Genomic DNA, 144,179 nt, shown 5'->3' with positions numbered 1-144,179 from the left:
CACACCCACATAGGAAGACGCGTGCGGTGTTTCCGGCGATCGGAAAATTTTTTGGCCGAGCATTATTGGGTCGCCTGAGTCCATGTGTCTTGGTTTTGAACTTGGTTTAGACCATTGCGGCTTCTGTGATTATTGCTCTCCGGTCAAGTTGTATCGTACACCTTCAGGTTCCTATTTTTGTGTACTGTGTGATCTATTTTTTGTCTAGGTATGGTTGAATATAAATCTGATACATCTGCTAAGTCGATCCTAATCTCTGCTAATGAGTTTGCTAAGTTGGAGTCCATTGTTGTCACCCCTTTTTCATGCTTATTGTTGTTTGGGGCATGCTTCCCATCTATTGGTAAAGAAATTGTGTCCTCCTTTTCCGGAGTTTGTCTTCTTTACCTTGTGTGTCCAAGCTTGTTCGGTCCACTTTGTGTTCACCCGGAGTTTGCCAACGGTATTGGTAGCGTCCAAACTTCCGGTTCACCGGCCGGGGGGGGTCCAATCCCAAGCTTGTCGGTCCACTTTGAGTTCAACTTGTGTTTGCCCATGGTATTGGTGGTGTCCAAGCTTCTGTTGCATCACTTTGAGTTCACCTGGCTGTCTGTGATATTGGTGGCGTCCAAAGCTTTCGTTTAAAGAGAGTGTCCTAAATTGGATTTGAATTAGTTATTTAGTTATTTGTGTAACAAGTTGGGCATGATTAAATTTATGCTCCAACTTGTGGGAATGTTATGGAATATATATGTATATGTATATGTATATGTATATGTATGTATGTGTGTGTTTATTTATTTATTCCTTTATCCCATTTGTAAGGGATAATTGTGGTTGAGATTATTTTTAAAGAAAACAAATAAGAAATGATATTCTTTCCAAAGCTGTCCTTATAAAAAGATGTAAAAATTTGAGATTCACCTAGCAATCTTTATAAAGAGAAAATTTAAAATTGAGAAAAATAAAAAATTTATAGTGTTTAAATTTAAAAAATAACTATTATTTTAGAGCAAATTTAAAAAGAAACTAAAATAAATAAAAGGGAAAATGGCACTTTTTCCCCCTAAGTTATATACTTATAGCACTTTTTCCCCCTCAATTATTTATGTAAGCACATTAGCCCCCTCAATTATTTTAAAAGTGGTGATTTTCCCCCCTCATATATTAAATTGACATTTTACCCTTAAAGTAAACATTTTATTTATTTTACTTCTCCAACAAATTATTGCGTATATGTAACGATGACCACAGTTTGGTTCGAACTGAACCGGACACTATAGTAATCGAATTAAAAGTTTCCCGTTATTATTCATATGTAGAACCAATATTTGGATTTCAATTTATTAAAATTATAAATAAAAAAAAATGGATTCTGAACCGTGAACCGGCGATTCCAAATCCGGTTCGCGATTTTGAACCGTCTTTATTTTAAAATTTTATTTTTTATTTTAAAATAGTCTAAATTCAACAATAAATGAATTTTATTTTTTCAGTTCGGAACATTAACCGGCCGTTTCGCTTCGCGATTTTAATAAACTCTAAATATCGCGTTTTGATTCTAAATTGTAATTGAAATATTTTGGTTTGGTTTCTATAGTGTCTGTTTGGTTTGAACCAAATTATAGTAATAATTTGTTGGAGAAGAAAAATAAATGAAATATTTATTTTAAATATTTATTTTAAGGGTAAATATGTCCATTTAACATTTCAGGGGGAAAAACAGCCACTTGAATAATTCAGGGGGAAAAAATGCTATAAGTACATAACTCAGGGGGGAAAAGTGCAATTTTCCCTAAATAAAATGAAAGGAATAAAATATATACTCCGTAATTGATTTCAAAAACTTATTTGTGGGGTGGGGTCAATTGTTCGTGTGTTCATTTTCATCACATTTCTTGCACAAATTAAACTTAAATATTGTCAGACATGGCGGCTTGAGAAAATTTTAATTCAACATTTGACGTTTAACAACTGGCAAAAGGCAAATTAAACTGGCAACCATGATTTGTTTTAAACAATTTCCAATTTAATCTGTCTTTTTTTCATTATTTAAGTTTATTTTAAACACTCACAATTCTTTACAAGATAATGATCCTGTTTGATAAAATAATTTGCTTATCAATCAATTTTGACTTATTTGATCACTATTAGTTGTTTGACTTGGTAAATTACAGTTAGGTAATAGTTGTTAACTGATTGGATCAGTGAGTTTGACTAGTTGATATCATTAGCTGATTGTAGAAAAATGTTTGGTAAATTAACTGTTAGATGTTAGCTGATTATATACAAAATAACTTTCTCAAAAAGCTGATCAAAAAAACTACTTTGAACAGCTTTTTAAATTTTAGCATTTTGGAGCAATAAGCTGCTACAAACTCTATATTATTGAAAGCTGCATTTTCACTTCGTACTGATGGTTATATTAAATGGAAATTGTTTTAAGGTACTAAAAAAACTTTATTCTCGACACTACAAAAAATCTCAAATTTAACAACAAAATTCGTATGTAAATTACTTAAATAAGTAAGTATTTAATTTACCAATAAATTTATAGGTATTTAGCAATAAATTTTCATTGGTAAAAAATTGATTAAATGCTGCAATGTTGGCACGGGAGAATTTATTGCTAAATACCTATAAATTTATTGGTAAATTAAATACTTACTTATTTAAGTAATTTACACACGAATTATTTTGTTGTTAAATTTGAGCTTTTTTGTAGTGTCGAGAATAAAGTTTTGTTAGTACGTCAAAACAATTTCCATTTAATATAACCATCAGTACGAAGTGAAAATGCAGCTTTCAATAACATAGAGTTTGTAGTAGCTTATTGCTCCAAAATGTTAAAATTCAAAAAGCTAGTCAAAGCAGTTTTTCGATCACCTTTTTGAGAAATTAATTTTGCATATAATCAACTATCAGTTAATTTGCCAAGCACTTTTTTACAATCGACTAATACCATCAACTAGTCAAATCCACTAACCCAATCAGCAAACAGCTATTTACCAAACACTCCCTTAATGTATCACTACAAGGAAATGACAGCTTTAGCCTTCCTTGAATTAGACAACGGCAAAAATATTTAGTAACACATGACAAATTGTAACAAATTCTCAATAATGAAGGACTAATTGTGACATGGACTTTTACTTTTCTCTATTATTAAGTTCGCCATGGATATGAGTGCATCTATAGAGAACGTGAGCTCCGCGTTCCTCGCATGACCCGATCGTGATCGCCGGTCGTGTTTCCGATCGTGCACGCCGATTAGCGGACACCCCTCTGGATCGTGTCCAGGAGGGTATCTTCCTGGCCTTCTAGGGTTGTTTTTATTTGTTGATTCCGGTGAATCCAGTAATTCTCTATTGCATCATCTCTCACCGCTTCAATCCCACCATGGATACGCGAAAAATTGAGGATCGCTGTGCTGAGCTATCGCTAGCTGAGGAAGAAATTAGCGGTCTGGAGGTACCCCACTTGCTGAATTTTTATGATGCAGTGATTCCGAATAATCTAGTAGGGCGATTTCTGACCTATCGTCCGATCAAATTCGACCATATGCAACAGGTTATGGCGTCAATCTGGAGACCCATAAAAGGCATGTATGCGGTGCTTCTATCGGAGAATTTATTTTTGTTTCAATTTCCCCATCTGAAGGATCTACAACGGGTGCTCGACGACGGCCCTTGGTCGTTTGAGAATAACACCTTCATCTGCGAGCAGGTTCCACCAGCGATGAGACCAGAGGAGGTTCAGTTGGAGTCGATTGCCTTTTGGGTCCAAATTCACGGACTACCGACGATGTATGCATCTCCGGATTTCATCACTCGAATTGGGAATTATTGGGAACGTTCATTGCGATCGATCCAGCCAATTTCGGGGGATCGTGGAGGAGCTTCCATCGGATTAGAGTCAAATTGGCGGTCTCAGCACCGCTAAAGAGACACATGAAACTCACCTGCAAGGATGGCACATCAAAGTGGATCACCTTCCGTTATGAGAGGCTAAGTATGTTCTGCTTCTGTTGTGGGGTCTTGGGTCACTCCGATAAATTCTGTACAAGGATCTATGATGAAGGGATTCTGCCGGAAGCATTTCCTTTCGGGAGCTGGATGAGGGCAGGGCCAAGGAGACAAGTGAAGCCCGTAGGTGCGAAGTGGGTATTGTCATCTGCAACCGCACGGTCGGAGCAACTGGTTGCAGGTCCCTCGCCTTTGGAACTGGTGACGGTGGAGGAGGGTGGTGGCCTTCAAGGTGACCTGGAGTGGCGTCGGGAGGAGGAGGAAGTTCAGGGGGGAGGACATGGGGAGGATGTGATGATGACCGAGAACTCGAAGAATCTGGTAGTGGCGGGTCTGGAGAGCCAGACTCGCCAGACCAAATGAGTATATTAAGCTGGAACTGCTGGGGTTTGGGTAGCACCCGGACAGTTCGTGAACTCTTGGGCATTGTGTCCAAGGAGCGACCCTCTTTTGTCTTTTTAATAGAGACAAAAGCGATTGCGACGAAGGTGGAGGAAGTGCGTGTGAAATTGGGGTTTGAGGGGGCAGTGTGTGTGGATCGAGTGGGGTTGGGAGGCGGCCTGGCGTTGTTGTGGAGAGATGCGGATACAGTAACGCTTCTAAGTTACTCAAATAACCACATAGATGTCGAAGTTTCAATTCCAGGAATGCCGGGATGGAGGTTAACGGGCTTCTACGGCAATTCAGAGAGGACGAACAGACAGATTACTTGGGATCTTCTGTGTCAACTCAAGGATAATTCTTCCCTTCATTGGGTTGTCGTGGGAGACTTTAATGACATTACTTGTCTGTCCGAGAAGAGGGGGGATCATCCTCACCCGGCGTTCCTTATTGAAGGTTTCAATGACGCGTTATGTGATTGTCAACTTCATGACCTGGGGATGTCGGGAGGACGTTTTACGTGGGAGAAAGGCCGTGGTACAGAGTCGTGGGTAGAGGAAAGATTGGACCGGGCAGTAGCGACGATTGGTTGGTCTAAGATCTATGATGAAGCTGTGGTACGTAAAATTTTTGCATCATGTTCAGATCATAGTGCCATTTTCATAGACCTCGAGGCGAGGCCGATGCGCGCAGCCAATAAATCGTTTAAATTTGAGTCTGCTTGGCTTCTGGAAGAGGGTTGTGCGAAAGTGGTTGGGGAGGCATGGCGGCGTTCGGTGGGCTTAGATTTTCAGACATGTATTGCAAATTGTGGCTAACAGTTATGGAAATGGGGAGGAGAACACTATCAACAATTTGGGGATCAAATCAAAGTATTGAGATGCCGGTTGGCAGAGCTGAGCGAAAACAGGTCACCCCAGGCAATAGCTGAGTTCGTGACAGTGGAGAGCGAGCTTGAGATTTTATTGAGGCAAGAGGAGTTATTCTGGAAGCAGCGGTCAAAGCAATTATGGTTGAAACAAGGGGACTCAAACACGAAATTCTTTCACAAAGCTGCTTCGGCTCGCCGTAAACGAAACTTGTTGCAACGAGTGAAGAATGAGGAAGGGGAGTGGCAGGATGGCGAGGAAATGCATGCTGAAATATTAAGGTATTATAAGCTTATCTTCTGTTCAGGGAATAGCAATTCAAATATCTGTAATCGTGTGCGGCGATATGTAACGGATGAGATGAACATCTCTCTATTGGAACCGTTCACAATTAAAGATGTTAAAACTGCCTTATTCTCAATGGCCCCAGAGAAAGCGCCGGGACCAGATGGCATGTCCCCGGCTTTCTACCAACACTTCTGGCCAGTGATCGGCCATGATTTGTCTATTTTTATCCTTCATTGTGTTGCAATGCGGAGCTTTCCGCGGGGCCTAAACGAGTCAAATATTGTTCTTATACCTAAGAAGAAGATTCCGGAGAAAGTATCCGACCTACGCCCTACAGCCCTTTGTAATGTAATTTACAAAGTGTTGGCCAAGATGGTGGCCAATAGATTAAAAGGTATTTTGGGTCAAGTCGTGTCGCAGTCTCAAAGTGCGTTTGTCCCTGAGAGATTGCTAACGGATAACATTATAGTTGCAGGGGAGGTGGGTCATTTTTTTAGAAGGAAAACGTGTGGGGTAATGGGGTGGGTAGCGTTGAAGCTAGATATGGCCAAAGCGTATGACAGGATGGAGTGGGACTTTCTAGAAGGGATGTTGATAGCTCTTGGTTTTGATTGTGGTTGGGTGGGCTTACTGATGTTGTGCATTTCCACCGTTAGCTATTCTATTCAAGTTAACGGGGTGAGTGTGGGTACAGTTTGCCCCACTCGGGGAATAAGACAAGGGGACCATTGTCCCCTTACTTATTCATTTTATGTGCTGAAGCTCTATCAGTTTTGTTGCAATGAAAGGAAGCCAGTGGGGATATCCATGAGGTGAAGGTGGCGCGGGGGGCCCCGTCCGTCACTCACCTCTTTTTTGCTGATGACAGCTTGCTTTTTTTTTCAGGGTAAATCAATATGAAGCGTCGACAATCAAAGAATGTTTGGATCAGTATTGTGACGCATCGGGACAGCTAATAAACTTTGACAAATCTAGTGCTGTGTTTAGCGCTAATACCACTGCCGAGACGAGGAACTTGGTGACTGACTGCTTCGGCGTACAGGAAACGGCGTACCTTGGACGTTATCTTGGCCTTCCTTCGGTGATCGGGAGGAAAAGACTGCTATGTTCCGATATATAGAGGAAAAGATCCGGGAAAGGATAGGGATGTGGCAAAACAAACTGTTATCTAAGGCTGGGAAAGAGGTTTTGCTAAAGAATATAGCACAATCTCTGCCTATTTTTTCTATGTCAATTTTTTTTATTGCCAATCCGTGTGTGTGATATGATTGAGAAACTGTTTAACCGGTTTTGGTAGGGAAGAGGGGGAGGTGGAAATAGGGGGATACATTGGTTGAGTTGGAAACAGCTTTGTGAGCCTAAGTGCAAGGGCGGGCTAGGATTCAAGCGGATTCATGACTTCAACAAGGCATTACTAGCGAAACAGGGTTGGCGATTGTTAATCCACCCAGAGTCATTAGTGACCAAGATGTTGAAAGCTAAGTACTTCCCGAATTGTGACTTTTTGGAGGCCAAAATAGGGGCCAATCTCAGTTATTTATGGCGAAGTATTCTGGCGGGACAAGAGGTCTTGAAGATGGGGATAGCTCGACGGATTGGGAATGGGGAGGAAACCAGGATATGGGGCTGGGGTTGGTTATCAAACTCTGCAGGTATAACTCTAACAACTCCTTGTATTGAAGAGCTTAAGGACGCTACGGTAAGCGGGTTACTGAATGAGCATGGCGAATGGGATTCAGAGGTGGTTTGGGACATTTTTTGTCAAAATGATGTTGATCACATTCTCGCAACTCCTGTGAATAATCAATTAAAGGACTCGTGGAGGTGGATTGGGGATATACGGGGGTGTTACACGGTGAAACACGGGTACAGGCTGCTCACAGGTAGTAATACAACGGACGTTGATGCTGCTGGTTTTCAATCATGGAAAAATTTGTGGGCGCTATAGGTGCCACCAAAAGTCAGAAATTTGCTTTGGCGATGCGTTCGGGGTATCTTACCGGTACGCGAAAACCTGAAAGCTAAGCGTGTTTGGATTGGTGGAGGTTGTCCATTCTGTGAAGGGATGCCGGAGACTGCTGAACACATTTTCTGTGAGTGTGTTTGGACTAGAAGATTATGGGGCAGCGATGACGTCCTTCAAGGCGGTTGTGTGCAGAACTTATTGGAATCCACGCTGGGAGGATCAAGCAGGGAGGGGGCAGTCAAGCTTGCTGCTATTTTCTCGACAGTGTGGAATGTTAGAAACGAGATTGTCTGGAAACAAGCATCGTGGTCTATAGAGGGCCTTCGGGGCCAGATCGAGAGATTGCAAGTCAGTTGGAAGGCTGCGTTCACTGTTGTGAGGAACCAGGTAGAGGGGCAGATTCGTGCGTCTTGTTGGGCTCCACCATCATGCAATACGTTGAAGTGTAATGTGGATGTAGCTGTGTTCGATGATGGTGCAGGCTTTGGCGCGGTTGTGCGTGATCATGAAGGCCGCTTCGTCGCCGCAAGAAGTGGTAGATTAGCGTGTAATCAGCATCCGTTTATGGCTGAAGTTTTGGCAGCTAAAGAAGCTTTAATATGGCTCGCGGGGCTACAAGGAAGCCGTTTCATCCTAGAATCGGACTGTTTAGAATTTTGTAATGCTTTTAATTCTAGTATGGTAGATTATTCGTATGTAGGCACAATTATTAAGCAATGCTTGGCTATTGCTAGAGACATAGGAGACGTTCAAGTCCAACATGTCAAGAGAACAGCGAATCGAGTGGCTCATGCACTTGCTCGGGCAACTGGTTCTAGTTCTGTCTCAAAGTCGTGGACTGTTATCCCACCTACGTGTATTTTTGAGTTGTTAGGTTCTGAATGAAATTTTGCAGTTTGTTTTTTTTTTATAAAAAAAAAAAAAAAAAAAAAAAAGGACTAATTGTGACTAGCTTTAAAGTTAAGGGTTAAATGTGAAAAATGTATAAATGTTGAGAGATATTTAGTGGAATTAATTAACACCACAAAAAATAAAATAAAATAAAATATTTTGAAATTGCTCAAGAGGGAAAAGCGACAAAAATCATTGAAACAATAATTGCATAAGAACTGTTCATGAATTGAAAACTCGATATTTTTTACAGTATTTCATACTGCTTTTCCACCCCAGAATTTTACTTTTTCTACAGCTATATGTTCTCTCAACAGGGCATTGAAACTTGAGAACTGATATCAATAAAAAATCATCATATCGTAGCAAATTTTAAGAATATAAACAAATTAAATTAAACAGAAAGAGATTGAGAGTGGAGAAATTAAGACAATTTAATTTGCTCTACAATAATAATATACGTATATATATAGCTGGATTGATTAAGCAGCTATTTATCACTCGTAGCAGCTTAGCTAGGATAAATCTCATCTCTGATCTGATCTGCAGATCGAAATTAAGAAATAACACAGGCGTTTGGATCTTCTTCCACAGTCCTGTTATTGTAGCCGCCATTATAATACGCTGGATGGGAATAGGGCGGCGGGTACTGTTGATTATAATAAGGATGTTGTTGTTGTTGATGATAATAAGGATGTTGTTGTTGTTGATGGTAATAATATTGGTGGATGGGAATAGGAGCTGCCTTGGCCGCCGCTTCATCTTTTTTCTTGTCATCGCCGCCGCCCTTCTTCTCATCTTTCTTGTCATCGCCGCCGCCCTTCTTCTCATCTTTCTTCCCGTCGTCCTTCTTGGCGCCGCCGTCTTCCTTCTTCTTCTCCGCCTCCTTTGGGCCGACAGACACGATATCTGTGTTGCAGATCTTCCTCAGCTTGCCCACAATTGACACTGCGTCTATGCTCCCTGTCACCGTTAGTTTCTTGTCTTTGTCTATCGAGATGGATTCCACTCCATCAAGGCTTGACACCTTTTTCATCGCCTTCTGCTTCGTTTTCTCATCCTTGTAATCCAACTTCAACACCACTTTCTGTACCAATTCACAAAAAACATAGATCTCATCAAAATTATGAAAGAGAGTATATAAAACATATATATATGAAAGAGAGTATATTATATATAATAATTGTTAAGAGTTGAGTTAGATGGAGCAAAGTGAAAGAGAGCTAACCATCATATTTGATTGAGGGAGCTAAGAATTGAAGCAGATCTACTCTTTCTTTCTCTCTAAAGAGATGGGGTGATGAGTGGGAGAGAGAGAGAGAAGAGAAAATTGAGTGGAGTTTTAGCTTTAGGGACGCATTATTTATGTGTGAAATGTTATAAGGACAGGAGGGAGTGTGAGGACTGAGGAGGATAGAACTTAGAACTCAGGAGGAAGCTACTGGGTCAACCCAAGTCAATACGACTATTCTACGGTCAACAATCGTTCAATTAAGACAATTGGATTAAATAATGGATTAATAGGGTTATAATTCTCGGCAAATTTTTCTATGGAACATGATCCAAAATAATGTTATTTCTTTTAATGAGAATAAACGACACTCGTTTCGCCCAATTAATTTTGTATTTATGACGTATTCAATATAATGAAGTATCATTTTGTTTCAATTACAGTTTCATTTGACATTATACACTCAATATGTGAAACTTGTTATTGAATTTTATTTTATATACACTGTACACTGTTTGAAATCAAGGAATTTCTGACCACCGAAAAGTGGTCGAAAATGGCCTAAATTCGGTCGGAAACCCTTGTTCCGACCACTTTTGGTGGCTGAAAAAACCTTTGTTGCTATTTCCAAGTACCGAATAAGGTGGTCGGAAATAGCGTCCAATTTTATAAATTAGTCAGAAAAATCGACCACCAGAAAGATTGACGTCCAATTTTGTAAACTGTCGTGGTCGATTGAAGAAATGCAAGTTAAAATCAAAACAAAAAAAAATATGAGTGAAATAATTATTGATATAAAAGATAAAGCATGTGGTCTTCATACCATTGAACAACAACAATAGGATAAAAAATTAAATAAATAAGATGAGGATTTCCTAACACCTTGACTTGGTGGTCGGTATTTCCTACCACTCTTGAAGGTGGTCGGAGAAAATAAGATCAATTTAAAAAAATTAAACGGTTGAAAAACATTTTCGTCCACCCTAATCCTTCGACGAAAAATTAAAAAAAAAAAAATCACTTTTTTGGCCATTTTTTGAGTGGTCGAAAAATTTTGATTTTCAGTAGTAGTAGTTTTATTACAACACCACTAAAGTATAATCCAAGAAAGAGTGCTCTAGGTTATCGGGAAGGGTCTTGAGGTCGATTTTAGGAGACGTTTGAATTGAATGTTGAACTCGAGTGTCTACCCCCAACTCTCCCTTTTTGTTACCACTCACCCTTCTTTCACCACCTATATTCTTCTCCTCAATTTCTACTTCTAAATCATCCCTTCTCAAACCATCCTTAACCTCCACAACTTCACCAATTAAGTCAAACACATCAATAGTATCACATTTATCAATACAAAGATACACCAAGAGAATCAATACATTTAATTTACCATTATTCACACAAGATATGCAATCATTTCCACACACACGCTCATTACCACAAAATATAAAATCTTTGACACAATTATGCTCATTCATGCTCAATTTCATTCATTCTGCCATTGTCAATCTCATTATGCACAATACAATCATATTCCCTATCACATCAACTACCCCACAAGCCCCACCAAGATTACTAGGCATTATTAACTCAATATGCTCATGCAATACATCCACAAAATAACACCTATCATCGACTGACATAGGGTATTTTTATCAATGCCCTTCTTAACTCACCCATGATAGGTAGTGGTGGTTGGTACACGGGTGCATCAACTTTTTACTTCCCCTTGCCATTGTTACCCTTTACACTATCATCTCTTGATGGTTTCTCGGTCTCTTCTTCCTCCACCGTTTGCTTATGAGTGCCCCCTTGTGCAATCTCCTTTGAGCCCCTAGGATTGGAGCTTTGACTCACTCTTGGCTCTTGAAGCTCTTTGCCACTCCTAAGGGTGATTGCTTGGATTCTCTTCTGGGAGTTGTTTTCAGTGGTGCTTGGCAAGGATCCACGCGGCTTCTCTGATCATCATAGTACACGGGGTAAAAATTGTCGTTCTCTAGGAATGATGTCTATGGCATGAAATTGATCAAGCTACCCAACTAAACACAAAGATATAGAATTAAGTGAAAGCTAAGTAAGCCAATGATCAATAAAGTAGATTAACCTTGGAAATAAGAACAACTAAAAGTTTCCAAAAACAAAAGAAAACAACTAAAAGCGATAAACAATAGTATAAAATTTCAATAGGAAAAAGAAGGTCTCAGGTGAGGAGGATTCGATTCAAATGGCAAAAGAACCCTATGGGATTGAGGAAGGAAAATACCAAATTGGGGATCCAAATTAAAGATTGCACAACCAAAATCTGAGGTTACAACTTACAAGTCATTTTTGTGGTCAAGCAAACTCGAGTCACTGCTGGAAATCAAGGAATTTCCGACCACCTGAAAGTGATATTAAATCAAGTCAGAAACCCTTGTTCCGACCACTTTTGGTATCCGGAAAAACCTTTGTTGCTATTTTCGACCACCGAAAAGGTGGTTGGAAATAACATCTTATTTTGTAAATTGGTCAGAAAAATCAGCTACTAGAAAGATTGGCGGAAATTCCCAATTCAGTTTAAATTTTTTAAACTGTAGAAATTTTTTTTCGACCACCTTTACTTTGTGGTCGGTATTCCGACCATAAAGTAAAGGTGGAATTGAAGCATGTTCTCCATCTCAACTAAAAGTCTAAGCTGATAGTTAGATTGTACATTTATGTTTATATGTATTATATACTCTGATACCAAATTGAAGCATGTGCTCCATCTCAACTAAAAGTCTAAGCTGATAGTTGGATTGCACATTTATGTTTATATGTATTATATGCTCAACTATTGAAAATTCCAACCTATTTCCCCATCATAATCTTTTGACAAAAAAAAAAAAAAATGTCACTTTTCGACCATTTTTTTAAGTGGTCGGAAAAGTGATTGAAAAATCAAAGATTTCCAGGAGTGAGTCGAGGTTGGGAACTGCTTCACTTTCATGATACATCAATTCCAAATTCCACAATACCCAAGCAATTAAATCTCACTAACTCCCCAATTCTATACGTGAATCTATATGTGGTTACATACTTACATTTAATCCATAACCGGCTTATTGTTGGACCCACGGCAGAAGATTAAACAAAATGGAATTAACTGGTAACCAATTGAGCTCCATTATTTGTGTTGGAGGTACGCATGGCCTACACGCTTTGTTGTACCTTTTGGAAATATCGACGGGCCTTCATGTTTCGTACCCAAAAATCATGTGCGGGCGGCAGATGTAAGCTGAATATCAAACCTAAAAGCAAAACTATTGATACATGGGGATGGTTATGCTGTGCATCCGTATGCACCACGCATGGTGCATCCGGGTACAAAAACGATATCATTTTGATGTCTAACTTAAAAAAAAAAAAAAAAAATCAGAATTGCATAACTATATATACATAATTTCATAACTATAAATCCAGAAATGCATAACTACACATCCATAACTTCATAACTATACATCCAGAATTGCATAACTACACATCCATAAATTCATAACTATACATCCAGAATTGCATAACTATACATCCATAATTTCATAACTAAAAATCCAGAATGAATGAACTAAAAAATGAATAACATAATGTTGTTGCTGGGAATCGAAACTGATTTTTTTAAGTAGGACGCGCGTTTTGATGCAAAACGACGTCGTTTTTGCATCTGTATGCACCCATGCATGGTGCATACGAATGCACAACATAATTTGCCGATACATGGACTACTTGGCCTGGTTAAACTTTGACCCTTAATCCCCCCACCACAAAGGATCAAATAAAAAGAGACCCGGATAATAATAAGGTAAAATATCTGCTATTGATCTAATCTAAATTAACGCGGAATAATAATTAAAAAATGTCGTGACATTTTGACAAATTTTATTAACTTTGAAGTGCACAATTTTTACACTACAAGTGCACAAGTTCTTTACTATATATGCTTAAATTTCATACTACAAGTGCACAAAGTTATACTACGAGTGCGCTCCAAGAATAATAAGACTAATAACTATGAAGTGCACAAATTTTGTTTACAGGTGTATCACTGCTGAAAATCTTTGATTTTCCGACTACTTAAAAAAATGGTCGAAATGGTGACATTTTTTTAATTTTTCATCGAAAGATTATGATGGAAAAATAAGTCGGAATTTCCGACCACCTTTATTTAGTGATCGGAAATACCGACCACAAAGTAAAGATGGTCGAAAAAAATTTCACCCGTTTAAATTTTTTTAACTAAGTTAGGAATTGGTACATGGCGAAGTGTTGAAGATAAAGTGTCCATGAGAATCAGATAGCTATCCAATGAATGAATCGAGAAAATTTAATATTTTTGCGTCTTTCGCTACAATTCCTTCTTCTCCATCGTCAGAGATTTTTGTTTCTGTTTCATCCGCCATGGCCGGCATTCTGATTGTTGAGTTCTTCCCCGAGCCTCTTACTATCGGACGAAAATATAGCCATATAGTCATATAGACCTCCTTGCCGACGCTAATTTGGGCTTCATATTTTCACGGATCAACATTGGGCCTTGGTTTAATCCAGTCCACTCAAAATATCTAAACAAGGGTGACAGTTTTCACAGTCGTTATATCATAGACCGTGGTGCATGTACACCGCGGTAAAAAACGGCGCCGTTTCTTTAAGTAAAGAAACGGTCCGCCGTTATAGTTAACGGAGTCCGCTTGTTTGGTGTATTAAACACCAACTGACACTACAGTATATCTAAACCGACACTGTAGTTATATCAAAATGAAACTGCAGTGTATATAAAATGAAACTGAATAACATTTCACATATTTGAGTGTATATTGTACAATGAAGTTGTAATTATATCAAAATGATCATGTAGTTGTGTTTTAATGAAACTATAGTGTATATAAAATAAAATTAAATAACATTTTCACATATTTGAGTCTAAAAATATCGAATGAAACTAGCTATAGTTATATCGAAATGAAACTGTAGTTGTGTTGAACTGAAACTGCAGTGTATACAAAATGACATTAAATAACAGGGTCACTTTTTGCGAAAGGGTGCGAAACGGCAGAAAACAAACATCGTTTCTTTTCATTTAACAAAAGGACGCGCGGTGCATGATTGATCATGCACTGTGGTTCATGATATAATTTGCCCAATTTTCAGGCAAATTATTTTGTGAACCCGAGTCCACCTTGTAAGGTAACCCAAAAATATACAATTTATCTAAATGTTCACAATTTGCATACTGAATGTTCACAATTTACATATTAAATATTTACAATTTACATACACAATTAGCAATTTTGCGTACTAAATGTTCATAATTCAAATTGTACTGTGAACATTTAGTATGTAAATTGTGAACATTCAATATGTAAATTGTATATTTTGGATCCGATTCCACATTGCAAGGAGACCCGGGTCCATGGTATAACTGTTGAAATTTTTAATTGTTATATCATGGACCAAGTTCATATTGCATTGTGAATCCTTGTCTAAAAATTATGTGTCTGCAGTTAATACATTTTGTATATATAGTTAACAATTTTTGTACCTGTAAATAAATTGAAGGCACAACACATGGTAATTACAAACACATAACATAATAGCTATAGACACATAAATGGTTAACTACAGGCATGGTTGCAGTAGGCGCTAGGCGCTACTCGGGTGCCCGGACCTCACCTAGGTGGCGCTAGGCGGGCGCCAAAAAATTAGTGGGAGACTTGCTAGTTTGACAATTTTAATGAGGTTGTTTTAAACATTCAATCAAATAACACATCCAAATAAATGAAATAATGATAATTCATAAGTCATAACATCAAATATGAAATACTCAAATACTTAAATCATCCAAAGATTCAAAGTATTAAACTAGTCTATGGACGGTTGGACCAGTCGACATTGGACGAAAATGACCGACTCGGTCGAGTTGACCGCCTAGACCGAGTTGGTCGACTAGGTCAATTTTGACCGATTTTGGTCGATTTCGCCGCCTAGGCGCCCGACCGATTTTTGGGTGCCTAATAGTGAAAGCGGAAAAACCTAAAGGTGCCTAGGCCGATTTTTACAACAGTGATTGTAGGTAAAGTATCATAATCAAGTATTATTGACTATGTCATGCACTTGCCCCTACTTACTACGGGATGGACAATAGGTTTGATGGGTAAAATTCATTTTGATGGCTCTATCTGTGATCTTAATGACTTTATCTAGCGAAGGATCACATAAACCAATTTAAGTTACCATAAGATTAATTATAAACTAAGAAAATCATTAGACAAAAAAGTAGAACTTGATTGTCAAACACCTAATACTTCAATATTAAGATTGTCATCCGTTAAAGCAAACACGAATAATCCGGACAGAAAGGCCGGAGAAAAGCAAATTCAGAGCACTGCTGATCTATACCTGCAATGGAAGTCATGCTATCACGCCATTTTTGCTTCTTCCCCTTACTATAAAAACCCCACTACTCCATCCCTCCATCAATTATAATTCAACAGGCTAAGTTATATATATATACTAGCTAAAAGAAACCATGAATCGAGCAATGGCTTCGGCGGCTATCCTCATTGCGGCGGTGCTCGCCGCGCTGCGACCTGGCCAAGCCGTCGACTGCGGCCTGGTGGACTTCACAGTGTCCCCTTGCCTCGCCTATCTCCAAAACGGCGGCGATGCTCCTCCACAACAGTGCTGTGACGCCGTTAACTCCCTGATCAGGATAACTCCGTCGCAGCAAGACAGGCAGGACGCCTGTGAATGTCTCAAGGCCGTCGCCCCTACCTTCGGCATCAAGGCCGAGGTCGCCGCCGGTCTTCCCGGCAAATGTGGCGTTTCCACCGACGTCCCCATCAGCACCGACATCAACTGTCAAAGGTTAATTAGTAATTCGATCGTTATTATTACTACGTGTTAGATTTCTGTCTGATTATTTCATTTCACGTACGCTAATTTGTATTCTTGAATTGCAGCATCGGTTGAGCGTTGAATTGAATGCATGCATGGCCGCGGACAACCGGACTGATTGACTGAATAATCCGATGAGAAGCTTTGGATGGATACTTGAAATAATCCGTTTTGTTCATCTTTTTTGTTTGCAATAAAGATTGAAGTGTGACATTTGTGATATTATATTGTACAAAGGTTTATAATAAGTATCTATGAATCAAATTATGCGGTCCATGTTGTGGCTCTGTCTTTCTTACTATGATATACAATATTTACAAGCTAAGACATCAATTATATATATGCCTTATTATATCTTGGTATAGTTTATTTACATGTATGGTATATTTATTTATTAATCGTGCGATATTAATGAATAGATAAAATATCATTTTTGATCCTCGGCTATAGTATATGTATCAAATTTGGTCATTGTCTATTAAACTTTTTAAATTAGGTGTATGATTATGTAATTTGTATCACATTTGGTCATTGACTATTAATATATTCAAATTAGTTGCATAACTTTGTAATTTGTATCACATTTGATCATGTCGTTAAAATTTTCAGTCAAATTTATGGCCAAGTAACCCGTGACCGGAAAATATTAAGAGTCAATGATCAAATGTGATACTCATTACATAATCTTGCATGCACATAATAATTTACAAATTTTAATAGTCAATGACCAAATTTGATACATGTAATATAGTTGATTGACCAAAAATAATATTTTTTTAATTTCTAATGAATAATAGTATATCATTCTCCATTTGAAAAAAAAAAGGAATTCTTTTATTTTTTTTTCCAAAAGATATATTTAGATCTACTTTTTTTTGAAGGTCAACCTGGCGGCGGTTGTATTTATAGATAAGCTGAAATAGAGTTTGGTGGGACATTGTCCCAGTACATAGCCGTAGTGAAATCAAAAGCTGTAGTAGCTAGGGAATGAGCTAATAAATTCTGTAATCTAGGAATAAAATTAACTGAGCAGAAAGTAAAAGCAGATATGTAGGTTCTGCAGCTAATAAATTCTGTAATCTAGGAATAAAATTAACTGAGCAGAAAGTAAAAGCAGATATGTAGGTTCTGCAACTATCAATAACATAACCTAGATATGAACGTGATGTGGTAGGTGGTCTAGACAGATAACTCTGTAGCAACTGGCAGTCCGTGTGAATCTGTATAATCTGTTCATCCCGCCTTCTAAGCCAGGATAAGGCTTCTTTGAATGCAAATGCCTCGGCCATGAGTGGGGAGAAGCAACCTATTAGGGGGGCACTGAAAGCTGACACATAATGATCGTCGGCATCGAGAAGAACTGCACCGACTGTAGTCGAATTTGTTCCGTGGTGGTAACTGGCATCTATGTAACATTTTATTGGCCTTGTCATTGTGCCACGTGGGAGAGCAGAGTGGCTGCGTGGTGGAGACGGCGGACGCCCGGCGACCTGCATAACAGCAGCTTCAGTTGGCAGAAAGTTTCCGGTAGTAGGAGCAGCTGCGGCAGCTACGGAGATCGGAGCAGTTTGGCATGTAGACTGTCGTGTTAGGGTGCGGTGATGGACGGCTTTCCATGCCCTCACAGTAGTAGCAGCAATCACAAGTAACTTCGTTGGTCTTGGTAGACAGGCATCCCAGATCGCTCCGTTTCGGGCTCTCCATAGATGGTATAATATTGCAGCTGCATAAACAATTCCATTAAAGTCTAGAACATTCAAGATTGCACTAAATCATTCATGGAAAACATTTGTGATAATATTGGGGAGTGGAAGGTTGGATTGTGTCCATATGGAGTTTGCAAAGTCACACAAAACTAATGCATGCATGGTGTCTTCATTCATCATTCCACACATGGCACACATCGGATTAACATTCACTCTCTTTATAAGCAAATTGTTGGTAGTAGGAAGGATATCACAAATAGCTCTACATAGGAATGTCTTCCATTTGGGTGGGATTTTTAACTTCCATAGGGTGAGCCATTCATCAAATGCTCCATTAGAATTATTCTCATAATTACCAACTATACGCCTGTACCCATTCTTGACCGAATAACATCCATTAGGATCTTCATACCAATACCATATATCATCATACTCAGGGGAAACTGGTATCTTTTGGATTCTAGGTATATCACTTGGTTGAAAAATATCAGCTAGTATATGCGGATCCCAAGTACCCGTATCCTGGTCAATTAATCCCACCACTTTGGCTCTAGACAGATGTTGTGGCATTTGCATGTGAACCATAGGATCCAGTTCATCTTGCAGCCGGGGATGTTCCCATATTAAGGTAGGTTTCCCATCCCCAATTCGTCTCCTTATACCACTGCATATTAGATCTTTAGCCGCCATAATACTGTGCCAACAAAAGCTTGGATTATTTCCTATATTTGCCTCCAAGAAGGTATCCTTAGGATAATATCTGGCCTTATAAACCCGAGCCACCAATGAGTCAGTGTTAGTGAGCAATCTCCATGCCTGCTTTCCTAACATTGCCAAATTGAATGCTCTCAAATCTTTGAATCCCAGGCCACCATGTTTTTTTGGGATACATAACTTATCCTAAGCTTTCCAGTGAATGCCTCGGTCAGTACCTATTTCCCACCAGTACCGGTTCATAACTCGCTCAATAGCTGTACAAACAGATATGGGTAGCAAAAAAACACTCATTGAAAATGTCGGCATTGCTTGAGCCACACTTTTCAACAAAATTTCTTTACCAGCCTGTGATAATAATTTCTTGTTCCACGAACCAATCCTTTGTCTGATCTTATCCTCAATATATGCAAATGCAGCCTTTTTATTTCTTCCCACAAAGGAGGGCAGACCTAGATATTTCCCAAAATTGGGAGCCTGGGTTACTCCTAGGATTTGTGCCACCATATCCTTATCATTCTGCCCTGTATTCCTACTGTAGCATACACTAGATTTATGATAATTAACTTTCTGTCCAGATAAACTCTCATAGAGTGACAAACAATTCTTTATCTCAGATGCTTCCTGCATATTTGCTTTGAAAAACAGTAGGCTATCATCCGCAAAAAATAACATGAGAAATAGGAGGTGCACCTCTAGCAACCCTGCAACCATGTATTAATCCCCTATCCTGAGCCCGTTGTAATAAGACTGAAAGTCCTTCTGCACAGATTATGAACAGATAAGGGGATAACGGATCTCCCTGTCGTAGGCCACGAGTGGGTGTGATCGAGGTACTTCGGGAGCCATTTATCATAAATGTATATGACACTGTAGTCACACACAACATAATCAATTCAATCCACCTGTCATCAAAACCCAGGGCCAGTAGCATCCCACGGAGGAAAGGTCATTCCATACGGTCATAGGCTTTGGCCATATCTAGTTTGAGAGCTCCCCAACCTACAGTCCCACACTGCTTTCTATTCAAGTAATGCCCCACTTCTGCTGCTATAAGAATATTTCAGTAATCAGTCTGTCCGGTATATATGCACTTTGTGAGCCAGATATTATACTTTCCATTAAAGGCTTCATTCTCTGTGTAATCATCTTGGCCATTATTCTGTAGATCACATTACTCAAAGCTATTGGCCGAAAATCCGCAACCACCTCAGGGGTTTTCTTCTTTGGGATGAGCACAACATCCGTATTATTCAGGATTATTAAGACAATTCAGTATAAATGTCGAAATAGCATCACCAACTATATCCCAGAAATGCTGGTAGAAACCTGGGTTACGTTCATACCATCCGGGCCAGGTGCTTTGTCCGGGGCCATTGCAAAAAGGGCATCCTTAACCTCAGTCACTTCAAAGGGCCGTAATAATAACTCATTTTGAGCCTGGTTAACACGTGGGGATACCTCAGCAAATAAATTGCTACCATCCATAGGGTTACTAGAGGAGAAGATATGGCTAAAATATTCCAAGATAATCGTATTCATAGCACTCCCTTCCATCCAATCCCCATTATCATTCAAAAGCTTATAAATAGTATTTTTCTTTTTACGGTGAGAGGCATACCTGTGGTAGAATTTTGTATTGACATCCGCATTCTTGAGCCAGTATTGTTTGGCTCTCTGTCTCCAATAAGTATCTTCTTGGATGTAATTGTTCCTTACGCAGATGCATAATCTTTTCACCGAATTTATGATACGGGTCACCACCCCATCGGGACAATTGACTCCCACAGTGCGCTATGCAGTCTTGGATTCCTTCGTTCCTTCCTTCCTCCCATGATTTTTCCACCACACCTCTGCACCCTTCATCATACACCCAAGCCATTTCGAAACGAAAATGTAACACCCCGAAAATTTTAAACTTTTGAAGCTTATATAATAAAGGTAAATGCTCATAAATCCCAAAACAAACATGAGAGTACGGTGTGTTATGCCACACCTGAGCTAGAGAACCCAGGTGCACAGGCTTACTTCTAGAATCCTCAAATAGTATCAATACATAAACATGGCACGCAGGCCGAAAGGGAAACTATCTACTCTATGCTCCGAATCTCTAGCGCGCTCCAGTGTCTAATCATCTATGCCTGAAAGCCAAATATATCTGTTCAGTGAGAGATGCTGGTAACCCACTCCAACGCGTTGAAATACAGTACATATAGAAATATACATAGATATAAGAAAAACCATTTCGAAGCATGAAGATATATCCTACGAGACTCTAGCTTTTAAAACAGGGAATAGACTCGACAAATAGGGATAAGCACAGTCAACAGTCATACAATTCACAAGCATAGGGAACAGACTCGACAGATAGAGATAAGCACAGCCAATAGTCATAACCAAGCATATACGGTTTACTAGCATGTATCCTATGGTCACGCTTTCATGACATTCGTAACATCAAACCATCCATATCTCATCACATAGCACACTTTGATGGCGCCACAGGACCAATCGCATGCCCATACATGAGGGTCAGCGCATATAGCTCTGACACGGTCCCGCAGTACCCTGCCCCGTATCGCAACACGGAGGGGTCGATCGCAACTGACCGATGAACCGCAGCTCATCATAATGTTTGATCGCAACCAAACAGTGGACCGCAGCCCAAGAGTAGTCATCTGACCGCAGCTAGGAATATGAACCGCAGCTCATGTAAAACGTTTGATCGCAACCAAACGGTGGACCGCAACCCGAGAGTGTAAATCTGACCGCAGCCAGCTTCTGAACCGCAGCTCAAGAATAACCAATTTGATCGCAACCAAATTTGGGTATCATGCACACATAACACATAGCAAACACATGCAACCCACATTGACACATTGGGAAGGGGGAGAAATCGTATAACGAAACCTATGCGTGATCATCCACATACTAAGAATAATCCTAAGGGGTTCATACTTCTTTCACCTAGGCCAACGGGATACCAATTCAACTAGCATGCGATATATATATATAAGACTCATTTGTCCTACGAATGGTACCCGAAACATCAAACTAGACTTTAGGCACGATAACGGAGTCCGTTGGGACACCACGAGGGTCGGGGAAACATCAAACGAGGAAGCCGGAGTCCCGAGTTGGGATAATTTCCAGCGGGTAGCCGGTGGGTGGTGGACCACCCGCCGGCTGCCCGCCGGCGACGAGTTTCCGGGCAGCGGGTGCCCGGCGGGCAGTCGCCTGCCCGCTGGCTGCCCGCTGCCGACGACGTCAAATCTGGCCGCGGGTAGGTGGCGGGTCCCCTACCCCCACCTACCCCCCACTGACTCTTTTTCACAAATAACGCCCCGGGAACCTTTGTGGAATCCGAAACCATGCTTAGACACCTTTAAACGTAATTGATGACAACACGTAGACAATTAACGGATCAAAAGCAAGAAACATACGGCACATATCCTATCATGCTTTCTAAACATAATTAACACCCAAACATGCGAATTCCCACCCAATATATCAAGAATAACACCACACGAGTTTCACGATACATCCTAGGGCTCTAATTATATTTAAATCATCAAGAACGTAATTCATCCTTTAACATCAAGAACCAATCCAATTTATCAAGAATATCACACAATCATTAGGAATCTAGGTTTATCAAGAATATCACACAATCATCAAGAATCTCTTTCCATCATCAAGATTATCAAGATTACCCAAGAAATTATAACATCAATTATCAAGATCACACCATCAATATCATAGACGAATCATCAATACACAAGAATGTAGAGGGATGCCTAGAGGGAGATCATAGCTAAGAAAATAGGTTTTGTTGAGACATGGGTTACCTTTTAGCCTTAATTAATTTCCTTGGCTACGAAGGATCTTTCTCTAAGTCTTTCTTCTTTCTTGATTTCTCCTAGGGGAATTCTTGGAGCTCCTTGTGTGGTGAGAGATTATTGTGGTGTGGGTTCTAGGTGCCTCCTATGTCCCATATTTATATGTCTAAGAGTCCTAATTAGGGCCCAATACTATAGGCTTGCTAACTCTATTTATATGTCTAAGAGTCCTAATTTCCTAATTAATTATTGTAATTTAATTCTTTCTTTGGATAATTGGTTAAATGATTAATTGGTTTTAGGGGTCGTAACACGGGGTGTTACAGAAAACCTCTCCTTCCTCCTCCCCCATTCTGAAACATCTCATGGATACTCAAAAAAGGGAAGAATGATCTGATTTCCTCATCAGTGTATTAGTAACTCTGGCCCCTGGCACAATTTCGTGCCAAACATTAGAAGCGAGAACTTTGTCCAACTTCTCCTCAATGCATGCAGGCGTACCTTTCCCTTTCTCCCAAGTAAACTGATAACCCTCCATAGGCAACTGAGCTAAGCCACACTGTTCAATAGTCTCCCCAAAGCCGCGTAGGAGATTATCTGGATATGGGTTACCTCATCTCTTCTCGTACTGAAACAGAAGATCGTTAAAGTCCCCAATCAAACCCCATGGAAGAGTGGAACGAGGTGCAAAAGATTTTAATAAATCCCATGCTTCTGACCGTCTATGGCGCTGAGGATAGCCATAATAACACGTCATTCGCCATTTAGGAAAGCTGGACATATTTACTTCAATATCAATATGATTTTTTGAGTAGCTCAAAAGACTTGCCGTATTGTTCTTTCGCCAAAGCAGCGCTAAACCACCACCCAAACGAGTCGAATCAACATAAAAAGGACCATCCAAGCCTAGACTGACGCGAATACGTTCAGCATGTATTCGCCCCACCTTGGTTTCCATGAGAAAAATAAAATCAGGCTTCTTACGCGACACAAGGTCCGTTAACTCTCGAACTGTTCGTGGATTGCCCAAGCCACGACAGTTCCAACTGATAGTACTCATAATGATGGGCGGGTTTGGGAAGAAGCCGCCACAGACAAGTTTTTTTGGATCTCTGTCATAACAATATCACTGCCATCATTTGCAATGCCCTCAGTGCCCATATTTAGATCGACTTATTTTCCAAATAATGATAGTTTTACATTATATATATATATATATATATATATATATATATATATATATATATATATATAATTTATTTATTTATTTATATTTATTATTTATTTATAGTTTTGTATATATTACAGGTATTATATTGTTTGCCTTGTCAACATCTCATTCTAACACATCGACGTGCATGGAATTTGGAATAACATATTTCAAAAGAACTTGAAATTTGAAAAATGTTTTAAAAGAATTAAAAATTAAAAATGGTGGTTCAAACTTGAATTGTTAATTCGTGAAATTGAAATCAAATCTTCCTTATGACTACAAGATTTCAATTCCAACAGTACAAATCTCGAACTATGAATTATTTATTTAGAACTAAAATTGAACCATGATAACCATTAACCAATAGCCATCCCTACCCACAAGCTACAACGTGTGAATGAATAAATCCTTAATCAATCGTTATGCTATGGACCCGTGTCCATCATACAATATGAACACGGAATAGTGTCTTAAGTGGTATCGTTATCTTTCACCATTTTTTTTTTAATTTTAGACCGCTTCGTTATAGGAGCATATGTTCATAATTTAATCACTATATGTTATAATTGTAAATTCATAATGTTAGAGCTCTATGTTCATAATTTCATAATTGTACATTCATAATTCTATAACTGTACATTCATAATTCCGTAACTGTACATTAATAATTCAATAACTGTAAATTCATAATTTTCGAAGCTCTATGTTCACAATTTTAGAGCTCTATATTCATAATTTTATCACTATATGTTCATTATTGTAAGTTCATAATGTCAGAGCTTTGTGTTCATAATTTCATAACTGTACATTCATAATTTCATACTTGTACATTCATAATTCAATAATTGTACATTCATAGTTTTCGAAACAATTTTAGAGCTCTATGTTCATAATTTTATCACTATATGTTCATAATTGTAAGTTCATAATGTCAGAGCTCTGTGTTCATAATTACATAACTGTACATTCATAATTCCATAACTGGACATTCATAATTTCATAACTGTACATTTATAATTCCACAAACGAATAACGTCGTTAACGCCTTAAAGGCGAGACAAAATCATTTTTTTTTAATTGAAATACCGTTGTTTTCCCTGAAAACGACGTCGTTTTGGACTCGTGTCCACAATGCATGATGGACACGAGTCCACAGCATAATTTGCCCTTAAAAATCAAGGTTGTGAACGAAGAGTCAAAAAACCACTTAACCAGGATGATATCGATGCTGAATAAAATATAACTACATTTAGATACCAACAAATCAACAATTGTGTCGATTGAAATTATAATTTCCTAAATTTAAAATCATACTTCAAAATGTACGAGCTGTTAGATATACAATAGTCTAACTATATGAACCATAGTATACGAGAAACCTAACCTCGTATGATAGCGGAAGCGTAGCCGTGTTAATCTCCAGCCATAGTTGATGTTCCTGTTGTGTTGCCTCTTAACGGTAGACCGTTAGCCATGTTTTGCCTCAGACCTGACTCAGAACCCTAGATGGCGTATTGGTGTCTACTGAGCAGTCTGAGTACCGTAACTGAATGTGCTATCTAATCTGTAAACCTGTATCCCATCAATCCAGGTTTATATTAGGCACAGAGTTTGGTTGACTAACAACTACTAGTTATTAAGTCCAACCAGACCACTTAATAAGCCTAGTCAACTTGCACCACTTAATTAAGGCCCTAATATATAATATATAATATATAATATATATTATTAGGGAAAAACTTACATTCTCCCACTTGGTGCAAGTACTAGCACAACCATCATCAAAGAACAAAACACACGAATCATAGTGATACGTCCTTTATTTAATCAGAGTAGTATCCATTATGGTCACATGCATTTTAATTCTCCAACTTAGGTCCTTTATGAACAAACCTTATGTTTATTCTCGGTACCTTAAGGGATGTTTCTCAAAATACATTATGTGCACAACTGAAGGAGAAAACACATCCAAATTGTACAAAAGAGTACACTGTATGATCTCTAAAACTTTATAAGCATGCCTTAAGTAGAGATCTCTTCATGTTAGCATAATGCTAACTATATTCCATGACTTCTTTATAAGTTAACTTTAAGTACTATCTCTAACAGCTAAGAGCTTGGAGTTGACACGTCTGTCACTCCCACTCATCAAAAATAGCCAAAAGATAGTCAAGTCACAGAAGCATTCCAATAACTTAGACAATAAACCAAACGTCTAAGTCCATAAATTTGGAATCTTAATCATACACCATAACTTCTCAAATAACTTCAATGTCCATTTTAAATGAACTGAACATAATGAGTCTTACTTATATGCCCCACAAAATTGTTTTGAACCTTACAAACCAAAATGACCCAGGATCAATTTTGAAGAAACTGAAGACTCTATTAATCACTGAAGAATTTATTAAATGACAGTGCACCACAAGTTAAATGCTTTTGTTCTAATAAATTCCTCAATATTGTTACAACATTTTCATAAATATGTTGCACAACCAAATGTTCAATCATTTGAACTTATGAATTTATATGAACAAATACAAGATTAATACTTGTGGAATCTTTTGGACTTATTGTTTGACATACAATCAAATTTAGGATGTATGAAGCCATTTAAATCCATAAACTTTAGTGGAGTATCTTAATGATCCTTTTCTAAATGATCACTCCCACTGATTAAAATATTCTTCAGCGAAATTAATAAAGTAAACTTAATAATATACATACTCATAATTGATTTATTGACCAACTAAAAAATGAAGACATAATTTCCCACCATTAGTTGGACATACTAAATAATCAATTTTTGGTTCCAATTAAAGTCCAACTAAATAATAAAGATATATTTCCCCACCATAGTTGGACATACTAAAAAAATACAAAATACATCTTTCAAAACCAAGTTATAATTTGGCTCAAAAGATACATTTTATTATTAATGGAATCCAAAAGATGTATGTCAAATCACGTAACTTACTACAGTTAGTCCGAAGAACCGAGCAAGATTCGTGGATCAATTAATAAAAGTTGCTAAATTTTGGGAAGTGACTGAATACATGTTTTGCCAATGCAAACCATGAAACTTAGAATTATAATTGAACTGAATTTATAACTCTAAGAAATTGTGATAAAATTATCATCTAATGGGTGGTGGGATTTATTGACATAAAATTTGCCTTTGGGCTAAAATTTTAATTCTATTAAATCCAATTAAGAAACCCTTATAATAATATTTTTTCACAATTACTAAAGAGACAGAAGAATCTAGTGACATAAAACTTGCCTGTGGGCTAAAGTTTTACTCAATTAGATCCAACTGAAAAATTTATTTATGATGAAACCATTATCAAATGAGTTGAAGAATCAAATGACATAAAACTTGCCTGTAGGCTAAAGTTTTAGTCAATAAGATTCATTGCTATCATTATGATAAAAAACTTAAGAGATCATGTTCCTTTTCTTAATCCCTGTGGGCAAATTAAGAAATATGATCTAAAGTTTACATCATAAATTAAACTTCACGATAGAATTGAAAATTATTTACAAATAACCATAAAGTAAATAAATTTATTTATTTCTATCTTCACTGATAAAACTACTAAACTACATTCCGATACATAATTGCCTGTGGGCTAAATTATGACCGTAGTCCAGTATTTCATCCTGATTAATTATACAAATATAACGAAATTGCCTGTGGGCTAAATTTCATCATATTACATACAATTAATCACAAATGATATATCCAAAACTTTATGTGATAAAAATAAACCGCTTAATATATAATTTTAACAGATTAAGGATGTTGTGGCTACTCCAAAATCAAATTAAAATTATAAGATCACTAGACAATTATCAATTCTTTGCCTAAACTTTATGTGATTGAAACTTAACAATCTTAGGCAGCTGAATATGCTGTAGCATTTCCTTAATTAACCAAGATTGAAAACTCAATATATTTCAGTAAATTAAAGATGCTTTGGCTATTCTTTAATAAACCGAAATAAAATCACATTGGCAAGAAATACTTAAAATTTTGACAAACAGATTATACCAAATTGTGATGGGAAAATCTAAATATACTCCAAGGAAAGGCGGTTAGAGACTAAGTCTCACTGAAAAACAATTCCTTAAATAGAGTATCAATTTAAGGAGACTAGTGGCACACGATGTTTAAGTCATGGCCATTAAAACTAGTATGTCTCCCCGATTCATATATACTTAATGTATAACTGTTTGGGAGTATGAACCTAAAATTGGAGGATATACACCAAAAAACTGTATGGTTCACCTATGATTAAAGCTTAAATGGTGAACTAAATTAGCGGACTAAACGTGCTTAAATTCAGGCACTACCGCAACTAAAGTTTATGCATAAGTCCAACTTAAATAGGAACTAATATAATTCCATCTCAAAGTATGCATTGCTAAAGGCATAATAAAATTGCATAATTTAAAACATAATATTATGCTTAGGACAAATATGCATAAGTTAAACGTTAAACTCATATATTCCAAATAAATTGCATAACTTAAAGCAATTTACAATATGAGATCTTAAAGTATAAATTTACTATTCAAACACCAATGAGTCCAAACCAAAAGAGACCCAACATTTTGAATAATAATGTATTGAATATATACTTTAAAATTTTTTTAAACTGTAAGCTCATGGCAAAAAGTTTTAATGCATAATGATCAAATTTATGAGAAATAACTGAATTTACAAATTCAAACAATATCAAAACAAAAGGATATGCTATCATTCGTAAATCAAATTCTCATGAACCCTAATTGCATAATTAAACTTAATATTATGCATTTAATATGATCGAATACATAAAACAATCTAAAGAGTATGAACCAACTAAAAAATATGAATTTAAACCAAATATTCATCTATTCATACTTAACCAAATATGGACAATCATAATTCAAAGAACTACATGAATTATGGAATTAATGGCAAAAGTCATTTGCCTAGAAAATATGTTTTTTCCAACATTACTAAATTGATTCAAAATCACTCTCCATAATCCAGTTAATAATATTATTATTATTAATGGCAAAATTGCAAATAATCAAAATAGCAACAAATAACCATAATAATATTATGACATTAAGTAGGAGACTAAATATGGAAAAACAATGGTTAAAATCGCTAACATTTATAAACGTTTTCGGATAAAATTTTGAAAACTTAATAAAATTTGAAGTCCGAAAAACATTAATGTCAAGAAAAATATTTTCTTAACTAAAATATTGTCACATAAATTTATTTAGAAACAGTTTAAGATACATATCTGAATACCACAGCAAGATTAATGTCATCATTAATTAATTATTAATAGCAATAAGTAACATTATAATCACTATTAACATTAATAATAATGACAAATTAAAGTATGGTAATGCACCTTAAAATGTTTCCATTTTTCTAAATATAAAACATGTGACTAGTCCAAATTAGCGGTTAACTGTAACTGTAGCACTAATTATCAATAATAACCGTAAAAGATAATTAATGGCTAACCTTAATAATGCAAACCGCATCTCCCCATTGCGCTAACAACGATGATGATCCACAAGAGAAGAAAAAACTCCAGAGTTCTCCCATCTTCATTATCGGTGTCACTAGCCTCGACGCAGCGTCCAATGGTACGTTAAAAAATTTGTTGGTAGGACTTAATTACCAACATTAATAGTCATGTAAAACGAAGCAGGTAATCATACCAATGTACCAAATATAGTAGATTACCATGAAATAATAATTATTATGAAAGGTAATAAACGGGATTAGTCCCTAAACTTAATAACAGTAATTAATAATGCCGAATTTAACTTAATAAATGGCAAAACTGTAATTAAGGGATGTCAAATACTAATTTCAATTTTACTACATAATAATTAATCATGACTATTATGATACTTGGGGAGACTGAAGTTAAGGTAATAACAAAATTACCATTGTGCAAACAATATACCAACTATATTGCTTTTGCCATAAAATTAAAAATTTAATATTATTATTAAGGCCCTGAAAAACTATTGATAGATTAAAAATTTAATCGACTTAAACAATAGTTGTAATTCTTAATGGCCAAAATAACAATCAAATGCTTAAACTTTAATGTCTCAAAACAGGTCAAGACAATAATTATAGCCTTTAGTCACTCAAATTAGGCACATAAACCTCAATGGCGGCCCAAGTGAATTATAACATGAATAAAAAATGGTCTAAGTACTGAAATAGACCCAAAACTTAATATTATTACTAACGATGAATACCAAAATATGGTAGTTAGTAATAATTAAATCTTAATAAACATGTTACAAGGAGTTATAATTATTATTAAAATATCAATCAAAATGGTGGGATCCATACTTTAATGACCCAAGATAGGTCCCAAATAGCTTGTTCAAAATAGGTTCTAAAGTCCCAGAGACACATAAAACAAAATGTGCTCAAAATTAAGGGGAAACCAAACAAGCTACTTTAGTAGATCATAATGTCCAAAATTGACCTAAAGATCCACAATTGAATGATATTTAATAATGAATTTATGAGTTAATAATATGCTAAATACAACCTTAATGCATGCTATTATGAATATATAATTATAACAATAATTTATAAATATACGTAGTATGCTTGGATGTGCAAATTAATACATTATTAACCCACATATACTAAATAAATTGCAACACTCGAGACAATTTAATTTGTACCTTAATATTAAATTAAAATTCAAATAGAAAATTAAAACTTAATATTTGCTCCAAATTGAATAATAATTTAAAAATGAAGAGAAAACTAAAGGGAAACAATATTCCAAATTAAGCAATTACTAATATTTACCATTTGCCAAAACAATTTACAATATTAATTAAGATAACATTAATATGGCAATATTAAACTAAATAATTACCATTTACCAAAATTAATATAAATACAAAATTGTTAAATAAGGCAAATATTAATGGTAAATAAAAGAGGATTGCATTTTAATAGGAATAGCTTGCGTACCAGTATTCTTCTTCAATCAAATGAATCGCCGGAAAACTAGCGAAGAAGCCGGGGAGAAGGCAACCATCTCCTCTCTGTTATCGTCGTCCTAAGAGGTAGAAGACGCGATGCCCACCACCGCAGTCCGCTACCATACTCGCTCCCAGTTGCGTCGTCAACAGGAGAAGCATGAAGAAGCCGCAGCAGTAGCAGGCTCCTTACACTGTAATCTTGGCGACGAACTGAAGGGAGAAGCAGTGTCGCCGGCGTTGCCTGATGAAGAAGAACAAGCACCGACGTTGGCAGCAACTGCCGTCGTCCCTCCCGGTGCAACGCCAGCAACCACTACGCCAGGCCTCCTAAAGATCGCGTCATTGCTCGTCAAACGGAGATGGTAACCGGTGTCTCCCTCTATCGCCAACCAGAAACATAATGCTCCAAGGCGCTGTACTTAGTTCCGCAGCCACCCCACGGTGCTGCTATCCCCACGCTAAGGCTCGCTGGTAAAACCAAAATGAAAAACAGCCGAGCAGTACGTATGTCCCAAAAAATATACATAGTACGTAATATCTTTGTTCCAAAATAAATATGCATTGTAATATGCTTGTCGTAATATGCTTGTCGTAATATGCTTAGACAAGCATGAGATAAACATATCTCGTTGTTTTCCAGGAAACAATTAATTTAAAAAAAACAAATATATTTTCGAAATATATATTTGTTGTTAATTAATCAACCAGGCAGAGATTAATAAGGCTCTTGATACAAAATGTTAGATATACAATAGTCTAACTATATGAACCATAGTATACGAGAAACCTAACCTCGTATGATAGCGGAAGCGTAGCCGTGTTGATCTCCAGCCATAGTTGATGTTCCTGTTGTGTTGCCTCTTGCCTCTTAACGGTAGACCATTAGCCATGTTTTGCCTCAGACTTGACTCAGAACCCTAGATGGCGTATTGTTGTCTACTGAGCAGTCTGAGTACCGTAACTGAATGTGCTATCTAATCTGTAAACCTGTATCCCATCAATCCAGGTTTATATTAGGCACAGAGTTTGGTTGACTAACAACTACTAGTTATTAAGTCCAACCAGACCACTTAATAAGCCTAGTCAACTTGCACCACTTAATTAAGGCCCTAATATATAATATATAATATATATTATTAGGGAAAAACTTACACGAGCTCCATCCTACTTCAATATTAAGAATGTCATTTGTTAAAATATACATGATACAAATAATCCAAATTAATAAGAGGAAAAAGCAAATTCCGTTCAACTTTGAGAACATCTCTTATATATCTCTAGGTGATTTAAAATCTTACTTAGGGGTGGCGTAAACTTCATGTAAACCCGAATAGTTTTCGGATTAAAATATATATATATATATATATATATATATATATATATATATATATGGTTCAGATATCGGGTGTTAATATTTTATCCATACCAATCCCAGCTCGAACTAATTTAAACACTTATGATTCTTTATAATGTAGTATTTATAATGTCTCCACCACCAGGTTCGGTCATATGACCACCCATTTAGAATGGTAACAGATTTGTCATCACACTATATAATAGTTGTCATATAAAAACTTGGGGATGTGGTTGAATGGAAGGGGTTCATCCATCCTTAACCAAATGTGAGTAGATCATTGACTTTGAGTAGTGAGCAATCTTAAATCTCCATAGATGTGCCATATAAATTATATATTTAGTTTTAAATGTATTTCACAATTGATAATATATTAATTTCCAATAGTCTCTTAGTTAATTAATTATTAGTAATTTGTATTTTTTTTTAGTTTGATAGTATATAAAAATATATATATAAATACACCAATAATAAAATATTAAAAAACTTAAAATTGATAAAAAATAAAGTTTTGGATGTATCTGAACTAACCCGGAATAACCTAAAAAAAATTCACCCGAACCAAATATATCTAAATTAAATTTGATTCTGATATCACGTGTAAAAATATCACCCAAAATAAATTTTGAATATCATCATCCGAATTGAACCAACACAGCACCCCTATTCTTAATTTCTTCAAAATGTACCAGCCCCATCCTACTTCTATAATAAGGATGCAATTCGTTAAAGCAACGCGAATAATCCAAACCGATAAGGGAAAAATACAAGTTCAGTTCAACCTTGAGAATACCTGGCTCTTATATATCTCTAGTTGATTTAAAATTTAACTTCAAAATATAAAAACCTCATCATATTTCAATATTAAGGATGCCATCCGTTAAAGTATAGGCGAATAGTGCTAAGTAAGGGAGAAAAGTAAGTTCAATTCAACTTCGAGAACACCTCTTATATATTAAGGGTGACATCCGTTAAAGCATAGGCGAATAGTGCGAAATAAGGGAGAAAAGTAAGTTCAATTCAACTTTGAGAACACCTCTTATATATAATATATTAAATATATTAAGGATGTCATCCGTTAAAGCATAAGCGAATAGTGCGAAATAATAGCAAAAAGCAAGTTCAATTCAATTCAACTTTGAGAACACTTCTTATATATATCTAATTGATTTAAAATCTTATTTCAAAATGCACAAGTCTCGTCATACTTCAATATTAAGGATGGCATCGGTTAAAGCATGCACGAATAGTAAAAAAATATTAAAAAATTCAAAATCTACTATATATTATATATATACTAATAAGAGCCCAAGAGAGTTAGGGCTATAATGGGTAGAAAAAATGGCGGTCAAATTTTTTAATCAAATGAATGGCTCAGATTGATTAGATTTTAATTTTTCATTGAGATTTCCTAATTTATCCTTAATGAATATGATTATTCGTTAACTTTTCCGTTAAATATTATCTTTTCCGTTAATTTCTGTTAATTCACCGTTAACTTACTCATTGATTTCATTAAGAAAGGTCTTAGGTTCGAACCACATCCCAATCAAAGTTGGCATAATTAGTATTTTGTTTTACTCTTATTGAATTAAATAATAATTTAGTAGCTACAACAAAAAATAATGCATATACATTTCTTTAATTTAGAATTATGTGTCTACAATGCCTTTATTAAAAAATAAATAAAATTATTCATTATCAATAAATTAAATAAGAGAAATAATTTCATTAGTTATATTGTATTTATTTTTCTCCAATATAAAAATTCTTTACAATCAAAATTTAAATTTATCAATTGATTATATTCGCTATATTGTCTTTATTAAAAAAATTATTCATTATCAATAAATTAATTAAGAGAAATAATTTCATTAGTTATATTGTCTTTATTTCTCTCCAATGTAAAAATCTTTACATTCAAATTCATCAATTGATTATATTCACTACATTGTCTATTATATTTTTTGAACACTATTCTATAATTAAATATCAAAGTTATAATACAAAATAATGCTATATATTTATTTACCAAGTATTTTATTAATACCATAAAAAATTTAAAAAATTTAAATTAATAAAGCCAATTATATGAACTACTTGAGGGATTTGTTGACAAAGAGAGTATTCAAATCACACAACAAATTGAAGTGAGAAACTACCTCGCAATGTCCTTGTTTGACAATCAGCATTTAGCGGTTAGCGTTAGCAAATTATATTAGCGGATTTGACCAGCGAATTATATCAACGGTTCGTAAAAAGATATTTGAAAAAATTAACCTTTTAAATTAACATTTCAAATGAACTAAGGGTATACATATAATAATAATAATAATAATAATAATAATAATAATAATAATAATAATAATAATAATAATAATTGTTTTAATAATAATTTTTTTAAAAAAATATAGATGTGTTTTGGGGAAATCATTCTAAAAAACGTTAAGTGAAAAATATTGTAAATTGCAACGTTTGTATTTTCAGTGGTTTGCAACAAATTGTTGCTTCAAACTGTTGAATAAACAAAACACTTTCTTTAGCATTTTGATCTTTGGGTTATATCATATTTACCAATCGTCAAATATCTTTGGGTTACATTATAATTAAAAATTTTAAATTTTTACTATATCTAAATTACTTAAATTAGGAATTTCTTTATCCATAATAATTTATTCGACAATAATGGTTGAACTAAATGAACACTGAGCAAAACACCTAATTGAGTGGTACCGTTGATTAATTCATTGATCTTGTATATATGTGCATTCATTAAATATATTAGAACACTTTGCAACAAAAATACTTGGTTACTATTTAAAAAAGTACCTTTAGAATGATTATCCAATTATATTAATTAATTCTATACTTGGTTTCAAAGTACTTATTGTTCAGATTTTAATTTTTCCTTTAGATTTCTTAATTTGTCCTTAATTATATAATTATCCAATCCTTTAACTTTTTCAGTAAGTACCTTTAATTCACCGTTAGTCTAATTCTAATATTAAAGTCTAATATAGAACTATAACTACAACATTAATATAATTCTAATATTAAAGTCTTAATAGAACTCTAAACACAAATCCGGAATCTCCTCAAACAATATTAGTATATATTTAATATTTTATGCTTTAATTTTTATTTGCTCTCCCTTATGTTCCGTATTTAGTTTCAACCATACCCATACAATTATTTTATTGACAATTATAATCAATCTTGACTATATTATCTTGCATTTGTAAAATTAGAATTACCAATTTAAATACGCAAATTCAACATTCAATTATCTATACATGAACAATTATAATATAATCTTACATTGATATACTTTAAAATACTTATTTAAGAAAAACATTGGGCATTATTTCAATCGCGCAATGCGCGTAAAAAAACTAGTTGATAAAAATAAAGTTTTTGGGTGTATCTGAACTAACCCAGAATAGCCCAAAAAAATTTCACCCCAACCAAACATATCCAAATTAAATTTGGTTAGGATATTGGGTGACAAAATATCACCCAAAACAAATTTTGAGTATCACCATCCGAACTGAACCAACACACCACCCCTATTCTTAATTACTTCAAAATGTACAAGTTCCATCCTAGCTACTTCAATATTAAGGATGCCATTCGTTAAAGCAACGCGAATAATCCAAACCGATAATGAAAAAAAGCAAGTTCAGTTCAACTTTGAGAACAACTAGCTTCTTATATATCTCTAGTTGATTTAACATTTAACTTCAAAATGTACAAACCCCATCATATTTCAATATTAAGGATGTCATCCGTTAAAGCATAGGTGAATAGTGCCAAAGAAGGGAGAAAAGTAAGTTCAATTCAACTTTGAGAACACCTCTTTAATATATATATATATATATATATATATATATATATATATATATATATAGAGAGAGAGAGAGAGAGAGGGATGCACTCAGGTGTGAATAGGTGCCAGGAGGGAATATTCGAACGAATCCGCGCGGGGCACGTGTCCAGATCAAATAGATTACAAAAATGTGGTGGCATTTTTGTAAATAATTGAACATCGAAGTGCAAGTAAAATCACTTACAAGTGCACCTACTTTCACATATAAGTGCATGTAATTTTGCCTTGCTAACATTCACTTCCCGCAAACATTCATGCACCTAGGTGCACGTACTTATAACTATAGGTGCAACTACTTATAACTATAGGTACACTTAGTATTGATGCTCAGTGTAAATTTTACTTATACCTATAATACATTTTACATGCACTTGTAATACATTTTACTTGCACTTCGATGTTCAATTATTTACGAAAATGCCACCGTATTTTTTTTAATCCATTAGATTTGGACACGTATCGCGCGCTGATTCATTCACATATTCCCTCATGGGCGCTTCATTTGCATCTGAATGCAATTATATATATATATATATATATATATATATATATATATATATATTTATTTATTTATTTATTTATTTATTGTTAATAAGATTTGAACTTATAACTTTTACCAGAATCATATATACTTCTTTACTCATCCCATCCGGGTTGCTTGATTTTTGTATGCATGCAAGTATCTTCCCCTTACTATAAATACCGTACTCCATACTACTGATCATTCATCCCACCATTATATTTCTTCCTATTCAATTCAACAAGCTAAGCTAAAGTTATATACCAAAATTAAAGCAACCATGAATCGTGCGATGGCTCCCGTGATCTTCATAGCGGCGGTGCTCGCCGCAGTGCGGCTTGGCCAAGCCATCGACTGCCAGACGGTGGACTTAATCATTTCCTCTTGCCTCGGCTACCTCCAAGAGGGCGGCGCTCATCCTCCAATGGAGTGCTGTGACTCCTTCAGAAACCTGCTCAGGGGTACTCCGACGCAGCAAGACAGGCAGGAGGCCTGCGAATGTCTCAAGGCCACCGCCGCTAGACCCGACATCAAGGCCGACGTTGCCTCCGTTCTTCCCTGGAGTTGTGGTCTTGCGAGCAGTATTACCATCAGCCGCGATATCAACTGTCAAAAGTTAGCAATCCGTTAGGACCGTTACATGCTGTAAATTATGGAATTTCCGACCACCTGAAAGTAATCTTAAATTAAGTGGAAAGTCTTGTTCCGACCACTTTTAGATGGTGATCAGAAATTTCATAATTTCCAACCGTGCATTACTACGTACATAGTAGAGCTCTGGATTTGTTTTTACTTATGTGGTTTTGTGCTTCTTGCAGCGTCCTTTGAAGTTGAAGACTATACCGGACTGGTATACTCTGATCGGATCGAGGGGAAGCTTTGGATAGCCGCCGCTTGAAATAATATGTTTTGTGTTAAGTTTACAATAAAGATTGAAGTGTCACTTTTGTTACATAATGTATAAAAGATTATATGATGTTTCAATTCTATGAATAAAATTATCCAATCTATTTTATTAATTATGAGCTGAGGTTGTTGATTTTAAAATTAATATTTATTTGCTCTTTAATTATTTCCTCGGTATGATTAATTAATTATAAGGTTAGCACATTTGGATCCACACAGGTAGCTTAGTCGGGTGTACGGACCTCACCTACGCAGGCGCCAAAAAATTAATGGGAGACTTGCCAATTTGACAATTTTAATGAGGCTTGTTTTCAACATTCAATCAAATAATACATCCAAATAAATGAAATTATGATAATTCATAATTCATAAGTCATAACATCAAATGTGAAATACTCAAATACTTAAATCATCCAAAGATTCAAAGTATTAAACTAGTCTACGGACGACTGGACCAGTCGACATCAGACGAAAACGACCGACTCGGCCGAGTTGACCGCCTAGATCGAGTTGGCCGACTAGGTTAATTTTGACCGATTTTGGTCGATTTCGCCACCTAGGCGCCCGATCGATTTTTGGTCGCCTAATAGTGAAAGCGGAATAGCCTTGGGGCGCCTAGGCCGATTTTATCATAATCAAGTATTATTGACTATGTCATGCACTTGCCCCTACTTACTACAGGATGGACAATAGATTTGACGGGTAATTCATTTTGATGGCTCTATTTGTGATCTTAGTGACTTTATCTAGCGAAGGATCACATAAACCAATTTAAGTTATCATAAAACTAATTTTAAGTTAAGAAGATCATTAGACAAAAAAGTAGAACTTGATTGCCAAATACCTAATACTTCAATATTAAGAATGTCATCTGTTAAAGCAAACACGAATAATCCGGACAGAAAGGCCCGGAGAAAAGCAAATTCAGAGCACGGCTGATATATACCTGCAATGGAAGTCATGCTATCACGCCATTCTTGCTTCTTCCCCTTACTATAAAAAACCCCACTCCATCCCTCCATCAATTATAATTCAACAAGCTAATAAGTTATATATATATATATATATATATATATATATATATATATATATATATATATATATACTAGCTAAAAGAAACCATGAATCGAGCAATGGCTTCGGCGGCTATCCTCATTGCGGCGGTGCTCGCTGCGCTGCGACCTGGCCAAGCCGTCGACTGCGGCCTGGTGGACTTCACAGTGTCCCCTTGCCTCGCCTATCTCCAAAACGGCGGCGATGCTCCTCCACAACAGTGCTGTGACGCCGTTAACTCCCTGATCAGGATAACTCCGTCGCAGCAAGACAGGCAGGACGCCTGTGAATGTCTCAAGGCCGTCGCCCCTACCTTAGGCGTCAAGGCCGAGGTCGCCACCGGTCTTCCCGGCAAATGTGGCGTTTCCACCGGCGTCCCCATCAGCACCGACATCAACTGTCAAAGGTTAATTAGTAATTCGATCGTTATTACTACGTGTTAGATTATTTCTGTCTGATTAATTCATTTCACGTATGCTAATTTGTGTTCTTCTTGAATTGCAGTATCGGTTGAGCGTTGAATTGAATGCGTGCATGGCGGCGGACTACCGGACTGAATAATCCGATGAGAAGCTTTGGATGGCTACTTGAAATAATCCGTTTTGTTCATCTTTTTTGTTTGCAATAAAGATTGAAGTGTGACATTTGTGATATTATATTGTACAAAGGTTTATAAGTATCTATGAATCAAATTATGCGGTCCATTTTATGGCTCTGTCTTTCTTATTATGATACTAATTTTTTACGCGCATTGCGCCATTGGAATCATGCCCAATATTTTTTTTTTTTAAATAAGTACTTTAAAGTATATCAAAGGCAAGATTATATTGGAATTGTTCATGCATAGATAATTGAATGTTAAATTTGCGTATTTAATAGGCAATTCTAAGTTTACAAATGCAAAATAATATATTCAAGATTGATTATAATTGTCAATAAAAAAATTGTATAGGTATGGTTGAAACCAACTACGGGACATAAGGGAGAGCAAATAAAAATTAGGACATAAAATATTAAATATATACTAATATTGAAGAGCTAACTGTTGATTGCCAAAAAAGGACATTGCGAGATAGTTTCCTACTTCAATTTGTTGTGTGATTTGAATACTCTTTTTGTCAATAAATCCCCCAAGTTGTTAATATGATTGGCTTAATTATATTTTTTTTATTTTTTTATTTTTTAAAACAATTATTATTATTATTATTATTATTATTATTATTATTATTATTAAATATATGTATACCCTTAGGTCATTTTACATGTTAATCTAAACAGCTAATTTTTTCAAATATCTTTTTACCAACCGTTGATATAATTCGCTAGTCAAATTCGCTAATATAATCCACTAACGCTAACCGCTAACTGCTGATTGTGAAACAAAGACATTGCGAGGTAATTCTCACTTCAATTTGTTGTGTGATTTGAATACTCCATTTGTTAACAAATCCCTCAAATAGTTAATATAATTGAGTTTATTAATTATATTTTTTTAAATTTTTTCATGGTATTAATAAAATACTTGGTAAATAAATATATAGCATTATTTTGTATTATAACTTTGATATTTAATTAAACAATAGTGCACAAAAAAGATAATAGACAATGTAGTGAATATAATCAATTGATGAATTTGAATGTAAAGAATTTTTAATTGGAGAAATATAAAGACAATATAACTAATAAAATTATTTCTCTTAATTAATTTATTGATAATGAATAATTTTTTTTGTTAATAAAGACATTGTAGGGAGAATGTAGCGAATATAATCAATTGATGAATTTGAATGTAAAGAATTTTTATATTGGAGAAAAATAAATACAATATAACTAATGAAATTATTTCTCTTATTTAACTTATTGATAATGAATAATTTTTTTGAATAAAGACATTGTAGACACATAATTCTAAATTAAAGAAATGCATATGTATTATTTTTTGTTGTAGCTACTAAATTATTATTTTAATTTAATAAGAGTAAAATAGAGTACTAATTATGCCAACTTTGATTGGGATGGGGTTCGAACCTAAGACCTTTCTTATTGAAATCAATGAGTAAGTTAACGATGAACTAACAGAAATTAACGGAAAAGATAATATTTAACGGAAAAGTTAACGGATAATCATATTCATTAAGGATAAATTAGGAAATCTTAAGGAAAAATTAAAATCTGATCAATCTGAACCATTCATCATTTGATTAAAAAATTTGACCGCCAACTTTGATTGGGATGAGGTTCGAACCTAAGACCTTTCTTATTGAAATCAATGAGTAAGTTAACGGTGATGTAACAGAAATTAATGGAGAAGATAATATTTAACGGAAAAGTTAACGGATAATCATATAATTAAGGATAAAATAGTTTGAACATAAAATATGTCAATTGAGATGGCGTCCGACTCTCTCTCTGATTTCCCTTCGCCGGCGGCGACCAATCGGTCGCCGGAAGATCAGGATTTGTTGGAAAGAAGTACAAAGAAATCTAAAAGGGCCAGGGAACCTATCACCACTTCGTCCAATCCGGCCACAGAGAACTTAGTTCAAGAAACACCGCAGGGTACTCCAGAATCGACTCATTGGCAGACACCGGCGGCAACCTCGAATTAGGCTTGGAATCGGAAATCGGTGGATACACCGCTAGAAGAAGTTGAAGTGTCCGATGATGATATGGACGACGACGGCAAGACATATGACTACCCTGTGATTAGGGTTACAAAAGAAGAAAAGGAGCGACTAAGACGTCCTTGACGCAGATCCTTAATTATCCGCCTACTGGGGAGAACGGTGGGGTACTCATATCTTCTCCAAAGGTTACAAAGGATGTGGAAGCCGGAATCTGGATTCGAATTAATTGCGCTCAACAATGACTATTTCTTGGCCAAGTTCGACTCACTTGCGGACTATGAAGCTGCCAAATATCAGGGACCATGGATGGTTTTCGATCATTACCTAATAACGCTCGAGTGGAGGCCAAATTTCGACACAAGAAAGGGCGCGGTGGATAAAGTCTTGGCATGGCTAAGATTCCCCTCCCTCCTGATTGAATACTTTGATGAGGACTTCTTGAAAAAAATCGGCAAGAATATAGGGCGCCCAGTCAAGATCGACACTGCAACAGATTTTGTCTCCAAAGGTAAATTTGCTAGGGTATGTGTAGAGCTGGATATATCTAAGCCACTTTTGCCGATGTTTGTCATTGAAGGGGTTGAATGGCCAATTGAGTATGAAGGCATCCATCAGATTTGCTTCAAGTGCGGAACTTACGGTCATCGGATAGAGCAATGTGGGGTAAACGAAGCAGGAGAGTCCACATCTGTCAATGGAGCGAGTGAAGCACCACCTGTGCCAGCCCCAATCCAGAAACCTAAAGAAAGATATGGGGCATGGATGCTTGTCACACGCAAGGACAGGAGAAGACAAAACAGAACACCTTTTCAGCCTGGAAGCGGAGTGGGCAGACCAAGGACCCATTCGACACCTGGTAACACTAATGAACCAGTTCACCTGGGTTCTCCATCGCGATTTGCTGCGCTGCAAAATGAGGATGAATTGATGGGAGAAAACCAAGGAGATCTACCTAGAGCTCCAGACGTTCACCAATCGGTTAATCTACCCAGAATCAGGACTAATTACAGAGGGGGTCATCAAGGATCTGGCCGAAGGCCAACAGAAGGAGATAGGACAATAAACCATCCACCGCCCACACCTCAAGCCCCACCACCAACTCGAGAAACAACAAGAGGCCGTGGGGGTAGGGGGGACTTCCTAACCGGGCGGCAGCCGAAATGGAACACACGGTTGTCCAGGGAAATAGAACGGGCGTTATTTCAACAACCACAGTGTATCATGAAGACATTCAAACGGATGCTCCTGTACTGGTCGACCATGGAGACAGCCTGGAGCACGTTCCGCCTGATATCAACTTGGCTGAACCAGTGATGGGCGAACCTCCGGATATCGATATGCAGGATGGAGTTGGTCGTTCTGACCATAGTGGATTTGTGGCAGACTCTCGCCAAGGCCTTTGAGCCTGTGTCCCTTCCCTCTTCCTTTTTTAATGATTAGTTTTATTTGGAATTGTCAAGGGGCGGCCTCGAATTCGTTTAGGCGCACCCTTAAGTATTTTGTTTCCTTACACAATCCTTCGATTGTTTGTCTATTGGAACCCAAAGTTTCAGGACATCAGGCGAATGCTATATGTTCCAAGTTTGGCTTTGATGATTGGATTAAAGTAGAGTCTGTAGGCTTTTCTGGGGGAATTTGGATTTTATGGAAAAGCAATTTGAATATTGATATTTTGTACACTCACCCACAATTTATATGTTTGCAGGTAATGGAAGCTGGGCAGAACTCCTGGCTGATGACTGTGGTTTATGGGAGCCCGGACCATAGTCTTAGAAGGAAACTCTTTGAAGATCTTTCTGGGGATCGGTTTGATCCACAAGGTCCTTGGTTGACCGTAGGTGATTTCAATTCGGTCACCTGCAAAGAAGAAGTTAGCAACTCAGAATCCTATTCTCACACAAGATGCTCACAATTCAATAATTGGATCCATAGCGAAAGACTTATAGACTTAGGGTATACTGGATCAAGTTTTACATGGATGAGAGGGGTGGACAAGCCCTCCTTCAAAGCGGCTCGTTTGGATCGCGCCCTCAGCAACATAGAATGGAAGCTACGCTTTCCGAATGCAGAAGTTCAACATTTACCTATGATTAATTCAGACCATTCGCCGCTACTTCTGAATACTGATCGGCTTCCCATTGACCCAACACTTAAAAGCTTCAGATTCAATTCAGCATGGAACATTGTTGGAAACATTATGGTTCGGACTGTGAAGAAGTTCTTTGATGAAGGACATCTCCCACATGGCTGCAACGACACTCTTCTACCATTGATCCCTAAGGTACCCGCCCCAGAGAATGTGAAACAGTTTCGTCCCATAGGCCTGTGCAACGTCTCCTACAAGTTGATAACGAAGATCATGACCATTCGGCTGAAAGAGATTTCCAGAAAATTAGTGGGCCAGCACCAATCAAGTTTTATCCCGGGAAGACAGATTTTAGAAAACATTCTTATCTATCAAGAAGTTCTAAATTCAATGAGAAACAAAAAAAGGAAAAACAGGTTGGATGCTGATGAAAGTTGATCTGGAAAAGGCATATGACCGGCTTTCATGGGAATTCATTAAGGATACACTCCAGGATATAGGATTTAATCAGACGTGGATAAGGAATATCCTAGAGTGTGTTACATCATCCAAACTAGCAGTCCTATGGAACGGGCAGCAAACAGAGTGGTTCAAACCAGGGAGAGGAATTAGACAGGGAGATCCACTTTCCCCTTTACTCTTTGTTCTTTGCATTGAAAGATTGAGTCACATAATCAATTGTTCTATTAGACATAGTGACTGGAAAGGCATTAGAATATCCCGTAATGCTCCTAATCTGTCTCACCTCTTTTTTGCAGATGATCTAATCCTATATGGAGAAGCATCGGTCCAGCAGGCTAAAGAAATGAGGAAATGCTTGGATTTGTTTTGTTCAGTCTCGGGTCAAGCAGTAAGCTTACATAAGTCTTCCTTATTTTTCTCAAAAAACGTGCCTTCTCAGCTCCAACAGAACATAGTCAATGCTTCTGGAATCCCAAGTGTTACCAATATGGGAAAATACTTAGGCATTCCTTCTATCCATGGTAGACTTAAATGTGACTCATATTCGGGAATTATTGAAAGGATCCAGACACGTCTATCAGGGTGGAAATCTAGCTCTCTCTCGTTGGCTGGAAGGCAGATTTTGGCCCAATCGGTCCTCTCGGCGATCCCCTATTTCACTATGCAGACAACTCAACTACCTGTTGGAGTTATTGCGTCCATTGAAAAGATGATCAGAAGTTTTATTTGGGGAAGTAATCAAGGATCAAGACGATGCCATCTGATTAACTGGGATGTAATTACTAGAAGCAAGTCCAATGGAGGACTAGGCATCCGAAAGTTGAAGGAGATGAACCAAGCTTATCTTGCAAAGCTGGGCTGGAACCTTGCGAAGGACTCAAGCAGCTTATGGGCTGACCTCTGCAAAACCAAATACGGTATTGTATCCCACGACCCTTCTTCTTGACGATTAAAGAGCAATTGCTCGAATGCTTGGAGAGGCATTTATAATGCAATCCCAATCATCTAGAGTGGGTCTAGGTGGCAGGTTAGAAATGGTCTCAACACACTCTTTTGGAAAGATAGATGGATAGACGATAGACCCCTTTTGGAACTAGCCACTGGAGAGGTCCCTACAACAGTCCTCAACAGATCCGTCAATAGCTACTGGAATCAGGACTTTGGCTGGTGTTAGGACCAGGTAACACATCTACTTCCGGACGAAATCTGCAGGAAACTTGAAGCATTTGTACTTATCAATGAACAGGATTTGAATGATATTCGAAGCTGGCCTGGAGAGCTCAACGGAGAATTTTCAGTGAAATCTGCTCATGACATCGCCCTGGGACCTGAGAATCTCCCAAACTCTGCTAACTGGAACAAAATCTGGAAGTTGAAGCTACCCAATAAGATTCGCACCTTCATCTGGCTTACTAGACACAACAGGATCATGACAAACCTTAAACGTTTCAAACGCGGCCTAACCACATGTGATAAATGTGGGCTATGTGGAGACATCACGGAGGACAGCGACCATGTGCTGCGATTTTGTCCAGCAGCAGAAGAAGTATGGGGTATTATATTACCAGAGACTCACGAGAGGCTTAGAAACCTACCATTAGTTAATTGGATCGATGAAGGGATTGCGGAAGCATCAGGTGGCAGAAGACCACATTCGCAGTTACTTCATGGTGGTTATGGAAGTGGAGAAATGAGGCTATTTTTAGCAACAAAATCACACCTCTGTCCACGAAGATTATAATCTTGAATTCTCAGATTAATGAGATCAACAGAGCATTTTCAAGAGCTAGAGGACCTCAAGTTTCAGATGATAGACTTACATGGAGGAACCTATGTTGGTCAAAACCACCGGAGGATTTTGTCAAAGTAAACGTCGATGGTTCGGTATCTCCTTCATCTCTCCTTGCGGGCTGTGGCGGAGTCATCAGGAACTCTAATGGGGATTGGATCAATGGATTTACGTTTGTGATAGGTATGTGCACCCCCTTGGAAAGTGAAGCATGGGCAGCATTGAAAGGAGTTCAGCTTGCTATTGGCTATTGCTGGTGGTTTCAAAAAAGTCTTACTGGAAACAGATTCTGAGGAAATTGCGAAATTCATGAAAGCTTCAAGACCTTCCACGATTGCGACACACAACATTCTTTCTGCTTGCAAACGTGAACTCCGTAAACTGGACCAATGGCAGATCTCGGCCATCCCCCGAGAACAAAATCGCATTGCAGATTACCTTGCTAAAAAGTCTAAAGGGCAACTAAGCAGATTACAGATTCTACCAGATGCCCCTCAAGAAATCAGAGGCCTACTAGAAGATGAGGTTCCCTATATGGCGAAATATTTGTATTAATTAGGACTTCTAGTTGCTTCCCCTGGGTTTCCCCCTTCCATTTTAAATAATAAAAAAAAAAGGATAAATTAGGAAATCTCTAAGGAAAATTTAAAATCTGAGTCATTCATTTGATTAAAAATTTGACCGTTATTTTTTCTATCTATTATTATAAGTCTAACTCTATTTGGCTCTTATTAATATATATATATATATATATATATATATATATATATATATAAAAGATACAATATTTACAAGCTAAGACATCAATTATATATATGCCTTATTATATCTTGGTATAGTTTATTTACATGTATGGTATATTTATTTATTAATCCTGCGATATTAATGAATAGATAAAAGATCATTTTTGATCCTCGGCTATAGTATATGTATCAAATTTGATCATTGTTTATTAAACTTTTTAAATTAGGTGTATGATTATGTAATTTGTATCACACATTTGGCCATTGACTATTATTATATTCAAAAAAAAAAAAAATTGAAAGGTAATATATTCAAATTAGTTGCATAACTTTGTAATTTGTATCACATCTGATCATGTTGTTAAAATTTTCAGTCAAATTTATGGCCAAGTAACCGAAAAATATTAATAGTCAATAATCAAATGTGATACTTATTACATAATCTTGCATGCACCTAATAATTTACAAATTTTAATAGTCAATGACCAAATTTGATACATGTATTATAGTTGATGGACCAAAAATGATATATATATATATATATATATATATATATATTTATTTATTTATTTATTTATTTATTTATTTATTTATTTATAGTTTTATATATAGTATATAGGTATTATATTGTTTGCCTTGTCAACATCTCATTCTAACACATCGACGTGCATGGAATTTGGAATAACAAATTTCAAGAGAACTTGAAATTTGAAAAATGTTTTAAAAGAATTAAAAATTAAAAATGGTGGTTCAAACATGAATTGTTAATTCATGAAATTGAAATCAAATCTTCCTTATGACTACAAGATTTCAATTCCAACAGTACAAATCTCGAACTATGAATTATTTATTTAGAACTAAAATTGAACCATGATAAACAATAGCCATCCCTACCCACAAGCTACAACGTGTGAATGAATAAATCCTTAAAAATCAAGGTTGTGAACGGAGAGTCATTTGAAGTACAAAAATTTTTTTAAAAAAAAATGACTAACCACTCAACCAGTATGATATCGATGCTGAATAAAATAGAACTATATTTAGATACCAACAAATCAACAATTGTGTCGATTGAAATTATAATTTCCTAAATTTAAAATCATACTTCAAAATGTACGAGCTCCATCTTACTTCAATATTAAGAATGTCATTTATTAAAATATACACGGTATGAATAATCCAAATTAATAAGAGGAAAAAGAAAATTCCGTTCAACTTTGAGAACATATCTTATATATCTCTATGTGATTTAAAATCTTACTTAGGGGTGGCATAAACTTCATGTAAGCCCGAATAGTTATCGGATATTTTTAATTATGGTATAACTAATATAAATAAATAAATAAATATAAATATAAATATAAATATATATATATATATATATATATATATATATATATATATTATCTTAACTATAATAAAGCTATATGGTTTGGGAAGTAATTAATTAATGTTACAATTATTATTTTGGTGAGTAATTATTGTTACAAGTATTATCTCTATCCTAATTATTATTATAAAATAGCCACAACATTCTTTACTATAAAAAAAAATGCACAACATTTGAAAAATAAAATAGCTATTTTTTTTTCCCCATAACAAAGGATTACATTTATTTTAAATTTACTCATACAAAATTTGAAATTTGCTTTCTAAATGTAATTATCTTAGTTATTATTCGTATTGTGAAAATTATAATCTAAATGAAATACAATTAAGAATAAATCAATGTAATTATGTAAATTTTCTCTATAAGTTTATTTGAATATGTACATAATTAGAGATTATATTAACCATACAAAATTTTAATTTTAATTTTAATTGTAATTTTGTATTCTATAAAAATAATAAATACTTGACCGATGGAAGCTCAAAAATATTATTATATTAAACAATTTAAAATATTTTTATTTTTTCTATTTTCTATTTATATTTATAATAACATCATTTTTTCCCGTGCATCGCGCGGCTGAATCACTAGTATGTATATATATATATATATATATATATATATATATATATATATATGGTTCAGATATCGAGAGTTAACATTTTATCCATACCAATCACAGCCCGAACTAATTTAAACGCTTATGATTCTTTATAAGGTAGTATTTATAATGTCTCCACCACCAGGTTCGGTCCTATGACCACCCATTTAGAATGGTAACATATGTGTCATCACACTATATAATAGTTGTCATATAAAAACTTAGGGATGTGGTTGAATGGAAAGGGCTCATCGATCTTTAACCAAATGTGAGTTAGATCATTGACTTTGGGTAGGGAACAATCTTAAATCTCCAGGCCAGCTGTCCTACGCAATAGATGTGCCGTATAAATTATATATTTAGTTTTAAATGTATTTCATAATTCATGAACATATTAATTTCCAATAGTCTCTTAGTTAATTAATTATTAGTATTTTGTATTTTTTTTTAGTTTAATAGTATATAAAAAATATATAAATACACCAATAATAAAATATTTTAAAAAACTCAAAATTAATAAAAATAAAGTTTTGTGTGTATCTGAACTAACCCGGAATAACTTAAAAAAATTTCACCCGAACTAAACATATCCAAATTAAATTTGGTCATGATATCAGGTATAAAAATATCATCCAAAATAAATTTTGAGTATCATCATCCGAATTGAACCAACACACCACCCCTATTCTTAATTTCTTCAAAATGTACAAGCCTCATCCTACTTCTATATTAAGGATGCAATTCGTTAAAGCAACGCGAATAATCCAAACCGATAAGGGAAAAATGCAAGTTCAGTTCAACTTTGAGAATACCTGACTTCTTATATATCTCTAGTTGATTTAAAATTTAACTTCAAAATATAAAAACCTCATCATATTTCAATATTAAGGATGTCATCCATTAAAGCATAGGCGAATAGTGCGAAATAAGGGAGAAAAGTAAGTTCAATTCAACTTCGAGAACACCTCTTATATATTAAGGATGGCATCCATTAAAGCATAGGCGAATAGTGCGAAATAAGGGAGAAAAGTAAGTTCAATTCAACTTTGAGAAGACCTCTTATATATAATATATTAAGGATGCCATCCGTTAAAGCATAGGCGAATAGTGCGAAATAATAGCAAAAAGCAAGTTCAATTCAATTCAATTTTGAGAACACTTCTTATATATATCTAATTGATTTAAAATCTTACTTCAAAATGCACAAGTCTCGTCATGATTCAATATTAAGGATGACATCGGTTAAAACATGCACAAATAGTAAAAAAATATTAAAAAATTCAAAATTGATAAAAATAAAGTTTTGGGTGTATCTGAACTAACCCAGAATAGCCCAAAAAAAATTCACCGCAACCAAACATATCCAAATTAAATTTGATTGAGATATTGGGTGTAAAAATATCACCCCAAATAAATTTTGAATATCATCATCCGAACTGAACCAATACACCACCCCTATTCTTAATTACTTCAAAATGTACAAGTCTCATCCTAGCTACTTCAATATTAAGGATGACATTCGTTAAAGCAACGCGAATAATCCAAACCGATAAGGGAAAAAAGCAAGTTCAGTTCAACTTTGAGAACATACTCCTAACTTCTTATATATCTCTAGTTGATTTAACATTTAACTTCAAAATGTACAAACCCCATCATATTTCAATATTAAGGATGTCATCCGTTAAAGCATATGCAAATAGTGCCAAAGAAGGGAGAAAAGTAAGTTCAATTCAACTTTGAAAACACCTCTTTAATATATATATATATATATATATATATATATATATATATATATATATATATATACTAGTCTTTTCTATGCGCGATGTGCAAAATGATATGTCAATACTTATATTTTTTAAAATAACTAATAAATCTCTACTAATTAAAATTATATGAAATCAAATTTATTTATTATAATAATCCAATATATAATATATAATACTACAAATATTATTATCATTAAATAATATAAGAAAATATATGGTGGATGCATGTGCATGGTAACAATAATGAAATAGATAACGGAAGTTATAACGGTATGGGTATTTTTGTCCAAAAAATTATATAGTACAACTCTAAAAGCATAATGTATAAAATGATTAGCATTAAAAATATAGACATAAATGAGCGAGACTTATTATACAAGAATTTAAATTATAACTTGTACCAGAATCATATATTCATATATACTTCTTTACTCATCCCATCCGGCTTCCCTTACTATAAATACCGTACTCCATACTACTGATCATTCATCCCACCATTATATTTCTTCCTATTCAATTCAACAAGCTAAGCTAAAGTTATATACCAAAATTAAAGCAACCATGAATCGTGCGATGGCTCCAGTGATCTTCATAGCGGCGGTGCTCGCCGCAGTGCGGCTTGGCCAAGCCATCGACTGCCAGACGGTGGACTTAATCATTTCCTCTTGCCTCGGCTACCTCCAAGAGGGCGGCGCTCATCCTCCAATGGAGTGCTGTGACTCCTTCAGAAACCTGCTCAGGGGTACTCCGACGCAGCAAGACAGGCGGGACGCCTGCGAATGTCTCAAGGCCACCGCCGCTAGACCCGACATCAAGGCCGACGTCGCCGCCGTTCTTCCCTGGAGTTGTGGTCTTGCGAGCAGTATTACCATCAGCCGCGATATCAACTGTCAAAAGTTAGCAATCCGTTTGGACCGTTAAATCACTGGAAATTATGAATTTCCGACCACCTGAAAGTGATTTTGATATCTGGAAAAACTTTTATTGCTATTTCCGACCACTTTTGGTATCCGAAAAAAATTTTTATTGTTATTTTCGGCCATTTTTACTTTCGACTTGATTTAAGATCAGGTGGTCGGAAATTTCATATTTTCCAGCAATGCATTACTACGTACATAGTAGAGCTCTGGGTTTGTTTTTACTTATGTGGTTTTGTGCTTCTTGCAGCGTCCTTTGAAGTTGAAGACTACCGATCAGATCGAGGGGAAGCTTTGGATAGCCGCCGCTTGAAATAATATGTTTTGTGTTAAGTTTACAATAAAGATTGAAGTGTCACTTTTGTTACATAATGTATAAAAGCTTATATGATGTTTCAATTCTATGAATAAAATTATCCAATCTATTTTATTAATTATGAGCTGAGGTTGTTGATTTTAAAATTAATATTTTTTTGTTCTTTAATTATTTCATCGGTATGATTAATTAATTATAAGGTTAATACATTTGGACCCACACCAGTAGCATAATTGGTTATCGGGTATCAGATTTGTTCCAAGAGCATGTGGTCGAATCCTGACAGTCGTAGTATATATGGGTGTCATCGTGATTTAAGCTTCTACAATTCTGTAGGCCAAGGGTGTATGGGTGTCATTCTGTAGGCCAAGGGTGTGTGACCCTTGGGGGAGGAGTTTTCCCTTTTTGCTTCCAGGTGAATCCATTTAGTTACTTTATTATCACATTAGCTGTAGATATCATATTTTCATTTACGGGGTAAATAAATCTCAATTTCTATAGGAGCATAAAAAAATTTGTTGATGTATTGTTCGCAAAACAATAATAAAGGAAAAAGAAGGAAAAATGTTATGCATAATTAATAAAATATTCATCTTTGAAATCAATTTAATAAACAAATATTTATTTGCAATATCATATTTATTTGTTAGGTAATTATAAACTCTTAAGTTTGATTTCTGGTGAGATTTCTTTATTTGTGGTTATTTGTCAGACTATAGTCATAATGCAAATTTTACATATAGCACACTTTCAGATACTTGCTCATAAATCAAAGGCTCATAATTTAATATTTAAAATAATTGAGGGACCAATATGGAATTTTTTCTTTTAAAATAAGTTTTTATTTCTTCTTAATACCTTTAAGCGTCTTGTTAGCTCCTTTGCATGCAGTATGTTAGCAAGCTTTGATTGACCATAAGCCCCTAAGCTGCTGTAACTGTATATAGGGATCACAAATATATAAAGAAAATAAATTTATCGACCTCTCCAAGTAATACAATTTATTGCAACAAAGTCAGAATTGAAGATGTACTCCATCTCAACCAAAAGCCTAAGCTGATAGTTGTGTACGGGAACTAGTTACTTTTGACGGGTTTCAAGTAACACGTGGACCATAATCTACTTTTATCGAACGACGCGAAAATTCAAACTCATAACCTTTGATACGAGGTTAGCTTTGATACCACATCTCAACTAAAAACTTAAGTGGATAGTTAGATTGCATATTATATATGCTCAACAGTCAGCACTCAACAATGTTATAAGCAAATAAAAGTGCAAGCAACGGTCTATTACTACTTCCAAAAACGCTTGATCTAAACAGAACAAAAAATGAATTTTAAGTTACCTTTCACTATCATTAATCTTATCAATGCGAATTCCCTCTTTATAAGCAAATCGATGAGCTTGTTTTTGGCTTCAGTTTTCTTGTTTCTAGGATAGTTTCATCTCTATTGTGGAGGTTTATTTTCTGGAACATGGGGAATTTCTGGAAAAAGATGAATTTAGTGTGCAAAGTGAATTAAAAAAAATCTTCTAGTGAGTAAGCTGATGATGTGTTTGCCTTTCCCCAGCAGAGCTAGCTTCGAGAGGCGAAATGCAGATGATGTGTTTGCCTTTCAGCTCAAGATTGTTGAAGAAGACCAGATAAAAATGCCCTTCAATTTCACAGAGACTTAACGCTAATTCGAACGGTCGATTAAAAGTGTCCAACTTTTATAAAGTCGGAATAAAATGTGGCAAAATTAATAAAAACAGGAAAAATGTGTCCAATGCGCAATAAATGTAGGACCAAAAGTGGATTTAACTCGAGTGGTGTAAATAGAATTCCCCTTTTCACTATCATCACCTTCCTTTTACATATAATGAACCAAGATTAGAATCTCGGAGGCAATTATGTTCAAAGTAGACAGATTATTTGTACGCACCGGTATTTAGCCATATCTGCTGAGCCATTAAAAGTCACCGTAATTTACATTGTTCCAAATGGGCCGGAGTGTCGAGAGCTCTTGGGTTGGGGATTCAACATTTTGAGAGGAAAAAAACGGACTATGACCGAATAGAAAAAGTATAATTTTTATATCATAATATTATTAGTTTGATATCTGTTAATATTTTATCAATTGAATTCGTCATATAGAATTTTTATAATACATATTACTCTTTTGTGTATTGTCTGAACTATTAATATACAAGATGATAATTTACTTATGACATGTTCTTTGATAATGATTACAAGTTACCAAAAAAAAAAAATGCGAAGTGACTTTTATAATTAAAAAAATAACAATAATAATAATTTGAACTACTTTTTAAAAAAGATTTGAACTTAGCCGTTTGGGACATGATTATTACAGAATATTACATAAATCTGTTTACATTTTCACTTTCCTCAAACAAATAATTACAATTATCACAATACAACGAGTGAATTCCATTTCTGGTCCTACTGTTATAGGGCCGTTTCCAATGTTAGTCCACCTTAATTTTTTTTGCCACTTTACAACCACTGTTATTGAATGTGTTCCACTTTTAGTCCACCGTTAATATTTCCGTCGAGAGGCAGTATAATCCAAGGGTATTTTGGTCTTTTTATGGTTGTCTCTTCTCTTTTAATCCAGGCGCTTCGTCGTCCTCCTCCGATATTCGAAGATGGCTCTTCGAACAACGAGAATGGGAAGCCAAAGCTATATCGTCTCGTTCGTTCCAACATGGGCCGGCGAGGTTTCTTAGGTTTTAGGTTTAATGTTCTCATTTCTTTTAGTCAAACATAGTCTTGGATGAGAAGAAAGATCAAAATACCCCTAGATTACACGGCCTCTTGATGGAAATACTAACAGTGGACTAAAAGTGGAACACATTCAATAATAGTGGTCATAAAGTGGCAAAAAAAATTAAGGTGGACTAAAATTGGAAACACCCATATAACAGTAGGACCAAAAATGAAATTCACTCCAATACAACTGGTCCAAAAAGGTGTCCAAGTTGGTAACCTATAATTTTTATATATCAAAGTTATTAGTTTGATTCTTGTCAACTCTCTATCAGTTAAACTCGTTGTACAAGAGTTTTTTTAATGTGATTTATTTGGTAATAACTCAGGCCATCGAGGAAGCTGATCAATTAGTGTTCAAAAACAATAGTGTAAAATCTAAACTAATAATTAAGATATATTTCACAATTTATTTTGCTTTAAAATTTTAAGAGCGAGTCCCGAGAATTCAAAAGTAATAGGATTATAAATTTTGGTGCCAATAAAAAAAAAAAAAGGAATATCCTTGTCAAATTTCATTTTTTTAGGGAGTGATTAGTAAATGAAGTTGACATAATTGTGGATGGTTACAAGTTACAACAATTAAATGAGAAGCACATGATATGGCATGATGGTGAGTAGAAACCAGATTTTATTACTATCTTAATTGTTTTTACTTTATTGCATTTCAGTTTTGACTGTAGGATCATGGAACCATAATTTATTACTATCTTAATTACTTTTTACTTATTGCATTTCCGTTTTCATTCGAAGAATAATAATTTTAATCTCGCTGAATAGTCAATTCAATAAATTATATCAATTCCCGCATGGGCATCTTAACTGCTCACAGAGGTGAAATTTTGGAAGAATGACCAGGGATCGAGTCTCACCAGCGGCAGTGTGGGAGTTACCTCTCAAAGCGAGAGGGATTCCTTGTGCGCAGTGAGCTCCGGTCTAGCCTCTGTGGTTCATGTTCAGTTGAGTTACCATGATTTACATCCTCCCAAATGCTCTGTCGGGTCAGTGAGCTCCGGTCTAGCCTCTGTGGTTCATGTTCAGTTGAGTTACCATGATTTACATCCTCCCAAATGCTCTGTCGGGTCAGTGAGCTCCGGTCTAGCCTCTGTGGTTCATGTTCAGTTGAGTTACCATGATTTACATCTTCCCTAATGCTCTGTCGGGTCAGAGTGTGGGGGGCCCTTAGGGTTGGGGTTCAACCTTTTGGAAGAATAAATTATATCAATCACTACATTTATAATTATTTGGTGTAACGAATAAACATGTATTCATAACTTACTTAGGTTTGGTGGCGACAAATGTTTACATTTTGATTCGATCATTGTAAAGTCGAGCTCGGAATTACAATGTTCAATAAAGCCAAACAGATTTGGTGTAAATTCTCGCTCAAAGTTTTGAAAATTTTTTTCCTTTTTAGATTTTTTTAATTAAAAATTATTGCCTTAAAAAAATATTTGCTTTGATTTGACATTACATGTAGCTTTTCTTGCTCATTTTTCAATGTGATCTAACTGACATCCACTTTTACAAGTTATATGTAAGTAATAATAAAAGCTAGCAAGATTTTTGAATCAAACATTTTGGAAGAAACTATCCATAAATACTGCAAGTCTTGGAGAGACAATCCGCTTTCGCATTGAAGCACAAAGGATGTCTTCAAGAGACAACTCACTTTTACATTGAAGCACAAAGGAATTATCAGGAAACAAAAGGTAGATTAATCATTATTTTTCTTTCTATTATTTACACTGAAGCACAAGAGATCAGGCTCTATCTCACGAAACTTCCTCCTTTTTAACATCTATACAGCTCATTTGTTTTTGTGGAAAGGAGAACAGGGAGAGGCAAAAATTGTAAAGAAAAAATGTTAGATCCCTTTTTTAAGGAAATCAACAGCATACAAGGATTCTCATATTGACACCTGAAATGAGGGTTGCAAAAATCCCGCCTAGGCACCGAGTAATCGGCGCCTAGGCGCTAGGGGCCTCTAGGCTGTGGCGATTTCCCCCCTAGGCTCCCGCCTAAGAGACCGGCCGCCTAGGCACCCACCTAGCGCCTAATTCGGTCGCCTAGCGCCTAACTCGGCCGATTACGCCGAGTTAACTCGTCAATTTCTGTTGAGTTAGCCGAGTTAACTCAATCGACTCGACCTTGCTAATTTTTTTTCATTTATATGACATCTATATATATATATATATATATATATATATATATATATGTATGTATGTATGTATGTATGTATGTATGTATGTATGTATGTATGTATGTATGTATAATATGACATATATGCACCTATACACTTGCACTGTTTTTCATTATTTCAGTTAACCGCCTAGGCCGCTTAGGCCGCGCGGCGCTAGGCGCTACTCTACCGCCCGACTAGCGCCTAGCGCCTATTGCAACCATGCTGAAATCAAGATTAGAGTATTATTATAATAGCCAAAAAACTCAAACAAGTAAGTTTCTAACTCAAACAAGGTATTGACTAATGATAAAACATGTAAATCTAATTTCACATTTGGCATGTGATAAGCATGTTAAAAGGTAATAGTGATATACTTGTTAAACTGAATTTTGGTGAAACACCACATTTACATTTAAGCACATGAGAATAAAGAAAATGTGATTGGTTTGTATGACTGTATGTCTATGTTTTTGGTTTCTCTACTCAAATGAATTTCTTCAATAGTGTCCAATATTGCGATAGTTTTTTAAGAAAAATTGCATAAAAATAAGGGAAACATTAGATTTTGCAGTTCAAATCATAAATCCTTACAATTTTCTGTTTTTTTTTTTTAAGAAACTGCATAAAATTACTGTAATTATTAGATTTTGCCGTTCAAATCATGAACCCTAACATTTTCATGTTTTTTCCCGTTTATTTTTCCTTGCTTATTAATAAAGAAAATAAACAAATTGGATAGTTTTGGCCTACAATACAGTGAACAGACGGGAAAAAAATTAAACAAAAAAAAATTACTTATTTTCCTCTTAGATCTGTTGATGGACTGAGCTTCTAGCCACGTACTCAGTTAGAGAGATTTGAGATATTTCCGTCGACTTTTTTCTCCGTCATCTTAATCGGTGTATACAGTCATTCGCCGATTTACTCATCGGTATAGCGATGCTATGTATCTATATAAAAGCGTGTAGTAAAACTGGAAAAATGAAGCCAAAGAGGATAGAGAAAAATGAAATCGACGCCATGCATGCAGATGAAGAATCATCTGGAAGCAACGGGCTTCGACATCTTCGGAGAAAAAAAAGAAGGAAACAACAGAAAATGGAGATTAAAGCAAGAAAGTGTAAAGCAGGAGATGTGTTGCTAAAATGGTAGAGGGAAGGCGGAGCAAGGGTTCTCGGACAGGGGTGGCTGCAATCTGGTGGAGTTAGGGTTTGATTTTTTTTTTTTTCTTAATATATGGGTTTTATGGGTTTGGACTAGGTTAAATAGTGAGTTTTTGTTTGGGCCAACAAAAATATAAATTGCGTATAGATTAATCTGGCCTAAACAAATTTTTTAGGCCAGATTAATCTATACACAATTTATATTTTTGTTGGCCCAAACAAAAAGCTCACTATTTAACACAGCCCAAACCCATAAAAGCCCATATATTTTTTAAAAAAATCAAACCAAACCCTAACTCCACCAGATTGCAGCCACCCCTGTCCGAGAACCCTTGCTCCGTCTTCGCTCTACTATTTTAGCAACATATCTCCTGCTTTCCACTTTCTTGCTTTAATCTCTATTTTCCGTTGTTTCCTTCTTTTTTTTTCTCCTAAGATGTCGAAGCCCGTTGCTTCCAAATGATTCTTCATCTCCATGCATGGCGTCGATTTCATTTTTCTCTATCCTTCATTTTTTCAGTTTTACTACACGCTTTTATATAGATACATAGCATCGTTATACTGATGAGTAAATCGGTAAACAGCTGTATACACCGATTAAGATGACGGAGAAAAAAGTCGACGAAAATATTTCAACTCTCGCTAACTGAGTACGTGGCTAGGAGCGCAATCCATCAACAGATCTGAGAGGAAAGTAAGTAAAATTTATTTTTTTTGTATAATTTTTTCCCGTCTGTTCACTGTATTGTAGACCAAAACTATCCAATTTGTTTATTTTCTTTATTAGTAAGTAAGGAAAAATAAACGGGAAAAAACATGGAAATGTTAGGGTTCATGATTTGAACTGCAAACTCTAATAATTCGAGTAATTTTATGTAGTTTCTTTTTTAAAAAAAATAATAAATAAATAAATAACAAAAAAAATTGTAAGGATTTATGATTGAACTGCAAAATCTAATATTTTCCTTATTTTTATGCAATTTTCCTTAAAAAACTATCGCAATATTGGACACTAGAAATTCATCTGAGTAGAGAGACCAAAAACATAGACTACTGACCAATCACATTTTCTTTATTCTCTTGTGCTTAAATGTAAATGTGGTGTTTCACCAAAATTCAGTTTAAAAAGTATATCATTATTACCTTTTAACATGATTATCACATGCCAAATGTGAAATTAGATTTACATGTTTTATCATTAGTCAATATCTTGTTTGAGTTAGAAACTTACTTATTTCAAGTGTCAATATGAGAATCATTGGTATGTTGTTGATTCCCTTAAAAAGGGGGATCTAACATTTTTTCTTTACAAGCTTTGCCTCTCCCTGTTTTCCTTCCCTAAAACAAATGAGCATCATTGTATAGATGTTAAAAAGGAGGAAGTTTCGTGAGATGGAGCCTGATCTCTTCCGCTTCAGTGTAAATAATAGAAAGGAAAATAATAATTAATCTACCTTTTGTTTCTTGATCATTCCTTTGTGCTTCAATGTAAAAGTGGGTTGTCTCTTGAAGACATCCTTTGTGCTTCAATGTGAACGTGGGTTGTCTTTCCAAGATTTGCAGTATTTATAGGTAGTTCCTCCAAAATGTTTGATTCAAAAATCTTGCTAGCTTTTATTATTACTTACATAACTTGTAAGAGTGTCAATCATATCACATTGAAAAATGAGCAAGAAATGATACACGTAATGTCAAATCAAATCAAATACCGAGTATTTTTTAAAGGCAACTAGTAATTGTCCCGTGCGATGCACGAACTATTATTAACAAATTTACCAATTAAATTTTTTACATCCTCTGAATTAGCAAAGAAAGTAATAGTTGTAGAAACAGAAAAACGTATTTGAATTCTTCAGCTCAGAATTAGTTTGATTAAAAATGTAAGTATAACTATACAATAATGTAATATTTAATATTTTTGAAAGTTTAATTATGCTATTATTATGTTGATTTTAAAGTTTATTGTTACTTGCATTATTATTTGAATTTGAATTTTTCTTTTGAAAGGAATTTGAATTTGAAATAACTACTTTAATTATATAACTAACGTATTTAAATAAAACTTGTAAATAAAATAACAGGTGATATTTGTCGAAAATCTCCGCCAAAAACTTATTCATTTGAAAAAAATTATTTATGTAAGAACTATATTTATCTCATATCTAATTTCTCCTCTTTATATATGTGGAGTCAAATTAATTATAATTGAGGTTTAAATGAATATATACACAAATTATATTAAATATAAAACTTTACCAATAAATTTGAACACAATTAACTTTTTTCTATACTTCATTATGCTTTAATATATATAGAGATAGAGATATGAGTTTTTAATTATGCTATTATTATGGTGATGATAGTTATAGCCATGAAACTATGGAATCTGAGTTTTTATCAGAGAACGATTTTCATGAAGGTGCAGGGAACTTTGAGGATTGGGGATTAGATGATGGTTCTGTGATGGGAGAAGTCCTTGAAGAATTCAAGAAAGATGGCAACGATAGCCTCGAAAGTTTGGAACCCGAGTTTCTATCGGAGAACAATTTTCATGAAGATGCAGGCGAGTTGGAGGATTGGGAACTAGATGATGAGTTCTTCACCAACAATTTATCAGAATCTGGAAATCCCATGTCGGAAAACGAGTCAGATTTTGATTATGGGGATGCAAACAAGATGGAATCCTTGTGGGAACATCAAGATTTGCTCGAACAAATAAAGATGGAGCTCAGAAAGATGAATGCATATATAAAAATGTACAGACTGACTTTCTGCATTGACTGTCATTAACTATATGATAAGCTTAACTGTGAATCTGTGATTACAATCTTTTACAAAAATCAAGCACAATGGAAGGCATACATCCACCATTACAAGAGAATGAATAAGCAATTCAAAATGGTTTGCGAGATAGATTTTGGAGGAGAACCAATCAAGCAGATGAGGTGTGAGGAGCTTCAAATGCTTTAAATTAAGATTAGAAAATAAACAACTCGATTCCTCCCAATGAAAAGTCATCCCAGGTTACAATAAGCTGTATATAGAAGAAACAAGTTAGCAATCACGAGAAGGCTACAATACAAGATTGAGTGAATAAATTATAAAGATCACAAGTTAGCAATCACGAGAAGGCTACAATACAAGATTGAGTGAATAAATTATAAAGATCACAAGTGTTCCTTTTTCATACACAATTCGTTGATGCCATGTATTCCTCTTTTTCTTTATTTTCAAATTGTCTTAATATGTTAGGGGGGGCAGAGGGGAAGGCAATGCACACCTTCATACTTTGTAATCTGAATCAGTATTGAGAAAAAACCAATGGCTAAATATGAAAAATTGATCAACCAGGATAAAAAAGAGAAACCTCTAGTCATTTGGAGGAGTGATTTTCATATCTTCCACCACTTGATTGTATGCATGCAGCAGTGACGTTCGAATGTTTGCTATTTCTATGATAGTATCCAGAGCTACGAACAGATTAAGCCACAGAAAATGATTAACACGAAGGGGAAGTGAGGGATGTGCAATAAATTTTAGTCCAGAATTCCTAAATGTCTGCACATGTTCAGGATTTTCTTAATGTTGAGACTATCCTTCACAGATAAAAGCTTGAAGAATGAAAGAAATGAATCTCGTTACAACTTTGATCCTTGAAAACATGCGTGAACTTTAAATAAAGGGTTAAGTTATTCACTTGTCTCATATGAACGTTGGGCAGCACGAAGCTTTGGAGAAACCAGCATTCCAAACATAGATAGTGATTTGAGCCGCTCTCTCTGAGCCTAGAAGAACATAGTAAAAGTCTCAAGTGTTGATTCAATTATCACCAATTTAACTTCAATTTTAAAAATTGGACCAACATCTAATGATTTTAAAAATTGGAAAAGTAAATTCATTTTGCCTCTACCAATACTATTGAAACTGAATTTTGGAAATCTGGCTTAAATTTATGTTTGAATACAGAGCTGATGCCTAACTGTAGGTTATATGCCTTAAAACAAGTTAAAGAAGAGCAATACTGGTCAGAAAAGAGGTTAATTTACTTGGTCATCAACTGTTCGCGGAGATCCATTATTTTCTTGCTTCTTCCCCTGAGCTTCTGAAGTAGAATACAAGTTATATTTCAGATGTCAAAAATCAAATAAAGTTAAAAGATCATCACTAGTGGATCCTTAGAATTCTCACTTTAAAGACTTGGCACACCAATTCTAGTAAATCAGTGAATAAGATGGAAAACAAATACACAGTAATTACCAGAATCATCACCATGGTGCGTGGACTCTGGATTGTAAGATTTTCTATGCAAATTTACCTTCCTTGGGTGTGCTTTGTGGACTAGCAGAAGAAGCCCTCTTGCATAACCTGAAATGCACCTGCTCCATCCTGGATCCTGCTACAGAAGAAATACCATCTTTAATACTCAATCTGCACATAGTTTAAACCTAACTATATGAGTTTCACTTCTAAGTGCAAAATTTAATGATGGAAATCACAGTTCAACCTTCCAAATGATCGATTTCCAATGTAGTTGCGGCAGAATGTGGTTTGAGGTCAAGCAATGAGCTGTTGATGCGTGACGCACCCATAGAAAGCCGAGCACTAGCCAACTCCAGACATCCCTGCAACGGATACAATAGAGCCAAAGACGTAATCAGAAACGCAACATTGACATGTTAAATTAAGAGCTATCATTTCAGTGATTTCACTCAATTAGCAACAAATGATACTTTATTCTGATACTTTAGTCACTTAATTTCACATAATCTACAAATTTAAACTAGAAATCCGCATCAAATGATAATCGTTGCAACATACAAGCAGATCATTATAGATACAAATCCAAGAATCTATTTCTGGATAGAAAAAAAAAACAAAAACAAAGAATAAAATGTAAAAATCAAAATTAAGTGAAGGAATTGGTACCTGGCGAAGTGTTGAAGATAAAGTGTCCATGAGAATCAGATAGCTATCCAATGAATCGAGAAAATTTAATACTTTTGCGTCTTTCTCTACAATTCCTTCTTCTCCATCGTCAGAGATTTTCGTTTCCGTTTCATCCGCCATGGCCGGCATTCTGATTGTTGAGTTCTTCCCTGAGCCTCTTAATATCGGACGAAAACAAATGATAAAGGGACGTCGTATTGTTCCTGTCAACACTCAACAGCGAAATTAAACTGTATCCACTACTGTGGACTCATAGAGTAAGAACTCTTTTCACTCTATACTCTATGGAAATAAATGCAAGTTGATCCACTTTTTAGAGGGTTGACAGGAGTTCAAAAATAGGAATTCAGTGGTGCTTAATGCATCTAAAGTAAGAAATTCATTATTCCACGAGCACACACAAAAAAAAAAAAATCTTCTTAATTGCTGTTAGTGCTAATCGTCAAGGAGAATGATAAAGCTAATCATGTGTGACTGGAGAAGGAGAATTTAAAAATGTTGCTGGAGGTCAAACATCCAATGCTTGGAAAAATCCTAAGGCAGATCATAGTGTTTGTAACAGATGCTTCTTTTTACTGGAAAACTCAAAAGTAATCGAAAGTCAAAGTGACACAAAATTACTTGCAAAAGTTCCATTGTTGAGCTTCAGCCACTTCCTTATAAGCCACTCATTAATACCAGCTTATTTATGTTAGTGCTAGATTTTCCACCAATTAGAAAACTTCTCAAGTCACCAGTGCACTGTCTTGGTGCCACCACTTCTAAAACACAATACTATCATTTGATTCCAAAAAGATAAAAACAGAGAAATGAAAGAGCAACAACAATGATGCTGCTGCCATTTAGGAATGTAAATTTTGCTATAAAATAGCATGGTTTTAATTGAAAGCACCAATTAGACTAAGTGAACAGTTGTTATGAATGGATCATTTTACGCCAATCTGGGAATTAGAAAATGGGAACAAAATACCCAGAAATATAATAGATGATGCCACAATGTCCAATTACAGGTTTTCAGCACATGAATTTCAAAAGTATAGAAATAATTCAACATATATATACAAAACAATTCCTAAAATTTGAAATATCCACACAATAATTCGAAATATAATTATAAAATTCAAAATATATAAAAAATAATAATTCAAAATATATATAAAAAAAAAAACGATTTTAAAAAATAAATAAATATATATATTACCGTACGTATGTCCGGCGAGCTGTTGCTGCGAGGCGTCGACGTGCGGCGAGCTGTGGCGGCTAGGCGACGTCCGGCGGGGCTTTGGCGGAGACGCGACGCTGGCTATTGCGGCGGCTGGCGTTCGTCAAGGGGACTACCGCTGTGGCGACGAGAATGAGCAGCTGTAGCAGTGGCGACGGCGGTGTGGCGTGCGAGTGTGGAGGAAGAGTTGTGGCCTGTAGGCGCCGGATCGGAAGAGTTGTGTTGAAGAAGAAAAGAGTGGGGTTTTTTTATTTGAAATTAGAGTGTGGGTTTTAAACAGAATCAACGTCTTAACTTTAATAAAAAAAGGAATAAAGGTCAAATAGGTCATCGAACGGCATTCAATAATATAACTAGGTCATCGAACTTAAAAAAGCTATAATTGAGTCCCTGAACTAACCAATTATATTCAATTAATTCAATTTGTAGGTTTTTCAGGTAATTAGCAGGTCATCTCTATTTTAAAATATTTTTAAAAAATTATTATTTAAAATAATTACTTTTTTTTAGAATATTTAAAATAATAACTTAATTTAAAAAAAAAAAAAAAGATACCGTCTCCGGCCATGGATACGGAGATAACTTCTTCGTCTCCATGGAAGGAGACGAAGAGTCTCTTCGTCTCCGGCAAAAGACGAAGAAGTTATCTTCATCTCCATGGCCGGAGACGAAGAAACCTTCTTCGTCTCCGGCAGAGGCGATCTGTTTTTTTTTTTAATTTTAAATAATTACTTTAAATAATAATTTTTTAAAAAAATATTTTGAAAAAGGGTGACCTGCTAACAATTTGGAAAACCTACAAATAAGACTAATTGCATAAAATTGGTTGGTTCATGGATCTAATTGTAGTTTTTTTAAGTTCAGTAACCTAATTGCATTATTGTGTGCAGTTCGATGGCCTATTTGACACTTATTCCATAAAAAAAATTGTATAACTATACGACGTCGGCTCATTTACGAGCCGACGCCGATAGTACATTTATTATATTTTTATATAAATATATTACGACGTCGGTTATTATATAAACCGACGCCGTAGAATTTGTAATTTCTTCTTTTTTTATTTTCGAATACATACAATGTCGGTTTTAAGTTTTAACAAAAAACTGACGTTATATGTATTTTAAAAAACTAAAAATTATTTTAAAATTTTTAACATTGGTTTTGTAAAGAAACCGACGTTACAATGGCGACGTTGTAATACATTTATGTAGTAGTGATATCTTAAATATAGCCCTATAGTCATATAGATCTCCTTGTCGACGCTGATTTGGGCTTCATATCCATTATTTCACGGATCAACATTGGGCTTTGGGTTTAATCCAGTCCACTCAATATCTAAACAGGCAATTTATATCATACACCCCGGCGTATATCTCTATGTGCGCCCAGCTTCAAAACGACGCCGTATGGAGTTGATACGTAACGGCCTTTTTTTTATTGTTCAGTTAACGCCGTCAAGTGGTAAGAAGAGGGAAGTGAGAGAGGGGTTCTAAAGAGATGGTGTCGTCGCGCCGATCATGTCTGTTGGATTAGAGAACACGGTATTGATCTGATTGTTCGATTTGCTCCGTATTTTGCAATTGTTGGATGTAAGCCATGTATGATTCGATTGCGCAGCAGCATGTGGCGGAGACAGAGCAAATAGATGATCCTGTTGGAGTGGTAGATACAGAGGATGTTAATCCAGGTATTAATATTTGATTGTTAAGATTTTTTTTAATTTTTTTTGTATTTTATTTGATGTGTGATGAATATATTGAATTCACATGGGTTATTGATGCGTTGAATTATATAAGAATTGATATAGGATTGCTGTTTGATTGTGGTTGTATTGGATGTTAGTATGGTCTGATTTGAAGATGTTGATCTAGGGAGGTTTGATGTGCATTGCATGGTTTGATTTGTTCGTTTCTTTATGCAATTGTGTAGATTTTAGGATTGAATGTCATAGTAAGATGGACTGAAAAGATATTTTCCTGTATTTATGATTATGTGTATTGTACCATGTGTTTATGTATATTATAGTTATGGATTATGTACATTAACAGTATGGGTAGTTAAAATGTATGTGGTTTGCAGCTGATCAGGACTTGGTCGGGATGTCAGTTTGTTCGGTTGATGAAGCATATGACATGTATAATGACTATGCTTTTAGAGTAGGTTTTAGTGTGAGGAGGGGTAAGCAAAGATATACTTTTGCTACAAAAACAATGAAGACGAAGATGTTTCATTGTTCGAAGGATGGATTTAAAAGGAGTACAAGAAAATGGTGTTATTCTAAAATTGATGGTCGTACAGGTTGTGGTGCATTTGTCCAATTTGATTTACATGAGAATGGGATGTGGATTGTTTCGAAGCACGAGAAGTTGCACAATCACGAATTGGTTCCACCAAGCAAGAGTTACCTTCTAAGGTCACATAGGATGGTGTCTAGGAATCATATATCCTATCTTACTGATTTGAAGAGCAGTGGTGTGTCTGTTGCAGGTGGTGTAAGATTCCTTAAAACACAATCAGGGGGATCACCACTTGTTGGGTTTACAAGTAGGGATGCATATAACTCTCTATGTACTGATGCATTGAACAGATTGGATGGTACTGATTCAAACACATTGATTGAAATATTCAAACGGAGGCAGTCAAGTGAAAGGGATTTTTACTTTGATTTTGAGGTGGATTTGGAGTCAAGGTTGTGTAGTTTTTTTTGGAGGGATGGACGAATGAGGAGTGATTACGATTTGTTTGGGGACATGTTAGTTCACGATACAACATATCGTACTAACAAATATGACATGATTTGTGGACCTTTTGTTGGCATGAATCACCATTGCATGATTGTTATGTTTGGATGCGGTTTTTTGATGAATGAGAAGACTGAGTCATTTGTATGGTTGTTTAAGACATTTTTGAGGTCTATGGATTACAAAAGTCCACAAAGCATAATGACTGATCAATGTGCTGCTATGGCTGCTGCAATTGTTCAAGTTTTTCCAAGTTCACGATATCGGCTATGTATATGGCATATTGGTGAGAACTCAAAGAAGCACATTAAAGGGTTAAGAAATTAAAAAGATTTCTTAGATATATTCAATTGCTTGTTGAAGTATACCGATATAGAGGCAGAGTTTGAATTTTACTGGACAAGGTACGTGTCTGATGTATGCTTCGTTATTTTTCTTTTTTTTTTTTGTTTTTATTATTAGTTTATATTGGATTATCATTGAATGACTATTTTTAGATTATATTATACAGAATACAGAATTAATTTTTTGGATCAAGTTTATGTGTATTTATTTGATAGTTTATGTGTATTCATGTATAAGATTATGTACATTAGTCTGTTCTGTATGTGATATCCTGATATGCTTGTAGGTGTACTTTAATATATTTATGGCATGTTATTTCAGGATGGTTACAACATATAAATGTCACAATAAACATTTGATTGAAAAGCTGTATGGGTGTAGAGAAAAATGGTGTCCTGCATTTAATAAAGATTATTTTTCGGGTGGGATTTTATCTTCTCAAAGGAGTGAGAGCACAAATCACTCTATTTCTAGAAGGTTGTCCAAGACATCTGGTCTGTGTGATTTTTATAACTCATTTGTTGGGGTCATATCAGAGTGGAGAAGTAGAGAGAATGGGGAAGATGTTCAGTGTTCACAAGGTGTACCCACAATGGTGATGGATAATGTTAAGATTCTGTTGCATGCTAGGGAAATTTATACAATTGAGATATACTATTTGTTTGAAGAACAATTTTTGAAAGGTGGATCATGCTATCAAGAGTGTGTGATGCTGGAAGATGGTGTGTATAAGTATCATGTTTGGAGGCCTGATGTGGATATTATTAGGCATGAAGTGATCTTTAACAGTAGACAAATAGACATTGGATGTAGTTGCAAGTTGTTCACTGAATTGGAGATTTTGTGTTGTCATTGTTTACGCATTCTAAATGTGCATTGTGTTTCTGAAGTCCCTGAGAAGTATATTTTGAAGAGGTGGACTAAAAAAGTTGTTGAAGTTGATAATTTTGATATAATGTCTAGAGTTGATAGTAGTAATGGTGCATCTTCTGTTTGGTTATTAGAAATCATTAGGAAATTTCAGAGGCTTGCTGTTTACAGTCAGGAAAATATCGAAGGACGGAAGATTTGTGAAGAAGCAATTGCAGATGCAAAGAGAAGACTTGAAGCTGAATGTGGTGGTAGTTTATTTGAAGAATGTGACATAGGATCGCCAAGTGGTGTTATAAAGGATCCATCTACTAGGCGGATGAAAGGGTTGCGGAATAGGAGGGTGAGCAGTGTTATTTCAAAGAAATATAACAAAGCAAGGGGACGGAAGCATCTTGCACATATGGTTGCTTCCAAAATAAAATCTGCTGTTCAGTCTCAAGTTGAGGATGATATTTTAAATATTGCGGGTGATGGATATCTTGTCCATTCAAATTCCGGAGGTTCTAGTTTTTGTCATGTTAGCACAATGTCAAGTATGGAGGACAATTAAAGCATATGTTAGTGTTAATCATCGTAGTTATATGTATCACGTACAGAAGGATGTTGAATCATATAACTCAGCAGTAATAAAATAGACATTTATTATGATTTCTGCTGTTTTAAAAGTTTATGTGTATTCATTATATACTTTATGTGTATTACTTCATATGATTATGTACATTTTTATTTGTGTTAATTACTTTTATATATTTATGTACATTTCTTTTCTAGACTTGCAGTTATCAGTATAGGGAAATGATATGCTTGGTCCTATGTGTATTTTGTACATGGATTATATTCAGTAGTATGTTTGATTGTATATATTAGCAGAAACAAAATATTTGTTAGACTTTTTTTAGTAGTATGTGCACTGTTTTGAAAGTTTATGTGTATTCATTATATGGTTTATGTGTATTACTTCATATGATTATGTACATTGTTATTTGTGTTAATTACTTTTATATATTTATGTACATTTTTTGTTAGATTTGCAGTAGTTATTCGTATAGGAAAATGATATGCTTGGTATTTATGTGTATTCTTTGAATGGATTATATTCAGTAGGGTGTTGGTTTGGCTTGGTGAGAAGTCGCCAACCCTGCTTTGCTAAAAGAGCAGTATTAAATCTACTTAAATTCTTAAATCCCAGGCCACCGAATGACTTGCTCACACACATTTTATTCCACGATATCCACCGTAGACTACCCCCGCCTCTTCCTCCGATTTCCCACCAAAATTTGTTCATAATCCTTTCAAGTCGCTGAAAGAAGGTAACCGGCAAAAAATAGATGCTCATGGTATAGGTTAATAGAGCCTGTGCTATAGTTTTTAGGAGGATCTCTTTGCCAGCCCGTGATAAAATCTTTTTATTCTAACCCCCTAGCCGATGATTAAGTTTATTCTCAATAAAAGAGAATACCTATTTTTATTGCGGCATATTCCCATTGGTAATCCAAGATATTTTCCAATACCATCACTCTGCGTATTATTGAACACATTTGCTACTGCTCTTCTAGTTCAAAAAATGTAACACCTCCGAGGCTATAAGCACATTGTCAGTAATTAGATGACCCGGCAAGAAAGCACTCTGTGAAGAAGATAACACCTTGTCTAACACTTCCTTCAACTTGTTGGCCAGCATTTTAGACAAGATTTTATAAATAACATTACACAATGCGATTGGACGCAACTCTCCCATTGACACAAGAACTGATTTCTTCGGGACCAACGTGATTATCGCGTCATTCATACCTTCCGGGAAGGCCATTCCTTGCGCACAATCAATAACAAACTTAGCCACATCTAACCCAATTTCGTTCCAGAAGTGTTGGAAAAATGCTGGGCTGAAACTGTCGGGTCCTGGAGATTTATCCGGGGCCATACTGAAGAGAGCGTTTCTAACATCATCATAAGTAAAAAGCCGCATTAGAGCAATATTATCCTTAAGAGAGATTTTAGGATTAATGGTATTCAGAGTCCCACCCACCCATGCAGACTCCTTTTGACGTAAATATAGCAGAAAAATAGCGCTTAGCTAATCCCAAAAGCTCTTGACCTTCAACCCATTGGTCCGCTTCATTCTTCAATTTAACAATCGTATTCTTTCTTTTCCGGGCAAAAGCGTAAAGGTGAAAGTACCTTGTATTTCGATCACCTTTTGCTAACCAATATTGTTTCGCTCTTTGGCGCCAGAAGATATTCAATTGGTCGTAAAGATCACGAAGCCTGCCATCCGTTTCACGAAACAACCGTAACGAAGCCTCAGAATAATTGTTAAGCAAGTCATTCAAACGAGATTTAAGCATTGCAATCTCCCGCTCAGTCCTTTTTTTTTAAACTTCCACCTCAAGTTTTAAGAGAGGCGCCACATTGATCGAGTCGTCTAGGCAGCACATCTCCCACAGATGCATTCTAGGCTCCCAGTACAACCTCTTTACACCTGGTTTCCTTCAACCATGCGTTTTCGAACATGAATTTACGTCGTTGATGAACAATAAGAGGACCATCAATTTCAATATATAAGGCCGAATGGTCCAAAGTAATAACCTCCTTGTTATATACTGCACCAATCAGCCCTGGCTACCGCCCTATCAAGACGTTTCTCAATCTAGTTCTCCGTTCCCACGTAAATTTCCTCCCCTTCATACCGAGGTCCAAGAGTCCACAGTCATCTAACATGTTATTAAAACCATAAATGAGAGCTTCCAGGTGAGGACGCTGGCCACGTTTTTCAGCTTGTGACGCAATATCATTAAAGGCAAATTAGATTTGGATTGAAGAGACCTTAGAAGGTCTCATGATTGTTGGTGACGACTTCATTCCGGGAATCCATAAAAACACATTAATATCTAGGGGTCGCTGCTAGGCAGCCTCACCTGGACATTAATGTGATTTTTAGAATAACTAATTAGGCGTGTAATACCTCCGTCTCGCCAGAAAAGAGCTAAACCACCTCATATTCCTCCTCCATCCACATAAAATAGGTTATCAAAATTGAGTTTCATTCGCAACTGCTATGCATGATTGCGGCGCACCTTAGTTTCTATTAAGAAGATAAATGTTGGCTTGACATTAGATTCTAAGGCCAAAATTTCTTGAACTGTACGTGATCGCCAAGCCCACGAAAGTTCCAGCATATTGAACTCATTGGGACGTGTGGGACTAGGCTGCACCAATTCCCGCCTTCAACAAGAATCCATCCTGGCATTCAGATTTTCCAAATCACTGGTACTGTTATATACTATTATAATTTCAAATATGGAGGAATTTTTTTTCCCATTAAAAATCATTAACATAAAAAGGAAAAAATATTTTATTAAATTGATAACCATTCTAGTCATTACTGTAAAAGGAAAAAAAAAATATTGAATAAAATTGATAACCGAAATTCTTTTACTTTTGTAATAGATATTAAGATAATTGAGTAATTCTCGAAAAATAAATTGGTAAATTTGGAAAATAAATGTAAGTGATACAATGAATAAAACACAAAGTATAATCCATCAACGCAATCTATATGTACCAACAACAAGTTTTTTGAACTCCCATTATATGTACTTTGGGTACGAATTCACACTATAAAAATAATCTCGAACTCTAAGTGACCCATTCACTACAGCATCATGGAGTCGCACCAATTGACATGCTTTTTTTCAAATAGGACCACAACAACACAAAAGACCTCTCTAGCATTGTTTACACATTTTTTTTTTCAAAAATATAACAGACAAAGAACAAAACTATTTTTCACCATTTTTTACAACAAATATAAATAGCTAATCCCAAAAGTATGACCACGGATGGACACACTAAACACCTCAACCTTTTCCAATATATGTATCCTTACAATAAATTTTTTTGAAACAAACGAGCCAAATTCCATTAATGACTTAACAAACTCGAGATACAATCAGGCGGGATAACAGTCCACACCCCTGAGACAGACATAGAACTGGTCGCCCGAGCTAACTCATGAGCTACGCAATTCGCTGATCTCTTGACATGGGAAACACTAACGCTCCACATATCCTTAGCAATCGACATACATTGCTTCACAATTATACTAATATGCGAAAAATCAGAATTACAAGAATTAAACGCTGTGCAAAAATTTAAACAGTCAGTCTCAAGTATAATATTCCTTTGGTTCTGTGCTTTCAGCCATGTCAAGGCCTCCTTGACCGCAAGAGCCTCGGCCATATAAGGGTCAAGATCACTAGCTAGACGACCGCTCTTGGCCGCAACAAAACGACCCTCGTGATCACGCACCACGGCTTCGAAGCTAGCACCATCCCCGGATAAGGCAGCATCGACATTACACTTGACATAGTTCCTCGGCGGTGGAGTCCATACAACAGGTGGTCGTAATAGGATAGTCGCTTTCTGTGGATTGGCGAAAGCCTCAACCCATTCAGCTTGCAGTCTTACCGTAAAGGCTCGTGTTACCTCCACTGATGGAGCTCTATTCTGCCAAACAGCCTCATTGCGCGCAAGACAGATCGTCCAAAACACTGCTGCTAGTGCAACCGCTTCCTTAACAGCCGACTTCCCAATCACCACGTGCATAAAACTAAGGATACCTCTTTCCTGAAGCACATCGTCAGCCTCCCATATTCTCTTTGCAAACACACAGGTGCAAAATAGGTGTTCTGTTGTCTCCGTTATGTGGCCACAGATCGGGCAACCCCCTCCAATCCACACTCTCTTGGAACGCAGGTTATCCCGCACTGGCAGGACACTATGAGCACAACGCCACAGCAAATTCTTTACCTTGGGTGGGATTGGCAGGGCCCATAGAGCTTTCCACGCGTGAAAACCTTCATTGTCAACAGGCTGGATCTCGTCGCCCCTTAGCAAGCCATAGCCGTGTTTGACCGTATACTTGCCTCGAATATCACCTATCCATCACCAACAATCTTGCACTTGAGTGTTAACCGGGGTTGCAAGAATCCTAGCAACATCAACATGTAGAAAAATGTCACGAATGATGTCCACGTCCCACGACCCTTGTTCGGTAAGCAATCCATGCACCCTAGCCTCTCGCAGGTCCTCTATGCATGGAGTGGTTAAAGGTACTTGTGTTAAATCCGCAAGCCATTTCCACCCCCAAATCTTTGTGTCACGGCCGTCGCCAACATGGCGAGCCACACCCATTTGTAAAATTCTTTGCCCGGCAAGAATACTACGCCAAAGGAAGCTTGGGTTCCCTCCCAACTGAGCATCCAAAAAATCCGTTGTATGGTAGTATTTCGCTTTCAATAATCGGCTCACCAGAGAATCGGGATGAATGCAGCCTCCAACCCCGTTTGGCCAAAAGAGCAACGTTGAAATCATGCAGTTTCTTAAAACCTAGGCCGCTTTGCGACTTCGGCTTACACATTCTATCCCAACTCAACCAATGTATACCCCAACTTCCCCTACCCCCGCCGCCCCACCAATAGTGGTTGAACATTTTTTTCCAGCGTCTCACAAACCCGCAATGGCAGTAGAAATACCGACATGGTAAATATCGGTAGGGACTGCGCGATACTCTTTAGAAGGACCTCATTGCCTGCACGGGATAGGAGTTTATTTTGCCAAGACCCAATCCTTGCCCGGATTCTCTCCTCTATATACCAGAAGACAGCAGTCTTATTACATCCTAAGGCTGATGGAAGCCTAAGATAACGGCCTAGATCCAACGCTTCTCGCACTCCAATGTAATCGGAGACCAAACTTAAATAAATAGATAACATACTACGTCATATGAGTCAAACTTAAATCCATTGCAATCAAAGCTAAACTTACTTTATTGCTTGTCTTCACTTTGCTATGAATTTGAAGAGCACTTTGAGTTTTAATCGTCAATACTAAACAATCGTCGAGAAGCACGATTTTAGGGATTCGGGAGAGTTGTAATTCTCAATGCTAGCCAATGGGTGAACGGTAAAATCAATTACATGTTAGGGATTTTAAAACTCATTTGGAAAATTTGCTTTCTTAATTTGAGTATTTTGTATCTTAGGGTAAAATGGTGTTTATTTTGTATTTTCAAGTATTCTGAATTATAAACAAATAAATATCATCACCTACCACATCATGTTAGCTAAATGCCTAAGCTTAAGGGTGTCAATGCGGGCCGGCTCGCCCCACTGCGGGCTTTTTATTTTGCGGACTTTTGTGGGTCGGCCCGCGAAGCACGCGGGCTTCAAACTACATAGCCCAAGCCCGCCCCCATGTGGGCTTGCTGGTCTCACGGGCTGGCCCGCGGGCCATCAGTTCAATTTAAAAAAATAAAACAGTAAATAGTATATAAACATGTTAAAACCGATCGATACCGCGTATTAAGCAGAACTATAGAAGGGTGATCAAAGTTAGGGTTCAACGGCACACTCCATTTCTCTCTCCGCTTCAGGTTTTCTCTCTACAATCCCTGTCTGTGTAATATATATATATATATATGTATGTTTGCTAGAGTTGGAGGCGATTTAGTAATTCATAAATATGTATGAATTGATGATTTAGTTTTGGTAATTCGTAATTGTTTGCTGGAGTTGGAAGCGAGACGAAGACGGGAGAACCGTACCGGAGAACTTCGTACTCTAGGAATTATTGAATTAAGAATTGGCGAAGGATTATTGAATTAATTGGATTTTTGCCATTCTACGCACTCTTAGATGGGTCAGATCTACACTATATATATATATATATATATATATATATATATATATATATATATATAATTTTTATTTTTTAAAAATATGGCCTAGCCTGCGGGCCAAGCCCGTTAGGCCCGCATTTTCACGGGCCTAATTTCCTACCGCCCTAACCCGCCTCGCCACCGCGCGGGTGCGGGCTAACCCGCGGGTTTCGGCCCACTTTGACACCCCTACCTAAGCTCTACCATAGCATTGGTTAAGGAACCAGTGATATCACGCTAGGCCTGGGATTGAATCCCACCGCTGAGAATTTTCATTTCAGTTTAAGAATCACAACTAGCCTAGATGGTTTAAGGGTTGGGTTAGGAAACTTTGGAAAAATGTTAGCCAAATGCCAAATTATCAAAACTGGAGAGAAACTTAGAAATTAGGATTACATCTTTTTAGATCAAAGTATTAATTAAACAATCCTGAATAGTAAATCAATCATTATGCCATGGTGAACACAGTTCCAACGGTGTTAGTACACCGTTACCTTTTTTTTTTTTTTTTCTTTTTCTTTTTCTTAATTAATTGCTTGACTTTTCTTCTTCATTTTCACATTTCGCGGTTTCACTTTAATTTGAGGTGAGCAATGATTTCGGACATTCATAAATTATGAATTCATGCCTGCACATTCACTTTGGAACCATGCCTACACATTCCCGTCCGAAATCACGGACATTCATAAATTATGAATCCATGCCTGCACATTCACTTTGGAACCATGCCTACACATTCACTTTGGAACCATGAGATTATGAATTTTCTGTTATAAGATTATGAATTTTCAGTTATGAGATTATGAATTTTCTGTTATGAGATTATGAATTTTCTGTTATGAGATTATGAATTTTCTGTTATGAAATTATGAATTTTCTGGTATGAGATTATGAATCTACATTACATTCATAATCTCATTCTCATAACAGAAAATTCATAATCTCATAAATATTTTACTTTTATGCGATTATGAATTTTCTGTTATGAGATTATAAATTTTCATTACATTCATAATCTCATAACAGAAAATTCATAATTTGATCAAACGCGCGCCGTTAACTCCACATCCGCGATTTTTTTTTTTTTTTTGAGTAAAAACGACGTCGTTTGGACTTGTGTTCACCATTCACGGTGAACACGTTTTCAGGGCATAATTTGCGATAGTAAATCGGTCTATTTGACCCTTCTACCTTATTTTTATGTGTGATTGAGTAATTGTCACAAAATACAAATGTTTATGACTTTTTTTTTCACCAAATTTTAAAGTTTTGATATTACTATAAGTCTAGGATTTTTTTTTCACCAAATTTTATTGGCTTGAGTTTGAGTTCGTTTAACTGATAAGCCTATATTATAATATAGCTGCTAATGAGTAATGTGTGATATATATATATATATATATATATATATATATATATATATATATATATATATATATATATGATTTGTGAAAGATTAGTTTCCGAGTTTTTTTATATATGATTTGTGAAAGATTAGTTTCCGAGTTTTTTTTTTTTGAAAACAGTTTCCGAGTTAATCGAATTAAACATTTAAACTATATCAAATGTTATGATATTTGATTAAAAAAAAACATTTCTATAGGGGGATCCAGCTATTCACCATTAAATAAATCAATGCGATCTTTTATTACCTCTAGTTATATATAGTTATTATATACCTAATACATGTAATGCATGAATAAAATTTGCTCAATAAATAAAAAAATAACAAAAATATATTGTCAAAATAAATGTAAAATTATAGAAAAATTATAAGATTTTAATAATAAGAGACATTTTTTTCTTACACGGACTTTCAAAAATATGTTGAATTTTATCTATAATTGAAGTAATATTATTTATATAGATCAGATTGTTTTGTACTAGGTAAGATTATAGTTATTCATTTAACATTTTTATTTTTCAAAAGTGATACATAATACCTAGCTATGATAAGAACTTGTAATGATTTATGTTTAATATCACACAATTGCATCAATATTGATAGAGAATATATCCCAATTTTGACCTCCCTATACATCTATGCTCTCGTTTCATAGTCAGGTCGAGATCAAACGGTTCGAGTCAAAGTCAAAATTAATGGGTCAATGTCAACTTGTCAAGTGCTTATATAAAGGCCACTAGCCCTTCATTGTGAGGGACTTGGCTTTTAATTTTCCCCTCTTCACTTGATCTAGACTCTCTCTCTCTCTAAACAATATACTCTCTAAACACACTCTTCCTCTAGAGATATTCAATAAAAGAGAAGGTCTTCTTTATGCTAATGTCTGGCTTTCAATCTGCTTTCATTAGTTCATTATCATCTTTTTATACATTTACATTACATATGTATATGGAAAATGAACCCAAGAGTAGATTAACTACATCAAATATGTAAAAGTACAAATGATCAAATTCTATCATGCACCATTTATCTTAGTTTACCAAAATTTAGTTTTACATTTAAAAGATTAAAGGAAAATTAACCGATATTTCCATATCCTCCAAGTTGGAATATATAGATATACATATTTGCTAAAAATTTCAATTATATTGTTTCTTAAATTCTTTAGAATGTAAATATACTATTATAATTTCAAATATGGAGAATTTTTATTTTCCCAGAAATCATTAACGTAAAAAGGGAAAAAAAAAATATTGTATTAAATTGATAACCATTCTAGTCATTACCGTAAAAGGAAAAAAAATTGTATAAAATTGATAACCGAAATTCTTAAACTTTTGTAATAGATATTAAGATAATTGAGTAATTCTAAAAAAAAAATTAATTGGTAAATTTGGAAAATAAACGTAAGCGGTACAATGAATAAAACACAAAGTATAATTTATACTTCTACAATGCAGTATTTGTTCATAACTACTTTTTCAACCTATTGAAATACAAATAACCAATATCGCAACTACTGAGCGGCCTCCACTAAGACTTGATCCACAACCTCCCTTATTTATAAGGGAGCAACTTGGTGTCATTGGACTACAAGATCTTTCGCGTTGCATAAATCTCCAAAAAACATTCAAATCTCCTCTCAAATATTATATTTCTATTCATGGCATAAATCTCCTAAATTAGACAATCCCATTAAATGTACTTTGGGTACAAATTCACACTATAAAAATAATCTCCAACTCTTAAAGTCCCCCATTCACTACAGCATCATGGAGTCGTACCGATTGCCATGCTTTAATGTATTCCCAATTTTCTTTTCTACGTGTCATCCTTCCATTTGTCAATTCTTTCCGTTATACATTTATGATTCATATGAATTTCTATGATCTAAAGTTTTCTTTTTGCTTTTTTAATTGATTTTTGTTTAGATTGCGATAATTCTAGTATGCGGAGGATTATTCTTGAGTTCAAGCCATGCGGAAACGGTGCAATTTCCGGCACTAAACTGCCGGAAACACACCGGTTACCTGACGGATTTCGGTGGTAAAGGCGACGGCAAGACGCTAAACACGGCGGCGTTTCAATCGGCGATTGCTAACCTCAGCAAGTATGCATCGGATGGTGGCGCTCAACTTATCGTACCGCCCGGAAAATGGCTAACTGGACCTTTCAATCTGACTAGCCATTTCACCCTTTATATCCACAAGGATGCCGTTATTCTTGGCACTCAGGTTTTCCACTTCTTTTTAATCAAATCAATTTTTCTTTTTTTTTTAAACAATCAAATCAAATCTTCAAACTCAAAATCATCACTAGTCAAATACATATGAAACTTTTGGTTATCTATTATTGGTATCATTTTGTGATTAACAAATCAACAACTTGACTAGAGTTATTCTTACCCATTTTTTATACTTTTATTCATCAAAGTTGATCCATTTTTAGTTTGAATATTTAGGACTAAAAGTAAACCTTTTTAGAAGTAAAGGAAAAAGGAAAGAAATCAAAATTGAATATTTAGGACTAAAATTAAACCTTTTTAAAAGTGAAGTAAAAAGGGAAGAAATCAAAATTGAATATTTATTAGGAATAAAAGTAAACCTTTTTAAAAGTGAAGTAAAAAGGAAAGAAATCAAAATTGAATATTTAGAGCTAAAAGTAAACCTTTTTTAAAAGTAAAATAAAAAGGAAATAAATCAAAGTTGAATATTTAGGACTAAAAGTAAACACCTTTTTAAAAGTGAAGTAAAAAAAGAAATAAATCAAAGTTGAATATTTAGGAATAAAAGTAAACACCTTTTTAAAACTGAAGTAAAAAAGGAAAGAAATCAAAATTGAATATTTAGATCTTCTTGATTTGAGTACAAAGCGAAAACGCATTTTTAGTAGTGATTGTGGACTTTCATGTCAATCAAAGAATAATCATAAAAATATTACGGAGTATTATATTGAAAAGACCTATAAAATGATCGAGATAGAATAAAATTTACCTACTACATTGCTCAAGGCATATGAATTATTTGATGCCGAATCGATTATCTTAACATATAAATATCACATACATTAATTTCTATAACACGTTAATAGATTAATGTATCCATTTACTCTTCTCATCAAATAATGTAGCATTTACGTTATGAGAAAATTGAAACATTTAGCATGTCCAACTAACTTTGTATTGTATTATTGATTTATTGATAGGATATATCAAAATATGCAATTATTCCACCATTGCCATCTTATGGGCAAGGAAGAGATGCTCCAGGAGATAGGATGATCAGTCTCATCTTTGGAACAAACCTCACTGACGTTGTCATTACTGGTAAACTAAAATCATCTGATCTTCCTTTAGAGTGTGTTTGGAAAGTAAAAAAAATGACTTCTGGAAAATGTTTTCTAGATTAGATCAGCAATATTTTGATCATTAATTAATTATATGGTGGCCTAGTAATTAATTAAGCTAAGCTAAGGGTTTAGGGTTTGATATGGATGTGCAGGTGGAAATGGGACGATAGACGGTCAGGGAGAGCTTTGGTGGGAAAAGTACCGTAAGAAGGAGTTAACCTATACAAGGCCTTACCTTATTGAGATTATGTATTCCAATCAAATCCAAATATCCAATCTCACATTGCTCAACTCTCCATCATGGGTTGTCCATCCCGTTTACAGCAGGTTAGTACTTTACGATAGAACATTTGAGAAGATATAAATCACGGTGACTCAATAGTTCAACCGTCAGAGCCAAATGTCGATAACTAGATACAGGGATCTGTTCACTTTGGACATAATCCCTACACCTGACCTGCCGGATTTCAATTCCCATTTTGTACACAACTGATCTGATGATGGGCTTAATTGGCTTTCGTGACTAATGCAGTGATATTGTAATTCAAGACTTGACAATTCTTGCACCTATTGATTCTGAAAACACAGACGGGATTGATCCAGGTGCGTTAGTTTTATTATATTATTATATCTCGCTGTATCCGTGTAGTCAATGTTGAAAAAATCGCTAAGCTCCGATCACCTTAGATGCTTAGAGAGCCTAGGCGGGCGCCTAGGAGGCCGACCTCCTAGCGCTTAGGCGCGATTTTTGCAATACTGTGTGTAGTACTATATATAGAATCCGGATCAGGTGCAGCAGTCTCCTCTCGTACCGTTGAATGAACTCAAAACAAAATGCAGTATCATTTTGATAATTTTCTGTACCAAGTATATCGTTGTAGTGCAGTAAGTGATGGTCAGTGGGGCACCACCAAATGCTAGTTTGTGGTGCATGGTATGTAGTGCACACGGGAATTAGACTCAAAGCACTGCACCATCATATTATTGAAATTACCGAAATGGGCAGAGCGTGATTTTTTTTTTTTCTCTTTTTATTGATTTTCAACAGTTGATCTGAGTTCATTCCTGATCTATTTGAATTTGCAGATTCTTGCTCCAACGTGAGAATATGGGACAACTACATCGTCTCCGGAGATGACTGCATCGCCGTGAAGAGTGGTTGGGATCAGTACGGGATAGCAGTCGGCATGCCAACAAAACACCTCTCTATCAAAAGGCTGACCTGCATTTCCCCCTTCAGCGCCACCATCGCTCTCGGCAGTGAAATGTCCGGCGGGATTCAGGACGTCAGGGCCGAAGACATCAAAGCCTTCAACACCGAATCCGGCGTCAGGATCAAGACCGCTCCCGGCCGAGGCGGATACGTCAAAGACATCTACGTCAGGAACGCCGAGTACCATACCATGAAGTACGTCTTTTGGCTCTCCGGCGAATACAATTCTCACCCCGACAAAGGCGGCTTCGACCCCTCCGCGCTTCCCGAGATAACGGGGATCAATTACAGCGATATCAAAGCCACAAACGTGACCATCGCCGGAAAACTTATTGGGCTGGAGAAGGATCCCTTCACCGGAATTTGTATTTCCGACGCGACGATTGAGATGCACCGCGCGGATGACGGCGACAAACCGAAGCCGGCGTGGAACTGTACGGACGTCAGCGGCGTTGTGAGCTCGGTGACCCCTAAGCCTTGTGATCAATTGGTTGAGACGCAAAAGCCTGTCGTGTGCGAATTTCCAACTGATAAACTTCCAATTGAGAATGTTGAACTCACCACTTGTTCTGCTGTTATATGATGAGAGGAAACAATCCGTTATAACAAAGCTTTAGTTATTTAACTTTTGAGAAAAGTTTTATAATTTTGATGTCTCAAAATTAATTTCCCATTTCAACATTGTCCACTCCATTTAATTTCAACCTATTGACAGCATTCATAGTGGTTACGTAACTATGTCGTGCCCTAATGGCTAACCCAAGGCCTCCTTCTATAACAGCAAATGATATCATAGACCAAGATCCACCTTAAATTTTGGACCTTAGTTCAAAATGACGTTTGAATTTTATGTTTGTACTTAACATAGGCAAATTATTGTGTGGAGTGTGGACCATGAATGCAATATACATTTTTAATACAAAAATATATTATTTGTGTATTGAATATACATTATTTAATAATATATAAAAAAAATTATGTATTTTATTTATGATTCACACAAACCATGGTCCATAGAATAATGATTGGTTAACATATTATGTGTCTTGTAATTAATAAATTATGTGTCTATAAATAAATTAAAGACACATAATATATTAAGTATAGACACATAATAATATATTAAATGTAGAAATATAATATGTTAACTGTAAGCACATAATATGCATGTAATTAACATATTATGTGCCTATATTTAACATTTTGATAAATTTTACCGTGGACCATGATCTAAAACGGTCTCTTTTCCATTAATGAAAATAAATATAATGGCACTTGTTATGTCAAACTAATCATGTTTTTATGATGTTTCCATGTTTATTTTATTTACATTGTAATTTTGTTACATCACAACTAAAATAGTATTTTAATTTAATTACAGTTTAATTTGACAATATACATTCAATATTTGAGACCTGTAATTGAATTTTATTTTATACACATTATAGTTTAATTACAATATCACAAAAGTATAATTCTAATTTAACTACAATTTCATGGGACAATATACACTCAAATATGTAAGAGTTTGTTATTGAATTTTATTTTATACACACTATAGTTTAATTACAAACTGTCAAAGCGGGCCGACCTGTCCCATTAGGCCCGCCCCACCACGGGCTTAATTTTCGGGGGCTTTTGCGGGCCGACCCACCAGGCCTGTGGGCTAGGGTTCGTGCAACCCTAGCCCGCCTCGCGCGGGTTGGCGGACTCCACGGCCAGCCCGTGGGCTTTTTTTAGGGCTCATTTGGTTCGCGGAAAATATTTTAAGGGAAGGGAATTGAAATTTCATGGAAAAACAATTACTAGGTAGGTGAATTTCATTGTTTGGTTGGTGGAAAAAGAATTAATAGGAATACTAATTCTATTGTTTGGTTAGATTTGAAATTGTAAGGAATAACGATTATAAAGACTTATATGCCCCTACAAATTAATAAGAGTAATATAATTAAAAAAGAAAATAAAGATAAAACAGGCAACCCATATCACTTTTTCTTCCCATCTTCCATAAAAAACAAAATCATTGGTCCAACCAAGGATTTTGTTTTCCTCAAATTTGAGGAATTCATTTTCCAATGGAAAGTGAATTCCATGACCAAACACCAGAAAACAACATTTTCCTCCACTTTAAGAAAAATATTTTCCTTTCGAAAACATTTTCTTTGAACCAAACATCCCCTTAGTGTTTAAAAATTTTTAAAATTAATATTTTAAAATTATTAATCTTTTATATATATATATATATATATATATATATATATATATATATTTATATATATAATTATATATATAATGTTACACAATTCTGCCTTGCTGTGTAACGTATATTTTTTTTTTTTTTTGTAATAGGTCTAGCCCGCAAGCCGGCCTGTAGCCCGTGCGGGTTAGCCCGCGCGAGTTGCGGGTCAATTTTGGTTCGTCCCGTTAGGCCCGCATTTTCAAGGGTTTGTTTTTCCATGATCCTAATCCATTCCACCACAGGGCGGGGGCGGGTCAACCCGCGGGTTTCGGCCCACTTTGACAATACTAATTACAACAACACTAAAGTATAATTCTAATTTAACTACTATTTCATGGGACAATATACACTCAAATATGTGAGAGTTTGTTATTGAATTTCATTTAATTATACACACTATAGTTTAATTACAACACCACTAAAGTATGATTCTAATTCAACTACGATTTCATTGGACAATATACACTCAAATATGAGAAACCTGTTATTGAATTTTATTTTACACACATTGTAGTTTAATTACAACACCACTAAAATATAATTCTAATTCAACTACGGGTTCATTGGATGATATACACTCAATATGTGAGAAGTGTTATTGAATTTTATTTTATACATACTGTAATTTAATTATAACATCATTAAAGTATAATTCTAATTCAAATATGATTTTATTGGACAATACACTCAAATATGTGAAACCTGTTATTCAGTTTCATTTTATACGCATTGTAGTTTCATTACAACTCCAGTAAAGTATCATTATAATTTAACTACAGTTTCATTTGACAATATATACTTAATATGTGAGACCTGTTATTCAGTTTCATTTTATTCACATGGTAGTTTCATTACAACACAACTAAAGTACCATTATAATTCAATTACAGTTTAGTTTGACAATATACACCATTATGTGAGACCTGTTATTCAGTTTCATTTTAGATACAAGGTAGTTTCATTTTGTTCTGAGCACATAATAAATGTTGAATTAGTTAAACGTAACAGTTGTAGTTTCTTTCATTAAAGGAAACGACAGCGTTTTGGACAATAGGCCATTGTATAACGATTGTAGAAACTGCAACGTTTAGCATTTTGGAACAATAAGTTGTTACAAAAAAACTTATTAATCAAACACTTATGTCGACTGTTTAACCAAGTCAAATAGCTAGTAGTGGTCAAACAAGCCAAAATTGGCTGATAAGCTAACTATGTTACCATGGCCTTAGTCTAAAATAACTATAAATAAATAAGATTTTGAGTAATTTCATTTTTTGTCCTAAATTTATAAGTGTTAGCCCACTTTTGATCCTTTTTTCAAAACTTCCCTAGTTGGTCCTAGTATTCTTGTGGCATGACTATTTTTGGTCCCCGTCAACAAAACCATTTAAATGGTGTTAAATACAAAGACATTTTGATTTATTCAGTTATATCTGTTAGTTCCTTTTTCTTGTCCTAGATTTATGTGTCATTCCACTTTTAGTCTTTTTTTTTTTCAGAACATTCTCGTTGGTCCAAACATTATTGTCGCATGACCATTTTCGATCTTCCGTCAACAAATATGTTTAATTAATATCAAAAGTGGCATTATTAACAATTCTAAATCTTCCTTTTTCCTTCTTGGTAATAGAACAATACAAAGGTTCTACATCTTCAAAAAATCATACACATTGACCATACCTTCATTGATAATATAAATAATCGATAATTCGTTCATAGCATAATGGAGCAAAATTTGTTACCAATACATAAGTCTAAAGCAAAACTTATAAAAAAAAAAAAAAAAAAAAAAAAAAAAAAAAAAAAAAAGTGCAATTGAAAAACCACAGGTCTAGCTACTTCATGGCAAACATTAATTCTAGTGCATAAGTCTACTTCATATAAATTCATAAGATTACTTCACAATAATCCACAAGTCTACTTCAAAAATATTTAAAATCAGTCTATTGTTAGGGGCACTAGTACAGATTTGACCAAAAAAATTAGACTATTAGCATATGTTGTTTAAAAAGAAATGCTAAAACACGGGCAGTGGCACTCTCATATTTTTTTAAAACAACATATAACATCTGTTGTACCAAGTGAACGGACGCAGTGCACTTTTGCACTAAGATATGGAACTTCTGGACCAGAGATTTCTTCATCATCTTTTCGAGGTCTGAAAGAATCTTTTTTCACATCAAGAAGATCGAACAACCATTGGACTATTCAATGGATGTGCTTTGTCCGTATAAAATCTCCTAAGGACCCTTTTAGTATAATTTGATTGATGGATAAATATTCCTTTATCCAAATGTTCAATTTGTAGGTCAAGAAATTTTTTTTTTTTTTTTTTTTTCAAAATCTTTCATTTCAAATTCTTCTTTTAAATAATTAACTGTTTTTGAGATCGAGATTTTGAATTGACTAAAGAATCTAAACGTAGATAAATTGCATATTGAAATGGACGTCGTTTTAGTCTTCAATGTCTTATCTGCTCACTGTGAATTCTACTTTTGACTTCTTGATTGATGATATTAAGGAAAAGGCAACATGTCTTGTTAACATAAGCTTTCATTTTATAAAGCGTTATGCAAACCAAGTGACCCATTTGATAGCTAAGAAAGCTAGTTCTCTGTCATATTGTACAGAATGGTCTCAATTCCTTTTACTACATACTTTGCATTATATTTTGTGTTTTGGTTCAATGAATTAATCTTTTCCTTTTCAATTGTTCCCTGTGATTAAAGAAAATCTCTTTAGATGGTACGGTTACAAGTTTTTCTACTTTTAATCTTTTTTCGACTAGGGTTACAATGCTAATTACACAGTCTCAAATATTGGCTGCGGGAAATTTACCAGATCTTTTTTAAAAGAATATAACCATGTGAAAATTCATATATTGTGTACTAATTAGTATCGATATTAGTGGTGTCAAACGAGCAAGCTAACCTGAAATCTGGTCCGGAACAAGCCACCCAAGGCCATTTGCTGTCGCAAATTATTCTATGGACCTAGGTCTAAATGTTTACAGTTTACATGCTAAATATTTACAATTTATTTTTTAAAAGTTCACAATTTGTATATTATAAACACACAATGTTAACATATATCATATATTCAAATACTGCAGTCACACATTCCAATACACAATTCTAATGGATCCTCATCCTCTAGGGACTATATATATACATGCTACCATAGCAATTTATTACTCCGTATTATATATGGAAAATAAACGTGGCTAGCGGGCAAGACAATGGGGGTGCGGTAAAAGCAATTTATTACTCCGTATTATATATGGAAAATCAACGTGGCTAGCGGGCAAGACAATGGGGTACGGTAAAATAAAATAAATGGCCCATTCAGGTCTCGAACCTGCGACCTTCGCGTTATTAGCACGACGCTCTAACCAACTGAGCTAATAGGCCTATGTGTTTAAATTTCTTTTTTATACTAAAAGACGATTGGTTGGCAAGTTCACCATGCATTACCCATTTACGCACAGTGCTTTGTCTTGTAGTTTGGCCTTCGTGCTTTGAAGGGTGTTTCATTCTTCTGATCTTATAGCTTTCCATGCCAAATATCTTTTAATTTTAATGTCATCAAAAACACAATTTAATGAAAAAAAAAAAAAAAACACACAATTTAATGAATTTATGGTTTTCAAAAAAAAAAAAAACACAATTTATATTATAGAAGTTCACGGTTTTAATACTAAAAATATACAATTTATACAGCGTTTAGGACCCTTGTCCATGGTTTAACAACTCATCCCGACAAATTATACCATGGACCAGGATCTATCTTGCATTGTGAACCCTAAACCAAAATAACTTTTAGATCTTCAGTTAACATATTTTGTAACTATAGTTAACAGTTTATGTGTCTATAAATAAACTGAATTAACATATTATATTCCTACAATTTCTATGTTATGTGTTTGTAATGAATATATTATGTGCCTTCGATTTATTTATAAACAAATAAAGTGTTAGACGGAAGAATATGCACTAACAATAGTACGGAAGTATATGATAGACCCTGGTTGATGGTATAACAATTGTTTGACCCCCAATCAAATATGCACTAACTAGTTCAGTGAGCTCCAAAGAAAGAGATACCAACTACTTTGTTCCTCTCATGCTTGTTTAACAATTTAATCTACCTTTGCATTGCTGGTATATCATACAAAAACATATAAAAAAAAAAAAAAAAAAAAAAAAAATGTAGATCCGCGCCATTCATACTCTGTGTTGCTTTCTAATTTCACTCACCACTACAATTGGCTAAGAAGTAGTCTGATTTCCACCATTATTCATAACCTAAAAATCCTGGGTTGTAGGAATGCAGATCTGTTTGATATCTCCTCTGATTGGTGTCTTCAGTGGATGCACTTTGATCTCATAAAGTTTTGGCCACAGTTTTCCAGTAACTGCATATACAATTTAAATGAAATAAAGCAGATAAATACCTCTTTCCTTTACTTGAAAGGGAGAAAGTTACATATAACTCCATGAAGAGTTAATTCCATTTTTTGTCCTAAATTTATAAGTGACATTTCACTTTCAGAACACCCCCTTGTTGGTCCTAGTATTATTGTAGCATGATCATTTTTGGTCCTCTGTTAACAAACATGTTTAAATACCGTTAAAAATGAGAACATTTCAGTCTGTTCGGTTCTAAGTGTTAATTTCTTTTTCGGTCCAAGATTTATGTGCCATTCCACTGCTGTGGAGGCTCAAGTTTTGGAGGCACTACTGCAGAGGCGTGAATTAGGGATTTTTTCCAAAACATAAAAATATAACGAGTCAACTCACTTTGTATAAAAAGACCAAAATGTCCTCGTCATTTAAACAAGTTTGTTGACGGACAACCAAAATGGTCATACCACTAAACCAAGAGGGATGTGTTCTAAAAAAAGAGTTATGGAACCTTACCAAAAATACGACCTCCATCTCTATCCCATGCTATGCCATTCAAGACATCTATACTCTGGAAGAATCATTCCAAAAAAAAGAAATGTTCAATCACAACTCTGTAAAATACTATTACCAAAACCTGAAAATTCTACTCCAAGGGAAAATGCTTACATTAGCCCCGCTTGCTAATAATCCTTCTCTGAAAAAGCACAAAGAAGCAATGGTTAGTTTAACATTAGATTAAACTTGCCAAAGCAAAACGTTTCCAATTCTCGGCCATAATTAGAAAAAAAAAAAAAAACATTTTGAACCTTAAATTGTGAAGGAGAATCCATCCAAGCACAGTGCCATCTTTAGGAGAGATTCTAGCAATACAATCAGTCTGCATAGCAAAGAGAACTTTCAACTTACCACACATAAGAAAGGGTGTCAAAGCTACGAAATTACAGATTATTATCCAACAAGTATAAGTTTAACCAAGTTGGCAAGAAGCAAAAAAGCAAGTTTATACCATCCACACATTTGCCCAAACTTCACCATTTATATACTCGAGTTCATTTAGTTGTGGCACTTGATGTCCTTGATGCTTAACAATTTGCTTTCGGGTTACTGCATTTTACACAAATAAATGATTAGGTAAGCAAGGCAATAATTGGATTCACTTCTGCTTTAAAATGCCAATACCTTTCATAGTCTGGGGATCAATCTGATACAGTGCTGAGGTTCCATCACTTCCATACAGAACTTTTCCATCCGTTGCCAATCCCCAGCCATCTTCCATTTCATGAGTAAATGACTCAAACTGCAGAAGGAATTCAAGCTTAAAGAATCTTGGAAGTAAAAGGTGAATAAAAAGGCAATGGTATGACTGATATTTCAAGTTCATTTATAAATAATAAATAATAAAACATGAAACTGAGCAACAAATTAAAAAGGATGAAGAACAAACGTTGCTAAAATTATATCGGTCATATACGTAACCAGTATTCTGCCTCCAAGTTACTTGAAACAGCCTACAAAATACAGGACATTACAACATCAAAACTGCAACCTAGATTAGCATAATTAAGCAAAATGTTGACTCTTGAAAGTAAATTAGAAATGAAATGAGCATAGCAACACACTAAAGAAGCAAAAGGTTGGCATTATATTCCTAAGTGGAGAGAAACTGAAATACACAAGGAATATCAATAGCACCTAAAGTTAGTCTCATAAAAGCATAAAATAATAAAGTTATTAAAAAGTGGGAAAACTGGATTAGCAAAAGGCTGAAATTATATTCTTAAGTGGAGAGAAATCGAAATACACAAGGAATATCAATAGTCCAACGACAGATGCTCAAAAAAGCATAAATAATAATGTTATTACAAAGTGGAAAACTGGATTAGCAAAAGGTTGACATTATATTCCTAAGTGGAGAGAAACCGAAATACACAAGGAATATCAATACCACCTAAAGTTAGTCCAATACCAGATGCTCATAATAGCAAAAAATAATGTTATTACAAAGTGGAACAACTGAATTACCAGCCAATATTGAATTACAAAATCAAAATATGCTGACAATGAAAAAGCAAGGGGTACTCCGATTTCTTGGTTTGGTAAATCAACAACATTGAGAAATTACGTCAATGGATTCAAATTAAGGCAGTTGCTTCTTCAGCATAAATTTTGTAACTTGCCAGACAAAGATGATATGCAATGTGAAATAAATTAAATTTTTTTTTACAAACCTATCATCAAGAAGAGTTAAGCCCTCCCCAAAGTCAGAGTACTGCAATGACTGAATAGTATGCACCTGTGAACAAAGTATACGCCTATGGTCACTGTTACTAAGATGTGAGCATCAGAAGAAACGAAACAAATTTCGGTTCATTGACAGTTGAAGAATTGCATCCACATAATGTACCTCACCAGTCCGAAGAGCAACTTTCCGAACAGACGACTGCCAATATTAATAGCAAACAATGTCAACTTATGAAATAAAGTCATCCTCAAAGACCAACATATCTCAGATTTCAAATCAAAGTACAATGGCAAACTCACATGCCCATTAAGCCCAGTTGACTCAAACAAGGTGTCGTTTTCAGAATATAGAAGCCCCTGAAACAAAAACGCAACTTTGGAGAAACATGTAATCGAATGCCAAAATATGCAGAAAATGTGCCCACAACCTAAAATGTAATTGCAATTACCATCCATCCTTCCAAACATATTCTTAAAAAAAACGGAGGAAGAGAAGACAAAATGCAACCATGATCAGCAGAATAAATTCATAACAAAGAATTAATTCCTTTCCTGCGATAAGTTTAAATCCGTCAAAGATTCATTAAAAACTGAAAATTGGACCTGAGTGAAAGCATTGGGGTCGTGAGGGAACACGTTGACTACTTCAACAACGTAAAGCTGAGGCTGAACCGAGAGGGGAGGACTTGAAGATGTAAACGCACGATCCTTGTTCGACGAAAAGCTTAAGAGAGCTACCAAACTTACAACCACAACAACCAGAATGGACAGAGAGATTTTTCTATAATTGAATAGAGAGGAGGAGGGAGAAGGAGAAGAAACCATCTGGGGCTGTTGGGGATTCGGAATCTCATATTTCTTGGTAGATTTCTTTCTCATCGTCGTGCCACCCCGCCCACCCGGCATTAGAACTTACATCAATTTACGCCTGAGAACGGAGCGGAGCGAAACCAAAGGAGAAGTAGTTGTTAGTTGCCGATTGACTTCCGATTGCCGACCAGTCAGTCGACCATAACTTACTGCAAATTTCACTTTTAATTTTCCACTATTATAAAATTGTCATATTTAGCTTTATTTTGTTTTCATTACATTCTTAATTTTTATTTGTCATCACAATTAATCTAAGATTTTAATTTTAATTTTAAATGATGGAATAACAAATTTTTAAAAGGATAAATCATTATGACAAGCAAATGAAAATTAATGTGACAAAATTAAAAATATATATATGATGACAATGTCATAATAATTGATAATTAAAAATAAAATTTTTAAAAAAGAGAAATCATTATGACAAGCAAATGAAAATTAATGTGACAAAATTAAAAAAAGAATATATAACGAAATGTGGCAATGCTATAATAATTGATAATTAAAAATAAATTTCTTTCTTTGTAATATAACTGAAAGCTTGAAAATATGGAATGTATTTTAAATTTTAAATGTTGTACTGAAATTTATAGTTTTTCTTAAGTTAGAGAATAATGAGAAATAATTACGTGCATAATTAATAATTACCTTTTTATATATTTTTAAATAGGATAATGCTTCGTAGCTCTACCATTACAAATCGGGCAAATTTTATTGTAAATCATGATCCATGTAGTTGTATTAACCAAGCATTAAAACGACATCATTCTATTATTATTTTCTTCATTAAACTTTGTTTTTAACTCTACAAAACTTCATTTTCTTCTCTACTTTGAGAATGAAATAAGGCTACCGCTTTCCTACCGCGTGGTGCATGACCAATGCTCCTCTCTCATATTTTTATGCTTGAAAATCAGGGACGGAGCCAGAAATTCGGTTGAAGGGGGGCGAAACAGTACAGACAGATTCAGAAAGTTCTTCTAGAAAAGGCAAAATATTAAAACAAAAGAGATAATTTAAAAATAAATAAATAAACTACCTAAGAAATATAATTGTAAATATTGTTGGATATGGACGAAAAATAAAACACATCAAAACTTTATAAAAATATTTATAACAAAATATGAAACATAATTAATAAAATAATTTGAATAGAAAACACATTATAAATTACACATCTTATTATAGAGTGTGTGTGTAATATTAAAAAATTAAAGCTATTAAAAAAGAATTTTAAAACTATGTTGATGCTAAGATTGGAACCTTTAACCTTATTATTACTAAAGTTGTGCTCTACCACCTACTCTAACTCACTTCTTATTAATGTTTTGTAGTTTTTTTTATACTAATACTAAAACATGTACTATATATACATATATACATATAAATACTATATATATGGGGTGGGGGTGGGGTGAGGGGGCGGCTACCCCCCCTGCCCCCCCCTCTCCCTTCGTACCTGTTGAAGACAATGGGGGGTGTTTGACAAATAGCAAATAGATAATAGCATATTGACTTAACTGATAGTTGTTAGTTGATTGGGTTAGGGTTTGACTAGTTGATAGTATTAAATGGTTGTAGAAATATGTTTTGTAAATTAATTATTAGCTGATAGCTAATTACATGTAAAAAGACTTTTAAGGTATGCATGTATTATGTTATTTTAACATATAATAATAATAATAATAATAATATTATTATTATTATTATTATTATTATTATTATTATTATTATTATTAAAAATTAAACATATGTTCACGGGCTCAGGAAGCCCATGAACACTAATCGGTAATCACGTCTCATTACTAATTACATTTACGATACTAGGTAACGGGCTCATACTGTGAAGAGACAATGAGAGCGACGAGATTGGTAGATAGGAGTGCTAAACTCGTCTACACAGTCTCGTGTTTTTAAGTTATTGGGAGGTGTATGGTTGAAAATAATTTATTTTCTCAAAAAGTTGATCAAAAAAATTCTCAAAGTAGCTTTTTGAATTTTAGCGTTTTACAACAATAAACTGTTACAAAAACTAATTAACCAAACACTCATATTAGCTGTTTAACTAACAGCTAATGGTGGTCAAACAAGCCACAATCACAATAGTCAAGACTAAAATTAAAATTTATCTGTATATATTATATATGGATTAGGCATTCATCAGAATATGCAATAATTGAAAGATATTGAAATATTTGTTTAAAAAATCACATTTTTTCGAACATTCATAGTTAAAGAAAATATATTTGTACCAAGTGGCTTATGGTTCATTGGTATTGGATTGTTCCCTTATGTGGGAGGTCTAGGTTTTGAGCCTCGTTGTCCTTTGTAATAAAAAAAAAAAAAAGAAAAGAAAATATATTTGTTGCAATCACTTTTTATATTTCAAAAATTATTTAAAATTAAAAAAAAAAAAATATATATATATATATATATATATATATATATATATATATTTTAACTACACAAAAACTTATTTATTGCATTTTGTTTGTTGTTTCCTCTCTTTTAATTCTATTATTGGTTGTTATACTGTCGATCATGGTCCGAAAATGACGCTGTTTCTTTAAGTAAAGAAACGGCCGCCGTTACATTTTAACAAATTTCATATTTGTTGTGTGTTTATAACAAAATGAAATTACAGTGTATCTAAAATGAAACTATCTCGCATATTGGACAAACCAGATATTACAAACCTGTCCGTTTTAATGCCTTTCCATTTATTCTTACCAACCAAATCTTTGTTGGTCCACATAATGCTATATGAATCATAACAAAAAATACATTTTTAATATACTAAAAATACATTATTTGTGTACTGAATATATATACTCCGTATTTGATAGTATAGTCCATACAGCTGTGTGGAGCATGATCCACACAATAATAGTATAGTCCATACAGCTGTGTGGATCATCAATAATAGTATAGTCCATACAGCTGTGTGGACCATGATCCACACAATAATGATGGGTGGCAAGCCTGGCCGCAGCTGGCAAATTCACAAATCAAGAAAATGGATAGAAACTTGAAGCCAATATTTTTCAAACTTTCTATTGTCTCCTCAATAATTTACACAGGCTTACAAATAAGCAAGCATTGCAAAAGCTGGATTATGTAATTGTCAAACTTGAATTTACACAAATCAGATTTACATTTTAGATGCCTGCAGTATACACACACACACTCTTTCTCTCTCTCTCTCTCTCTCTCTCTCTTTATTTTTTACAGAATGTACACTCATTTAATTGCACAGATGCAATTTTACCAAAACTGTATATGCACGCCAGAAAATCATGGCCCTTGCATAAATTGGTTTCTTTAGGTACCAAGGTTAAAGTGTTAAACCATTTTGCAACTTGAAAAAATTCCTGACTGCAAACGGGGGCAGAATGCAACATAGACCAATTGTGGCTTTACCAAATTCGAGCAGCATTCTGAGATTTTTTTTCACATAATACCTTATTTCCACCCCCATCACTCGCCACATCTTCATATGAAGAAAGCAGCCTCCTCTGCATAAATAAGTTAAAACTATCAAAGCAACTCTAGGCAATTACCACCACATTAAAAGGACAGTGCAAATTATATCACGGGCCACACCACCCCACTCCACCATGCTGTGTGCACCCCACAAGAAAATGTTTATGATATGTAATATTCATCACAAATGTAAGTAATGGTCTTTATAATGTTCATCGCCTTTAATAAAATGGTCATCACAGGTTTACTGTTGTACAAGATTTCATTATTGATAGAGGATTTACCAGGCTTGGTAGACTAGAATCCATGTATACCAATTGAGGAAGGTACAAAAATATTAGAAGCAGAAGAGTTCAAATCAGAAGAGGGAAGTTCATGGCTTCGGAGGATCCCAATTCATAGCTATTAGAAAATTAGAATCACATGTTTGATATATTTTGCACTTACATGATCCTCAAAATCTGGCCTTGTTAGATTGATGGAGAGGTTTCTCATCAGTAACAACACCTGAAAAGGATCCAAGCAAAAAAGGGACTTGAGAAAGATTATGAAACATTATTTCACAGCATTCAACCAACTAAAACCAACATGAATATTTGCTTCCTGTAAGGCAGACTTGAATCTACAAGTGAATGGAATATAGAACAGATGTTTAATTTTTCTTTTTTTTTTTTTTTGATGGGGTAATGAATTACAAAGAAATACTAAGAGGAATGTGTTAAAGCAATTAGTTAGAGATATTATATGAAACAGGCGAACTTATTTCCCAAACAGGATTCTTTTACCCTCATCATCCACTATTTCTACATTGTCCACAGTATACACCTTGCCATGTTATCTTCGCCACAACATCAATGCTATTTTATTTTATTAAATAATAAGAGATCAAAATGTTATTAGTAATAATCGAATCCATGTCATTCATATAATATTTTAGAACTATAACCAGTTTACAACAATGCTTTTTAACCAGTTTAGAACTATTTCATTTATTTTATCAAGTACTGAATTATTTGGAAACGAAACAGTACTACAACCCTTTTAATTTTATTAATATTAATGTCTTTTATTTTATTTATTTAATTAATTTAAAAACAATTTTTAAAAATAATTTTGTTCTAAGAACTTTACTTTTAAAAACTTTCAAACTAACTTTATTTAATTAACATTTGGAAATAATATTTAAAAAAATTAATTTAATTCTAAAATTGTAAACATTTGGAAACAATGTTTAATTAAATAAAATTAGTTTGGATGTTACTAAAAATATGTTGTACTAAACCCTAGAATAAAATTAATTTGTGATCTCTTATTATTTAATAAAATAAAATAGCATTGATGATGGGGTGAAGATCACATGGCAAGGTGTTTGCTGTGGCAGGTGACAAGCTATGATGAGGCTAAAAGTATTCCTGTTTGGGAAATAAGTTTAAAAGTATCCCTATTAGGGAAAAAACTCCATCCTAATATGAACGAATACAAGATCCTGAGAATTCCATAAGCAGTATCACAAAACCTAAAATTTAAGATGAGCAATACTTCATAGGAAAGTCAGCTGTATGGCCCGAATGTGAGGGGTACTTTCATTTTCATTTTCATTTTATTGGCCAACAAGTCATAAAGGTTTAAAGTACAAGTCAAGGTGCATACTGTTTCAACATCAATGCGGTCCATTTCCTTTAGCTTCTGCAGGTGACCAGTCACATTTGGGTCAAAAACACTGCCTATGAAGTTGTATACCTGAGCAAAGTCAGGCAACACTGCATAAAGCCAAAACAAAAAGTAAGGTGTTAGCAGGGACAAGATTACATTAGAACTATTGTGGTACATCAAACAAAACGAATGTCACTCAAAATTAACTGCATGATGTGCTGTATTTAAGAACAAATTATTTGCAAATGTTCCATGAACACCTAGGCAAATAAATAATCAAAGCCGCCAGAACCCTGTTGCCCTCATGCTAAATAATTGCACTTGGAACTAGTACAGCTACAAATGATACCCTTTCTTCTACTTATATTCATGTGAAGTAACAGACAGGATAACACAATACTAAATGTAACTTTTGAGAGTGTAAGCATTGAACATGAAACAACACTCAACACCATTAGCAATCACCACTAACCTTACTACCACAACTTAAAGAATACTAAATACCATATACTCATGGTTCAAAAATTAGATCCTTTCTAAATGAGAAAAGATTCTATGCATGTAAGAAATTTAAATGGCAATAACACCATTGGGTATATATATATATATATATAGGGAATGGTTCACGTGCGAAGGAACTTCCAAGTGAAAAATGGGGTGAGATTAGATCAACTGCCCAGAATGAAGGAAAATTTTATATATATATATATAAAATAAAATAAAATAAAATAAAATCTTTTCTCATAGAATCTTTTCTCATTTAGAATCTTTTCTCATAAAAAGGTGCATAGAATCTTTTCTCATAGAATCTGCCTAGGCTGAGTTTTACAACACTGCCAAGCAAAAAAACTACTAGTGGGATATCTTCAGTACATTGTTGTATAAACAAAAGCAAATTTTGCACTATTAAAACTGCTGTAACACTTCAGATATGCCCACCCACAACACCAAAAAATAGTTAGCTATTTGGTAACTTTAGTTATTAAATACATAGGCTTTATATGTATTTTAAACCCCAAACCCAAAATGAACAAACATGATTAGTTTGATTCACCTTTCATTGAAGATCCATTAGCTCCCTGATCTGTCAATTCACTAGGAGCACCCTCATTACCACTGCTAGAGTAGGTATAGACATGAGCTTGTCCTACTGATGACATATTATCTACAATAAAAAATAAAAATAAGTTTTTTAAGTAAATCTCCATCTATGCCAACTAAGTGAGACAATAGCAATTAAGAATGGCACTAAATTAAACCCATTGCAACTATGGAACCTTTTTTCACACTTGAACTGCCTGCTTGCACAGAGTAGTCTTTCCAAGGTGGCAATGCTGCACCTGTTACAGGAACTATGGGTATCAAAGAAGGATCAGGCTTCGGTGTGAGTCCAGCATCAGGAAATGCTAATGGTGTTTGAAAAGAATTTGACAGTGATGACACGGTTGGTGCTGGAAAAGTATAACAGATAAGAACAAGAAACATTCCTGACTTATGCCCATGACAATTCCAATACAGCAAATTAAACACACTTACCACTTTTTGGGGCTTTCTGAGGATAAGGATGAGTGGCTTTCCTCTTTGGCCGTGGTGGAGGTAGATGTTCATTAGTTCCACTCTTTTGTACCTTCATAAAATACTTTTGAGCATGACTACGTATCTGCAGAAGTAAATGGATAATGAACTGTGAGTATTGAACAAATGGTAATGCAGAATAGAAATAAATAAAGTACAAGCTGTAATCAGGATGATATGATTTTTTTTTTCTTTTGGACAACTAAAGGTCTAAATACTACCTGAATTACAGTCTTCGATCCAACAAATGCCTCAATTTTCTTCCAATCTCGATCAAATCTGTATGTAATGAATGACAGAAGATAATTACAGTTCCAACCACAGAATTTACTTTCTTCAGCTGACTGAACATTTATCACACTTCAGCCAATCTATTCTGAAAAGACTATCAAATATGAATTGTTTACACTCCAATGTTGAAACACAAGAAGACATTCTTAAGTTCTTTCTAAAACTATGAAGACAAATTTTACACTGAAAATGTCTACCGCCATTCCTCATCACACGGTTGAGGTAATAGAGTATATCATTGACGTGCAAACCAGCAATTAAACCTAAAAGACCAAGAAATTAGAGTAGCATTCAGATTTGAGAAACAGTCCTAGCTTCCCTGAACTGATTGATTAATTAGAACTCACATCCCTTGATTGGTCACCAAAGCCCTAAATCGAAAAATGAGAAGAATAGAACAATGATCGACAAATATACAAATGTGTATACATATACAATATAAACTCACAGTTGGAGGGCTTCGAGGAACTTGTCGTGCTCGGGCTCGGTCCAGCTCTCGCGAGACTTGGTAATGGTGTAGGGTTTACGGACCTTCTTCGTCGGATCATCGGAATACGACGACGACGACGGCAGCGCGTTGGAATTGACAGCGGTGGGGCTGGAAATGGAGTCCGGGTTCGCAACGGCCATGCCCATCGGATCCTAGTGGAAGCCTTCGGGTGGGTTCGGATTCAAAGGCACCATATGAGTTTGCTTTAAGTGTTCTCTGCTTCCGGTATGGCTATGGCGACTTTCTTTTGGGTTCTCTCTCTATTTTAGTTCATTCCAAACAGGACCCTAATTTTACACTCCTACGCCCTCATTTTATTTATCTACTACTAGTATTTGCCCCCGTGCGATGCACGGAATGGATTTGTTGTAATATATTAAAAGTATTTGGATTGCTATATAATTATTTAAATTAAAACACCAAATATTATATAGTGCAATTGAATAATTGAGTTGGATCGATTATGTTTTCTGATGTTATTAATGCTTGAATTCGAACAAATAATTATTCAATTAATAGCCAACGTGTAGATGTACGCATCCGGTGCTGAAACTTTAGAGATTTTATATAGCAGTGTTTATGATTTGTATTAATTGGTCTAATTAGCTCGTTGTCTAACTTGCAACTCAGTTATATAAATTATTTGTATAGAATATACAACATACAACATAAATATTAATATTAATTGATATTCAATGTAATATCACAAAAATAAAGTGATATTTAAATAATATATAAATGCAATATGTACCTTAGAGTCATGAAATAAGCACTCTAGAGTTTGGTGGTTGACGCCTTGACGGCTATGCGTTGATATTCTCTGGACAAATAACAACGCGTCAACTGAAGGTCTATAAAGCGTTTCCTTGTCTTGAAAGATAGATCAGAGGCAGTGACAAAATTTGACTTCATTACAAAACAATAAAGAGAAAGTTGAGAAATATAAGAGAAGAATTAAAAGTATATAATGGTAGAAAAGAAATGAGTTTGTGATCATTTTATATTCAGGAAATACATATCAATATCAATTTGTCTATACTATAATTATTAAATATTAAATATTAATTATTACTATTTATTAATATAATTAATTAATTATTATTTAATTCATATAATTATCATAATATAATTGCCGATTATATATTTCCAGTGAAATATTAATATATATTCATTTCGTTTTCTAATATTCCATTTCCTTTTGAATATGTTCATTTCTTTTTTCCTTCATACAAAGAATAAATATTGATTGCCATATTTTTTTCCTTCATAATTTTTTTTTTTATATTTTATTTGTTGGTTACTAATTTTTTGGTAGGAAAAACTGTGTTATATTTCCAGTAAAATTTTAATATATTCATTTTGTTTTCCCTAGTATTTTATTTCCTTTTGAATATATTCATTTCCTTTTCCTTCCTAAAAAGAATTAAAATTGATTTTCGTTCCTTTTTTCTTCATAATTTTTTCTTAATATTTCATTTGGTGGTTACTAATAACATATTCCCATGTGTAATATTTATTTATTTTTTCGTTCATAAAAAGTATTAATATTTATTTTCATATAACTAAAAAATAATATAATTATAAAAATATAATTACTGATTATGCTTCCAGTGAAATATTAATATATTCTTTTCCTTTTTCCTTCATAAATAATTAATATAATTATAATAATATAATTTGCTGATTATATTTCCAGTGAAATATGAATATATTCATTTCATATTTTCTTCATTCTTTTTTCTTTCATAATATTTCATTTGGTAGTTACTACTTTTTTTGAAGGGAAAACTTGTATTATATTTGCAATGAATTTTTAATATTAATTTCCTTTTTCATTTGACCTGATTCCCATACCAATTATTAACAGAATACTAATAATAGATTCTTGTGTGTAATATTCATTTTTTTTTCATTCATAAAACGAATTAATATTCATTTCCATGCATGACATAAAATTTAAATAACTTTATTCTACAAAATGTTTAAAAAATTATAAAATCAAATAATAATCATCACAACATACTATTACCATATATTATAAGGCATTGTGTTATTAAATATTACATGAGATTTAAAAAGTTTACAGAAATGAGCGCTCGTGTCGCCAGAATAAGGCACCACAATAATTACATAAATGAGCAGCATCCCCAAGGTCCAAATAGGAATCCAATTACATAAATAGTTTATTATTAACACATTATTGGTTGTTTGATGAAATTGAACATATCTAAGAGTTGTGAGTTCATAAAAAATGACCATATCCGTTATTTTCAGATACGAATTGTTTGAAATCCGTATTTTGTTCTTGACGATGTTGTACTGGAAGTTCTCACAATTGACCACAAACCACTATTAGAATGATGATGTGGTGCTTTTTGCACTTTAAAAAACATAATTAACTGTTAATTATTGCACTTTAATAAAATAGGAATAACCAAGATTGTAAAAATCGTGAACCGTGTAATCTAAATTACCGTTTGATACATCAGCTAATGGTGGACGATCGAATATCACTGTTCAATGCGTATAAATTTGGGTTGCTAGCAACTGCAAATAGAGTTAACGCGTACAAATCAAACAATGGTTAATTAAATAAAATGATATTAAAAAATTCTATAGTATTGAAAGATAAAATGATATTTAAATATAACATATACCATTTGTGATTGCACTCAATGGTGTTCCTCTGGTGGCCACATGATTATCTTCGAACAAACTTTGATGAACATTAACTATTGCAAAAAAAGATTCGTAAAAATATAAGTGTTTAAATAATTCTCATAGAATAGATTCTACTTAGACAGAAATATGAATGAGTCTCTGAATTGTAATAATTTTGAAAATAATAATAACAAATAAATGCATGGTAATTAATATGAACATGTTAATTGTAAGTAATCAATAATTTGTAAGAAAAAAAAAACAATTGTATTTATTAAAATGTAAAAGTTATTACAAATAATGTGAACGTTAAAATTGAATACCATTGATGGATATATTAATCGGTGTTCTTGGAGAAGAAATCATAAATCCACTATACAACGGTTCATTACCTGTCACTGCAATTATTTATATGAAGTTAAGATATTTAAAAATGATACAGTAAAATACTTACAAATGATTGTGATACAAAATTATATTTACCAATCATTGTTGGGGTGACTGATATAACTGATGGTGCACCAATAGTTGATTGTAATGATGGTTGAGCATTATCGACCGATATATTTGATCGCAATAACGATGCTTGTGTATTATTATGATTACACAATGGCTCGTTTTCTAAAAAAATGAAATGGCAAAGTTTAAATTATTGTGAAGGAATAACTAATAATGACAATAAAAAAAAAGTTTGTTTAGTACCAAAAATTGAATACTATAAATTATTTAGATATTTATTAATTAACCATTTCTATATTACATTTTTTATTACATATACACCAATAAAAAAGGCAACCCCAATACAATAGTTTCCGAAATTGTAAAAATTTTTAAGAAGCAGTAGGCCATTCTCAGTGAATTATTAGAATACTTTTATTTTCTGTCATTAGTAATTACACATCTTTATATATACATATTGCAAAATTATTTCCATCTTTAATTACATTATTTACTTACCATAGAATATTTGGTTATAAATAACGTTATTTTCTTACCAATTGTGCTTTATTAATTTTTTTATCAATAAATAAATTAATATTAACAAAAGTTTGAGTAGGAAAATTGAAGAAGATGATTTTACTTTTATTAATGGTAAGTATAGAAGTATAGATTTCCATATAAAAGAATAGAATAATTATTACTTATAAATTAAGTAATAACGTTATATAATATACACATCAAGAGATATATAGCAATTAAAAAATGTAAATATTTTTTGATAAGTAAATTATCTGCTTATAAATTATTAAATCAATGTGGATGTTTTGACTCAGGTATATTATTTCCTTATAAATGTAGGTTATTACGTTATTATATTATATATACGGAGTAAGGATTTTACTTAATTTCTTAACAAAAATATTTTCTTATAAATTACGTTACTTTCTTACCAATTATGTTTTATTAATTGCTTATATCATATGCTAGGGGTGTCTCCCCCGGATCTACCCGTCCTTTCAATAAAAAAATGTTATATGCTAGGGGATTTTGGGTAACGGCCATGAATGTAATAACATATATATATATATATATATATATATATATATATATATATATATATCAATTGCTTGCTTATTAATGGCTTTTTGATTTCCATGAATATCAAGTACCATATATATCAATTCCTTGCTTAAATATTTAATATTAGTATATTATTATTATTAATTATTTTCTTATAAAATAATATAATAATTATTAATTCATTATTTACTTATAAATTAAGTAATAACATTATAATAGTTTAGCATAATAACGATATATTATTTCCTTAATTAATGTTAGACGGATGGGATATAGTACATATTCGTGCTGATGGGATATTATTTCCTTGATTAACACTAAGTAGCAATAACATTAGTTTCTTACCAATTATACTTTATTAATTATTTTATCAATAAATTAATTAATAAATTAATAGTATGACAATGTTAAATTATAACTTATGTGACGTACATACTAAAAATTTAAAATATTAAATTATACAATGTTATTAAAAACTATTAATGTTATTAAATTTTATATATAAAAATGTGATATGAGCTTTATTTATTCATATATATAATTTTGTAATTTAATAATTATGTTGATTTGATAAGAATAATTAATAATATACTCCATAGATATTAAAGGTATATTTATCATAAATAAACAATTATTAATCTAAATTAAATGTAAAATAATAACAGTTATCCTATTTTTTTAAAGACAAATTTTTATACACAGAGACAAAATCTAACCCTGCCCATCTTCTCTGCAGCCCTCACTCATTGCACTCTCTTAGCCTCTAACTTCTCTCATGATCTCTCTCTATCTCGCAGCATCGGCGTCTCCGCTTTTCCTCCCTCGGTGTCTCCAACTTTCTTCCTCGGCAATATTGTTAGAGTTACAATTAAAAAGAGTAAAGGGTCAAATAATAGCAAATAAAAATAAAAATATTTTTATAACATTGCACATAACTAAAAAGAATAGAATTAAAATGTTAAGAGGATTCTGGGATAAATCTATGAAATTTAGATACTAACCATTCTGAATAAAGCCTATTGAAGTTGAAGTTGTATATATACAAAATTTAAATACAAAAAATTGAAAGAAACAATATTAAACTCAATATTGATGTTTAACGAACTGGCTTATATATATGATCAATATATATTCATAGTTTATATAATATATGTAGATAGATTTTTTTTTTTTGAAAAAATATATGTACATAGATTTTAAATTTCACCAATGGTATGATTTTCGATTCTTTATCAAAAATAAAAAATAAAAATTTTGAAAAAATGATACATAGATTTACCAAATTAATGTGCAAGTGTGGTGCAACGGCTCTTCTGGATATGGAAGCTTCAGCGGCCACACCTCACGCAGAGAATATGGGTCTTGTTCGTCCTCTTCTCGAAGCTCCCTATTCTCTACACCATTGATATGCAGTTGCAGAGAATATTCCATTTCATTCTTTGTAACTTGGTACTGTTTGTATTGAAGAGAAATGTGATGTATATATAGGTGTTTAGATATGATTAAGGGTAACAGTTATGGTTTTTATTATATTACCAATTAAAATTAGGGTTTCCATTTTACATTTACTTACCAAATAAGTTTTACTACAAAAGTTTTGGGGGGAAAATTTGGGAATGAGGATTTTACTTATATATATATATAGATTTGTGGTCAATTTTTTTTTTTTTTTTTTTTTTTAGTATTTTATACGAAGTAATAATTTTTTGATTTAATTTTTTATATTTAATAATATTTTTATATACTTTTTAAATATATAAATTTTATCATTTTTTTTTAAAACAAACCACCAAACCTCTTAGCTTATATAAGCGTCAAGTCGTTACATAAAGCATGAAAAATAAACGAGGGATCGGTATCACACCAAAACTGGCTACTCAAATGCAAACAAGCCTCCCTAGCTAAAAAATAAGCGACACATTAACTAAACGCTTTACAAAACGAAAAGTAACATTTGTAAAAGAAAAATAACCTATGTTGGCCTACAGGTGCTTAAGAGGAGCACGACAAGTCTTGAACTCAACTTTCTCGATTGGAAGTTGATCAGTAGAGAAATTGCACACAACATTACTCTTTTTAGGGGCTAGGAGTCATGTCGGAGCTGGCAACACCGCTGATATCCGAGCAGTTCCATGCCGATTTCTGTTTCTCCTCCGATGATAATTCCGAGTTCTGGTGCATCTCCATCGTCGCGTTAGACATACAAATTCCAGTGAAGGGATGATTCTCATAGCCGATGAGATGCCCAGCGATCGTCACGTTTTTCGCCTTGATATTACTGTAACTTATCCCGCTTATAGTAGATAGCGCTTTGGCGTCGGAATTATTGCTGTAATCGCTCGTAATCCATAGCACATACTTCATCGTATCGTATTCGACGTTCCTAACGTAGATGTCTTTGATGAAGCCGCCTCGGCAAGGGGCGGTCTTGATCCTCATGCCGGATTCGGTGTTGATGGCTAAGATGTGTTCGGCCCTAACGTCCTGAATCCCACTTGAGAGTTCGCTTCCTATGGCAATGGTAGCACTACGTGGGGAAATGCAAGTCAACCTTTTGATTGAGAGGTGTTTGGTTGGCATGCCATATTCTATCCCGGACTCATTCCAACTGCGATACAGTTATCTCCCGACGCAATGTAGTTATCCCATATTCAAACATTTGTGCAAGAATCTGCAGGGATTGGAAAACAACGTAACACACCTGTTAGGATCAAACGCCATCACATTTAATTTTTGAGAGGCAAGTGTAGGACTTGTTCTCAACTCAACGCACCTATCAGTTAGGGAACTTGCCCTCAACCCAATGCACCTGCCAGTTAGGCAGGATGCTGAACTTGCCCTAAGCTCAATGCACTTGCCAGCTAGGCATGGTGTTGGACTTGTCCTCAGGCCAATACACTTGCTAGTATGGCAGGGTGCTGGACTTGTCCTGAACTTGCCCTACGCCCAACAACATACAATTCCCCCTTTTGTTCTTGTTGGCCTCGAACTTGTAACTTGGCTCTGATACCACTTATTAAGATCAAGCGCTTACCAATTACCAACCAAAAGTTATAGCTAGCGAATGCGCAACTTTATTTATTTATAAACCGACATCACATTTTTGAGAGGCAATTTTAAGATGCTAAACTTGGCCCTGCACCTGCACCTACCTCCGTACAACAATCTCCTAGTTACTAATTAATGGATTTGGCCTTTTACCGGCCTCCGCATAACAATATTCAATATTATGTTGTTATATATATAATATCTGATGCTAGCACGGATAGAGACATAAAACTCAATGAAAACGGACCTGGATCAATGTCGTCCGTATTTTCAGACTCCGTGGGTGAGAGAATTGTCAAATGTTGTATTATAATGTCACTGCATTCATCAGAATAGTAGAAATTAAATATAATGAGAAATTCAATAAATTAAATTATATGTTTCATCTAGTTTAAATGAATGAACCTGCTGTAAACAGGATGGACAACCCATGCTGGAGAGTTGCGCAGTATGAGATTGAATATTTGGATTTGATTAGAATGCATAATCTCAATAGGGTAAGGCCCTGTGTTCTTAAGCCCCTTCTCAAAAAACTTGACCCACCAATAGCTAATCGGCCAACTAAGCAATGCCTAGAAAGTCTAGTCAACGCTTAGGCGGCCTAGTCTACCGCCTAGCCAGCCGATTATGGTGACACTAGGTGGCCGGCTGACGCCTAAGTAGGATTTTTACAACACTGCATAATTCTTAACATTGCTGAAGACCAAAAAAAGTTTGCAGTATTTTGCAGACTGAATCAATCTCATATGAACTCTAAACCTCATTTTTACTTTCAACGACTTCAATGCAAATCATGGTACATAACTGTGATACCATGTGGGTGGCGTTCAATTCAATTACAATAACAAGAAAGACTTAATGCAGTGATCAACAAATTCAGTTTTTTACACTACACACTGATCCCACAAACAATTTCAAGTTTAGTCTACATGTTCTTGAATATAAACACAACTATGCTGGGGAGAAAACTCCTTCATGGTCCATGCACGGGGCTCTGCCTTAGAGCTGGTGGTGCTTCTGCATCTTGACGCTGCTGTGGAGGCCGCATAATCTCTTCATCTCGACTCTCTACATCCGAACTACTTGATGGTCTGGCCCCCGTAGAAATGAGGTTTTTGAACCAAGTGGCTTGGAGGCGAGGACTTCCTCTGGTGGAATTGCTAGGGGAATCGGGGTTACTACCAGAATTATTGGAGGCGATTCCTGAAAGGAACCGATAAGCCACTTTGCTTGCTGTAACAATCTCTGTTTTTGCTTGCCTCAGCTTCAACAATAAAAAAAAGCCAAGATAGTCAGAAAAAGGAACTTACCCAATCAAAATTTTGGAAACCATGCTCCAAAATCTTCCTACTTTACAGAATTATGAAAAATCATTGACCTTTCATAAACATTATACAACAACTGATGATCTAACACGAAGGTAATAGGAGTGTTAGCTTTGTCTTCTATTAAAAACTTATCTTGATCAAATAAGTCAACAAAGATTCTACACACTCAACAGAGACTGTGAAAGCTAATAAGTGTGTATATTCCAAACAAAAGTAACAGAATCTCACCCGAAAGGCTGTGTTTCCTGCTATCTCAACAGCAGCATCACCAGCATTGGCAAACCTATTTACCCAACCTGTTACACAAGTTATAATAATGTTGTCAATGAAACAAACTGAAACATAAGAACAATATGGTTGGGGTATTGTACAAAAAAAAAAAAAGTTTCTCTTTTAGTAGAATTTAGTTCAGTATTCGAGAATGAGAGTGACTTCAGTAATTCCTAATTCATTATTACAAGGATTCCTTCTTCTGACTCCCAATCTACTTCACAGTAATAAGTAACTCAGAACAAGTTCAACAACAATCTGACACATCACTTCCTCGTAGAATTGTCAAAATTTTCTAATTGCTACAAAACCGGACTCAAGTAAAGTTCTAGTCTCTGTCACATAAAATCAGTTTACTAACTTATAATGCTTGTAGTTTTCATTTTAAAATAAGATTCATTCTTCAGTTTCTTCAAATGAATATCAGTTAATGCGAGAATATAACGGGAGTAACATGCTAGCTACTAGTTAGTAATATGGAAGCTTAACAGTTGAGCAAGCGTTTTCAAGTTATCAACCAAAAAGTCTTTGTATTAATTACCCATGGTTCCACTCTCCGAGGAAGAAAACCATTTGAAGGAAAATAATACTAAATGCAGAATAAAGGAGGTTCATATTCACATCATCCTAACCTAAAAGGAAACATGTCACAAATCATTTTGTACAATACAATATACAATATATATTACTCAATGAATAGAAGAATAGAACAGAAAACTGCATTCCAAATTTCCAATATAGAGTTTATTCCATTTTAGGCACCCTCAACTATATTGGCATTTCCACTTGTACTCCCCAACTTTTACAAAATCGTGTCACTTCAATAATAAGCCATCAAAATAGGGTGAAAAAAACTCTTCCAAAATAATAGTAAATGCAGAACGAAGGTATATATTAACATTGTCGTAATATAAAGGGAAGTGCATCTCAAAGCATTATGTATGGAGAAATAAAAGATTAGAATCATCAAAAGTAAAAACTGCATTTCACATATTTAAACAATAACTAACTATGTTCAAACAATACTCATTGCAATGGAGCAGAAAGCAAAACTCATTTGAATGCTCCCAGTGCTCTATAAAATTTTCCACACACATTAACATCGTCCTAATATAAATGGAAGTGCATCTCAAAGCCTTGTATATGGAAAAAAAATCAGAATCATAAAAATTAAGAGCTGCATTTCACATATTCAAACAATAACTATGTACAAACAACACCAATTGCAATGGAGCAGACAGCAAAAATACTTTGAATACTCTCATTGCACACAGTGCTAAACAAAAAATTTCACAGACATTTATTAATGCCTGAAAGAGGGCACTCACATATTGGAGAGGATAAGAATGTCAAGGAAGATACACAATAGTGCACATTTAAGTGTCTAACAAGGAAGAAGAGGAGGGAGAGAGAGAGAAGATTGGGAAATTACCTGGAAGCTTGGGCACACCTAGTCTTTCACAGAACTCATCACAAAAGTGATTGCAGTTCTTTGACAACAAATCATATGAGCAACCTGGCCACTCTCTACTAAGTTCTCTGAGTATCTGATTCACCTTGAAAATTGAATAGTTTGTTTGTCCAAGATTGATGCTTTCACGATATGAATACATTGGATTCTGTCCTGCAGGGCAGCTAAATACACCAGTACCTTGTTCACAAAACCCAAATGACCATTCCTCATCTCCATAAACCTATGCACACAATACATCCAATTAAACAGCTTACCTATTAATATAGCAGATATGGAGTGGAAAAGAATAGCAAGTAATGAGATGATGCATGACCATTCTACGAAAAAAGGGAAAATGCCATCAGAACAGAGGAATGTAGTAAAAGTACTCTATGAACCTGATGGCTCCATAGAACACAAAACAGAAATTTTCTGACTGCAATATAGCTCTGTGCTTTCTCACACAGCTTGTTACACATGAAACACTAGAAGAAAGACAGAAGAGAAGCGGGCAAAGAAAGGGATGAAAAAAAAAACATGGAGACATGTAGCTTAAAAACTCACTTGTCAAAAGAGATCGTTTCATGTTTAAGCAATGAAGCAACCGTGATCGATGGTCTATCACATTGATTCATCAAATCGACAAAACATATAGAAGTGCGGAAAAGCAATAGCTTCAGATTGAAGCGATAGAAGCACAATTGCACAAATCGAGCGAGAAGCACTCTTTTATACACGATGCCGATTCAAAGCAGCCCTTGAGGAAATTTTAAGGTTTTAATGAGTTTACCTGTCCCAAATAGCAAGATTCGGTCCTAAATACCTCCACAAACAACTACTCCATAGATTCTGGCAACTCTCCTCCTCTAAGAGATATGTTATCAGAAGTCTATTCCTGGTCGATTTGATGTTATGTGTCGATGTTTTAATTTTCTTTTTATTTTTATTTTTATTTTCAGTGAAGAATTGAAGATCTTCCATCTCTGTTTAGTCTGCACTTTGCCCACTCTTCGTGGTCAAAAAGTGATGCACAAAGAGTGGGCAATGGGCAGGCAGTTTTTTTTTTTAAATACTAAGAATTCTTAGTTTTCATTAAATCAACCATTTTTTTAAGTAAAGAATGTACGTGATGATTTAATTATTGTATTGAATATATTATTTTAGAAAAGATTCCTAGTTCTCATTCAAAAAATCAAGATCCGATATGGGACCATGGAACACGTGTTGTGGGGTGGGGGGTGGATTCTCATTAAAAAAATCAAGATCCGATATGGGACCATGGAACACGTGTTGTATCCAATGACAACACCCGTGTGAAGTATGCAGACATGTGACAAATACAAGAAAGAGGGGAGCGGATTCTCATTCAAAAAACCAAGATCCAATATGGGACCATGTAACACGTGTTGCATCCAATAACAACACCCGTGCGAAGTATGCAGACATGTGGCAAATAGAGAAAAGAGGGGGTGGATTCTCATTCCAAAAATCAAGATCCGATATGGGACCATGGAACACGTGTTGTGTCCAATGAAAACACCCGTGTGATGTATGCAGACATGTGACAAATAGAGGAAAGTGGGGGGTGGATTCTCATTCAAAACATCAAGATCCGATATGGGACCATGGAACACGTGTTGTATCCAATGACAACACCTGTGTGAAGTATGCAGACGTGGCAAAAAGAGGAAAGAGGGGGTGGATTCTCATTCAAAAATCAAGATTCGATATGGGACCATGGAACACGTGTTATCCAATGACAACAACCGTGTTAAGTATGCAGACATGTGACAAATAGAGGAAACGACAGGGGGAGTTGCTAATGTAAAGGTACGTACAAAGTATGCTGAACGTGTTAGAAAATTGATTAAGAAATTTGTAGACAATAAGAAAACTAAAAAGATCAAATCAATCAAAATTTTCATCTTGAAATTGATGAAGAAATGTTTCAAGATGATGTTGAAATGGAATTTGGAGAGGCTATGGATATGGGGTTGAATGCTAAAGAAAAAGGGAAGGGAATTTGTAAGAGTATTTCATCCAATTTCAGACCTACCAACTTCGAATAAAACTTTCCGAGACAACTATCTACATACATGCAGAAGCAAGTTACAACTTCAACAGGCATTTTTAAGATTTAAAAGTTGTTACAGTAACAGCAAGTTACAACTTAAACAGGCATTTTTGGTTTGTGCAAAAGAAAATGGGGGAACAGATTCGCAAAATATGCTCCTAAGCCAGAAGTTGAATATGGGTGCCAAAATATCAATTCCAAAATCTTCCTCATTGGTTCTCCAAGCACACCATAGACTGTACCTAGAAATGCCTAGAGTTCTAAAGTTTGGCATGAGAGAAAAGCTTATTCAATTCAGTAAATCAACCACACAATTGCATCTGAAAACTAACTAACAAGATATAAACACAACAGGGCACCCAATAAGAGCAGCAACTATAACTCCCAGCTGGTAAATAACTGCTGCAAAACACAAAGCATCAATCTACTGAAGCCTGACGAGACTAGATTCAGAAATGTTTGAGCAGAGTAAGAAATCCACACCTCAACCGATACAAGCTAAGGAGCCTAGATCTAATTCCGCAAGTTTAAGTTTAAACTACCAATCCAACACTATGGAAAATACATGTAACCAAACAAAAACAAGCATACGAAAGACGATGTACCTGGACAGCGCTGTGAAAGATGCCGCCGAGACCGATGCCGTCTTTGAAAATCCTGTTGATCTGAAGAATGGTGGAGTTGGTCTTGTCGGAGGCACTGTTCGTCACATCGTAGATGTGGAGAATAACCTCCGCCATCCTCCTTCTACTCCTACACTGCCTCCTCCCTCAACCAAACCCTAAAACCCCCCGCGACCGAACTTAAACTAGAAAATTTGAGAAAGAAGAAGAAGAAAAAGGTAAAACAAACCGTAATGATTGCGAAACCAATGCTACTGCTAAAAATGGAAAACGAAAAGGAGTGCAATCATTATCACCGTCGTCGGCGTCCTCCTCACCGTCGTCGGCGATGTTATGGTTGTTTTGCGCTGGCGGAGAGCTGTCTTTTTGTGCTGTAATTATAAGAGAAGAGATTTGCTCTTAAACTTTGAGAATTTTCAATTATTGTCTCCAAGTGTTCAAAATCAATCTTCTATTTAGTAGTCTTACTTTACAGTCTTATTTTAGTGTTTTGCTTTTACTAACCTCTTTGTGCGGTGTTTTGCTTTTTAGCGAATAGCAATGCAATACATTCCTCCTGCGTTTGAGACCGCTATGACTCTATGAGACTATGAGAGCGACCGAAGAGTCTACTATTAATATAGATTCTATAAAGACTTGATTATCGAAATGGTCATTTTAATCATAGTGAAATTATTTATTTGGTCATTGATTACTTTTTTTTTTTTTTGAATAATAAAATTCTCAACTTTTAAAATTTTAACTAATTTTGTCTTCCGTTGAGTCAACATTAAAAATCTGTTTAATTTGAGGGTATCGCTGGAACTGGAACTTCACATCATATCTACCATTTTCGCTCTTATTAAACAGAAGAGTTAATCACAAAAATGATACATTGACTATAGCAAAATTATTAATTTGGTCCTGAGCAGCCCAGGAAGCAACATGAAATTCAAGCAATGCCCTCGAGTTAAACGGCATCCGACGGCTAAACAAACAGAGAACTAAAATGGTTAAAATTTTTAAAGCTGAAGACTTAATTATGCTAAAAAAAAATAATAATAATAAAGACCAAATTAGTAATTTTGTTATAATTCATGGACATTTTGATAATTAACTCTTTTTAAAAAGTATATCTTGCGATTTATGTTAACTTATTTTTATTATGAGTTATTTAAATATGAATTGTTTATTTGCAAAAATTTTTAGTATTGTTTCCATTTTTTTTTTATCTTATTGTTATTATTAAGTTATTTTCATGTTACTTTTGCCATATCTAGTAAATATTTTCACTTTGTCAAATTTAAATTTTGATAGAAAACAACTAGTACAATTTATCACATTTTAAACTCAAAATTATACTAATAACTTGAACTTTTGAATGCTTTTGAGCATGGTTACAGTAGGCGTTACGAGCTAAGCGACTAACTAAACAAAAATAAAAACAGTACATGTATGTGGGTGTATGTCATATATATATATATATATATATATATATATATATATATATATATATATATATAAACATAATAAGTGTGAATGAATGTTATACTCTTCATTTATGTCCGTTTTTTCCGTTAAGTTTTTTTATACATTATGCTATAAAGGTTGTACTTTATAATATTTTGGACAAATATACTCCTACCGTTATAACTTCCGTTATCTTTTCCACTATTGTTACTATGCACATGCATCCACCATATATTTTCTTATCTTCTTTAATAATAATAATAATATTTATACATTCTAATTTGGAGTTATTTTATACAATATAAATATCAAATGTATAAAAATGTTTACATTATTATTATTATTATTATTGTTATTATTATTATTATTATTATTTATAGTAATTTAAATATAAAAAATTTTAATATAAAATAATAATATTGGACACCTAATTTTTGCGCATCGCGCATATGAAAATACTAGTATATATATATATATATATATATATATATAGAGAGAGAGAGAGAGAGAGAGAGAGTGAGGCAGAGTCGGTCTAGTTATGCGTCTAGGCGGCCGACCGCCTAGGGGGAAAATCGTCACGGCATAGGGGCGGTCGCTTAGGTCAATTTTTGCAATAATGCTTTTGAGTATAATTTGAAGTAGAAATGTTATACATTTTGATGGTTTTCTAACAAAAGTTTGATTAAAAAGATCAAATATGAGGGGGAAAAAATGAAAGTCTTGCATCAGATATGACAAAAATAATACATGAGAATACCACGAGAGAGAGATTTTTAAATACCAAATTATTAAAGTTTAAATGATTAATTGTATATGTCAATACATGAGTAAGAATTGATTTGATTTAATAATTAAGTATGATTGATCACAAGAGTACTGGTAACAACATTAAAAAACAATAATTTCACATTTAGGTATTGATGAAAGACTAACTAGATTCTAAATAAACCATCAAATAGTTTGTAACTCAATAACAACTTTGTGACTCTCCAAAATGGGAGGTCATGGTTCAAACCCTAGTGATACTATATATTGTAATAGAATCAATAGTACCAAAAAAAAAAAAAAAAATCTAAATAAACATCGCGCTTGGATTAAATCCCTATTTTCTCTAAATCATGAGTGTAGCTACTAAATAAACTTTGCATTTGGATTCAATCTCTATTTTCTCATCATTGTTGTTTCTTTCTTGTTAGTTAAATTGCTTGCTTAGTTCTGATTAATTGAATCACCATGTTACATAAGACTAGACTTAGAAGGATTTTGTCTGCACGGGGTTAACTTATTGGTTTAGTAGACAGTATTTGAGATAAAAGACATCATAATTTACATTTTCTCAAATGTTCTGTCGGGTCAGGATTGAGGATTCAACCTTTTAGGAGAAGACTTAGAAGGATTTTGATAATTAGTATTGGATAGAACCAATGTTGACTACTTATAGATTTTTTTTATTTTATTTTTTATTTTTTATTTTTTTTAAGACACCATTCCTAGTCAGTTTCAACATTTACAATCAAACATGTTAATATTAAACAGCTGATAATAAAAGTAAAGTTTGGAAAGAATGTTAATATTGAATACTCTTACAGGGCGTTTGGTTGGAGGGCGGGAATTATGTGGGAAATGAATTGTAATACCATGGAAGTTGAATTACTGGGAATAAAGTGGGAATTTAAATTTCAGTGTTTGGTTGACAGGAATAGAATTACTGGGAATTTCAATTCCAATGTTTGGTATACATGGGAATTGAAAGGGAATAAGTAGTATAAAGTCAAAAATGTCCATTATTGTTGTTAGACATTAATTTTAGGTTAAAAAAGGAAGGGGTAATTTTGACTCATCACTATCTTTTTTTCCCAGGAATTAAAATACCAGGGGGGGACATGGGATTTTAATTCCATAAAAATGGGGGAATTGCAATTCCATGGAATTGCAATTCCCTCCAACCAAACTACGGAATTTAATGGCCTTTGGAATTAGGTGGGAATTAAGTGGGAAGGTAATTTAAAATCCCTCCAACCAAACGCCCTATTAGGGGGCGTTTGGTTCAGGTCATCTTAGATTACCTAGGTAATCTGAGTCTGATAATGTTATATTATCTTGTTTGGTTCAAGTTATAAGATTACCTGGTAATGTTATATTACCTGAAAGCTTATGTGGCGGTAATGTGATTACCCCCATTTTTTTTTAGGTAATCTTAGATTACCTTGAATTATTCTAACTTTGCCATTGTTAGCTAATCCTTATATAATAATAATAATAATAATAATAATAATAATAATAATAATAATAATAATAATATATGTTTATATAATCAAATATACATGTGTATATTTATATATTTAATTTTTTAAAATATTTAAGCATTGCTATACATTCATACATATAAATAAATACACACACATTATATATATATATATATATATATATATATATATATTATTGAGGACATTATTGTAAATTGATTCATATAACCTAAAATATAACCTTGAACCAAACAAGGTAATATTATATTACACCATCCAAACCAAACACACAAGGTAATCTTACATTCCCAACATCTCACATTACTTTCCTGGAGGTAATTCTATTACCTGGGGTAATCCAAGATTCCGTGAACCAAACGCCCCCTTAATTTAACCAAACAAAATAGGCCACAAGCATTTATGGCGGGCGAGCAATATATAATGCTCATCTGTTCCAAGTTCCAACCACTTGAACGAACCAAAAATGTTATATAATACACAGTGCTTAATCCATACCAAGAACCCAATTGCAGGCTGCTCAAAGCTCTCATATATTGAAGGAACTCATTTTAGGGCTGCACTTTCTCATCAAAAAGCCTTTGCCTTGCTTCTACTGCCTGCAGTGTCCATCTCCAAAATTGTTTAGGAATATATTGTACTAAAGATCTCGTAGTGTTGAGCTATCGTTTATATAAGCAATAAATCTATCAATTTAGTATCAAAGCTAAATCTTATACAAAATATTGAACCCCGCACATGAGAACTCATTGTTATACTATAGACCAATTAAAACTTAAAAGGTCCATCTTGCATTATGGACCCTCGTTCAAAAAGTATGTGTCTGCAGTTAACATATTTTGTACCTACAGTTAATAGTTTATGTGTTTGTAAATAAATTTAAGGCACATAATATGTTAATTACAGACACATAGCATGATAACTAGATACATAATATGTTAACTACAGATACATAGTATATATGTTGTTAGAATATTATATATTTACCGATAACATATTATGTATCTGTCGTTAACATATTATGTATGTAGTTAACATGTTATGCGCCTTTAATTTATTTACAGGCTCATAAACTGTTAACTGCACGTATAAAATATATATAATCTGGTTCATTGTATAATTTGCCCATGAAAACTTGTTGAATATATAATTAGGGATGAAATTAAAATGGGTAGGGGAGAGCTACATCCATCACTTGACTCACCTTATATTTTTTCCACCCACCCAACCCCCAACTTGCATCGGGTGAGCTTTTTCAAAATTCACTCCAGCCCCACTGAGTGCGAGTGCCCACTATGAGTACCCATCACTTATTATCTTATTAAAAAAAATTTAAAATAATATTTAAATTACTTACACATAATAAAATTCACTAATTATATTAAAACATAAAATAATAAAAATATTCAAATATAACAACTAAATTGTTAATTTTTTTAAAAATAAACTTGTTAGTTTAGAACTACAAATAATAAAAAGTTAATAAAACTATTAGAAACTTTTATAATTAACTACAAACTAGTACTTATTTTACTATATATATACATGGTGAGTCGAGTGAGGTTCTAGGTGTGTTTGTACATAAAACTCAAATTCAACCCGATCCATAACGGGTTTAATTTTTTAAGACTCACCCCCGACCCACCACCCACTATCATCCAAAAGAACCTGATCCATGCGTGGTGAATTTGGATGTGTATGTAGTTAACATGTTATGTACCTTTAATTTATTTACAGATACATAAACTGTTAAGTGTAGATATAAAATATATAATTGTAAACACATGATCTAAAAGTTATTTTAGACCAGGGTCCACAATGTAGGTAAACTCTAGTCCATGGTATAATTTGTCCATGAAAACTAGAACCTTCAAAATGGACTTAGCCCGCCCCATCCCGCGAAAGGGGCAGGGCGGACTTTGAATTTTGAGCAATTATTTTGGCTGTGTTTTTTGCCTGACTTTGGTGGGCGGGCCAGTGGGGGCCCGCCAAATATATAATTAAAAAATTATTAAATTAAATAAAATTATATAAACTAATTATCGACACACACACAAACATATATATATATATATATATATATATATATATATATATATATATATATATATATTATGGTCATGTTCCGGTGTAAAATAGTGCTTTCCGTGCGGACGCGCAGTCATGCACCATTAGGTTAGCATATATGCAGCATAAAGTGTCTGAAAATATGCACCATTATGTGTGGTGTATTTATTCATACTAATGGTTCGTTTTTTGTGATGCGTACCTAATGGTGCATATTTGTATTGTGCATTTTTTAACATTGTTGGTGCATATTTACATAATTATTGATACAACCGCACTGACCATACGTTAAGGCGCTGCGGCACCTGAACGCTACTAAATATGTATTCTAAATATTAAACTAAACATTTAAGTTGTGAAAGAAACACATTATTCCATCCATAGAATGGTGGCATACTAAAACTAAGCAAATAGATGGTAGGTATGAATATATACACAAACCTGCTTTTCCCAATCTGTGAAGCCTGTGATAAGAGAGAAGACAGTGGACTGCAGGAACCCTCCGGCTACCAATCCACCCCACAGGCCCTCCCCTTTTAGGTGCAAAAAAAAACCAAATAGCAGAGCCAGAGGGATACCAAACAAGTAATATGATCCAAGATTGACATATGCCCCTATGTGCTGCCACCCACTCCCTCTAGCAACCCCAGATAGCACTGCTTGTGTGCCATCCAAGATGATTGAGAGGCACAGAAGAGGCGTCATCTCCGTTACGTAAGTGATGACTTCTTGTTCATAAGTAAATATGTATCCCCATACATAGCGACAGCAAAATATGGCTGCACTTGCAAGAAGAAACTCTGTGGCTGACAGAACCAGGACAGCAAAGAGGGCAACTCTTGCTGCCTGAGGCTTCCCACCTCCGAGCGCATTCGAAACTCGAACACTGAACCACCAATGAGATCATATATACATGGGTGTTATTCATTGTGAGCAGTAAGTGAAATAGAAAGTTTTCAAATGAATGGAGGGGGGAGAACCACCTTGCAGCAGCACCAAAAGAGTAAGGAATGTGGTAGTGAACTGTAGTGGTAGTAAGGCTGTATCGAAAAGGTAAAATTAGAAGACAACATACACTTTAGAATGCATCTAAATCATCAAAGGATATTGTTGGGCGAAGGCCCGTGAAGGAGCGGGTGACTAGAGAATTGTTGAGTGGAGGTCGATGAAAGTTCAAAGGCCAGCATCCTCCTCTCAAAAATGTAATGACGGTCTATAAAGAAAATAAAATTAAACATTCACTGTGAGCTACCGGTTCGAGTCTAACAAGAGTAAAAATTGTGCAGTTACGGCGGGCAGATGTGGGGGAATTGTTGGGCAGAGGACGGTAAATGGTCAAGTCCAAGTGACTAGAGTATTACTGGGAGGAGGAGAGTGAAGGGCCAAGTCTAGCACCGTCCTCTCGAAAATGTGATGGTTATCTGTAAAGGAAATAAAATTGTGCATTCATTGTGAGCTACTAGTTCGAGTCCAACAAGAGTAAAAATTGAGCAGTTAAGGCGAGCAAGTGCGAGGATGAGTAATTGTTGGACAGAGGCCGGTGAAAGACCAAGTCAAGCAATTGGTGGCTAGAATATTATTGGGAGGCGAGTAAAAGGCCAAGTCCAGCATCCTACCGCTTGAAAATATGACAGATGTCTATAAGAAAATAAAGTTACGTTTTCACTATGGGCTATAATTTTTGAAATAATGATAAGCGCTTGATTCTAACCCATACCAAATAGATAGCAGAGAAGTCTCCAATTTTGGATTTGGCAAGATTCCAGATAACAGTACAATCAGCTCAAATGCCCACCATTCCAAACTACAGCACCGGCAACATGAAATCAGTGTTCTGCTAATGCACATGCAATTAAACAGACGAAAACCCATTAGTGTTATTTACCAGACCATTACAGCAGAGGGGAGAGCAAAGCGAAAGAACTCCCCCATAGATCGATAAACATCCCAAGAAAGACTGGCATGACTCTTTTCACAGGTTGACGAGTACTTGACATAAACCAGAATCAAAATCACATTAAACCAATACGAAACCCCAATGGATAATGCAGCTCCTGCATTCCCTAAATTCAGCTTGAAGATAAAAGCCCAGCAAATTGATAACTGGAGGCACAGAGATGCAACGGAACTCCATAGCATGGGAAGAACCAAGCTCTGGGTCTGCAGGTAGCGAACCAGAGACTGGAGAATGGCGTAAGGGAACAAAGTGGGGATGAGCCAAATGGCATAGTTTCCAGCCTGGGCGGCGATTGAAGGATCTTGGCCGATAAATTTCAGCAATCTTTCCGTGAATAGCCATAGTATAGAAACAGGGATACAGACCAGGAACAGACATAGAATGGCAACGTAAGTAAAAGTCGCTAGTTTTTTATACTGTCCTGCTCCGTATGCCTGCCCGCACAGCGTCTCCAACGCGCTCGACATTCCAAACTGTTTCATGATTAGTTGATTTGATTAGGAAGCATATATTATATTATATTATATAATAAGGATGAAATGAGGGATAGTTACAAGAAGACTGTAGCCGGTGACGTTGCAAAGAGAAGTGGCGATGGAGGCAGCGGAGAGTGGGAGCTCACCGAGATGTCCGAGCATTAGCATTGGAGAAGTGCGCAAGAGATATTGCGACACTGTGACCAGAATCATGGGCAGAGCTATGCGATTCACCTCTTTCACCTCTCCAACAAAAGCCTTGCGATTTAGCGCCGCCGCCGCCTCTTGCTCCATGTTTTCTTCAAGCACTAGTGGCTCTTCCTCTTCCATCACCCTTCTTTTATTTAATTTTCATGTTTTTTGGTCAGTCCAAAATTAAAGTAATTTATTGTTGAAGTTGAAACCAGAACAATACATTCAATGTCATTCGGGGACCAGGCCACATGCATGGAGGGGGCCATTCTATAACAAATTTATGTATGTGAATCTCACCATTAATTAATATTTAAAAGTCATAAAGAAACTGTGTCTATGTTAAAAAGAAAAGCGATTAAAACCTATGTTGAAATTGGTGTATTTTGCCAACTAATCTAATCATCTCTTTAACTTTTATCTATTTTCTTATACTTATATTAAAACTTGTAATATATATATGTGTGTGGGGGGGGGGGGGGCAGTTGCCCTCAGTGTACGTAGCTCCGCCCTTGATCATGAACTATGAAGTATGTATCATTTTAATTACATTTCAGTTTCATTTGACAATATTACTATGTTTTTTAGTTTCATTTTCCTTTCAAACTAGTTTTATTATAGCAATACTAAAGTATCATTTTAATTCTACTATAGTTTCATTTGATAATATACATTATTGCTTGAGCTCTATTTTTTTTTTTTGTTTTATTTTGTCCAGACACACTAGTTTAATTATAGTAATGTTGAAGTATTATTTTAATTGCAATTCAAGTCATTTGACAATATATGTTATTGTATGGCTATGGATTTTAGTTTCATTTTGCATGCACACTAGTTTCATTATAATAATACTAAAGTATCATTTTAATTATATTACAATTTCATTTGACAATAATATGCTTTGTTTTTTAGTTTCATTTTTCACACACGCTAGTTTCATTATAGTAACAGTAAAGTATCATTTTAATTCTACTATAGTTTCATTCTACGATCATGGTTCACACAACGATTTGTGCACTATGGTCCACTGTATAACAACTGCCATTCTACCCCCACCCCCATCCCTTTATATATATATATATATATATATATATATGTGTGTGTGTGTGTGTGTGTGTGTGTGTGTGTGTGTGTGTGTGTGTGTATAAGTAAATAATATACATATATTTTAATTAAAGAAAAAATACAATTCTAGTCTCTCAATTGTTCTGGCTAACAATTTTAGTCTCTAAATTTTTACCGTTATTGCAATATACACCCCTAACTGGCTAACTCTTTTAAAAAGTTACATTTCTAACCCCTAAAGCAACAAAGCTATTAAATTCTATTAAAATTTTACTTAATACATGGATATTTTAAAATTTTATTATCTTTGTTTTTTATACAACCTTCTTTCCTAAATTTATCCTTTTCAATTGTGCACAACCTTGTTAAAATCATATTATTTTTGGATGGCGGGGGAAACCACACACAATCCTTTTGGGTGTATGTAAACCTCACCTTGTGACCCTAGCCGACAAAGGACTAAAAGGAAGTAAACCCATAGTTGACCAGCTTAAACCAATGGGCAACGATTCGAACTTGTGATTTTGTGGATCTATTGACATATTGGCTGGGGTTACCCCCAGTTAAAATCATGTTTTTATTTTACAAATGGAATATTGAAACTAAACAAAATTATAATTAAAGAAGAAGTATTAAAAAGTACTAAAATACATATTTAAAAAAAAAATAAAGGTACTAAAATACACATGTACTAAGTAAAATCTTAAGAGTTTAATAGTTTTGTTGCTCCAAATGTTAAAACTGTAACTTTTTTGAAGAGTTAGACGCATATATTGCAACAATAAAAGTTTAGGGACTAAAATAGCTAGTAAAAAATAATTGAGCGACTAAAATTATAATTTTCTCTTTAGTTAAAGATGAAATGGCTTTGTTGGAATGCCATATGATTTTTGTTTAACAGGTCAAGATATCAAACCCTCTTGATAACACTTTTTCAATAAACTCCCCCTATATTTTAGATAATAAATTTTGATTTGTGAAATTTAATTATTTGTAATTTGGGATGAAACCCTTTTGATTACACTTTTTAAATAAATTTCTCTCTACATTCTAGAAAATAAATTTTAATTTGTGAAATTTATTTATAATTTATGATCAAACCCTTTTGATTACACTTTTGTAATAAAGTTCCCCCTACATTCTAGAAAATAAATTTTGATTTGTGAAATTTATTTTATAATTTTGATTGTGCAATTTTGAAATTTATTTATAGTTGAGTAACTTAATACTTATATGTATAGAATAAATACTATTTTGTAAAGAATCATGAGTGTTTAAAAAAAAAACTTAATATTTATATTTATAACCCTGTGTTATCCTGTATGCTTTTATAATGAGTTATGAATTGTAAAAATTATTTAACTTAGAAAAAATTGTATTTTTTATCCTTAAGTTATACGATAATTGTAGAATTCATCTCTAATTGTTAATCATGATCACTTTTCGTTCCTAAGCTATCATTGGCTTTGCATTACTAACAAAATATTAAGGACGAAATTAGCAATGTTAGTATAATTTATGGATGAAAAGTTAATAAAAGGTCGAAAAGTACAACGCCAATGATAGCTTAGGGGCAAAATGTGATCAGGCGCGACTAACATTTATGGACGAATTGAATAATTTTACAAAATAATTTAATTTTTAATTTTATGAATCATATAATCAATATAATCTAGAAATTTCTATTATGTGTCAACATTTTAGAAAAACTTGAAATTAATCTAGTTAAAAGAAAAAATCTATACTATATATAAAAACAAAATCCTGAACTTTAACTTCTCGTCCAATTTCTAAAAAATCTCGCTTTCTAATAAAATATATTGTTTTCTACTTTCCTATTCGTACTATAATTCTAAGTTAAAATTTCTATTCTAATATTATAAAATAGTGTAATACAATTCATAATAGAATATATTGTTTTCTACTTTCCTATTCGTACTATAGTTCAACATTAAAATTCATATTCGGAATACAATAGGATAATATATTCTATCTGGCACTACAAATAATCCATGCGTAAATATATTCTATCTGGCACTACAAATACTTCATGCGTAACTCTTTGAACGCACAAAAAAATCTCGCACTACAAATACAAGAAACAAAAAATCCAACAATATTGTAGTTTTGGCGATTTGAAATTTTATAATCTGTGCATTCCATCAATATTGTTTTTTTACTAATGGAGTCTGTTTTAGTCTCTGCTTCCGACCTATCTCCCATGACGAGAAAAAGTTGTATAAGGCTCCGGCTCATGCATTGTTATTTGTCAAAGGAATATCCGTGTTCCACAGTCAACCAACAGACATTGGAGTGCTTACTCCATGACTCCCATGTGAATGTTATTAATTATAGTTCTATGATTTGTAGTAAACGTTGATAGTTTTGATTTTATTTTACTAATCTTTTGTTTCTCTAATTTTCAATTCTATTTTGGCGTGTTTGGTAAATAGTTGTTAGCTGATTGGGTATAACAACGAGTTTGACGTCTATTTTCTTTCTGTTTTATGCATTGAGTTACTTCTCATCAATTCCAAGTGATTGTAATATTGTTGCTCTCCTGCAGGCATATGCATCATAGTATATATACTGGCAAAAGAAAAAAAAAACATAGAAAAATTACGTAGACACAAACTAAATTCAAATTAGAAAGAATTTATTTAGCTGAGAATATAATTATGAAATAGGTGGAATGTTATGAATTAGAAAAGAGAATTTACGAATTTTCACTATTTCTTTTTTTACTTAGGGAAAATGGATTTTTTTTTTCTATAGTAGGTTAAAAATGGAAACAAAATAAAAATTGTTTCAATCTTCATTTAAGGAGTCTTTAATGGCTTCAGTTATAAGTTTTTTTTTTTAAAAAGTATAATACAAGGGCATTTTGGAAAAGTGTTATTCTTTTTCCAAAACGCTAAATTGAAATGCTGCAAAATGTAGCATTTTAGTTTTCAGCGGTTTGGATCAAATCATTGCTCCAAACTGCTGAAGAACCAAATGACTTTTTTGGCATTTTGTCTCCGGTCAAAATGTTAAAATGGTGTATCTGTTAAATTTTTGACAGATTTGCCATTTACTAAACAAACCAATCATTATATTTGCGTATAACTGTAAACTTTTAACAAAATTAAGTCTGACTCCTATATTTACACCAAATTATATGTGGTTTCAACTTCAATCGATATTGTTGGACATGAAATTTCTCCTAGAAACAGAATGAATGCAATCAAGTTTAGAGTTGGAAGATGATGATTTGTTTGATGAGGTTACTTATTTGTCACTAACATTGTTTTCCTTTCATGACTTTCTGGATGGACAGATGCCTGAAAGTCTTATTGAAACATTGGAGCCTAACAAGCAATAAAATGCAAATGATAGTGGATCTGTTAAGTGCTGTGAAGGTTGAAAAGCTGGATTGAAATAATTAATAACATAATTTCGTGTTGAAATCGTAGACATTTATATGTTTGGGCATTAAAGATTTTTTCTATGATTCATGATTTATGGCTTTTTTGGTATTTTGTCTCCGGTCAAAATGTTTAGTAAAATTAGTTTTTTACTATTATCGGTTAAATGTAAAAAGACATACAAGGACATTCATAATAATAATAATAATAATAATAATAATAATTGCTGTGAAAGGTTATAAAGGAGAAGAGAAAAGAATTTTAATTGAGAAGGATAAATGATTTTATTTCTTTAAAATAATAAGGACAAAGATGGAAAAAAGTTAAGAAGCTAGTAGCTTATTTTGAATCGCTACCTTATTTTAAGCTAGGAGCTTATTTTGAGAACATTACTAAACAGAGCTTATAATTTATTAGTAGTTTAAAATAAGCTATAAGCTCCTAAATAAGTTCTGTCAAAGAGAGCCCTTTATGTAATTTAAATGTTAGGTTGTTAAGGTATGAGTACAAATAAATAAATAAATAAATAATGAAAAAAAAAAAAAAAAAAAAACTACGGAGTACAATGATCCATCAATTCTCTCACTTCCTCTTTCTCCGTGTATGCATTGATTGCATTCATTATTGCTTGCCCTAGCTTTGGTCGGTCCTTTTTTTTTTTTGAAACCATCTTTGGTCGGTCCATAATCTGTGTGAATGTGTTAACTGTGTTCATTTTGTGTTTCCACCAATTTTTGACAAAAACTTACAACTGTGAACTGTTTGGTAGAATGTAATTCATTACAACCTAATTCTTTATGAAACACAATTATATTGTTTGATTGGAGAGAATTGTAATTATATTCTACAAAATTGTAATACCTTTCTTTTGTGAAATTGAAATTCATATGATTCCCCTCATAAATTTCAATTTGGCAGTGAATGGAAAGGAAAAAAAAATTACATTATTATTATTATTATTATTATTATTATTATTATTATTATTATTATTATTATTATTAAAAGGGCATTTTAATCTTTATATTACTTATTTCTTTTTAATTAGTAAGTGTTTGCTACACTGTAATTACAATCAAATTACATTATTTGGTTATAATGAATTGCAATTCACCCCCCCCCCCCAACCAATTGTAAGGCAAACCACTAATATATATATATAATTCAATTCCCGTATAGTTGTGTGGTTAAATCTGAGTCATTGATCTTGCTTAAATCAGTGTCTATGATTAACAAAATTACAAAAAAAAAAAAAAATACAGTGGCAATTTGATAATTTTTACACCTATGTCAAATTTAAGGTGCGTAGTTTTCATTCTTAAGGTGAATTTTTTTATGCTATGTGATTAAAGTGTGTCAGTTGTTGAAAACTTAAGTGCGTCGATCTAAAGCTTTAGGTGCGTGGTTTTCCTTCTTAAAGTGCATGGTTTGTGTGCTCAAGGTGAGTCAGTTGTTGAAACTTAAGATGAAATTGGCCTAAAGCTTTAGGTGCATGGTTTTCCTTTTTAAGGTGCGTTGTTTTGTTTTTTAAGGTGCGTGATTTGTAATCTTAAAATGAGTCAATTGTTGAAACTTAAGGTGCGCCATTTTAAAATATTAGATGTGTGGTTAATGTTCTTAAGGTGCGTCGTGGTTTGTGGTTTATTTATTATATTCGTTTTAGTATAATAAATATAATGTTTATTTTCTAAAAGTTCATTTAATTTTTAGTGTACTTTGTGTAAGATACTACCTAAAAATAAATATTTAATACATTAAAAATAAAATTTCAATACACTAAAAATAAATATTTATCAGTGGTCTACAATATAGCAATAGTTATTGTGTATATCACGGTCCAAAAACGACGTCATTTCGCTTAATTTTATTTTTTTGCGCGCTCAGCTGCAACATACACTTTTATAACTTATAATGTATATTATTCTAAAACATAATGTACATTATTCTAAAGCATAATGTACATTATTTTAAAACATAATATGCATTATATTATTCCAGATGTTTCATTATTCTAACACGTAATGTGCATTATTCTAAAACATAATGTACATTATTTTTTACTTATAAGAGTTTTTTTTTTCCACTTTTGGTCCTATGACTTTAGTGCTTACGTCAATTTAGGTTCACAACTTTCATTTCTGACACAAGTAGTGCTTGACTTTGATTTTTTTTTTTTTTTCCACATTTAGGGTGTGTTTGGTTGATGAGTTTTGTCCATAGGAATGAGTATGAAAGTGATTGTTATTGTTTGGTTAATAGGTTTTTAGAATACTACTATGAGTTTCGAATACCCGATCAATTGAAAAACTCATACCTAAATAAAATAGGGGTTTCATTCACTTGTTCATTCTCAAGCACTACTATTAGTAACCATTCTCATTCCATCCTACTATCCAATGTTTTTTTTTTTTTTTTTTTATAAATAAGTACTTTAAAGTATATCAAGGCAAGATTATATTGAAATTGTTCATGCATAGATAATTGAATGTTGAATTTGCGTATTAAAATAGGTAATTCTAAGTTTACAAATGTAAGATAATATAGTCAAGATTGATTATAATTGTCAATAAAATAATTGTATAGGTATGGTTGAAACCAAATACAGATATAAGGGAGAGCAAATAAAAATTAGGGGCATAAAATATTAAATACATACTAATATTGAAGAGCTAACTGCTGATTGCCAAACAAGGACATTGCAAGGTAATTTTCCACTTCAATTTGTTGTGTGATTTGAATATTCTTTTTGTTAATAAATCTCCAAGTAGTTAATATGATTGACTTAATTATATGTTTTTTAATTTTTTTAAATATTATTATTATTATTATTATTATTATTATTATTATTATTATTATTATTATTATTATTATTATTATTATTATGTATATCCTTAGGTCATTTTACATGTTAATCTAAATAGCTAATTTTTTTTCAAATATCTTTTTACCAATCGTTGATATAATTCGCAGGTCAAATCCGCTAACACTAACCGCTAACTGCTGACTGTCAAACAAGGACATTGCGAGATAGTTCACACTTCAATTTGTTGTGTGATTTGAATACTTTCTTTGTCAACAAATCCCTCGAGTAGTTAATATGATTGACTTTATTAATTATATTTTTTAATTTTTTCATGGTATTAATAAAATACTTGGTAAATAAATATATAGCCTTATTTTGTATTATAATTTTGATATTTAATTAAAAAAATAGTGCACAAAAAAAGATAATAGACAATGTAGTGAATATAATCAATTGATGAATTTGAATGTAAAGAATTTGTACATTGGAGAAAAATAAAGACAATATAACTAATAAAATTATTTCTCTTAATTAATTTATTGATAATGAATAATTTTTTTTATTAAAGACATTGTAGGAACAATGTAGCGAATATTATCAATTGATGAATTTGAATGTAAAGAATTTGTATATTGGAGAAAAATAAAGACAATATAACTAATAAAGTTATTTCTGTTAATTAATTTATTGATAGTGAATAATTTTTTTTAATAAAGACATTGTAAGGACAATGTAGCGAATATTATCAATTGATGAATTTGAATGTAAAGAATTTTTATATTAGAAAAAAATAAAGACAATATAACTAATGAAATTATTTCTCTTATTATATTTACTTTATTGCTAATGAATAATTTTTTTTTTTTTGAATAAAGACATTGTAGACACATAATTCTAAATTAAAGAAATGCATATGTATTATTTTTTTTTTTGTTGTAGCTACTAAATTATTATAATTTAATAAAAGTAAAATAGAGTACTAATTATGTCAACTTTGATTAGGATGAGGTTCATACCTAAGACATTTCTTATTGAAATCAACGAGTAAGTTAACGGTGAACTAACAGAAATTAACAAAAAAAAGATAATATTTAACTAATTTAAGGGAAAAGTTAACGGATAATCATATTCAGGATAAATTAGTAAATCTTAAAGAAAAATCAAAATCTGATCAATCTAAGCCATTCATTTGATTAAAAAATGTGACCGCCATTTTTTCTACCTATTATAGACCTAACTCTCTTGAGCTCTTATTAGTATAATAGATAGTAGATATAGTAGATTTAAGAGGGGTAAATAAGTCACCATCATCTTGTCTCCAAGAACAGCTTCACCGACAGGCCACAGATCAGATCGCCATTTCATCATCGTCTCTCTACGCCTCGAGCGTGGAGAACATTTCCAGGCTACTGGAGGGGTGGATGAGAGCTTCATCCTCGTCTTCTTCGTTCAAGGGATTGACGGCGGCAACCTCCCACAGCGGCGGCCAGGAGGAGGAGGAGGAAGACCAGAACCGCCCGGAGGCGGCGGCAGGCGTCGAATTAGCGGGGAGCAACGGCAACAATGGGGCGGCCCCGAAGGAGGAGTATTTGGATTCTATTCTGACGTTTGGGAGCTTAGCTTGATGAATGGAATATAATGGAAAGTGAGAGCTGGATGCAGTGGGAATAATAAGCAGAAGGTGCAGGAAAGTAATGATAATGATAACCCTCCGCCATTAACGTTTCTTGAGAAATGGCTATTGGATGAAAGTGCAGCGCAGGTTGAAGAAGAAGGAGGAGAGGATCAAGGTGCAGTCATGGAGCTTCCAACAATCTTTTCATGACAATAAAATATGCACCCTGCATGGGTAGCTCAATTGGTTATAGAGGTGAAATTTTGGAAGAATAAGTGAGGGGGTTCCTTGTGTGCAGTGAGCAAAGGTCTAGCCTGATTTACATCCTCTCAAATGCTCTGTCGGATCGAACTGTAGGGTACCCTTAAGGTTGGGGTTCAACCTTTTGGAAGAATGACAATAAAATATGCATTGACCAATAACCCCCAACGCTAATATTATGCTTATTCTTCCTTGAATTCGTCCCGTCGTTGCTGATTGAGAATAATATTTTATAGAGGTTTTGTTCATGTGTGCTTACGGTAAGAGAGAAGACACTGGGAGAAGAAGATAATTAGATAGTTTTAACTTTTTTTGTTTATTATTTAAATAATGGTGAAAAACTTATTTATCCCTTTTAAATCTAAATATAAAAAGGTAATTTATTGATTCCGACTAAAAGTAATCGCTTAGATGGCCGGAAGGACTAAAAGTGAAAAAAAAAAAAAAATCAAAGTCAAGTACTACTTATGTCAGGAATGAAAGTTGTGAACCTAAATTGACAGAGTCACTAAAATCATAGGAACAAAAGTGAAAAAAACTCTTACTTATAATATTCACGACTATGTTGTGAACCGTGGTCCTCACAATAATTTGCCTACAAAATAGTTTGCCCTTAATTACCTTCGAAGCCACAGCAGTTTCAATTGCCTCGTCAACGGGAGGTTCGTGACCATTTTTGTGATACATCCATCTCATAGATTATGCTCATAAAATGGTCTTATTTAATTTTTTTTGGGATAAAATAATTATGAAAATACTTATTTTATTGAGTCGCAGCAATGGATGATGATTTCATTAAAATGGAATTCAGAATAAAAAATACATAATTTTAAAGGCCTTGTCACGCGAGTTGTGTGAGAAAGTGGTGGTGGTTTGCTGGGCTATTTGCGAGAACCGAAACAATAATTGAAAATTGGAAGGCTATTCAGTATGATGATTCTGGCCAGGGACGGCATACCAATGTAAGAATTTAAAATTATAATAATTGATTGCAAAATAATAATAATAATAATAATAATAATAATAATAGTAATAATAATAATTACTGAAAAGAAATACACTTTTTTTTAAAGATACTTTCTAAATTTAAAAATTACACCAAATTCCTATAAATGTTCATTTTTATTTTACTTCAATTCATTTCATGTTGATTTCGTATTATACCTAAAAGGTTTTCATTAATTTATTTATTTTTAGTGTAACGAAATTTTCAAATCAAAGAAAATAAAAGGACATTTTTGTTCTATTTTTAGAATAATAGGGACCAAGAGTTATTGGGTTAAACCTTAGAGGCTATAGTGTAATTATCGGGATCCACAAAAGAAATTTTGACCAATGAGATTATTTTACTGCTCCCATTTTTCCATAAATAATTTATTAAACATGTATTTTAGTGTAAATTAAAAAGAAAAGTATTACTGTAATCCAATCAGACCGAGTCTACTCTCTATAATTAGAATTAGTAATCCATCGTTTTCAAAAAAAAGAAAAACGAAAAAAAAAAAGAATTAGTAATCCATCTGTGTTCTAGGTATTTAGACATCAGTAGAGAAGGATGTTTATAAACAACATGTATACTTAGTATTATTTTTTTTGAAAACCATACCTAGCATTATTTGATAGTCCTTAAAGATACGTTATGGTAGTGACAGATGAATATAGATTGCATACTAATACTAAAATGCATATATAGAAATGTCCAATTGTACTAAGTATTAGGTGTATGAGGGAATAATTATAATATGCAGTGAATCAGATTGGTAAAAAGATCAAATAAAATCTTAAACTTTACCCAATCCACAACTTACTCTTGTGGAGCTGATGTGGGATTGTACCATTGCCTACCTCTTGAGAAGCCGACATTTGCGACAACTTACTCTAGACGAGTCGCACCCCGGACTATTCTCGGCACCAAGTAGCCCTTTTACCTTTTGGATGGCTTCACTCCGGATCTAATCAAGCACCAGGTAGCCCTTTTCTAGGTCGCCCCTTCCGCTAGGCTGACATCGTATGAGTGGACGGTTTCACTCTGGATAGCTTTCACTCTGGACTCTTTTCGATTCCCTTTGAACCTTATCAAGCACCGAGTAACGACCCTCTTCCATGTAGTTCTTTCCCACTACACTCCGGCCTCTCAATAAAAGCACCAAATACGACACTCAAGTCAAGACCCTAACTCTACCACAAAAACTAACTCATGAGTGAAAGTTTAGTCCACTTACATATCACTCCACGATCTCTTGTAAAGTCGAAGTGGGATCTATCACAACCTTTACTTCCAAGTTCCACCAACCCAAGGTTGAAATCTTCCGTACGGTCACATACTCATGATTATTTTTGTCATGATAAAAAGGCATAAACCTAAATTTTGTTAATTTTAGTCAACGCTATAGAGGAAACGTGCAGTGAAAGATGCACTGTGATTTTCATTTGCGTTCATAGTGACGAAGGATGAGTTAGTTATCAACCTTATCTTACCCTCGAAATGTTTGACTAAAATTGTTTGAACAGTTCAGAATTTGTAAACCAATGGGCGGACAACAAGAGTGCTACACATTGCGTCATATCCTGCTATATATACAACTTCATTTCTTGGAAAATCTATCATACACAAACTCTAGCTCCTCCTAAATTGAAATACTACATCAGAAATATGGCTACATCTCAGCTTACCAAAACCAATATTATTGTGCCCCTTCTTTTCTGCTTCCTTCTCATGGCAGCCTTTGGTGGGTACTCTCAAACTCCGATCCTTTCACTTTACTCATTTTTCATATTTTCTAATATATATTAGTTCAATTGGTTCTTAATTCACATTTAATTTATAATGTAGGTTTATTAGTATACAAAAAATTGTATTTTGAATTAATTGAATATCTTGGTTATACACAACTCGTTGTTTTTGTTATTTATATTTTTCTTAAAGATAAAACTTTTAGTTTTCGTTGCTGCTGCGACTTATCCGTAGTATGTATAAGCTCAGCAATATGATATGCCATTCTTAATTGAAATGGGACTCGAACCTATAACTTTTCATTTGGAAGGATCACAACAATGCCATCAAATCACAAGTTTGAATCTATGACCTTCCATTTGTACGTGCCTGAAAAGGGTTCTTGTACTACATGGTCCCTTCTTGGTCGACTTTAATTTGTTGCACGTACTTCTTGTAGTGTAGTTTTAAAACTATCTAATTTTAAACTTTTTATTTGTTTCCATTTTACCCTTATTAGTCCTGACGATATTGGTTTTTCCATACGATAAGGATTTTGAACTCCCGACCTTTTTAAGGGATGAGAGTATATAACTACTCATGCCCATTAAGTTGGTTGAATAATATCACATTACCTGCATGGGCAGCTCAGTTGGTCATAGGGGTGAAGTTTGGAAAGAATGACCAGGGATTGAGTCTCACCAGCGGCCGGCAGTGTGAGAACAACCTCTCAAAGTGAGGGGCCTCCTTGTACACAGTAAACAAAGGTCTAACTAACCTCTGTGTTCATCTGAGTTACCATGATTTACATCCTTCCTGATGCTCTGTGGGGCGCCCTTGGAGTTGGGAAGAATAATATCACCTTTAATTTTTAAAAACTCCTGACAAAGACATGCAATTACTATACCATACAGAATGATCTATCGAGATGGAAGATAACTAAGGTAATAATAAGTTTGTTGACTGTTGAATATATATAATGTAGAGATGGAAAGCGCAGAAGCAACATGTTGGGTTGCCTCAAAAACTTGGAACGGGAACTGCAACGGTAATTCTTGCAAAAATTGGTGTGACTCCCAAATCAATGGTCGTTACTACTGGAAGTGTGAGAAATCCTGCGGCAAAAGCTATTATTCTTGTGGTTGCTACAAGGATTGCTGATATGATTATGCATGGGAATATATTATGATCAAATCGAAGGAACCAATGTTGATACTGCATGGGTTGATTATGAAACCAAAATATTATCATACAAATAAAATCTATATATATAATATATGGATCGGACAACCTAGCTTGTTGTACGTCCTTCTTGTTGTGTTTTGTTTTCAATAGTGTATGTTGTTGTACTGTGTACTATCAATAAGACGTATTTGCATCTTTTATTATGTGTAATAAAAGATACATGTATAGATATAATGGTTGTTGTAACGTGTACTATCAAATAAGACGCATTTGCATCTTTTATTGTGTAATAAAAGATATAAGATATCTTACAATGCAAAATAAAAGATATCTAATCTAAAAACATAATACCCTGTTTGGTAAAAAATTGGTCTATAGGCCAATTTTGACTTATTTGACCACTATTAATTGTTTGATTTAGTTAAAATATCAATATAAATGTTTGATTAATTAGCTTTTTGCAACTCTAAAAGGCTAAAATTCAAAAAGTTACTCCAAACAACTTTTTCAATTAGCTTTTTGAGAAAAGAAATTATACCAAACAGCTATCAGCTAACATCTAATTTACCAAACACTTTTCTACAATCAGCTAATGTTATCGACTATTTATACCCTCTAATTAACACAATCAGCTAACAGCCATTTTACCAAACAGGGCCAATAAGTCTCAATCAAAGTTATATCCCTCATTTATGTTCATGTTTTTAATACTAATCATTTTGTACATTGTGCTTTTAGAGTTGTACTATATAATATTTAGGACAAAAATACCCCTATCGTTATAATTTTCGTTATCTTTTCCATTATTGTTACCATGCACATGCATTCACCACATATTTTCTTATATTCTTTAATGATAATAATATTTGTAGACATTATATATTGGATTTTTTTTTTGAGAAGATATATTGGATTATTATATTAAATAAATAAATTTGATTTTATATTGATTTTAATTAGTAGGGATTTGTTAGTTATTTTAAAAAATATAAATATTGGACATATATTTTTGCGCATCGCACATAAAAAGGACTAGTAATATAAGATATGTTTCAATGCACAATTCAGTTGGTCAACTAATTCAAAATATACTACTCTATGATTTACCTCATTTACTAGTCTTTAGGACAAATATATATATATATATATATATATATATATATATATATATATATATATATATATATATAGGGAAGGGTTCAGGTGCGGGTTTAGCTTCTTGTGCGGTTAACTCAAAAAGACGCACCTTAAGCATACAAATAAAGCACCTTAAGAACACAAACCACGCACCTAAAGTTTTAAAATGGTGCACCTCAAGTACACAAACTACGCACCTTAACCATACAAATAAAGCACCTTAAAAACACAAACTACGCACCTAAAGTTTTAAAATGGCGCACCTTAAGTTTCAACAAATGACGCACCTTAAGAAGTAAACAACGCACCTTAAGAAGGAAAATCATGCACCTAAAGCTTTAGGCCGACGCACCTTAAGTTCAACAACTGACTCACCTAAAGCTTTAGGCCGGCGATGCATCATTCAAATTTCTGCCCTATCAACTTTCGATGGTAGGATAGTGGCCTACCATGGGCGCGGCGGTCGCTGCAAAACTTTGGGAGCGAGCCCGGGCGAAGCAGCCGTCGGTGCAGATCTTGGTGGTAGTAGCAAATATTCAAATGAGAACTTTGAAGGCGAAGAGGGGTTAATGATCAAATGAGGATAATTTCTCACATGAGGATTGTGGATTAATCTTGAACGTTGGTTAAAGTTAATGTGTGGTTTTGATTTGGTGTTTTTTAGCTATGAACTCTCACGTGATTGGGATTGGAAGTTATTTTTGTCTTTTGATTTATTTTCCATGCATGATTATTATTATTTTGAGATCATTTGCTTCTTTTTAGGATTAGTAGTTAAGGTATGCTTTGATTTTAACCATAACTCCACAATGGTTTTTTCTTTTTTTTTTTTCAATTATTCTTTGCGTCACTTTTTGTTTGTCCACGTCCATGAAATATTTCTTTCCGCCAACTTTTGTGTATTTTTGTATTACGGTATGTAGGATGGTGTCATCAGGTACATATCCTTTATCATCTTTCTTATTCATTGTTGTTTTTCTGCAAGTGTTTAAATCAAACGAATAAGTGGGATTTTTGTTCTTAGTTTTTAAATAAGCGGTTACAATTGCTCGCGGGGGGGGGGGGGGGTGGTCAAGGTTTAACAGTAGGTGGGGTGGATTGGGTTTGTTTTTATTTTTTTTTATTTTACTTATTTATTTATTTATTTTTACTTTCCTATAGGTTCGTTGGGGTGCTGGCTGTCGCGAGCTTTTTTTTTGTTTGTTTTTTTTTTTTTTGCTTTTTGTTTTGTTTTGTTTTGTTTTGTTTTGTTTTTTTTTTTTTTTTTTTTTTTTTTTTTTTTTTTTTTTGTTGTGCATCGGTGAAGTCTGTGTTTGTGCAGTGTATTTGTGACAGTCTTGCTTAATCCATGAGGGCTGACATTTTTTTTTTCTCATTTTTTCGACAGTTTGTGTTGTTGTTCGTAGATGTCTGTGATACTAGTGGTATATATAGGTTAGTTGTGTGTGTGTATCCACCTTCTAACGAGGTACCATTGGTAGTGTGTTGTCTTTTTTGGATGTGCGTTTGTGTGCATCGTTGATGTTTGTGTTTGTGCTCTAGCTTTGTGCAAGTTGTGCTTAATCCACTCGCATGCATTTACTTTTTTTTTTTTTTCAAGAGTTTGTGTTGTTGGCCATAGAGGTGTGTCACATTGGTGGTATATATAGCTTAGTTGTGTGAGCATTTCACCTTCATTTGATGCGTATGGGTACAAGTTATGGTAGTGTGTACACTGACATTTTTGTTTACTGTGTATTTCTACGGTGTAGGAAAACAGGACACATGATCTAATAGTGGGTGGGAATTTATTTATTTTTATTTTTTTTTTTGTGCAGTAGGTAACTTATGAAAATTGTACTGCAATTCTTTGGCACATCTGTACCGGAAGAGGTCTGCATTCGCCCTCTTGCTTTGTCCAAGAATAAAGGAAGTGGCAAACGTATCAAAAATTCAAGGGGGTTGGCTGTGGAGAAGGCATCATGTGGTGGTCATAACTATCACACTTGTGGTGAGGTCGGACATCATGATAATCGTAATTGTTTGTTACATCAAGTCACTTCCAAGCCCGTCGATTAAGTAGTTTCTTTTTATTTTTAATTTCTAATATGTTTCTTACCACCATCTAGTCAATGTTCTTGACTTTGTGTTTTCGTTATTTATTGGAATTTGTTTTTTTGGTTTACTTTACCATTTTGGATGATGGATATATGTGCATGTTTCAATTTTATATTCTGATTTAGCTATGTTGTGCATTTTCATTTTCTACGCTTGAGATAACAGCTTGGCCAATGCACAATAACCTTAAACTGCTTTGCACATTCTATTTCAAAACATGCACAACTGCATTGCAATCATATCCACCGATGCACACAGTCACAAACACACAAAAAAATCCAAAAAAAAACCCACAAATGCACGTTTTTGTAATTCTGATATGCACAGAACATTAAAACTATAGCATAAATCCTCATTCTTTGAATCTTCAAACAACTCCCCACCTAAACATATCCAAAACCATGTACACTTTAAATCCTAATTCATTCGTTGCAAACCGTAATATACACAACAAAAAGTGTTCCATTAAGGCATCTAATTTAAATTTCTGTCTAATAATAAAAAGCCATACGTGTCCAGAGTTTCCTTTCCAACCAAAAAAAAAAAAAAAAAAAACATGCTTTCAAGTCAAAAACATACGTTGTCATGGATTTAATATGCCCCACAAACGCTTAATCACACCCATTCTTTCTTGCGTGTCTTGAAGCTGTGGTGTGCTCGCGATGTTACGTGTATGGTAGTCATTGTACTCACTAGGCAATATTTCCCTCATGTATTTAACCCGCAGCTCTTGGAGTGATTTTTTATCGCCTTTCTATAGCATGCAATCCCAATCAACAGCTTCCTCCCCAAGGAATGTCTCAATGTGTCTCATGGCAAATACCCCGTTGTCCACTTTATTTTTGGTGTCTCTCCAACGCACGTGCATTCGTTTGGGCTCTAGGAATTGGACTATTGTTGATTTCTCTGTGGCATGCATGGATGTCATATAGGAAGGTATGTAGACAAGAGGTCCTTCTGCATTGTGCACAAAGTTGCAGTAAGTTTAGTGCCAAATAAAAGTAACGCACAAAATATACATCAAACGGTGCACACAAACATTTTAAAGGCCCCTGTGAACATCAAACTACTACCATAATGCACAATCAGACTACAAATTCTGCACAAGACAGTTTTCTCCACAGTAACAGAACTGCAAAGCTTTGTTACCATTCTCTGCTTCTCAATAAACTGACAAAATCAACTATTCATTTGAATATTTATATATTAAACAGTTGGAATTTTTGATATGAAAGTTAATCATTTTGTTTCCTCCTGCTTTTTTCCCCAAAACTCACTACTCCCGTTTGTGAATCGCTGAAACGCAAAAACCATGGACGCCTATTTTGATTTCGTTTTACATCTTCTCACTTAGAACCCTAATTTTCCCATTATTATCTATCAAGCACAGTGTGATGCGTAAAGAATGATGGGAAGTACAAGAACAATAAAACAAAAGTAATCCACGTACCTATTATTCTCGCCGCCTCTAAGGATGCCCGTTGTTTGCTCCGTCAATTAGCTTCGCCGGCCATGGATTTCTGGTCTAATCGCCACAGCCAACTCAATAATCTCTCATCTTTATTTTCGCAGCTTCTCTGGACAATACTCATGGCAGTCAACTTCAATAACAAAGGTAAATGGACACATATGGTTTGTGTATCACGGTCGAAATCCTCTAAGGAAACTGAAGCTCAATGGGTCGAGAATCACGGTGATTTCCTTGGTTGAACCTTACAAGATCTTTGCCCTTTTTCTTTTTTACCCCTCGCCTGATTAATTACTCAGTTTACCGTAAGGAATATAGGATTTAACTCCATATATCTGCGCAATCTTAACCCTTGATCAACATAATTGTATGGCCTAAAATTATCCACACTCCTCATATGGGATACCATCCTCATTTGATCTTCACCCTCTATATATATATATATATATATATATATATATATATATATATATATGGAAGGGTTCAGGAGCGGGTTTAGCTTCTTGTGCTATTAACTAAAAAAGACGCACCTTAAGCATACAAACAAAGCACCTTAAGAACACAAACTACGCACCTAAAGTTTTAAAGTGGCGCACCTTAAGTTTCAACAAATGACGCACCTTAAGAAGTAAACAACACACCTTAAGAAGGAAAACCATGCACCTAAAGCTTTAGGCCGACGCACCTTAAGTTCAACAACTGACTCACCTTAAGCACACAAACCACACACCTTAAGAATTCCGCACCTAAAGCTTTAGGCTGACGCACCTTAAATATCAACAACTGACTCACCTTAAACACACAAACCACGCATGCACCTCAAGAAGGAAAAGCACACACCTTAAATTTGATGAAATTGCACCGTGAATCTTGAATAAAAGAAGAACCTTAGAATTCTACTTGATTTTATGTTATGCGACAATCTCGTTCATTAATTAGATTATTTAATCAAATGTAAATAACAGTAATTGAAAGCATAAAATAAAATAAGAACACAAGAGAATTGTTACGCAGTTCGGAGCACTTCTCCTACGTCTGCGGGACAACCCACGTCTGCCCAATCCACTATAGATGTTCACCAAGGAGTTATACAAAGGTAAGTACAAATGGCTATCAGCCGTTACTACCCCAACCCTTCCTAACACCTACTCAGGACTGAACCGTGCATGCCATAACAATCTTCGAGTGAAGTTTCAGCTGACCCAGATACTGACTGTGCAGCTCAGATTAAAACCCTTTAGAGATAATAATAAAATGAAAGCAGATTAATATAATGCTTTGTGTAGAATTCCTTGTCTCAAAATAGCAGTTCTCAATTCGACAACTTTCCTCATTGGTGTGGCTTCCTTTTTTAGTAATAGATAACTAATCACTTTGATCCACGTAATTAGCATCCATTAGTCTTCAATAAACCATAGCCACACATTTTTGTTTGAAAGCTTCACCATAACGCAGTGTTGACTTCCCCTTCATTAACCAATGCATGAAATCCATTCAAATTAACTTTAGGTGATAGAAAGTGGTCCAAAGAGATTTAAACTAACTTAAATCTAATTAAATTGAACCTAAATAAATTAGCCAACAAAGGTTTAATGTGTACTAAACGTGTACACTTACATTTGACCTAGATGCAAAAAGACCAAATTGCAACCGCGTTTCTTTTTAATCATTGTTAATCCTGAACATTGATTTAGGCAATATGAATGGCTCAGATTTAACTGCACAACCGCACGCGCACGGGAACTGAATATATGTGTGTGTGTGTGTGTGTGTGTGTGTGTGTGTGTGTGTGTCTAGGATCTTGTGCGAATGACTCCCCAGGTAAAAAATGCCCACAAATCTCAATTATTGAATGCATCCAGATCTAATGCTCTTAAAAAAAATTTCATTCAAATTAATAAAAATTGTGCACTTGAAAGCTCAAAACCATGCACTTGAAGATATAAAAATGTCCACTTGAAGGTAAAATTATGCACTCGAAGGTAATTAAATAGATGTGCAATTGCATTCAAAAAAAAAAAAAATAGATGTGCAATTGATGCAGTTTATGGTACCAAAAAGGAAGTTATTCAACTTAAGTGTTATTAAAGTAATTACCCATACAAATCATTTGTAAATCTCACAAATTTCATTAGAAATTTAGTTATATGTTATTGAAAAGAATGAAAATGATATAACAAATACTGGTCTAGAATTGTGCACTTGAAGGCAAAAAAATATGCACTTGAAGGCTAAAAACATGGACTAGAAGGGAAAAAAGGATTCACTGGAATGCTAAGTATTTTTTATTTTATTTTTTTTACACAATAGTAAGACACACATACACTTGTAGGCACATGAAATTGAGCACTTGAAGGCATAAAGAGGATCACTAGAAGGCAAGGGAGAAAAAAAGACACTAAAAGGGAAAATTCGAAGGAAATTAATTGTGCACTCTTGGAAAGGAAAAATTAATTGTGCACTCTTGGAAAGGAAAACATGCACTTGAAGGCTAAAAAACGTGCACTTGAAGGCTAAAAAACGTGCACTTGAAAGCTAAAAACATTCACTAGAAGAAAAAAATGGTTCAACGGAATGCTAAGTATTTTTTTTTTTTTTTACACAATAGTAAGACACACATGTAGGCATGAAATTGAGCACTTAAGGCATAAAGAGGATCACTAGAAGGCAAGAGAAAAAAAAAGACACTAAAAGGGAAAATTCAAAGAAAATTAATTGTGCACTTTTAGAAAGGAAAACATGCACTTGAAAGGTCAAATTTTTGCACTCAAAGGAGAAACTATGTACTGAAAAAAAAAATAGGTGCACTCGAAGAAGAGAAATATACACTTGAAGAAGGAAACATGTGCACTCGAAGAAGAAAAATGTGCACTCGTATACAAAGACAATCTGACTTACTCAAAATTACAATAATGTCACTGCACATTTTTTAATTAAATCTTCAATCTTGGCTGTTAATTTGGACTATATCTATGGTTGAGATTTATTCCTATATTTTACCTAAACACTTCCTTCGCACATGATCCAAATTATATATATATATATATATATATATATGCTATGAATTTTGTGAGAACACTTTCATAGGAGAGAAATAAGAACCAATCTCATCATTATAGCCGTAAAATTTTGACGGATTTTGATCAGATTTTAAAAAATAGATGCGGTGGCAGTTTCATAATTATCATCAACTCCACTGTGCATACTTTAACACTTAAATATGCAATCTTTAACAACTAAAAACTTGTAAATTCTATAAAATCATCGAAAAAACTAAATTTTAAATCTAAACCCTAAATGTTAGACCTTAAGCAGTAAAAAGTGAACCATTGGACCAAATAAAATAAAAAAACTCAATCATAAAACACTAAAATCTAAACCCTAATTGCTATGTACTTTTGCGTTTTTGCAAGTGCAAACTTTTAATACTAAATATGCAAAATGTTAACACTAAATGTGCAAAACGTTAATACTAAATGTGCAAACCTGAAAAAGTCTAAAAATTGCATATATTAGTGTTCACGTTTGCGTTCTCTTCTCTTCCCTCTTTTGGCAGTGGTATTTCCTCAATACCATTTTTTTTTCTCGCAATTAGTCATTCTCGTTACTTACTGTTCTAAATCGCGGATTATTCTTTGTGTTTTTTTTTTTTTTTTTTTTTTACTGCTTCTGTGTGTTTCTTAAATGTCCCATTTATTGATTGATTGAATATTGTGAATGTTGAATATATGGATTGATTGAATATTGTGAACGTTGAATATATGGATTGATTGTATATTGAGAATGTTGAATATTTTGAAAGTACCTACTGGTTTATCTTCTCCAAGAATTGATGTCTGAAATTGTTAATCGTTTTATGTTATCTGATTTCTTTTCTTCTGTGTTATTTGTTTGGTCTGATCATGACCGTGTTTGATTTTATTTGTGTGTCTTCCGTGCTAAATGTTATGAATCTGTGCCTAAATCTGCTTTACCTGAATGTGCTTACTATTTGTATTTGCTTTATTTGCTGAACCTGTTGCTTTTTCTGTTCCAGCTTGACAATTCTTGAATTTGTGTCTATAAGTGCCTCTGTGCTGGGTTGTTTTCAAGTTGCATGTGTCTAGTCTTGGGTTTCTTGTTTATATTCTACTTGTGCAGGTCCTGTTACAGCTACAATGAAACTTCTTCTAAGAGTTGTCTTATTATGATATTGTGATGAAACAGTCATGGTTTACAAATTGCGGGGGAACATAATTATTTTGGATTATCATATTATCATATTATTTGGATCATCATTTGGATTATCTTTATTGGATATTGGATTATCATATTATGGTTATATATTAGCTGAAATCTTAGATTGAATGATCTTCGATGAATGGTTATCTTTTATGGTTGTTGAATGGATTTGAAATAACGTTTATCTATTCGGGTTGGTTATGGAAGCCTATTTCATCTTCGCGATTCTGATGATTCTGATGATGCTGCTTCTATTTCTGTTGATCCTTCCCACTCGGACACTCCATCAGCCCTATAGTTTTTCACCACTAATGTTCGCATTTGACAATCTGGTATGTTGGCTTGAAAATATAGATAATCTCTACTATTATATTAATGATTAGTTGGCTTGAAACTTTGGGTAATCTCTGCTATTAATGATCAGTATCAGTTTCTATTAAGTTTTATATATGACTAGTATTTGTGCTCGTGCGTTGCACGGAATGAATTTGTTATAAAATTTTAAAAATATTTATATCGTTATACAATTGTATAAATTATAAAATCGAATATTATATAATATAATTGAAGAATTGAGTTGCACCGGTTATGTTTTCTGATGTTATCAATGCTTGAATTCGAATAAATAATTGCCCAATTAATAGCTAACGTGTAGATATACGCATTCGATGTTGCAACTTTAGAGATTTTATATATCAGTGTTTATAATTTGTATTAATTGGGCTAATTAACTCGTTGTCTAGCAACTCAGTTATATAAATTATTTATACGGAAGATATATTTTCTATGTAGATCAGCTATATAGAAATTTTGTCATTTTTGTATATAAAAAAAAACATAATATCAATGGCTTAAATTATACATTATTGAAAATCTCTTTATAGCTAGACGACATTGGTAGTAGTAACGGAATTTTATCCATCATCGTCTAAAGTTAAAACTATCTGACTATCAGGATGGGGTGACTCGGAAAAAAGTAACATACAATTAACCGTGATTAAAGACTGATTTTTTCAGTAATAACTCAAATATTATATAGTGCAATTAAAGATATGGTTTCGCTCGTGAATTTGTTGTAATATATTAAGAATATCTTGATTGATATAAAATTATTTAAATTAGAACATTAAATATTATATAGTGCAATTGAAGATATAGTTTGGATCGTTTATATGTTTTGATGTTATCGTTGCTTGAATTTAAACAGATAATTGCTCAAATTAATAGCTAATGTGTAGATATACGCATGCAGTGTTGTAACTTTGAAGCTTTTATTTATCATTGTTTAGTATTTTTATAAATTAGTCAAACATGCTCATTCTTTAGCAACTCAGTTATAGGAATGAATTGCTATCCTAATTCATTTGTATGGAAAATATTTTCTTTTTTTTTTTGTCTAAATTGCTTTAAAAAATTTTATTTTTTTTTTTTTGTGTGTAGATATATAGCAATTTTGTCATTAAAAAAAAATAATATCACCAATTGTATTTACACATTATTAAAACCTCATATTGTAGACGACATTGGTAGTAGCAACATAATCTTGTCCGTCATCGTCTATAGCTAACATCTTCAGTCCATTAGAATGGGTGACTCGGGTGAAAATATATCATCATAAAATATCAGTCAATTAGTAATATCATATTCATTTTCAACCAATTATTCTTTTTATTTTCCGTCAATTAATCAATTAGAATATCATATGCAATGGTATTTTTACATAATTTCAGTTTTATTTTTAATTGGTGATGTAGAATATTATTATTGAAATATTTCCGTTCCATTTTTAATTTACCTTTACTATTGTTTAAAATATGCCTTTACTATTGATGATGTAGAATATTATTATTGAAATATTATCTTTTCATTTTTAATTTACTTTTACTTGATGATGTAGAATATTATTAATGAAATATTTTCGTTCTATTTTTAATTTCCGTTCTTTTGTTTTAAATTTTGAAAGATTTATTGTGATATAATTGGTTCACATATTTCAATTATTTATTTTTTCTTTAATTATTATAAACAGAAATGATATTGTACTAATTAATTTATGATATTTATCAAATTGTATTTTTTAAAAATATAAGATTTACACATGTTATGAGGGGTTAAAAAAATATTTTAAAATGATTTTTTATTAGTATGAATTTTTATTTTAAAATATTTTATAGCAATCCAAACACTCCATTAGCCTCCCATAAAAAACTGATAAAAGAAAAGTCATTTCATTAAGGAAATTAAAATTAATTAAAGTAAATCAAATCATGCTATATTTATTTGTAACTGTATATTAATTTCATTTTGAAATCATTGGTTCACATATATGAATTTTTTTTAATTATTATAATTTATAAACAGAAATGATATTCTACTAATTAATTTATAATATTTATCAAATTGTAATTTTAAAAAATATAAGATTTACACATGTTATTGGGGGAGGGGGGGGGGGGAGGGGAGGGGGTAAAAAATATTTTAATTTTTTTATTAGTTAGTATTCAAAAAATAATAATAATTTCCAGCAACTCAAACACTCCCTTAGTCTCCCACAAAAAACTGATAAAGAAAAGTCATATCATTAAGGGAATTAAAACTAATTAAAGTAAATCTAATCATGCTATATTTATTTGTAACTGTATATTAGTTTCATTTTGAAATCATTGGTTCATATATTTGAAATTATTTATTTTTTTCTTTAATTGTTATAAATATAAATGATATTGTACTAATTAATTTATGATATTTATGAAATTGTATTTTTTTAAATGTAATGTTTTACCCGTGTGTTGCACGGATTTTTTTTGTTTTTTTTTTTTTTGTTTTTATGAATTTAAAATTAAAATAAAAAATAAAAAAATGTTAAAATGTACAATATAATAATATAGTTGGACTTTTATATATTTGGTCAACTATCTATTTTCATAACATATAAAATTTAAATTTAAATTTTATATGGTTAATATAATCTCTAATCATGTACATATTTAAATAAATTTATAGAAAATATTCATATAATTAAGTTGATTTATTTCAAATTGTATTATATATATATATATATATATATATATATATATATATTATTAATTCTAAAAATATGAATAATAATAACTAAGAGAATTGTACTTAGAAATCAATAAAAATGTAAATTCTAAATTTTGTATGAACAAATATAAACTCTAAT

General features: G+C 34.0%; 16 protein-coding genes, 1 long non-coding RNA gene, 1 other non-coding gene and 1 pseudogene across 22 annotated transcripts; 11 read left to right on the top strand and 8 right to left on the bottom strand.

Annotated features, from left to right (window-relative positions):
• Nucleotides 1–7,607: 7,607 nt before the first annotated feature.
• LOC109173080 lies at nt 7,608–8,393 on the top strand. Its single transcript, XM_019322338.1, has one exon. The coding sequence runs from the start codon at nt 7,608–7,610 to the stop codon at nt 8,391–8,393; it is 786 nt and encodes a 261-aa protein (XP_019177883.1).
• A 236-nt stretch (nt 8,394–8,629) lies between these two features.
• LOC109173215 (heavy metal-associated isoprenylated plant protein 39-like) lies at nt 8,630–9,754 on the bottom strand. Its single transcript, XM_019322514.1, has 2 exons — nt 9,628–9,754; nt 8,630–9,486 (listed from the first exon to the last, which is right to left on the bottom strand). Exons 1-2 carry the CDS (start codon nt 9,631–9,633, stop codon nt 8,956–8,958), a joined length of 537 nt encoding a protein of 178 aa, XP_019178059.1. The 5' UTR covers nt 9,634–9,754; the 3' UTR covers nt 8,630–8,955.
• Nucleotides 9,755–16,089: 6,335 nt separating this feature from the next.
• On the top strand, nt 16,090–16,813 carry LOC109173216 (non-specific lipid-transfer protein A-like). Its single transcript, XM_019322515.1, has 2 exons — nt 16,090–16,500; nt 16,596–16,813. The coding sequence occupies exons 1-2, from the start codon at nt 16,163–16,165 to the stop codon at nt 16,603–16,605; spliced, it is 348 nt and encodes a 115-aa protein (XP_019178060.1). The 5' UTR covers nt 16,090–16,162; the 3' UTR covers nt 16,606–16,813.
• Nucleotides 16,814–36,998: 20,185 nt separating this feature from the next.
• On the top strand, nt 36,999–37,819 carry LOC109173108 (non-specific lipid-transfer protein A-like). Its single transcript, XM_019322363.1, has 2 exons — nt 36,999–37,415; nt 37,619–37,819. Exons 1-2 carry the CDS (start codon nt 37,081–37,083, stop codon nt 37,626–37,628), a joined length of 345 nt encoding a protein of 114 aa, XP_019177908.1. The 5' UTR covers nt 36,999–37,080; the 3' UTR covers nt 37,629–37,819.
• Nucleotides 37,820–38,731: 912 nt separating this feature from the next.
• Nucleotides 38,732–39,488, top strand: LOC109173109 (non-specific lipid-transfer protein A-like). Its single transcript, XM_019322364.1, has 3 exons — nt 38,732–38,750; nt 38,799–39,165; nt 39,264–39,488. Exons 2-3 carry the CDS (start codon nt 38,828–38,830, stop codon nt 39,271–39,273), a joined length of 348 nt encoding a protein of 115 aa, XP_019177909.1. The 5' UTR covers nt 38,732–38,750; nt 38,799–38,827; the 3' UTR covers nt 39,274–39,488.
• Nucleotides 39,489–41,581: 2,093 nt separating this feature from the next.
• On the top strand, nt 41,582–42,789 carry LOC109173079. The gene is made up of 2 exons (XM_019322337.1): nt 41,582–42,512; nt 42,602–42,789. The coding sequence occupies exons 1-2, from the start codon at nt 41,582–41,584 to the stop codon at nt 42,787–42,789; spliced, it is 1,119 nt and encodes a 372-aa protein (XP_019177882.1).
• LOC109173030 lies at nt 41,850–43,935 on the top strand. The gene is made up of 2 exons (XM_019322287.1): nt 41,850–41,894; nt 43,092–43,935. The coding sequence occupies exon 2, from the start codon at nt 43,095–43,097 to the stop codon at nt 43,908–43,910; it is 816 nt and encodes a 271-aa protein (XP_019177832.1). The 5' UTR covers nt 41,850–41,894; nt 43,092–43,094; the 3' UTR covers nt 43,911–43,935.
• A 6,779-nt stretch (nt 43,936–50,714) lies between these two features.
• On the top strand, nt 50,715–51,577 carry LOC109173106 (non-specific lipid-transfer protein A-like). The gene is made up of 2 exons (XM_019322361.1): nt 50,715–51,122; nt 51,394–51,577. The coding sequence occupies exons 1-2, from the start codon at nt 50,788–50,790 to the stop codon at nt 51,401–51,403; spliced, it is 345 nt and encodes a 114-aa protein (XP_019177906.1). The 5' UTR covers nt 50,715–50,787; the 3' UTR covers nt 51,404–51,577.
• Nucleotides 51,578–59,941: 8,364 nt separating this feature from the next.
• Nucleotides 59,942–60,370, top strand: LOC109172998. Its single transcript, XM_019322243.1, has 2 exons — nt 59,942–60,030; nt 60,082–60,370. Exons 1-2 carry the CDS (start codon nt 59,960–59,962, stop codon nt 60,368–60,370), a joined length of 360 nt encoding a protein of 119 aa, XP_019177788.1. The 5' UTR covers nt 59,942–59,959.
• Nucleotides 60,328–63,978, bottom strand: LOC109172999. The gene is made up of 8 exons (XM_019322244.1): nt 63,795–63,978; nt 63,729–63,763; nt 62,507–62,730; nt 62,085–62,202; nt 61,896–61,976; nt 61,627–61,682; nt 61,278–61,365; nt 60,328–61,050 (listed from the first exon to the last, which is right to left on the bottom strand). Exons 3-8 carry the CDS (start codon nt 62,654–62,656, stop codon nt 60,950–60,952), a joined length of 594 nt encoding a protein of 197 aa, XP_019177789.1. The 5' UTR covers nt 62,657–62,730; nt 63,729–63,763; nt 63,795–63,978; the 3' UTR covers nt 60,328–60,949.
• A 1,370-nt stretch (nt 63,979–65,348) lies between these two features.
• Nucleotides 65,349–68,261, top strand: LOC109173078 (protein FAR1-RELATED SEQUENCE 5-like). The gene is made up of 5 exons (XM_019322336.1): nt 65,349–65,439; nt 65,832–65,930; nt 66,051–66,736; nt 66,857–66,897; nt 67,160–68,261. Exons 1-5 carry the CDS (start codon nt 65,349–65,351, stop codon nt 68,259–68,261), a joined length of 2,019 nt encoding a protein of 672 aa, XP_019177881.1.
• Nucleotides 68,262–77,606: 9,345 nt separating this feature from the next.
• Nucleotides 77,607–81,020, top strand: LOC109173077 (probable polygalacturonase). The gene is made up of 6 exons (XM_019322334.1): nt 77,607–77,636; nt 77,766–78,068; nt 79,039–79,159; nt 79,335–79,509; nt 79,715–79,785; nt 80,269–81,020. The coding sequence occupies exons 1-6, from the start codon at nt 77,607–77,609 to the stop codon at nt 80,976–80,978; spliced, it is 1,410 nt and encodes a 469-aa protein (XP_019177879.1). The 3' UTR covers nt 80,979–81,020.
• A 4,950-nt stretch (nt 81,021–85,970) lies between these two features.
• Nucleotides 85,971–86,044, bottom strand: TRNAI-AAU. Its single transcript has one exon. It is a non-coding gene; the product is annotated as a tRNA-Ile (tRNA).
• A 620-nt stretch (nt 86,045–86,664) lies between these two features.
• LOC109173197 (glutaminyl-peptide cyclotransferase-like) lies at nt 86,665–90,298 on the bottom strand. Of its 2 annotated transcripts, none has more exons than XM_019322492.1 (11): nt 89,885–90,298; nt 89,582–89,638; nt 89,445–89,480; nt 89,269–89,333; nt 88,485–88,548; nt 88,220–88,337; nt 88,047–88,144; nt 87,847–87,917; nt 87,710–87,734; nt 87,554–87,610; nt 86,665–87,048 (listed from the first exon to the last, which is right to left on the bottom strand). In XM_019322492.1, exons 1-10 carry the CDS (start codon nt 90,185–90,187, stop codon nt 87,602–87,604), a joined length of 846 nt encoding a protein of 281 aa, XP_019178037.1. In that variant the 5' UTR covers nt 90,188–90,298; the 3' UTR covers nt 86,665–87,048; nt 87,554–87,601. The 2 variants fall into 2 exon arrangements, with proteins under 2 accessions (XP_019178037.1, XP_019178036.1); XM_019322491.1 differs by having other exon boundaries at nt 87,554–87,608; nt 87,707–87,734; nt 89,885–90,295.
• Nucleotides 90,299–93,174: 2,876 nt separating this feature from the next.
• On the bottom strand, nt 93,175–97,926 carry LOC109173198 (protein REVEILLE 6-like). Its single transcript, XM_019322493.1, has 8 exons — nt 97,602–97,926; nt 97,084–97,141; nt 96,824–96,947; nt 96,565–96,738; nt 96,342–96,452; nt 95,285–95,394; nt 94,082–94,141; nt 93,175–93,666 (listed from the first exon to the last, which is right to left on the bottom strand). The coding sequence occupies exons 1-8, from the start codon at nt 97,787–97,789 to the stop codon at nt 93,568–93,570; spliced, it is 924 nt and encodes a 307-aa protein (XP_019178038.1). The 5' UTR covers nt 97,790–97,926; the 3' UTR covers nt 93,175–93,567.
• Nucleotides 97,927–103,807: 5,881 nt separating this feature from the next.
• Nucleotides 103,808–105,637, bottom strand: LOC109173076 (annotated as a pseudogene).
• LOC109173184 (deSI-like protein At4g17486) lies at nt 105,616–111,182 on the bottom strand. 3 transcript variants are annotated; one of them, XM_019322465.1, is made up of 6 exons: nt 111,126–111,182; nt 110,918–110,992; nt 110,604–110,806; nt 107,904–108,165; nt 106,430–106,497; nt 105,616–106,137 (listed from the first exon to the last, which is right to left on the bottom strand). In XM_019322465.1, exons 3-6 carry the CDS (start codon nt 110,736–110,738, stop codon nt 105,847–105,849), a joined length of 756 nt encoding a protein of 251 aa, XP_019178010.1. In that variant the 5' UTR covers nt 110,739–110,806; nt 110,918–110,992; nt 111,126–111,182; the 3' UTR covers nt 105,616–105,846. The 3 variants fall into 3 exon arrangements, with proteins under 3 accessions (XP_019178010.1, XP_019178009.1, XP_019178011.1); XM_019322464.1 differs by lacking the exon at nt 111,126–111,182 and having other exon boundaries at nt 110,918–111,090; XM_019322466.1 differs by lacking the exon at nt 111,126–111,182 and having other exon boundaries at nt 110,939–111,090.
• Nucleotides 111,183–114,598: 3,416 nt separating this feature from the next.
• LOC109173018 (protein DETOXIFICATION 14-like) lies at nt 114,599–119,164 on the bottom strand. Of its 2 annotated transcripts, none has more exons than XM_019322276.1 (6): nt 118,913–119,164; nt 118,287–118,831; nt 118,119–118,205; nt 117,385–117,441; nt 116,843–117,287; nt 114,599–114,933 (listed from the first exon to the last, which is right to left on the bottom strand). In XM_019322276.1, the coding sequence occupies exons 1-6, from the start codon at nt 119,162–119,164 to the stop codon at nt 114,886–114,888; spliced, it is 1,434 nt and encodes a 477-aa protein (XP_019177821.1). In that variant the 3' UTR covers nt 114,599–114,885. The 2 variants fall into 2 exon arrangements, with proteins under 2 accessions (XP_019177821.1, XP_019177822.1); XM_019322277.1 differs by having other exon boundaries at nt 118,981–119,038.
• Nucleotides 119,165–130,793: 11,629 nt separating this feature from the next.
• On the top strand, nt 130,794–132,354 carry LOC109173019. The gene is made up of 2 exons (XR_002052834.1): nt 130,794–130,903; nt 131,873–132,354. It is a non-coding gene; the product is annotated as an uncharacterized LOC109173019 (long non-coding RNA).
• The last annotated feature ends 11,825 nt before the right edge of the window (nt 132,355–144,179 follow it).

Source organism: Ipomoea nil, unplaced genomic scaffold (assembly GCF_001879475.1).
Source record: "Ipomoea nil cultivar Tokyo-kokei standard unplaced genomic scaffold, Asagao_1.1 scaffold0465, whole genome shotgun sequence".
Lineage (NCBI taxonomy): Eukaryota > Viridiplantae > Streptophyta > Magnoliopsida > Solanales > Convolvulaceae > Ipomoea > Ipomoea nil.
The sequence above is the reverse complement of the archived record's forward strand: the minus strand, read 5'-3'. Positions and strand labels throughout refer to the sequence as shown.

Excerpts from the sequence above, each read along its gene's own strand:
- LOC109173080 (XM_019322338.1), top strand. The coding sequence starts at position 7,608 with ATGCCGGAGACTGCTGAACACATTTTCTGTGAGTGTGTTTGGACTAGA.
- LOC109173216 (XM_019322515.1), top strand. The coding sequence starts at position 16,163 with ATGAATCGAGCAATGGCTTCGGCGGCTATCCTCATTGCGGCGGTGCTC.
- LOC109173108 (XM_019322363.1), top strand. The coding sequence starts at position 37,081 with ATGAATCGTGCGATGGCTCCCGTGATCTTCATAGCGGCGGTGCTCGCC.
- LOC109173109 (XM_019322364.1), top strand. The coding sequence starts at position 38,828 with ATGAATCGAGCAATGGCTTCGGCGGCTATCCTCATTGCGGCGGTGCTC.
- LOC109173079 (XM_019322337.1), top strand. The coding sequence starts at position 41,582 with ATGTGGAAGCCGGAATCTGGATTCGAATTAATTGCGCTCAACAATGAC. Across the intron at positions 42,513-42,601 it reads AACAACAAGAGGCCGTGGGG|TGTATCATGAAGACATTCAA; the intron begins GTAGGGGGGACT and ends CAACAACCACAG.
- LOC109173030 (XM_019322287.1), top strand. The coding sequence starts at position 43,095 with ATGGAAGCTGGGCAGAACTCCTGGCTGATGACTGTGGTTTATGGGAGC.
- LOC109173106 (XM_019322361.1), top strand. The coding sequence starts at position 50,788 with ATGAATCGTGCGATGGCTCCAGTGATCTTCATAGCGGCGGTGCTCGCC.
- LOC109172998 (XM_019322243.1), top strand. The coding sequence starts at position 59,960 with ATGGAATCTGAGTTTTTATCAGAGAACGATTTTCATGAAGGTGCAGGG. Across the intron at positions 60,031-60,081 it reads TTTGAGGATTGGGGATTAGA|CGATAGCCTCGAAAGTTTGG; the intron begins TGATGGTTCTGT and ends GAAAGATGGCAA.
- LOC109172999 (XM_019322244.1), bottom strand. The coding sequence starts at position 62,656 with ATGCCGGCCATGGCGGATGAAACGGAAACGAAAATCTCTGACGATGGA. Across the intron at positions 62,203-62,506 it reads TATCTTCAACACTTCGCCAG|GGATGTCTGGAGTTGGCTAG; the intron begins GTACCAATTCCT and ends TATCCGTTGCAG. Across the intron at positions 61,051-61,277 it reads CCAACGTTCATATGAGACAA|CTCTGGATACTATCATAGAA; the intron begins GTGAATAACTTA and ends ATCTGTTCGTAG.
- LOC109173078 (XM_019322336.1), top strand. The coding sequence starts at position 65,349 with ATGTATGATTCGATTGCGCAGCAGCATGTGGCGGAGACAGAGCAAATA. Across the intron at positions 65,931-66,050 it reads AGGTTTTAGTGTGAGGAGGG|GTTGTGGTGCATTTGTCCAA; the intron begins GTAAGCAAAGAT and ends ATGGTCGTACAG. Across the intron at positions 66,737-66,856 it reads TGGCTGCTGCAATTGTTCAA|TATACCGATATAGAGGCAGA; the intron begins GTTTTTCCAAGT and ends TGCTTGTTGAAG.
- LOC109173077 (XM_019322334.1), top strand. The coding sequence starts at position 77,607 with ATGGAGTCGTACCGATTGCCATGCTTTAAT. Across the intron at positions 77,637-77,765 it reads ACCGATTGCCATGCTTTAAT|ATTGCGATAATTCTAGTATG; the intron begins GTATTCCCAATT and ends ATTTTTGTTTAG. Across the intron at positions 79,510-79,714 it reads GTCCATCCCGTTTACAGCAG|TGATATTGTAATTCAAGACT; the intron begins GTTAGTACTTTA and ends TGACTAATGCAG.
- LOC109173197 (XM_019322491.1), bottom strand. The coding sequence starts at position 90,187 with ATGCCGGGTGGGCGGGGTGGCACGACGATGAGAAAGAAATCTACCAAG. Across the intron at positions 88,338-88,484 it reads ACCGATATAATTTTAGCAAC|TTTGAGTCATTTACTCATGA; the intron begins GTTTGTTCTTCA and ends TTCCTTCTGCAG. Across the intron at positions 87,735-87,846 it reads ATTCTCCTTCACAATTTAAG|AGAAGGATTATTAGCAAGCG; the intron begins GTTCAAAATGTT and ends GTGCTTTTTCAG.
- LOC109173198 (XM_019322493.1), bottom strand. The coding sequence starts at position 97,789 with ATGGGCATGGCCGTTGCGAACCCGGACTCCATTTCCAGCCCCACCGCT. Across the intron at positions 96,453-96,564 it reads CAGTTCAAGTGTGAAAAAAG|ATAATATGTCATCAGTAGGA; the intron begins GTTCCATAGTTG and ends TTTTTATTGTAG. Across the intron at positions 93,667-94,081 it reads GGCCAGATTTTGAGGATCAT|AGGAGGCTGCTTTCTTCATA; the intron begins GTAAGTGCAAAA and ends TTATTTATGCAG.
- LOC109173184 (XM_019322465.1), bottom strand. The coding sequence starts at position 110,738 with ATGGCGGAGGTTATTCTCCACATCTACGATGTGACGAACAGTGCCTCC. Across the intron at positions 108,166-110,603 it reads TCTTTCACAGCGCTGTCCAG|GTTTATGGAGATGAGGAATG; the intron begins GTACATCGTCTT and ends TTGTGTGCATAG. Across the intron at positions 106,498-107,903 it reads AGGTGTGCCCAAGCTTCCAG|GTTGGGTAAATAGGTTTGCC; the intron begins GTAATTTCCCAA and ends CTTGTGTAACAG.
- LOC109173018 (XM_019322276.1), bottom strand. The coding sequence starts at position 119,164 with ATGGAAGAGGAAGAGCCACTAGTGCTTGAAGAAAACATGGAGCAAGAG. Across the intron at positions 118,206-118,286 it reads CCCTCTGCTGTAATGGTCTG|TTTGGAATGGTGGGCATTTG; the intron begins GTAAATAACACT and ends CCGGTGCTGTAG. Across the intron at positions 114,934-116,842 it reads TCACAGATTGGGAAAAGCAG|GCAGTAGAAGCAAGGCAAAG; the intron begins GTTTGTGTATAT and ends TGGACACTGCAG.